The 141258-nt window shown below is 41.3% G+C and overlaps 1 protein-coding gene and 1 pseudogene across 2 annotated transcripts; both read right to left on the reverse strand.

Annotated features, from left to right (window-relative positions):
• Nucleotides 1-8733: 8733 nt before the first annotated feature.
• On the reverse strand, nt 8734-116001 carry LOC308691863 (piezo-type mechanosensitive ion channel component 2). Its single transcript, XM_081367425.1, is given in 53 exon segments — nt 8734-9420; nt 9928-10147; nt 10433-10556; nt 10558-10717; nt 10962-11131; nt 11256-11348; nt 11550-11738; nt 12580-12727; nt 19495-19653; nt 22920-23134; nt 24102-24249; nt 29796-29925; nt 31154-31355; nt 31856-32044; nt 34329-34587; nt 35226-35441; nt 35582-35701; nt 37282-37475; nt 39718-39884; nt 48752-48820; nt 54658-54766; nt 59181-59290; nt 59566-59663; nt 59760-59849; nt 60035-60194; nt 61143-61239; nt 62530-62773; nt 63650-63815; nt 64841-64942; nt 65581-65785; nt 66879-67079; nt 67388-67534; nt 68895-69071; nt 69194-69348; nt 69839-69936; nt 70740-70772; nt 71075-71116; nt 71425-71592; nt 71756-71904; nt 72117-72298; nt 74437-74542; nt 74728-74991; nt 79030-79185; nt 79560-79685; nt 81881-81964; nt 84838-85003; nt 85930-86143; nt 86227-86446; nt 86753-86897; nt 97770-97815; nt 99678-99779; nt 104980-105075; nt 115895-116001. Coding segments are annotated over 53 exon segments (7971 nt in total). The 5' UTR covers nt 115983-116001; the 3' UTR covers nt 8734-9167.
• LOC308692398 (putative nuclease HARBI1) lies at nt 93054-93638 on the reverse strand (annotated as a pseudogene). Its single transcript has one exon. The product of its transcript is annotated as a putative nuclease HARBI1 (transcript).
• Nucleotides 116002-141258: the final 25257 nt, after the last annotated feature.

Below are 141258 nucleotides of genomic sequence, written 5' to 3' on the forward strand. Positions count from 1 at the left end.
GAAACCAATTTGAAATGATTCGAGCTTTGTGACATGGTGCATTATCCTGCTGGAAGTAGCCATCAGAGGATGGGTACATGGTGGTCATAAAGGGATGGACATGGTCAGAAACAATGCTCAGGTAGGCCGTGGCATTTAAACGATGCCCAATTGGCACTAAGGGGCCTAAAGTGTGCCAAGAAAACATCCCCCACACCATTACACCACCACCACCAGCCTGCACAGTGGTAACAAGGCATGATGGATCCATGTTCTCATTCTGTTTACGCCAAATTCTGACTCTACCATCTGAATGTCTCAACAGAAATCGAGACTCATCAGACCAGGCATCATTTTTCCAGTCTTCAACTGTCCAATTTTGGTGAGCTCGTGCAAATTGTAGCCTCTTTTTCCTATTTGTAGTGGAGATGAGTGGTACCCGGTGGGGTCTTCTGCTGTTGTAGCCCATCCGCCTCAAGGTTGTGCGTGTTGTGGCTTCACAAATGCTTTGCTGCATACCTCGGTTGTAACGAGTGGTTATTTCAGTCAATTATTTTCGGTCCATTCTCCTCTGACCTCTAGCATCAACAAGGCATTTTCGCCCACAGGACTGCCGCATACTGGATGTTTTTCCCTTTTCACACCATTCTTTGTAAACCCAAGAAATGGTTGTGCTTGAAAATCCCAGTAACTGAGCAGATTGTGAAATACTCAGACCGGCCCGTCTGGCACCAACAACCATGCCACGCTCAAAATTTCTTAAATCACCTTTCTTTCCCATTCTGACATTCAGTTTGGAGTTCAGGAGATTGTCTTGACCAGGACCACACCCCTAAATGCATTGAAGCAACTGCCATGTGATTGGTTGATTAGATAATTGCATTAATGAGAAATTGAACAGGTGTCCCTAATAATCCTTTAGGTGAGTGTATATATATGTCTTCTGTTAAAATAAATAAACAGCTCACAAATGATAATTTTAAAGTAAATTTTTGCAGTTGAAATCAAGGTATGCGCTCTGTACTGAACACCGTTGGCAGCCTGTACAGAACACCATTAACGTCTGTGAGCATCCGAAACCAGGTGGAGGAGGGACTTTACCCCACTTTTCTCAAATACTATTGGTCCAAAAGACATCAATCAAAGAATAGATCCTCCAATGGGAATTTCCTTAGAGAATGAGCACTCAATGAACACACATGCGGTGAAAGTTGAAAAGTGTATGGAACATGGTTAGTCTACGTTATTTGTTTATTTAAATTAAAAGTTAAGTTCCGATCTATTATTCTCTCTTACTGTTATATGATTAAATGACATTACAAAGTGAAACTATTACAGTTTTTCATTGCACATTTTTTTTTAAGATTGTTTTTAAAGGTTTAAAGGGGGGTGCTACCAAAATAGTTTGAGAACCACTGGTGTAACACAATTTGAAGGCCAGTGCAATAAAAAACAAAAAAAACAAAAAAAAAACAAGTCAAAAGTGGGTGGGAAGGCGAACTCGAGAGATGTCAAATATAATAATAATAAAAAAAAGCTAATTAACTTCTTATGCTTTTATATTGGCTAATATTGTTAATTTAAATATTTTTCAATACATATTTGTATATATTAACAATGCCATATTTGGTATTGAAAAAAAGGGTCCGTTAGTGTTTGTGAAAGTTACATTATTACACCATTAGAATTAGTACTCTACATAATACAATAATCTTCAATGAAGCGACTCAACGTTCCTTCGTTACTAGTTCTAAAGTGACATTTAGAATTAGTAATGGAGGCTTGAGCTCACTTGAATGAGTTGCTTTCAACCAAGTATCATCTTTCCTGTCTCTGAACAACCAGCTGGACGTCAACCAATCTGGCTTCAAGCAAGGCCATTCAACCGAGACTGCATTACTGTCAGTCACAGAAGCCCTACGTTTCGCAAAAGCTGCTTCCAAATCATCAGTTCTTATTCTCCTGGATCTGTCTGCTGCCTTCGACACTGTCAATCATCAGATCCTTATGTCCAGCCTCTCATCTCTGGGCATCACAGGAACTTCCTTCCACTGCTTTGAGTCCTATCTCACAGGTAGATCCTTCTAGATCACATGAAGAGGCGAGGTATCCAGAGGACATCAACTGACCACAGGGGTTCCTCAGGGTTCAGTTCTTGGACCCCTCTTCTTCTCCATTTACACCACATCACTGGGACACATCATACAGGCACATGGTTTCTCTTACCATTGTTATGCTGTTGACACTCAGCTCTTCCTCTCATTATAACCAAATGATCCAACAGTAGCTGCACGGATCTCAAGCTGTCTGGCGGACATCTCGACATGGATGAAGGAACATCACCTGCAGCTCAACCTGGCAAAGACTGAGCTTCTCATCCTCCCTGCCAATCCGTCTCTACAGCACGACTTCACTATCCAGCTAGACTCAGCATAAATCACCCTATCAAGGTCGGTCAGAAATATTGGAGTATTATTTGATGACCAGCTGACCTTCACAGACCAAATTACAAAGACAGCGGGATCATGCAGGTTTGCACTGCACAACATCAGGAAGATCAGGCCTTTCCTTACTGAGCATGCAACACAACTTCTCGTCCAGGCCCTGGTCATTTCTAGGCTTGATTACTGCAATGCTCTTCTGGCTGGACTTCCATCATGTGCAACTAAACCTCTGCAAATGATCCAGAACGCTGCAGCTCGTCTTGTCTAAGTGTCCTAGCTTGCGTACCGCCCCTGAGGAGCTGACCGTGGACAAGAAGGAGGCAGACACAAAAAGCAAGTATAAAAATTATTTATTTACTTTAAAACATCTCTTTAAAATAATTTCTTTAGTAGCTTCAATGTTCTCTTCAACAGGATTCAAATGGACGAAGAAGTGGATATGCTTTGTAGCTTCAGCGTATTCTTCACTAGACTCAGACAGAGAATGGAAGGGACGTATACTTCACAGCTTTAGCAGGCTCTTCACTAGCCTCGGACAGAGAATGGAGGGTACGCATAACTCACAGCTTTAGCAGGCTCTTCAGCTTTAGCAGGCTCTTCACTGGACTCAGACGGAGGGGAGGATACGTATAACTCACAGCTTTAGCGGACTCTTCACTAGCCTTGGACAGAGAATGGAGGATACGTATAACGCACAGCTTCAGCGGACTCTTCACTGGACTCAGACAGAGAATGGAGGTTACGTATAACGCACAGCTTTAGCAGGCTCTTCACTGGGTTCAAACAGAGAGAGAGATGAGTATTTTCAACCACATCAACGGACTTTCACAGCTTTTAGCATCTCCCGCAACAGGATTCAAACAGAGAGAGAGGTGAGTATTTTCTATCACCTCAACGGGCTTTCACAGCTTTTAGCTTCTCCCGCAACAGGATTCAAACAGAGAGAGAGGTGAGTATTTTCTATCACCTCAACGGGCTTTCACAGCTTTTAGCTTCTCCCGCAACGGGATTCAAACAGAGAGAGAGGTGAGTATTTTCTATCACCTCAACGGGCTTTCACAGCTTTTAGCTTCTCCCGCAACGGGATTCAAACAGAGAGAGAGGTGAGTATTTTGACTAGAACCATCAATGCCTTCCGCAGTTCGCTCCCACACTCGTGCTTCACTGCAACCCACACAAGTAATCACACGTAAATATATATATATATAAAGCACTGCAAATCTCACAACTCACAGAAAGGGCGCAGGCATGAGGTCTCGTCCACTACTCGCTGATGTTGAGCTGGATGGAAAACAGCTGTGAAGCGCAAATCACTCAATGCAGTTACAGGTCCTCCAAGAGAAATTTCAATCATCACACGATTCCATACAGTTCACAGGGACATCAACTGTTCCATAATCCGGCCAGAGTCCGACAACTATCTCACCCAAGGTGCTGACCTCACTTTAGCTTCTCACTTTCTCCTTCAGCCCATCCTTCTCCTTGCCCGGGTCCAAATCTCTCTCTTCTCCTTCCACACAACTCACTCGACTTCCCCCCCTTCCCTGCTTCGGCCTCGGCCTCGGCCTCCCCCCTTTACCTGCTGCGTGCCTCCCCTTTTTATAATCCACATAGTGGGTACGTGTCCCAATCACTGTTAGCTTTCCTCCTATCGCACAGCTGATGCTCATCTTCTCATTCACCAATGGCGGCCGGACACAATACACGGGGGAAACCCCGGAACTGGCCCGGTGTCCCACTGAAACTGCTCCCACCCGGAAACATTTCCCAGACGAGTGGTTCCTCTTTGCCCGTCACCCCGTGACATCAGCACTGTGTGCATGCGGCGCAGTGCGCACTCTAGTCTAATGTAAATAATCCGCACATGGAGAAGCATGGCGGAAGGAGGAACGCTGCCGGCGATTTATTCCCCTTCTAAAAGCAGGGCTGCCAACTCTACGCATTCAGCTTGAGACTCATGCAGTTGACACTTTTCACACACTCTCGCGCCACACATCCGTTTTCTCACGCAGAGAAAAATTGCGGAGCAAAGAGGACACTGACACTGACAGACTAGACAGAGCAGGCTACTTATGATATGAAAAAAATTCTCACCTCTCAGGTTCTGTCCATTTTATTATGAAATTCAGACAATACCATTTTGTCGCTTGTAAATGTGATGTGACAGATCAATGTAGCTGTTACTTTTTGTTTAAGATACAGTACTTGCCACTTACCACAGTAACTTACCAAAAGGTATACTGTATGCCTCATACATAATATTGATCAGTCAGTGTTTTTCAACCACGGAAAGAGGTCAATAAAACTGCAGGAGAACAATTATTTCACAGAACGTTACATTTACCTCAGGAAAGCCATTTAATGCACAGCACGTTAGTTGACTAGAAAAAAATAGCTATAGAGAGGAGTTTTTTGCTAAATATGTGCACTATATTACATATTTATTATATTTTTACTTGTGTCATTACATGATTGTTATTATAATGAAAACCACATTATATTTAATTTAATTTGTTATTTTTAACCTTTAATAATACCAGCTGATAGGGCTCTCTGTATGTTTACAGCATTATTGTGAGATATATTTTTTCTTGAGAAAAATTAACATGTAGGCTATCTACTGTAGCCTACCTAATATTTATCCAAATGAGTCAATATTGAATCAAGATTGAAATGAAATCCCAAGAATTGAATTGAAATCGTGAAAATTGTGTTGAGTAATAATACAAACAAGTCATTGTACCATGTAAACATTGTAACATGTTGTCACTAAACTTAATAAAATTCTGTTAAAATCCATCCGTTTCTCTTGTGCAATTAAAATATCGTGATAATACCGCAGACCGTGATAAAAGCTCAATCAATTAATCGCAGCATGAAAATTGTATACCTGCACATACCTAGTGAGCACTTAACCTAAAAAACAAAAAAACAAAAAAAATTCCTTTTCCTTTAATCCTCCCTTGTCTGGCTTATGCTACTCTGAGCAATGCTTGACCTTTGTATTTTGAGCACTTCTTGCGTTTGTTTTTGCCTCTTCACGATGACTCGCTTGCTTTAGTCCTCATTTTTAAGTCGCTTTGGACAAAAGTGTCTGCTAAATGACTAAGGGTGCTTTCACACCTGCCTCGTTTAGTTCGGTTGAACCGCACTAGAGTTCGTTTTCCCCATTGGTGCGGTTCGTTTGGGCAGGTGTGAATGCGGCAATCGCACTCGGGTGCGCACAAAAGCAGTCCAAACAAGCGTACCGAGACCTCGAAGAGGTGGTCTTGGTACGCTTTCAAACGAACTCTGGAGCGGTTCGTTTGTGGTGAGAACATGATCCGACCTCGAATAGAACCAACTGCGCATTTTTGGACTAAACCAGTTGCCGTAGTCAGCTGCGCTGTGATTATGGGATGAGGAGAAATGTTTGCTGACAGTTTGCACTTTAAGCATGGCAGCTCGCGGACAAACTTGGAGTTGTGAGGAGGTGCGGAGCCTGATAGAAATTTGGTCTGATGACCATATGTCCCAACTGTCAAAACAATTTTAAAGAGAGAAAGGGCACAACATTACCTGATGGATCGTTGGAATTTTTTTTGGATGATGAGCATGTCACTGTTTAGCAACTTTAATGCACGCCTCCTCCTGAAGTGACTTGCGATGTGCCTTCGCCGCGTGCAGTGCATTAACACATTATTTTCGAGTCGCATATCGCTTCATTCTCAAATATTATTGTTTGTCTAAAGTGGTGTAGACATATAATAAAATATGACCAGGGATACAATCAGCCCACGCAGTCGTCTCTCCATAGTAAACAGCGGCGTGTTGTCTGCCGGATTACTTCTGGGAGTTCTGTTGGAATTTTCCCGCAAGTCAATTCTGACCAAACGAAGTGCAGTGATGGGAATGCGTTCAAGACACATCTGGCCAATGAGTGATGAGGATGCTGTCACGTGACTGCATTTTGGTTAATTTTATCAACTCATAAACTGATTCGGACCAGAGCGATCAGTGTGGTGTGAAAAGGAACCAAAATGCCTAAAAAATGCTACAATGTATCATTTTTCGCCCTTGGTCCGGACCAAATGAACCGAACTACAGATGTGAAAGCACCCTAAGGGTGTATTCACACCTGCCTTGTTTGGTTTGATTGAATCGAACTCAAGTTCGTTTCCCCCCTTGGTGCAGATATTTTGGGCAGGTGTGAATACAGCAATCGCATTTGGGTGCGGACCAAACAACCGAACCGAGACCCAGCTGAAGAGGTGGTCTCGGGACGGTTCCAAACGAACTCTGGTACGGTTCGTTTACGGTGTGAACATGAACTGACCCAATTGCAGAAAGCACTGCGCCTTTGAGTTAACAGGCTTCCGTATAAGTCCTTACGTTCATTTAAGACTTTATTTGACTGCTCTTATGAGGATACTTAACAAAACGGACATTTTGGCATAATGGTGTGTGTTATTGTTTGTTCAAGCGCGAAAGAGAATTCGATTCCGGCGCGCTGTCTGTGCACACGATACTGTTGCGCGTCTTTCAGCGCGTCATGTGTGCATCAGGACATTCACAGACAGAGCGTTCTCTTTTGTCTTATCGCACTTAAATGGTTTAAAAGCATTTGCATGAATAGGAGCGTGATCATATAATGTAATGATAGTTTAAAGGGTTACTTCACCTCTGGGAAGATGAATGTGTATTTAAAATAGGTAATTTAAGTAGAAGAAATGTGAAGAAATTTTTTAATTTGGAGCTTTCTAGACTGAGAAAAGCCAGAAAATGTATTTTTGGCTTATGTGGATGAAAGACAACAACTCCCAGAATGCACTTGCTTCGCTGCCTTAGGAGGCTACCGGTAAGAGTGTACAGTTGAAAACAACAACAAGGCTAGCTAGTCTACGTGATGAGTTTGCCAGGGATTTACAGATCGCCCAAAATGTCCGGGATTCGGCTTTTGCGTTCTACAGTCGCCTTTCATTCATCATGTTTACTATGGCGAGCAGAACGAGGCTGACGGCCGCGGGAGAACGGCGCGAGGCCGGTGGCTTCATTACTGAGACGCGCCGGGTCTCGCATCTCTCACGGAGGAGCGGGAATTTTCTTAGCAATGGTAAAACGCTCATCAACCGATCACTTGTTTAGCGTTCATGTAAACACTACATTCAGATTCACCAATCGGAATGAATTCAGTTAGATTGTAACAAAAGGTGTGCATGTAAACAATGAATGGCGAACGCAGAAAGCAAAAGCTGAATCCCGTACATTTTGAACGATCTCGCCCGCCGGACAAGTCCGGGAAAAGGAAGATGGTAACCCCTACTTACTCAGCTTTCTACTACTATTCAGCTTTCTCCACAGAACAAGAGCCTGCTAGCTTAGCTTCCAAAGAAAGACGGCTGACACTGTGTACATTCTGTGAGTGAGATCCCACCTCTATGGGCGGGTTGAAAACATGCGGAACAACGCCATCTACTGGCTGTAGTCTTTAGCCTCTGGCCAGAAAATCCTCCGATGACGCAAAATGACGATTTTTGCGTCATCGGAGGATTTTTTCCAGACAAAAAATACAGAAATCTCTTGTCTCAGGGGGATATGAGGGTGGAAAGCATGGTAATTCGAAAATACTACAGGTTTTCTACTAATACAAAGCTTAATGCTAAATCCTGAAGTATCCCTTTAAGGATGATAAACGTACACATGGCATTGTATCATATGATGCTCATTAGTTTCTTCATATTGCGTTTGTAGAGAATAACACCAAATCGGTAAAAGAACAAATATTGCATTACAAAATATCTCCATGCTGAGCCTGTTTTTGCACTTCCTGCTTTTCCCTGCTTGAGAATTCCTGTCCAATGAATGGACGAACTTAGCACACGTGTGGTTTTGTTTACACATTTTGGTTCACTTGCAAAAAGAGCAGTGTGAAAGCGAACCGTACCAAAAAAAACAACAACCTTGTATTTGGTCTGGACCAAAGCAAGTGAATTATCGGACTTTCCTGGTGTGAATACACCCTAAATGTAAATGTAAATGTAACTGTCAAACTGTCAATTTGAGATCTGAATCTGTGGCAGAAGGAAGTAGTTCTGCATAAAAGAGTGTTTATAATGACACTCTGTTGTTCTTATTAATTTACTCACTTGTGCCATCGAACAGATGTATAAACGCAATATTACACTCGTGTCCGTGTTTTGCCATATCGCATGCCTACTCGTTTGATATAGCTCATTTATTCCTCCAAAGATTTTTAAGAGAGTCTTGATGTTCAATGACAACTTTCCAGCTAAGCAACACGATGCAATACAAATGTAATACAAGCTGTTTTCCACATGCCATGGTTTATTATGTGAATCACTATACACACGGACTAGTGCATAATATATGGAATGACAGCATAATATTCCAACATAAGAATCAGTCTAACTGATTTAAAAAATCTCGTTGAAATATTAAAGATGAAATACTCATGCATTGTATGAATATTGATATAGCACTAGTGATGTCAATTAAGCATATTTTCATCCAACCTCTATCATTCATAAATATATGATTTATTTTACATTGATGCTATTTTCAGTTTATGCAGAACATGGCTTCAAAAACACATGGATGGATGTAAAGGCACATTATATTCAGTAGTACTGCAGTACGATGTATAAAAGACTTATAGCATGGTGCCTTATAGCAGACGCTAGTTTCATACAATATTGTCCTCCTGAGATGTTCAGAGGTTGATATTTTGACAGTCATAAATGAAAGCTACTCGTCCTTTTGGTGGGTCATTTTGATCATGGTCTCAGGTGAGCGGTACAGGAAGATGAGCTTGTCAAACAGTTGCTCTTCCATCTCCATCTCTCCAGCCTCTCGCACAACAAAGATGTCATTGCACAGTTTGAGCACGCGGTCCACACACGGCAGCTCCTCATACATGATGGATCGAGATATGCCTGTGAAGAATTCCCGCACAAACTTACCAACGACCAGCACCACGGACATGTACATACCCACAATGCTGCAGCACAAGAGGAGAGAAAACAACAAGATGGATAGATTTCATATTTTAAATCGCCAGTTCATTCAAATATTCATTTATATATATATATATATATATATATATATATATATATATATATATATATATATATATATATATATATATATTTTTTTTTTTTTTTTTTTACATTATTTCTGCAATTGTAATTTCTGTGTAAATTAATTTATGCCACTGCAAAAAGTACTGCACACTGTTGCTGCTAAATATATACACAAACACTGTTTTGAGTTAAATACTGTTTATTTTATTAAAAATATTAAATTACCTTCAGATGTGCAGTACTTGATACATTTATTAAGCAGATGTTGTTAGATAAAGTTAATCCTCTTTCACTTCATTGCATGCTGAAGATGTTCTTGGTATTTTTCCATCTTTTTGATCATTAATTACTTTCTTTTAAAGCTGCTTGTATCTAAGTTACATACCAGACATGATACAGATATTGTAAAAATGTCTTAAACTCACCCATATCCGGCTAGGAAGCCCACACTGGATGGGCTGACTTTATCATTGAACACCACCATCTCAATACTCTGGCATGTGCTGGCTGGAGGCTCAGGAAAACACTCTTCCACCACCCACCACTGCGACCCCATCCCTGCGGAGCTCCCGTTCCCCCGCTGCAGTTTGACGGACAGAGGACGGAAGAACTGGAGATGACCATCACCCGAGTCTCTGGAACGCTCTGTGAATGATTCTGTTAAAGTCACGAAAACATCCTGCAGATCTGACGTTCTAATGCCATTAATTTACTTTTTTATTTTATTTAGTAGATACTTTTATGCAAAGCAACTTGCAGAAAAACAATGTAGAGATTCCTCTTAATAAACATGAGAAGTGCTAAAATTACACAGTTTCAAAGATTGTCTATAAGAGTACATGCAAGAACAAGGTAGAAAATCAGAAATAGTGCAATTGTAAGCATTTAAGTCTCTTTTAAATAAATTTCAAAATACAGTAGTCAACTCACCCACTTGAAGTCGATGTGCCACTTTAGCATTAGGTCCGGAAGTTCCTCTGATATACTTTGGCAGCAGATTTTCCAGCATCCTGACAGGCATCAGAAAACAGATGGAATGAGAAGTGTTAAAAACAGATGTAGCAAGAATCCACATTTAAATGTTTGAGAAACACATACAGTGGACGGCTGTGTGTCCCTCTGAGCATAGACACCAGTTCATCTCTCAGTAGGCTGTCTTCATACTTCACTGTGTGTTCACCAGCCGTCTCAGCATTCATCACCAGCGATGCATTTCTGCTCAAACAAGCAAAATACACAGTGACATATCACACGCTCTGTGAAATGTGATTATGAGATGAGACAGAAGACTACATGAGTAAGAACATACAGAACTGTTTCCCATCATGGTACACGTTCACATCATGACAGGATGTATAGGATTAACTAAAAAGATATTTTGGGCTCAAGAACTTCATTGGAATACATCAAGTCTTTGGCCTGTATAATGTGTGCAGCTGTTGTGCTTGTGAGAGTGTACCGTAGTAAAGTCCAGCGCAGAGTGATGTAGAAGTGTGTTGAGTTGCTGAGTTCATTGATCATGGCGTCTCGGCTGGCAGGACTGACGCTCCACAGCAGACTGGCGTCACTTTTGATCTTTGCCAGCACTATGTCCTCTGCCATATAGTTCACAATGAACTGCATTGCCGACTAATTGAGGCACAAGGAGGATAGTTTGATCAGGCTGACGTCAGAAGGATGACAGTCTAGCTGTTTAAACTCAAGGTTCAAAGTGTGATTGTAGATAACTACGAGGGACAAATGTAATGTGTACCGGGTAAGTGGCGTAGTGATGGGTCATCCTCTGTAAGGCTGATTGAGAGTATGGGATCAAATTGTTCTCCTGAGCACTCATGCTGAACAATGGCTGTAAACATAATCTATATTATTCACGGAAAAGAACACATTGTTTTTCCCAGCTCTAATATATATTTATTCAAATATATTCATATAATAATTAACATATAGACATATTTCACAGATATAAACATACTTGTGTGAATGTAATGTATGTTGTGATCACATACATATAATAAAGACAACAATGTCACTGTGTTAAATTGCACACCTCGTATCCTAATATGCTCAGCTGGATGGACACATCTAACGGTTGATTGGTAACTCCTGCTACAGATTTAACCAATGACATGAAGAGAAGAGGAAACCAGACGATGCAGATAAGAGCAAAAATTATGAAGCCGCCCATGGTGTATTTCACCACCTTCTTCTTCCTCTGTCCTCGTTGATGAGGGTATTTCTATGACCAAAAAATATACAATACACATGTGATCACTGACACACGTTAGAATCATAAAAGTTTCTCAATTTCGATGAGTTGAATCACGTGTGATCTGGGTGAACCACTGCCATAGAGCAACTGTCTTTGCAACACAACGTTGGTAATTTGCCTAGCTATAGCTGTCATGTAAGTGTGACAGACACTTACATTTTAAAAACAATTGTTGATAAAGGTATCAGCTGAAGTTTTCAAATGGCTCAGAGGAAGAAAGATGCAAGTAAAGTATTTTATTTCTGCGAATTTGGTCTGAGATGGTGGTAGTAAAATTGACTGAACATAACAACATTCTAATATTATTTTGATAGAATTACAGGTACTGAACCACTGACCTACATTGACTGATTACAATCAAGGTACTAATTAATATTTTTCCTTCTAAAGATCAAATGAGTTGAATGACTTCTCTAAGCTTATGAGTTTTTACTTTGTTTTTACCAGTGTGATTACTGAAATGTTCTTTTCATGTATTCTCTAATGCATTCTGTATTTGATATCTGAGAGGTGACTAAGGGGCTGGCCCATGCCAGGAATGCAGAGAGAAAGGTCTTCAGCACATGTTAAAACATATATCTATTCGTCCTGCAAACTCCTTGTGAACACTGAAGCTGACTTTTGCCTGATGAAATTGTCAACTTTTGCCTGATGAAACTGCCAACTATCTTCAATTTATTATAATTCTGATTCTTGTCTTAAATTGACTGCACTTCTAACTTCTGGTCTTAATTAATCGTATCTGGCTTTTGGGTATTTAACTGTAAATACCCTAACAATAAAATTAATTTGGATGTCAAGTGTTCACCTTTTCCGCTTCCCTCCAGCACTTGAGGATAAAGATGTTGGCATAGATGTCCTCCACACAGATCCAGTTAGACAGGCTAAGAGTGGTGTCTGTCCACACCCAGTCCATCACGGCCCTCAACTCAGTCAGGAAAGGAACGAACCGGAACCTGTGGAATAAAGAAAACATCTTGGTTAAATATCTAAACCTCGTTTCCTGAAGGAGGGAACGGAGACGTACCTAAGAGGTGATCCGACAATTTGAGATCTCGTTTGAGAGACCAATGCAATTCAGGTGTAAAGTAAACAAGCCAATGGACATAACCAGACCTTATGACTTGGCCATACAGCGGAGGTTCAGCAACTGTGCCGCCGGGACATACATCTCTGTTCCCTCCTTCAGGGAACGAGTGTTACATATGTAACCAAGACGTTCCCTTTCGGTCGGTCACTTTCATTGTATGACTTTCAATGGGTATTCACTTTCAATGGGTATTCTACCAACACGCCACTGTTGCTGGCCCTATTAGCGCTTGAGTCTCCTGGCCTGCCCCCAGTGTTGGGGCGGAAGGTAGGTGCTCTACGCAGAGAAGGTCAGTCACTGCTGTTTCATTAGACCCACTCATTGTGACTTATTGGATAAAGCTGGGAAAGCGTGCCCTTGAAGGAAAGGGGACGCTGCGGAAGCCACATCCTGCCCGTAGGGAGGTGAATGTGGCAGTTATGCATATGGACTAGCCAAGCAGGGTCGTGCAACATATGGCAGTCTCTGGAGTGGTTCCAGCCTAGCTCTAGGGGGTACACCAGCAGAAACAAAGACACAGGATCGTCCTCAGAGGAGCCTTACCATGGAAGAATACACATTTGGGGTCGTCACAGGGACCACTACATATGGATACCCAGCCTAACACAGGTTCCACAATGCTTACAAATGTAGGCCTGGCATTAGATGCTCCGCAACGTCTGACTGCCGCAGGTGTGACGGAGGACCTCAACAGGGTTAGCTATTTCTGGGGAACACTACTGGAGCAAATAGATGCACATATCCGGCCCAGCATGTGGTAGTGGCGTTGCAGGCCGACATTTAGGAACCAGTACTGTCTTTAGTGACAGAATCTTCAACTCAGCTGACTGTAAAGGTTCAAAGGGAGGCCTCTGAAGTGCAGTGAGCACCAGAGAGAAAGCTCAAGAGGGTACTGAGGTAGGACGAGGATGATTAAACCTTCTCGCACCTCTGAAGAACCTGACGACCAGGTCATGCTTCCCTACGGACTCACCTTCTTTCACATTGTGATGCGCGGCGATTGCGGCAACATACACTTTGAGGGTGAAGGGAGACAGCCTTTGCTCCCACCCATCTTGAAGGAAGGAAAGCAGAACACTGACCAAGCATCTTCGAGGGTCTTCCCAGTGGGAAGAATACTATTCAACATACAGGTTCCACTTCAATGCGTAGAGGCGCCTCGTAGAGGGGGCTCTAGCGGAAGTGATAGTGTACACCACTGACTGGGGTAGGCCACTTAGAACCTCTGCGCCTCTTCCCTTCCTTGGACACGGGTGCCATAGAGTGCCCCATCTCTGAGAAAGCAGGCCCTTCTTCAGAGGAATGGGCCAAGGAGGGGCTGTCACGAGGAGCATGAGTTCTGGGAACCGGGTCCGGTTGGTCCAGTGCGACGCAACTAACAAGACCTGCTCCTCGTCCTCCCTGACTTTGCACAGCGTCTGTGCGAGAAGGCTCACTGGGGGAAACGCATATTTTCGAGGTCCCGGGGCCAGCTGTGTGCCAGCGCATCTGTGCCAAGGGTCCCCTCAGTCAGGGAATAAAACAACTGGCAATGGGACGAGTCCAGGGAGGTAAAAAAATCTACCTGTGCGGCTCCGAAGAAGTCCCATATCAGCTGGACAACCTGGGGATAGAATCGCCACTCTCCCGGAAGCGCAGGCTGTCGTGAAAGCTTGTCGACTGCACAATTGAGCATGACAGGGATGTTAATGGCACGAAGCGACCTCAGATGCTTCTGACATAGGAGGAGACTCCCATAGGCGAGTTGTGAAATGCGACGGGAGTGTAGACCACCTTGTTGGTTGATGTACGCAACGGTCACAGTGCTGTTTACCGTGTAGCGGCCCCTTGAGGCGGCCCAGCGCAAGGCATACTGCGAGCAACTCAAGGCAATTGATGTGCCAATGCAGGGGCCCGTGTACAGATCTGACACTGCATGCCCGTTGTACGTGGCCCCCCAGCCGGCAGCAGAGGCATCCGTGAATACCACAGCATGTCTAGACACTTGTTCTAGGTAACTCATGCCCATAGAAATGAAGGGTCTGACCACAGGCTGTAGGTTTGGTGACAGTGCGCCCCTCTCGGGACTCGGCCATGAATCCAGTGCTGAAGCTGTCTCATATGTAGCAATCCGAGCGGCTTGTGCAGGGCAGGTTTCAAGGTTCGTAAGTCCAAGGCAAAGTTTTACACGGTGTTGCTGAAGAGGCCGGCCTGGCAAACAGGGGCATTGAGGAAACAAACCTTGTTGGGCTCACGCATATCTGCCAGGTTCAGCCACAGGTAAGCCTTGCCCGTGAGAGCGGATGAGAACTTACAAGCCCGGGAGGGGAGACGTGATTACCCCGCCAAGAGGTAGCAGTCTTGGGACACAGTTGCATTGCCACAGACCGCTTCTCAGAGGGGAGCTACATGTACCCCCTAGGCACTCTGCCATCGAGGGTAGTGAGGGAGGAAAAGGCACCAGACTGGTTTCGGGCAGAAAAAGGTGCTGTCCATGATCTGGTGACCTCGTCATGCACTTCCGTAAAGAAAGGCACTGGGGTGGAGCGCTAAGAACCAGCATTGGCTTCCTCGAGATACCAGTTGTCTAGCCGTGAAGATTCAGGACACTGTGGAGGGTTCAACTCGAGCCCGACACTTGTGGCGGCCCGAGAATAGCTGTGAGCTCTGGGTCTTACTCTGTTAATGCTGCCACACCCGAAGGGGGCAACGCACCTGAATCTTCATCCCCAGAGGACATTAGCTCACCCTTCGATGCAGCAATCGACATCCGATCATCCGGTGGCACCCCAAAAGAAATGACTGACACCCCTGGGGAAGGGCCTGCAAGCTTTCTTGCTTTCTTGGAAGCTGCACGTCTTGTGGCATTAAAGAGGAGCGAGGGGCCCGAAGAGGTTGACTTACTGTGATCCTAGGTCACCAAGGCTATTAACCAAAGTAGGCTTCTTCTGGCCAGAATAACTACATCAGTGATTATGCGAAGGGGCTCTACCTCTTTCGAGGTATTGGAGTCTCGACCATAATGCCACAATGGACATGTTCCCACAGCGAGAACATGAGCCATCCATGAACGCTACCTTTAGAATGCTTATAGCCCAAGCACGTGATGCAGTGATCATGACCGTCCGCCGGAGTCAGGCAACGACCGCATCCAGAAACACATGGTTTGAATGACATCTTGAAAAAGACGCAGGGTCAAACAGTGTTAGCTCTTTTAGGAAATTGCTCTCTCTGGTGCCGAAGCGCACAGGGAGATGGCCGCGGCCACACAACAGGGCAATAGTACAAGCCTGTGTGAGCTCTCGAGGTCTTATTGAAGACGCAACCTCTAGCCAGCAACTCATTGAAGATACCCACTCTGAAAGCTGTGAAAACAGCTGTTTTGATTGTAAGCTCTTTCGAGAGATTGGAACTACCACTGCTCACGTTGTTCCTATTTAGCATCTAAACTCTGGAACAGTCTTCCTAACATTGTCCGGGAAGCAGACACTCTTGTCAATTTTAATCTAAACTAAAAACACATCTCCTGGCATACACATAGAACATTATACATTCCTATTATTCAAATCAGTTAACCCTCTGGGGTCGGCAAACGCGCCCGCGCGTTTTGCTGGATTTTCTTCACATTGTAGCACAATAAACTTAAATTGCTCCGTCATTTATGGTCATAGAGAAAAAAGAAATATTAAAAAAGAATCTGTGAAATTTCTACTTTTGTATGTGTCCACTTACAATCAAATCAAAACATTGTGCTTTTGTAAAATAAAGAAAATAAACAGGGTGTGCTTTCCGCCTCTCCGCCTCGCTGAACTTTTTTTTCTTGAGCACGTCTATAAACTGAAACAAAACTCAGCGAATACTTGTCACAAATTTATGAGCCATATATCTTTATAATCATTTAAGTATGTACTTTTAAATGATCGGATTCAAACTGAAAAAAAAAATATTCTCTGTTTAAGTAATTTGTATAAAACCAACAAGATGTCCAGTTTCTCAGGTGCTTGCTTATTATTTTTAATATAAAACGCACGCACGCACGCAAAAGAGATTCACAAGCAAATCTCCACATGGAACATGAACGCGCTCGTTACCTCAAAAACAAAGCACCAAACTTCACCACAGTCTCTGCTTTTCGTCGAGTTTGGAAGACACGCCGTGAGCTTACATTGGATTTACCTCAGAAGAAGAAGAACGCGATTTTAAGACAAGAAAGATGTAAGGTAAGAATTTCTGAATTATTAGTTAAAAATTAATTCTTAATTCTTAATTATTCACATTGCAGTTGAACCGTTACTGTGTTTGTGGATATCTGCTCAAATGTAGATATGTATAATATGGTAACCATAATGTGTCATATTTTGGAGCGAGCTCTGCGTTTGAATGTATCATATTTTGGATTGCGCTCTGCGTTTGAAAAGCAAAACGCACCAAACAATAGGCTTCATGTTTTGATATTGTAATCAATATATTTTTCTCTAGCGTAGTTGTTACTGAAATCTTTTGGAAGACTTAATTTATTGTTATTATTATTTTATGCAGCACTGCACGTAGCCTATGCCTACAAGGCACAACAAACCTGGTGTTCATTATTGTTGGAAATGTGTGTGTGTGTGTGTGTGTGTGTGTGTGTGTGTGTGTGTGTGTGTGTGTGTATTCTGTGAATTTTAAAAATAAATTTTAACCAGAAAAATCTAAAATCTATTCCCAAAATCGTACAGCCCTATAGTTTCTCTTGATATCAGTATGGTCACAGTATGATTTTTTTTTTTTTTTTGACCCAGATGCCACTGAGTCCTGCTGACTTCAACATTTACTTGAGTCTCTGTACATGAACATGGTAAAGTGAAAATCAAACACTTTGGAAATGAAAGGTATGTGCAATGTTTTTAGGAATGGCACAAAGGTCTCTGTCTTTGGATCATTGTTTTCAATAGTGTGCTTTTTGTCATTTGTTGTGTATCTTTGGATTATGTTGTGTTGTAAATAAATCCAAACAATCAAAAAGCCATTCTTTTTTCAATCTCCTCATTCTTTGTGTAAGTTTGCTCAGAATGACTGGGCCTGATTGCTCCTAATAGGGCCATTATGAAGGGTCTTTGTCTTTCTCAGGTGTGAAAACCATACATATTAATGATGTGTTCACGCCTCCCGCATAAAGCTTTCTTACACAAAACACGTCTTACAGTTTTTAAATCAATATATTGTCTTAATAAATATTCTATAAATATGAATAAATATTCTAGGCTACGTGATACAATTTTCAAAAGTCTTGTGAAGAAATAATCAGTATGGGTTTCATGAGCTTATTTCAGTGCCATTTTTTTGTATTTTCACAAACCACGCATAATCGTCATTATCTCAAAACTACAAACTTTTACACAAATGCTGCTGATATATTATTGTAGCAGAGTTTGTGCTAAATACAGTGTAATCAGACTTTAGCCATGAAAATGTCACAAGTAACAGAAATAAGCACAAATGTCAACGCATGTCAGATCACCGCCAGGCCCAGAAAAATGATTAAATGATTATTAGGCTGCATAAATTAGGTCAGCTGTAACCGGAAACACTTCCTACAACACCCGACGTACTCGTTACATAATAATAAGAATGGCACCAACACCAACTAGTAGAGGCTTCTTTCCAGAAAAGACTCGTCCAGCAGACACTCAAAGAAGATCCTTTGCAGAACAGGAACAGCATTCACCGTTCAATTCTGAAGCGAAAGACAATATGCGCCGCATCCGCTTCTGTATTTATACCAGCCCGATGGGGCAGAGCATCTGATGCACGTTCGCATGCCAATGTCCATTGGCTTGTTTATTTTACACTCGAAGTGGATTGGTCTCTCAAGCGATATCCCCATTCGTCGGATCACCTTTGACGTATGTCGAGAGTGACCGGCTGAAAGGGAACTGCCCATTAGTGAGACACACACACACTAACAATGGTCTAAGTACACAAGTACAAAAGGCAAATCATCAACGCATCATGCTTCTCTGATTATTTGAGCTGTAGAAATTATCCACACAGAACAATTTTCAGGATTCCCTGGTCAGGATACTAATGGCTTGAAGTTATGCTCCAGGATTCTAGATTTTAGACTTAATAGGCAAATCAATAATTACAAAATTAGATTAGCCTCATTAAAAACTATTAACTATGACAAATTGTAACAAATTAACAATTAAATAATAAATCACAACATTAACATTTGTCTGTGATGTGAGCAACTGTCTTTTTTACTCTTAACATAGTGCTATATTAACTCTTTCCCCTCCGTTGACAAAACTAGCCGGCTATCCATGTTTTTACTGTTATACGGTAAAAGGCGCTATTTTGCAACTTCTGAAAGAGTAGAATTAAAATTAAAACAAAGTATTTTTTCACTTTAAAATAATGGTCCAGATTTAAAAACAAGTTTCCTTCACTTGGAAATAAGATAACTTGAAGTGATCTTCAAGAACAACCAGCAATCTGGACCATTATTTTAAAGTATTTCTGAATCCTGAAAGTCCTGAATTCATATTTACCTATTAATAATGGACCATTATTCTAAACTGTTACCCTTTTCATTTAGTAGACTGTATGACCCGTTGTTTTATTCATTTTGTTGATTATACAGAAACAAATCAGTCGTTGTAACTGACTTACCCCTGAAAGAGGAAGAGGTTGAAGTAATTGTGGTTCTTGGTAAGAAAATTTCCAAGAACACGGTTAGGGTAGCCACATTTGATCTGGTATGCTGAGAGACCAAAATAGATGCACTTGACAAAGTACCACAGTTGAGCAACTCGATTCCGGTTGAACCTCCTGAAATTATAAACATTTGAGAAAAATTTAAATGAACAATTTTAATGGCTTTTTCTCTCAGAGACAAGTCATTTAAACTTATACTATTAAATTTATACTTTTAAAATACCTTACGTAAAATAGGAATACTACTGTCCATAGTCCATCGTGGTTGTATCTCTCTATTAGTGTTACTCAATGTTAGTTCTGTATTTGACACTATCGACCACACCATTCTTTTGAATAGACTCAAAAATTATGTTGGCATTAGTGGAATTGCATTAGCATGTTTTAAATCATACTTATCTGACCATTATCAGTTTGTAGTAAACGAAGAGATGTCATATCGATCACACGTTAAGAATGGAGTAACGCAAGGCTAAGTACTAGTACCATTACTGTTCACTCTGTACATGCTACACTTGGGAGATGATATCATTGGGCAGCATTAGTTTTCACTGTTATGCCGATGATACCCAGCTCTATATTTCTTCGCGCCCCGACAAAACTTACCAATTCACAAAATTAACAGAATGCATAGCTGATGACTTCCTACTACTTAATTCTGAAAAAACAGAGTTTCTAATGATTGGACCAAAAACCTCCGCACATATTAATGTAGAATTATGTCTAAAAATTTATGGCTGCTTTGTCAAGTCTTCGTTATCAGTTAGGAACCTGGGTGTGCTTTTTGATATCAATCTTTCATTTTCACGTTTCTAGCATCTGTAAAAATGCATTCTTCCATCTTAAAAATATATCTAAGTTACGACATATGCTTTCAATGAACAATGCGTTAGTTCATGCGTTCATGACCTCAGGGCTAGATTATTGTAATTATCTTATGGGTGGTTGCCCTGCACGCTTAATAAACAAACTACAGCTGGTTCAAAACGCAGCAGCTCGAGTTCTTACTAGAACCAGGAAGTAAGACCATATTAGCCCAGTTCTGTCAACACTGCATTGGCTCCCTATTAAACATTGCATACATTTTTAAATAATGCTGATTACTTACAACACAGTAAATGGTTTAGCTCCCCAGTACTTGAGCAAGCTTTTAGCGCATTATAGTCCTTCATGTCTATTGCGATCTCAAAATTCTGGCCAGTTGATAATACCTAGAATATCAAAATCGACTGCTGGCGGTAGATCCTTTTCCTATTTAGCACCAAAACTCTGGAACAGTCTTCCTACCATTGTCCGGGAAGCAGACACAGTCTGTCAATTTAAATCTAGACTAAAAACACATCTCCTGGCATACACATAGAACATTACACATTCCTATTATTCAAATCAGTTAAATGATTATTAGGCTGCATAGATTAGGTCAGCCATTACCGGAAACACTTCCTATAACACCCGATGTACTTGTTACATCATAAGAAGAATGGCATCTACGCTAATGTTAGTCTTTCTGTTTATTCTGAGGTTTACTGTAATCAGCCGGATCCGGGCCCTATCCAGATCAGATGGTGGACCTGCTTCTAGACACGACCACAACGCATGATGTAGTCAGCCGGATCCGGGCCATATCCAGATTAGATGGAGGACGTGCACCTAGACACGACCACAACGACTCCCTGAAGTGTCAGCAGAGGTTGTGTCAACTAGACTCTCCCCTGTAGAGGCCTCATCGACACGACAGCCATTGGCACTGATCCTCAACAAACCCTTCTCCATACCAGCGTGATGACTCCGATCTTCAACCACATGGAACTGGATAATATTCTGAATGTTCCAATCCAATCTGACCTATAATGCTGCCTGAATCATAATCATACACTGTTCGTTCATTGCCAGAGGAGAACTGGCCCTACTTAGTTTTTTTTTTTTCTCCATTCTGTCACCTGATGAAGTTTTGGTTCCTTGACACTGTATTGACACCATTATATGAGAAATGAACTGAGCTGGACGATGACATCAAGGTTTTCTCCAGGGCAGCTCTCTCTCTATTAATTATCAAATCTAAATTAATAACTTTTTAACAACAAAAATGAAATATCACTGAACTTACTTAAGCTGGACTGTGAAACTATTTTCTTATAGAAACAAACTTTGTTGCTTTATTTTCCTGTTATCTCTGTCAAGCTGCTGTGAAACAATCTGTATTGTAAAAAGCGCTATATAAATAAAGGTGACTTGACTTGCAATTGACAGTCAAAGCTAGTGTTACCTCCCAAAATGATAAGTAAATTGAGATAGTAGATTTGTCTGATCTTTCAGGGGTGTAGTAAGGTCCTGCTTCACAAGTTCTAGTCAGGAAGATCTGGAATGTACTAAATTAATTTCTCATGATATGGCCCTTTTGGACATACTGGTTTGACAAATACGCAGACTGATACCTTCATTTGAGTAAAAGATAGTGATGGTACAAATAAATCAACTGTTGGATGCATGAGGCATCAGGGAGTTGTAGCTCATATGTTTCGTCTGTTAGCTTGTAGAACAAGTTTTAAAGTTTGTTTGGCTTGGCTTAAGAATTTTTAAATTACATGTGTGTCAATTAAAGATTGTACGTTGCTAAATATCAGAGGTGGAACTCAAAACTTCTTTGTTAGTCCAAAAACTGCTTTTATTGAAACCAAGCTGCTAAAGTAGTTTGTTTCATATTTTTAACACAGTATGAGGTCATAGTGCAATGAAAGACCACATTTACAGAAAAAAAATTCAAGGCCTACTTGTACATTATTCATTTCAATCATTGCCTCTTTAGTCCCATCTATCGATTCATGAGTAAATCCGAGAGAGACGCAAACACAGGATTACTACAGCAACAAAACGATAGAGATGCATCCGAGGATTACAAGATGTTGTGCAGTGACAGTCTTTGCATTGCCTTTCTTGTGATCCTAACAATCCCTGCCATGTGAAGCTTGACGGATTAAGAGCTTTGCATATTGTAATGGACTGAATTAGGATGCAGTTCATAGAGTAACTTTAGACTGTGATAATGTGTGTCATTGTACTGTAGAAAGCACATGCCAATGCAGAACTTCAGTGGGTGAGAGAAAAAAAAATTGCATTTGATGAAGAAAAAGTTCGGATGAGATGCAACGATATGACGCATCTCGACAATGATTTGTATGACAATGATTTGTCTGGTTTTTTTTTTCAGAAGCTCATTGATCAAGAGTCTCAAGGAGATGGGTTGGTGTGGCTGTTCACACTCCCAGTGTTTTTGCATCAGGTTTTGTGTGAAAGGGTCTAAACTTGTTTTGATCATTGCATAATTATACTTCCATTTGTGTAATTTCTTTTACTTTTACAGTTCTTAAGTTATTCCTCACCTCTCTGTGACACCAGGTAGTATGAAGAACATCCAGAAGTGGATCCCAAACACAAGCACTACCTGGAAAACACACTTCCCAAGGAGAGTTTTACGGAGATAGAGTGCTCTGTCCACAATCATGGTACTGAACTGGATGAGAAGCATGACAAGGAAAGCCTCAGGAACTTGGTCTTCTGACAGTGACTCTGTTATATCGGCGGCCGCGCTGTGCTTCTGTATCAATCATTCAATACATTCATTAATTACCAAATAAACAAACACAGAAAAACAGATGAGCAAGTTAGAAATGGTGGTGGTCACATCTCAACAATGAAATTCAGTATGCTCAAATGTCCAAATAAGAGTCTTCGACACTTTAGCATGTTGATCTAACAGGCATGGGTCTTTCATGCACAAAACACTGCTAATGTTTTTTTTTTTTGCATAATGCATCTAGTTAATGATGAAATGTATCTGTTTTGCTATTATGCTATTCATATCTTTATGAAAGTTCAAAATGTTGTTAAAAAACGAATATAACACAGATAAATATTAAATATTTTCTGTCAGGTTATTGATTATTAATGATTGTTAATGATCATTAACAACTCAATCTCTTTTCAGGGCATCTCTATTGCTGCATTTACATCATGTCATAATTATGAGATGACAACTTTTTTTTCAACTTGTACCGGTTGTGTGTTACAAGTCGGTACAAATGTTGGTACACATTTCAACTATAAAGCAGCTCTACGGTGTGTTTGTGTTTTTACCCGTGGACGTCTGATCTCGATGGACTGAACAGAAGAAATTAACTCATGTCTAAGGAGGAGTCACAGCGCCACACCTACCCATTACATAATTGCTACAAACCAATGGTAGTTTGAAGGTATTTACCAGCCTGAGCCAATTTTTCCAGAATGTTGTCTTGGCAAGCTGTTTCAAACTCCCGAAACAAAGTCCAAACCAACTTTGTTATTTGGCCTGATTTTGTTGGAAATAACGTCACCTCAGTTTTGTTCTTCAATTTGGCTTTGAAAATATACCGTAAATAGTAGACCATCCAGGAACTTTTGGCAAACTCTTTTAAACATGCTTTCTGCAATTCCTTAAAATTTAAATACTTCGCTAACATAATTAAATTAAATTGAAGAGTGACTAAAAATTATTGTAGGATTGTGAGAGCACTTCTAATACTTACTCCAAAAGCCCAATATCCAAATATAATGACGATGAAGTTCACCACATCTATCAGAAACATCAGCGCATAGACATCACACACAGGGCTGTACTCGGGGTGAATGATGTCATAGAAGAATTGCCTTATCGGTAAGTATATGTGTAGAGCACTGAAAAGAAAAGAAAAGAAAAGAAAAGAAAAGAAAAGAAAAGAAAAGAAAAGAAAAGAAAAGAAAAGAAAAGAAAAGAAAAGTTTTAAATGAGCAGGAGTATTATTATTGCATTGTTTTATTATAGCACTATTCCACAGAAATATCTTTCTAAAATGCTGTTAGACATAGAATAGACCCAGAATAGACATAAATCGACCCAGATCACATGCAGTGCAGTCAACAATCAATGCAGATAAAATGGCAATTGTGAAAACAAGCGATTGGTGAGCATATGTGCCATGACTGAGCAACAGGGGATTCTGTTTCATTGTTCCTGACCACGAGAAACAGTGCTTGGCACTAGATATTCATTAGATGGATAGAACACATACAAAATTACTCACTGACGTAAGCCGAAGTTACGATGTACATAAGTTGCAGTGACTCTTCTCAGCCTCTGTCTCTTTCTTGTTTCATAGAGGTCATGTCAGGTGGATAGTTACACACATACTGTAGTACTATATTTAATTTTGTTGCACTGTTGTTTAACAACATACTGATTGTTCAGCTGACAAAACGTCTTTCTGGAAAACATTTCAGTAGACACAAAATTAACACTTTTAAAAGTTGTGAGTTGTGAAAATACAGAATGTGCCATTGTAGAGACTGTACGTCTATCCCTCACAGCCTTGTTTTCATTTGCATTAAATTCAATATAGCGTCTAACCTGACTAAGGTAGATGTCCCAGGCCATGGTCTCAGGCCAATCATTTTTTATTTATATAGCACTTTACAAATGCACATCGTTTCAAAATAACTTTACAGAAAAATGTCTAGGTTACTAATATAACCTCTATTCCCTGAAGGAGGGAACAGTGACATTAATGCCAATGACTGGCAAATTGAGATCTCGCCTCAGATCCCAATCACCTTTGATTGGTAACAGAACAAGCCAATGCACATTGGCGAGTGAGATTTGCATCTCAAGCCGATCCCCCGCTTCAGGGTATATAAGGTAATGTGTGAATACTCACTTTAAGTGAAGTACAGGAGTTGTGGAGATGGGCGTTAACATCTCCGTTCCCTCCTTCAGGTACCCACAAGTACTAGACCTGTCGTCAGATGCCTCCGCCATATCTGACTGTCTAGGATGCTGGAGGATTCACTGTCCAGGGAACTCACCTGTGGAGCAAAATAAGTGCTCTTATCTCATCATCACAGGGGAATGGCGCAGCAAGCAAGACACCAAGCCATCTTTCCTGCATATCACCTAATTGTAGACAAAACATGGGAAGACACAGGCTCCACTTTGAGATTGTAGAATCTTGCAAATGTGTTCGGTGTTGCCCAGCCCGCAGCTCTGCAGATGTCTGCCAAAGAGGCTCCGAGTGCCAACACCCAGAAGGAAGCAACATTCATACTGAGTGAGCTCTCACTCACAGGGGGCACGGTTCGTCTTGGGATTGGTATGCTAAGATGATGGTGTTCAATATCCACTGGGCCAATCTCTGTTTGAAGACAGCCTTTCTACTGGCCTCCATAGCAGACAAAGAGCTGTTGTGAGGTTCTGAAGCTTTGCGTGTGGTCCACGTACAAACGCAAAGCGTGAACAGGATATAGCAACACATGGGATGGGTCTGCCTCCATCAGGGGCAGCGCTTACAAGTTCACCACCTGGTCCCTGAAAGGAGTGGTGGAACTTTGGGCATGTAACCAGGCCAGGGTCTCAGGATGAGGGTAAGCCAGCCCAATTCCATGCATGCTTCGTCAACCAAGAATGCTTTCAGGTCGCCCACCCTCTTAATGGATGTGAGAGCAGTCAGGAGTGCTGTCTTAAGAGACAGGATCTCAATTTCTACTGACTGCAAGGGCTCAAAGGGCCCTCTCTGTAAGGCTGTCAGGACTGAGGAGGATTCAACCTTCTGGCTCCTCTCAAGAACCTGATGATCAAGTCGTGTTTCCTTAGAGACTTACCATCTACTGCATTGTGGTGTGCGGAAATAGTGGCAACATACACTTTCAGGGTGAAGGGAGATAGCCTTCGCTCCTACCCTTTTTGAAGGAATGATGATGACAGGGCAACTACAGGGATGATGACAGGGCATCTACAAGGGTCTTCCCTGCAGGAAGAACAGCAATCAACAAAGATGTTCCACTTCAAAGCGTAAGCACACCTCATAGAGGGGAGGCCTGCTCCTCGACCTGCTCCTCGTCCTTCCTGACCTTGCAGTGTCTGTGCGAGCAGGCTCACTGGGGGAAACGCATACTCGCGTAGGCCCTGGAGCCAGCTGTGTGCCAGTGTATCCATGCCGACAGTCACTTCGGTCAGGGGATAGAACAACTGGCACTGGGTTGACTCCAAAGTTGCAAACAAGTCTACCTGAACGACCCCCAAGCATTCTAAAATCAAATGGACTGTCCGGGGGTGGAGTCTCCACTCTTCCTTGGATGTTCACTGTCGTGAGAGCTCGTTGGCTGCACGACTGACGACCGGAGTCGCTTCTGACTCCATAGGAGTCAGAAAGAGATGGCGGGCAAGTTGTGACATACGACTGGAGCGTAAACCACCCTGGCAGTTGATGTACGCAACAGTCGAAGTGTTGTCTGTCCGGAGCAGCACATTGTTGCTCCGCAGACGGTCTCATATGAAGCAATCAGAGTGGCGTGACTGCGGCTACGGATGCCAAATGCCCCAGGAGCCTCTGGAATAGCCGCTGTCCCACTCTTCAGCACTTCGTTTGTGAGGCGGGCCGTCATGTCGACTGAGTCCACCTCCATACCAAGAAAAGACATTCTCTGCACAGGGGCGAGTTTGCTCTCTTCCCAATTGACACGAAGCCCCAAACGGCTGAGGTGCATGAGCACCTGTGTTCGTATAACTGATCTTGTGACTGGGCCATTATGAGCCAGTCGTCTAGATCAGGGATGGGCAACTTCGGTCCTGGAGGGCCACTGTCCTACAGAGTTTAGCTCCAACCCTGAAAAAATCACCTGTCTGTAATTTTCTAGTAATCCTGAGGACCTTGATTAGCTTGTTCAGGTGTGTTTGATTAGGATTGAAGCTAAACTCTGTAGGACAGTGGCCCTCCAGGACCGAAGTTGCCCATCCCTGGTCTAGATAGTTGAGGATCCCAATGCCTGCCTCCTTCAAAAGAGTGAGGGCAGCCTCCACTATCAACAGATGTGCCTGTGTTGGGGTCACATGATCTGATCCTTATTAGCTAATGTTTGGCACCATCACGTCAGATTTTTCTTTCTTCAGTAAACAGTTTCTTAGCCAAGTGGAATAATTTCCCTTTTGAGTGGCGACCATGGCCTTTACGAAGAGTTTTCCTCCTTGCATGCAGGTTAACATTGGTGATGATATGCATAATATATGTGTTGCCTGTTCGGTTCACAAGTTCATCAGTGTGGCCGGCAGCTTCGAAGGTGTAGCACATGTTGGTTAACCATTAGGGGTTAACAAACGCGCCGGCGCGTTTTGCTGGTTTTTCTTCACACATTAGCACAATAGACTTGAATTACTGCGTCATATATGGTCATGAAGAAAAAAGAAATATGAAAAAAGAATCTGTAAGATGTCTACTTTTGTATGTGTCCACTTACAATCAAAACAAAACATTGTGCTTTTGTAAAATAAAGAAAATAAACAGGATGTGCTTTCTGCCTCTCCGTCTCCGGGAACTTTTTATCTGGAGCACGTCTCTAAACTAAAACAAAACTCAGTGAATACTTGTCACACAGACATGAGCAATATATCTTTATAAACATTAAAGTGTGTACTTTTATATTATCTAATTCAAAACGAAAACAAATATTCTCTGTTTAAGTAATTTGTATGAAACTAACTAGATGCCCAGTTTCTCAAGCACGTGCTCATTAGCTCTAATGTGAGTACTTATGTGACCACGCATAATAAATTCACATGCATATCGTCCATGTGAAGGAACGCGAACCTGTAAAAGCCCTTATTACCTCAAAAACAAAGCCCCAAACTTCATCATTCTTCTGCTTTTCATTGAGTTTGGAAGACATGCTGTGAGCTTACATTGGATTTACCTCAGAAGAAGAATGCAATTTGACGATAAGAAAGATTTTAAGGTAAGAAATGAATTTTGAATTATATTAGTTAGAGTGTTATTGTTGCATAAACTTCACATTGTAGTTGAACTGTTGCTAGACTAAAATGTATGAAATTGATGCAAACATGTTGAAAAATTAACTATAGACAGGTAGGCAACCTTTAAATGGCAAATAAATATAAATGTATGGCACGAGAATGTTTTATGCTCTTTAATATAAAACATAGCATGATATAAAAGTAGGCTAGTATAAGTGTATGTTTTTACTCAAATCTCATTTCATAACGTCTGAAAACACTTGAAGTAACATATGAAAATCCATATTTTCTGTCTAGTGAAGTGTACTGAAGTGTTCCTTTTTAATGATTTATAGTTAATAACAATAATAATAATTTTTACTTTACAGAAAAAAAAATTGGGCAGAAGCAAGCCTGAATTTCTTAAAAAAAAAAGTTTTCTGTAATGTAAAAATTATTATTATTATTATTGTTATTATTTTATGCAGCCCTACAAGTATATGCAATCATCCTGGTGTTCATTATATATATATATATATATATATATATATATATATATATATATATATATATATATACAGTACACATAGTGAATTTTAAATTGTAATATTAAACAGAAAATATGATACTGATATCAGCATGTTTTTCATTCATGTTTTTTTTTTCAGAAGCCACCGATGAGTCCTGCTGACTTAAACATTCACATGAGACTCTGTACATGAACATGGTAAAATGAAAAAGCAAACTGCTTGGAAATGAAAGGTATATTAAATGGTAACTGTTTTGGGAATGGTACAAAGGTGTGTGACTGTTCGAGCCTCTCTGTTAACATTGTGCTCAATAATGTGGCTTTTTGACCTTTGTTGTCACAGTCCCACTTGATAGGGCCATTATGGGAGGGTCTTTGTCTTTCTCAGGTGTGAAACAGATCAGTAATCATGATGATTCACGCCTCCTCGCTTTTTTGTAGCTTTCCAACAAAAAACATGTCTTACAAATTTTGTGGGCAGGATTGTGCTTCCTACGAGTGGGCAAGATGATTTTCACTAAGTTTTGAAGCACAAATTCTAGGCTACGTTATACAATTTTCAAATGCCTTGTGAACAAATAATCAATGTGGGTTATATGGCCTTATTTCAGTAACATTATTATTATTATTTTTAAACATCATTTTCACAAAACTACAAACTTTTACGTACAGTTCTTTATCACCCAGAATACGAGAGAAAGTAAACAGAGGCTGAGTGCCGCTGTGTATACATTCATCATCAGCATGGTCTGCATCACTGAGTGACTTTGTTTGTGTATGATATTCCATAATTATATACAGATTATTTTAATTGAAGCAAACAGTAGAATATTTTTAAATGAATGTTTTTGATTATGTAAATCTTTCTCGAACAATGCATTTTCAAAGTATATACAAATGTTAAATTGAACATTTGTCATGCTACTTATCTCGTACAGCTCTATGACAGCAGCTTTGGCCTCCAGCATTCGGTCATTCATATACTTTTTCATTCGCTCCTTTCTGCTTAGCGGCACATTCCTCTGCCGCTTCTTCTGTGAATGCCTTTTCCTGCTATGGCTCTCATCTGATGATATAATATTTAAAAAAGGATATTAACACAGATATATAAATACTTGTGTATGATATCATACAACAGTAGACATGAGCAAAACAAAGAGAGAACAAACTAGCCTGTGCGAAATTTGTCATTGTGTTTACAGGTATCTTTGTAATGTACTGTATATGCGTTATCTCTGTGTGTGTGTGTGTGTGTGTGTGTGTGTGTGTGTGTGTGTGTGTGTGTGTGTGTGTGTGTGTATCAATGGCGTACGGTCCATATAAGCTGCGAATGCTCTGCATTCCCATGCCATTTATTTATTTGCCAAATGACGGTAATTTTCTTCAAATCTGTCACTCATTGATAGTTCCAGGTACTGTATGCGGATTCACAGCAGCTTTGCCGCATACGCTCTGTTATGTATCGTCATCACTCACGCATTATCATTGGTTTGCTTGCATATAGGGGATTTAATGTGCAAGGTAAGCTGTCCGCAGATCGCTCACCCAATAGGAAAAATGTGCTGCTGCTGCCAGATCTTGATCAACGAAAATCATATTGTGTTTGATACAAGACTAACTAGACTAAATCAAGTGAAAAAAGATCTTAACGGAAACAATTTTCACAGTATTTTATTTTCTCCATAGGGACATTTATTTTTAAATGAAAACTTACTGTTATAGACAGACCTTCTGTAAGCAGACCTGTAACTATCCGAGGCTGTTAATCGTAGTCTATACGTTTGTTAAAGTCATCAATTTGAACTATTTCAACTTACTTTTTATAAGAATAATTATATTTTTGTAGGCTACATACATTTATTCTAATGATATTTATTGTATTTATAATAGGCTTCTAATATTTATTATATTATACTTTTTTGTTTTAAATCTTAATAAAAAAAAACACAACACACACACACCTGGCATACACACCAAGGCATCAACAGGTAAATATAGGCTACTTTTAATAAATGCTCAAATATATGAAACTTTTAGCTGTGTTGCCATGTGTAATGAGAGTAAAGAACTGAGCAGCTAACACTGTCTAGAGCGAATGCGCTTATTATAAACCTTAACGTGCACCAGTGCATTTTTGACATAACGCATCACCAAGCATATATATATAAATATATATATATAAATATATACTGTATATATATATATATATATATATATATATATTTTTTTTTTTTTTTTTTTTTTTTTTTTTTTATTCAGAATATTCCTCATGTATTTCCATATGAAGATCTTACCCTGTCCCTCAGGACTCTCTGCTCTCTGTCTCCGAAGGAAAGAAGAGAATGAAGCCTGAAGAGGAATGAAGGGAATTCGTCTGCTTGTGTTTTCTTCTCGTCGTCTTGATCCTCCAGTCATCTTGTTTTTCTCTGTTTTCCTCTTTAGCTTCTTAAAGAAGTCTGGCATCTCCACCTCCTTGTTATCCCATAAACCATGACTCTGAAGGCACCAAAACAAAGGCACAAAAATCTCACTGGCTCTGTTATAAAACCTCCTGATCCACAAAACCAGGCATCATAGGCACACTCCTGATGCAAAGACTGTGTTACGATTGGTGGTTGCAACAGAGACAGTATTGTGCAAGAAAATGTGCAAAAATTAATTTGTAATATTTATAAATTGATAATCTGCCTCTGTAATTATAAAAGGTATTCAAGAAGTCTGTGTTTTACAGCGCCTAGTATTAATTTCAGCTGGAAACTGCATTGAATTGTATGAATAGGTACGGCTTGGGAGTTTTGCAGAAATGTAGGTAGGGCCGCACATTTTTCCAATGGTTTTAGGTTAAGGAAAAATGTTGGTTATAAACAGTTAAAATGAATTAAATAATGAAAAATATTGATTAAAAATGGAATATTTTACACAATTGAATGTATCCTTGCAATAAAACATACAGATAATAAACTGTCTTTTAGTAGATTTCTGGGAAGGTGAAGTACCTTAAGGATGGAGCGATGGAAGAACAGAGCAATTAACTGGATGAGGTCTACCAGGACGTAGCCATCTTTCTTCTCAACTCCAACTATGTTGGGTAATGCGAATGGACGCTCCGCATTAATGCCACGATATGCTGATGTAGTCCATGGGAAGAAGCCAAACTGGAAAAAGTACTTCACCACAACTGTGAGCTGAGTGGAGAGAGATGAAGAAAGGAGGAAAAGATGGGAGCTTTGAACATTTCAAGTCTATGTTCTCTGCTCCAGTGTTTCTGCTGGTGTTACCTGTAAAGCTTCTGTGTTTATCTGTTATGGTTTTGTCATTTTATTTCGAGGATCGTGTTTTGTCTTTAATTTCAAAAGTGTTTTAAATTCCAGTCTGCATCTGAAAGCTAAGGCAGCTGCCTATTGCCTCACTACAAGTAACAGACTTTCAAAGCAGCATAACGTGTTTAATGATCTAATTAGCTTTAGTCATAACAAAGCAGATATTTAAAGACTACAATACTTCGCTAGAAATGTAAGTGGAACATGATCCTACAACCTCTGGGCACCATTCTTCATACATGGATTACTGAGTGATCTGAATCACACCACAATCCTAGATCTCCAAGTTGTTGTCAAAACAGCAGGTCCATAAACATATTTATTAAAAAATGAACATTAGATCACACCCTTGGAGAGTGGGGAATAATAACTAGATACATATCAGTAACATTTATGACAGCTACAGCTGGATTAAAAATAGTCTAATAGATTTCTGTTAAATTTGACATGAAATTATAACAATTCTGTCATAATACCAGAGATCAGATACAAAGTTCTGAGTCTCCGGCCCATGAGGGAAGAGATATAAACAGATACAACCAAGTTTTGAGTTCAGATTCCATGCTCTGAGTCTACAACTTGTGAGGAAAGAGACATTAACAAAAACTATGTTTAGAGTCTTTATCCAACAAGACAAAAACAGATGCAGCACGTCCTGTGTCTCCATGCCAAAGAGACAAAAGCAGATTGTCCAAGTTCTGAGTCTCTGGACAAGAGAGGTTTCCTAACTGTGGTTGCCAAAATAAAAGGACAAAGTGACTGCTATCAAATGTTTCATATTATTTAGGAAGAGTGGCTTCAGTTATGGGGTATGGAGTGTGCCTGTGATGACCAGGGCGTTTCTGCTGGGTTTGCTTTCGAATGTTGGCTCTGTTGATCCTGCTTGAAATATTCCTGAGGAATAATTCTGGCCTTCTGAGAGCACCCGGGTTCAGAAAAGGAAAATAAGCAGGAAACGCAGGAATCGTGGAGTTTGACGCAGATTAAAGAGAGCTCAAAGATTCACCCCACTGACTGGAATACTCCTAAGTATTGTTAGCTCCCTTCGCCACATACTGGATGAGCTGCAAGCCAATGTGAGTTTCATGAACATATATAGAAACATTCACATGATGGTGATCATCAAAACTTGGATGACTCAATTGATGACAACAGTTTACAGATTGAGGGCTTTGGATCAGCCATCTGAATGAACAGAGAGAATCACAACAGGGAAAGAACGCGGAGGTGTGTGTTTATAGGAAATTTTGTGCAGCACAGCAATAGTTTGGCATATAATTTCCTATTCCTATTTCCTATTGTCCTTTTTATCTTCCTTGTGAGTTTAGGACATAACTTTTATAAACGTGCCTTAGAAAAACAAGTAATAAAAACTCGGTGAGTGTTTTTTAGCGCAATTTTCTCACCTCATGGGATCACAACACTAAGAGATAGTAAATCTTTTCCTGGATTTTTTTTTTGTGCGTTCCCGAGATTAGACCTTCCTTAACATAATGCCGAAAACCCGAAGTCTCTAGGTGGTCTGGTTGAGGAGTAGATAGAAGTGCAAGATTGGTGCGCACAGAAGCACAGAACAGAAATCATGAGTTAACAAGCGCAATTTCTGGGGGAAAATTGCGCTAAAAAACATTACTGGTGTGTATCTTGAGATAAAACAATGGCACTGCTTTCAGTAAAGACAGTTCAAACATTCATTTTAGTCTGCGACTAGGCTTAAGCCATGTCTCTGAAACCGTGAAGTATGCTGTTTCTGCGACACAAGTGGCGCCCAGCAGAATTACAAAAGTATAGCATATTTCCAAACAACCTTGAAAATACTCCAAATATACTGAAACAGCACAAGGCCACATGTCCGGCAGCGTATGTGGTAAAACGCTGAATCACTGAATGTCTAAAGTGGACTATTTTGTCCAATAAAGAACAAAAATCACCTGCAATTTAATGTGAACTTAAATTGCTCCTCTCCATAATGGGAGATGGCACACATTCTTTGCACCCTTGTTTTGAGTTGATGTCCCTTGGGTGGTGTTTACAGTAAGAGCAATTAGGTGCTTCACGAATTATAAATCTACTAGGCTGTTGTGGCCTAATGATTATGGCTTCGTCAATGATTTTTAACATCAGCTGCAGCGGTTGGAGAGATGCTGACCTGAGTGTAGATGATAGCGGTCATCCAGAAGCGCTTGGTTGGCCGTGGCACTGACAGCATGGCCCACAGGAAGATGAGGATGGGCAGGAAGAGTGTTAGCAGAGAGGCGGACACCATGTGATTCAAGATAATCACAAAGTAACAGAACATCTCCGACTGAGACTCCATCAAATTGTAGAGAGCAAAGATGAGACGCACACCACACGGTAATGAAGAGTAGAATCTCTCAGACTCTTCAATCTCTGGAATATCAAATATTCTGTATAAAGGAAGTGAAAACAGAGAAATTAGAAAACGGCCTTCTGAAAACCACCATATATAAAATGTGTGTCTGGTGTGTGTTTGTGAACTGATGCAGTTTCCAAACCTGGTCCTGAGTAACAGCAGCACTGCACATTTAGATTGGCGGAAGGATGGAATTGAATGATTTTACTTTAAAGAAGTAACATATTAATACATATTTTTTACGCTTTACTATTTTAGCTGTTATAATAGGTCACCCCAAAATTAAAACTCTTTCCCCTTTGGGTGAACTATTCATGTTAAGGAGCACACACACGAGCAGGGTATTAAAAGAAGCTCCCTGGCAGTCAAACAGCACATAGTCAAGTAAGTATTTTTAACTGTATAAAATCTAGTATAGTCAAGAACATTGGTGCCTTCGTTATTTTAAACATCACAAGATATAATGTTCAAAAAGGTGAGGTGTTGTAAAACATTAGTGGAGCCGATTCATCTGAAAGTATCTTACAGGACCAGATCCAAGAACAACCCGTTGACACTTATGGATAAAGTCCAACTGTGTGTTGGTACATGTGTTGGTTTCTTTTTTTTACCTATGATATTTGCAGTGATGTCTCCAATCATGTTGTGCGTGTGTGTGTGCGTGTGTCTCACTTGTTAAGCAGCAATTCGCTGGCAGTAAGTGCTCTGGTCTCTTGATTGAGCATTTTGGACTCTTGGACCTCTTCCTTTTTCCCCTCATGCAGATGACTCAGTTCGGGAAATTCTGGCAGCACAATGTTAGGTGTATTTTCTTCATTTGTCCATTCATCTGTTATCTTTTCAAATCCTTCATCATGATCCTTCAGCTTTTTGTTGTAATCAGGATTTCTTATGAGAAATAAATTAATCAACAACAGAAATTACACACTCTTGTATAAGTGCGTGCTAACAGAGAGTTATTGTACAAGGCACAGAAAGTGGTTATTTTGTTGTGTTAGACAGTGAAAAAAGAAGAAACTGATGTTTACTGGGACAGGACATCTCCATTGTTGCAGTTCTGGACAGCATCCAGTTGTGTAAGATCCAGGGCATCCAAGTCTTCTTGAGTTGGCTGGCGTGTTACTAGAAGAGTGTCATCAGTCTGACAGCTGAAAAACATACAAAGGTAAATTCAACATGATACAGAGTTCACAAACCGTTCAATTTTCATAATTGACATTTCAGAGTGACATTTTACCTTCTAGACACTTATGCTCTACTAATTTGTCATCTCGGCTGATAGCTGATGGATGTGTAAAACATGAGGTATTACACCTAAATAAAATCTCATGGGAACTTCAATTTTTGTGATATCAACTTCAGATTTAGATCACAACTTGGTTAGATATATGGGTTTGATTTTATAGTAATTTTATAGTATTTTTTTTTGTAAAATATATATTGTATATAAAATAAAACGAATTAAGTACAGTATATTTGATTTAATGTAAATTTAAACTTCCATAACTTTTTCATACTTTCATTTGCTTTCACTTTAGAAATAATCTGCTGAGTGTTTTTTTTACCAAACTTATCCAAAGCATTCTTGAATTACAACCATTTAAGTTTCAATAGTGCATTTTAATGTTCATTCTCAAAAAGGGGGGTAACAGTTAAGGGGTTAAAAGTATGATCTATTGTCGATTTTTGAAGTTATATTGTGGTTATTATTTATTTATATTTTCCTTCATAATTGAGACTGTGGAACGTAGGTTTTCAGTGGTAACAGACAGACTGGTTCTACCTATATATTGTAAATAAAGGTGATTCTCTCTCTCTCTCTCTCTTTCTCTCTCTCTCTCTCTCTCTCTCTCTCTCTCTCTCTCTCTCTCTCTCTCCCTCTCTCCCTCTCCCCCTCTCTCTCTCTCTCAGAGATTTCAAACCACGCTTTTGAGACTGCCTTTGGTTCATTGCAGTTCCATTTGTTGTTTTAAGCTACACTGTGTAATTTTTTAAGTTGATTCTTAGAAAAAAAAAACTTTGTTCTCTTAAAATGACGTGCTCATTAATGTGTAATTACTTCTACCAACTAATCAAGTATTCTCGTAAGCGTATAATCTTCCATTTAGAATACATACGAGCGAGTCGCTCGAATGGCGGCAGCCATGTTGCGCCCCCATCTTGAAAATACATTAGCGAAAGAGGGACATACCTGGAAATTCAAGCTTTGCCTTTCACGTTTTTACATTCAGCGACACCGTGACGAATGTGAGGGGGAGATTACTCGCGACTCCCGGCAGATTTGAAATAATACGGCCACCGTAGGAGTTAAAACGCCCTCGGAAGGGGAGGGGCTAGAAAGTAATATTCAGTTGGTAGTCATAAACAATTTCACCGCTAGATGGGAGAAAATCCTACACAGTGTAGCTTTAAGGCAAAGTCCAATCGTCATAAAGCTTGGCTTGCATTGGCATGGTTAGCTTACCTTATATGTTGGGTAACTTAAAATGTTGTTTTATATCAGATTAGCCAGAATATACATTTATTTTATTTTTATTTAATTTGTTTGGTAGTTGTTTTTGTTTTATCAGTTAATTACACCATAGAATTGTACCCCCTGTTTGTTTTCTACTTCAGTATATTCATCCTGAGGTCACTAGATTCTGTAAGCACTAAACAAAAACTTTCTCTGTCACCCCATTCGAGTTTGCATTCTCATACTTATTCAAGTATCATGTTATTAGCATACCTGGAGAGGCTGCTGCCCCATGAGTGGGCACTGTTGAGTTTGACGTAGCCGCGCGGGTATCTGCTCATGGCTGGAGGTGTGGAGATTATTTCCTGTATGTCCTCTTTGGCCTTGTCCAATGATGCCTCTGTGTCTTGTCTGGAGAGCCAGTTTTTGTAGAACTGGTGAATACTCTCATGAGTGACATCCCTGCCCTAAACAGCGAGAAGTGTCATTTTAACTTCAATTATTTTGCAAAATAAATTATATACCATGTAGAAAAACAGCCAATAGTATGCCCTTGACATCACAGCATGACAAAGCCACAGCTTGACAGCTTGTCACAGTTGTATTAAAATTAAGTCTAATAGATTCTCCATTTAGATTTTATATGAAACCTTTACTACAGAAAAAAGTCATAATATTTAGTAATGTTATGATGTGTAGGTCCAAAAGCATGCAATTTATTCTTGGCACTGGCATTATTTCTTCTGCTCATCAGAGCTGTTTATAATGCAGAGGCTGTTTTTTGCAACGTTTGTTCTCCACTACAGCACTTTCAAATTCAACATTCAGTGTAGAATTCAAATGGATTTAAATCATTTTTAACTCTGTGTCGATTTGGACATAGGATATTAGGGGCATTTTCTCACCAGGTAGTTTTAGGAACTCTACTCAACTATTCACCAGGGTGGTTCCCCGAGAACTAAATGTTCCCCAAGGGCTGTTTTCCTGGCTGCATTCGCATGTATTTGTAGGGCTGAGCAAATATGGGCAGAACTCTTTACTGCCCTAGTACTTCCGAGATCCTTTTAAAGGTATACATGTGAATTAAACGTGGCACAATGGCCTTCATCATCACAGTATGCTAAAGCCTATCTAGTGCAGGGATTTCATCAGTTCGCGGATCGAGGACTGTTGGGACACCCCAGGCACAGGATGGTTCTGTCGGGAGAGACAGAGTCGTTTGCACCTCAATGACACGTCTGTACCATTTGCTTCACAGGACATATGCGTTCAACTACATACTGTTTATTTACTAGTGTGTTCTAATATGTAACTATGCCATGTTTGATCTCATCTGACAGCTTATACACTGAACTGAACGGTGGTGAACTTAATAGAGATATTAAAGTATCCTATTATTGGTTAAACATGCATTGAGGAGAATGTGTTAATGTTCTTCTCCCCCTCTTGATCACTACCCATCTGCCTCATCTTTTGGTTTCCTGTCGGTCGGTTTCGGTGTTGGTATTCCACTCACGTTTAACAGTGCTTTGCTCAGGGTATAAGAAGGAAAGGTAACTGTTGATCAAGGAGAAAGGCTTTAACCCTGCCACTCCCGCACACCGGTGTCTAACCTCATACTACAAGAAAAGGATTTTACTGCCTCTTCGTCTTCTTCTGACTTTTATTTTAACAATGCTGAGAACGCCAGAGCCTGAACTCACAGTGCTCACATTATCTGTGTCTAACAGTCCTGTATAATATGCGTTATTAAAAAGTAGACAGTATATGAAAAGGAATTAGCGTATGCCGTGTGGTTGATGGCCAATGTCGCTCGCTGAGCAGAAATACATAATCGTGTTTTGCTTGGTCCAAAGTTGTGTTGGATTTTCTCCTCAGTGTAAAGGTTGAGAGGCTTGTCTATCACTGTTCTCCATGTTCGTAGAGTTGGTTTCTGAATATGTAGGCTATAAGCTGCTGGTGTTTCGTGTGCGTTCGGCCAATCAGTGAACACTAATGTCACTGTAGTTCCTGTAGCGCAGGTTTAGACCGACTCTGAAGTAGGAGCTCAATCAGTTCCTCCAAAAGAAGTTCCTAGTTTCTGCGGTGCGCTGAGTACTTCCACCAATAGTTCTAGGAACTATGCTATGAAAAGTTTCCTCCGGTGTGAAAGCCCTAAAATCTGTTTTTTAAGTACAGAATGATTTCATCAAAATTTTTGATCCATATCGTTGGTAGAGAGACTAAATTTTTAAAGCATATTTCTTCTAAATTAAATTTTCAATTGACCACATATGGATGTAGCATTTTTCCGTTCTCACTTGCTAAATCGGATCAGATTTTCACATATCGGATCTTAACAAACATTTGGATTTGTATTGAAAGATTGAACGTAGCCTAAGAGAAAAAAAAATCCTGCTCACTGTTTTACTGTTTTTAGTAAAACAAATAAATCTTTTCAGGCTTGTTCAACTAAATAAATTGGACAAGTCATGACAGGAAGTCAAGTCTGTTAAGGAAACATGCTTCTGACAAATAGGTGATGAGGTGTCCTGTTGGGACATGGGTTTCATTTTCATCACCACCCCCTTTTTTCTTAGCATCCCATGTTCAGCAATACTCCATATGTTTGGAAATAAAGGCCTTAACCCCCTGCTATAATCATCATCTAATCAATCTTCCATTTCAGTGCAATGGAGTAAAATATAACTGGCAGAATGTAGACGTCACCTTGTTCTGTTGAATGCTCAGTAGAGTTTTCTCAAGCCGAAGCACCTTAGAGATGTCCAAGCTGTCCTTACAGAGCGACTTCAGACCTGATATTGCATCCTCAGTAAGATAGAGAAGGAAAACCCAGAGAAACTTCACCATGTCAAGAATTCGCTTAAATATGTGCTCTACAAGAAAAAGAGAGAAAAATGGTTAAAGAAAACAATTAACATATAAATGATTAAATGCATATGTGCATTAATGATCAAGATATGGGCTAATTTGTATAATCGGAATAATTCAAAATCTTTCTTTTCTCCAACCTGCTAATTCAATTAAGTTGATTAAGTGTTTCCAACTTGAATTAATGCATGGTGGCAAGTTAAAAATTCTAATTTATTGATTTTGTTAAAGCGTTTAAGTTGCAAACATTATTTTGTTGATTTCTGTTGGCATAATAGCCATGTTTCCACTGTCGGGCCAGTGTGAGCCAGGGCTTTAAACGGGCTGGGATAACAGCCTCGGACCAAAATCAACGTCACACTAACCCATCATTTCACCAACAAATGGAAGTTTTATAAAAAAAACTAATCAGAAAGAAATCACTGGAAACTAGCGAGATCGCAAAACAAACATTTTTGTTGTTTAGTTAAAGATTTAAATCCCAAACAACGAAGTGACAGTGGAAACACGACTGGCCCTGGCCCGCACTAGCAGCTCGCTTTTGGCCCTACAGTGGAAATGCGGCTCATTATGTTGATCATTACATTGACTTACAGTTTTTCTCAATTGTTTACACACATTTTCTGGTACTCGAGACACAATGACCACAACATGTCACTCATTCACCAACCCCCTGAGCTAATTCTGCTAAACTACAAGCACAATTCCTGCTTTACACTCAAATTGCAGTTCTAAAACACACTTTTTTCAAAACACTACACACAATTCTCCGCTTTTGGCACAATTTTCATGCAGAAAATCTCTTGTTTTCACAAGGAACACACTGCCATTCAGATATGCACACTGACTCATCACATGGGCAAACACACCCGTCACACAGTTTTACAATTAGCAATCAGAGCTTTATCATGAAAGGGCAACAGGTCAGCTCTTCAATGGAGCAATGGATGCCAACACTGGATTTTTTTTATTATTACTGTAACTGTATACAGTCAATTCTTCTGTTGTTTTGTATGTAGACCACTGTATGTCCTACTTTGTGTTGGTTGGGATGTACACTGTGTACATTGTTCTCTTACGAGAGGTTCTCTCGTATTGCGTAGTTGCTTACGCTACGGGAAAGCCTTTCTTTCTCGAGATACTGAAGCCAAAAATTATCCTTAATTTTTATAATCTTGTCAACGCAGTGCGGCAGCCTGCAGACCTAGGGCAAGCTAACTAGCGTGCCCATTGGCTGCCCTGCGGCAACTGCAGCAGCCTACCGCTGAGCCCTTGGCGTGACATCACGACCAATGAGCGCGCTTGGCGCGCTTAATGCGTCACAGCCCGCGAAAAGGGGTGTGGCTTAGCGTATATAAACAGGGCTCGGAGGCTGCTTCTCTGATTTCTGTCTTTTCAGCGAAGCTCTTCGCATCGCTGCTCTCTGAGGAAGCCGCCGTCGAAACAAGCGACCAGCACGCCGAGGATCTCAGCCTGAGGACGCCGGCCGCCTTCGCCGCCTTCAGCTTTCCCTGCCTGCTTCGCTATCCGGCGATTATATCCTTTACTGCTCTGTGTTGTATGTGTTTGTGTGTTCGCCCCGCGACACACTTTTGCATCTAAAAGAGCGCGAGGCGTTGTTGCAAATGCCTCGCTCATCCTGTGGCTCGTGCAGAGCCCCGCTCAGCGATGGAGACCGCCACGTGGTTGGCGCTCTCTGCCTGGGCTTCGACCACGCAGCCCGCGCCCTCTCCTCGGAGAGGAACAGTGTGAGGACTTGCCGATGTCGACCCTGCGGGCTCGACTCGCCATGTTTGACGATCCTCCACCTTCCCCGGCTGCCTCTTCAGGGCCGCGTAAGAAGAAACGCCGCTCTCAAAGGCCTCCCGAGCCGGTGGTTATAGCTGAGCGCTCGCCGGAGCCCCTCCCGCGAGCCTCGCTTTCTCCTTCTCCCCCGCCCTTCACCGACGCGCAGCGGCCGGCTACTGCCCGCACTGCCGTCGCCTCAGGGGATGAAGCAGATGACGCCGCTGACAGCTGCTCTCTGCTTGCTTCGGACAGCGAGGAGTGGTCGGGCTCTCACCGCTCCGCCTCCTCGACTCCTGAGTCTGGCAGGTCCCGCTCCAGTGTCGACGCGGAGCTTATCCGCCTCCTCACCAAAGCGGTCGACCGACTGGGATTGGACTGGTCCCCACCCAAGGAGCCCGCGCCTAACCGACTCGACGGGTGTTTTCTGCCTAGCCGCCGCCAAGCGCCAGCCTCTAGGTCAGCACCCTTCCTGCCTGAGCTCCACGAGGAGCTATCGAAGTCGTGGGGCGCGCCCTTCTCCGCTAGACTCCGCTCGTCTGTCTCCTCGGCCCTCTCCCAGGTGGACGGGGCCGCCGAGAAAGGCTACACCGGCATCCCTTCCGTTGAGGAAGCGGTGGCAACGCACCTTTGCCCGCCGTCTGCTAGATGGCGCTCAAAGTCTGCCCTGCCGTCTAAAGCCTGCAGGACCACATCAGCTCTCGCCGGCCGCGCATTCGCCGCCTCCGGCCAAGCTGCTTCTGCCCTGCACTCGATGGCTGTTCTTCAGATCCTGCAAGCCGACCTCCTCCGCGAATTGGACGAGAAGGGCTCGGATCATACAGCCTTAACAGATCTGCGCAGCGCGACGGACCTTTCGCTCCGTGCTACCAAGACCGCTGCACAAGCCATCGGCAGATCTATGGCCGCGCTCACCGTCATCGACAGACACTTATGGTTGACGCTGGCGGATATGAGTGAGTCAGAACGCGCTGTTTTCCTCAACGCCCCGCTCTCGCCCACCGGCCTCTTCGGCCCTGCGGTCAGCGGGATTGTGGACCGCTTCTCTGAAATGCAGAAGGCGTCGCAGGCTATGAATCTCTTCCTGCCTCGCCGCTCGAGCCCAGCCGCAGGCCGCTCTCAAGCTCAGCCTCCTGCGCGCAGCTCCACACAGCGCTCGTCTCGGCCACCAACCACTTCGCAGCGACGCCAGGGCGGCCGCCCTAGGTCGCGCTCGACCAGCCGTCACAGACCGCCGCCCCCCTGGGGTCCGCGTCCCAAGATAACGCTGAAGTCTGAGCCCGCGAAGTCCTCCTAGCACCCGCAGGGAGGAAGAGATGGCTGAGTCCCGCTGCGGCCGGACCGCCATCAAAACGCCCAGCTCTGTCAGTCCCCTCAGTGCAGGCTACTGCAGCAGCTTACACCGCAGCCAACGAGCCAGTAATACCACTCGCTCGCCTGCACACAAACGCCGTTTTTACGGCGGCCCAAATAAATCTCAGAAAGAGTGTAAATTCGGGCTTTCCGGCTCCGGCCGAAGGTGTTGTAAGTGTAGAAAATGTGCCCACTCCCACGTGCTCACTGCTTCACACAAACACGGTCCCCATGGTAACGCGTTCAGAGCGCTCTCTCATAAAGCGGTCACACGCCGCTCGAGTAATAAGTGTAGTAAATGTGCCCACAACTCTGTGCTCACATCTACCTGTAACTCGCTCTGCCACTCGGTTACCCCGGGCAACAGCGGCTCAAGCCGAGGGTGTTATAAGTGTAGAAAATGTGCCCACTCCCATGTGCTCACTGCTTCACACAAACAGGGTCCCCATGGTAACGCGTACAGAGCGCTCTCTCATGAAGCGGTCGCAAGCCGCTCGAGTATTAAGTGTAGAAAATGTGCCCACAACCTTGTGCTCACACCTACCCGCTGCTCGCTCTGCCAGCCAGTTACCTTGGGTCACGAACCCTCTAAAGCTCCCAAACACTGGCCGTGTCATAAGTGTAAACCCTGCGCCCGCTCACGAGCACGCGCACTCACTTGCAGACATTATAATCCCCACGCCACTCTCGCGCCTGGGATGTTTGACAGCAAATCACGCTCCATCCGATGGGACCGAGCTACTGAACGCTGTACAGTCGGCCAATACTGTTTACCAGCCCCCGTGTTCGAGCACCAGCGATCTGAGCCCAGAGACCATTCGACCCCTAGCTATGCATGCGGAAGCATGGGAAGCGATTCAGGGCGCGTCAGAATGGGTGCTGAAAACTATAAAACACGGCTATTCGCTTCAATTCGCTCGTCGCCCTCCGCGCTATACAGCACAGACGGAGACGAGAGTGAGTTCAGAAGCTGCGCACTTGCTTCAAGCAGAAATAGCGAAGCTGCTGCGCAAAGGGGCTATAGAACAGGTTCATCCTTCTTTGAGCGAGTCGGGCTTTTACAGCCGCTACTTCCTCGTGCCCAAGAAGGACGGAGCGTTCAGACCTGTTTTAGATCTGAGACATCTGAACAAAGCCCTCATGAGACGGCTGTTCAAAATGATCACAACCAGAAAAATCCTCGCGCAGATTCGCCCAGGAGACTGGTTTATCTCTCTCGATCTAAAAGACGCATACTTTCAGATCCAGATAACTCCCCGTCACAGGCCATTCTTGAGATTCGCCTTCGAGGGTCGAGTATATCAGTACACAGTCCTGCCGTTCGGCCTGTCTTTGGCACCCCGTACATTTACGAAATGCATGGACACGGCCCTCGCTCCCCTGAGGAAACAGGGAATGCGAATACTGAATTATCTGGACGATTGGCTTATTCTAGCGCAGTCAGAGACGGAACTTGTGTCTCACAGAACAGCGCTTCTCAGCCATCTGGAGGAGCTGGGTCTCTCAGTCAACTGGACCAAGAGCTCGCTATCACCCCGTCAGTCAATTTCCTTTCTAGGAATAGAACTGGACTCGGTGGCTATGACGGCCAGACTGTCGGAGCAGCGCGCGCGCCGCATCCACCTCCTCGCCGCATCCCTCCAAATAGGCAGCCGGGTTCCGCTGAGGACATTCCAGCGTATCCTGGGGCATATGGCCTCAGCTGCAGAAGTGCTTCAGCTGGGTTTACTGCGCATGCGCCCGCTCCAACGCTGGCTGAAAATGCGCGTGCCCCACCGAGCCTGGGCGGCCGGCGGCTTGCGAGTCAGAGTGAATCAGGGCTGCATTTCAGCCCTGCAGCCCTGGCTGGCAGCCGAATGGTATCACACAGGAGTGAGTATGGGAGTGATTTCACACCGGAAAGTTGTCTCGACAGACGCTTCCAACCTAGGTTGGGGAGCGCTCTTCGAAGGCAGACCGGTCTATGGCCGCTGGTCAGACCAGGAGAATCTCCTACACATAAACTGTCTAGAGATGCTCGCGGTCGAGAAAGCGCTCAAACACTTCCTCCCATTCCTCCACGGTCACCATGTTCTAGTCCGCACGGACAATACATCGGTAGTGGCCTACGTGAATCACCAGGGCGGTGTCAGATCAAAGATGCTCTGCACCCTGGCGGAACGCCTCCTCGTGTGGGCTCAGCACTCTCTGCGCTCGCTGAGAGCCGCGCATGTGCCTGGCCACCTGAACGAGGGCCCCGACAGGCTGTCCAGGGACAACGTTCCCCCTGGGGAGTGGTCTCTACACCCCCAAACAGTCCAGTCACTGTGGCGACGGTTCGGCAAAGCGAAAGTCGACCTTTTTGCGTCAAAAGACAACGCTCACTGCCCAGAGTTCTTCTCGAAGAACGAGGACGCGCTGGCCCAGATCTGGCCCAGCGGCCCGTTGTACGCTTTTCCCCCGGTCTCTCTGCTGCCTCAGGTCATCGAGAGAATCAGGGAAGCGCGCCACTCAGTGCTCCTCATAGCCCCATGCTGGGAGAACCAAGCTTGGTTCCCGGATCTAACACAGCTGGCAGACTCAGCCCCCTGGCCGATACCGGTGAGGAGAGACCTTCTCTCTCAAGCACGCGGATCGATATGGCATCCCCATCCAGAGCGCTGGTCTCTGCATGCGTGGAGCCTCAACGATTACACGCTGATCTGCCAGACGGGGTCATGAACACGATCATACAATCTAGAGCCCCCTCTACGAGGCGGCCCTACATGTCGAAATGGTCAGTGTTTAACACATGGTGCACTGCTAAGGGGCTCGATCAACAGACATGTGGGGTATCGCGAATACTGTGTTTCCTTCAAGAGCTACTGGACGCGGGCAGGTCCCCCTCCACGCTCAAAGTCTATGTTGCGGCCATTTCAGCGCTCTCTGTTTCTGAGCAGGGCCGCGCATTAGGAAGGAACGAGCTCGTCATCCGCTTCCTTAGGGAAGCCAGGAGGATGAACCCCCCGCGACCCCCCTCGGTTCCTATGTGGGATCTCTCTCTGGTCTTGGAGGCCCTGAGAGCGCATCCCTTCGAACCCTTGGAAACTGTGGATATGAAATACCTCACGCTCAAAACCGTTTTTCTGATAGCTCTGTCGTCAGTCAAACGAGTGGGAGACCTTCACGCGTTATCTGTTAACGCCGCGTGCCTCGAGTTCGGACCTAATGACTCCAAAGTCATTCTCAGACCGAGGCATGGGTACGTTCCAAAGATTTTGGGCACTCCCTTCAGAGCACAGGTCATTTCCCTCTCAGCCCTGCCGACGCACGGCAGCGAGGCCGATAGTAATCTCCTCTGCCCGGTCAGGGCGTTGAGAAACTACATTTCACGGTCCGCCGCTTTCAGGCGCTCGGATCAGCTCTTTGTTTCGTTTGGTGGGCGCACCAAGGGTCTCGCCGCCTCGAAACACAGCCTGTCCAGATGGATAGTGGACGCTATTGCTGCTGCTTATGCGTCTAAAGACCTGAAGTGCCCATTGGGCGTTCGAGCTCATTCCACTAGAGGCATGGCCTCGTCGTGGGCATGGTCCAGCGGGATTCCCATTCATGACATTTGTGCAGCGGCAGGCTGGGCCTCCCCCTCCACATTTGTTAGGTTTTACAACCTGGATGTTCCCGCCTTGCAGGCGAAAGTGTTATTAGTCTAAGTCTCGCGTATGCCAGCCCACTATCTGTGCGCGGGCTACGTTGTGTGATTTAGCTCTACTGGTTGAGCTGCACTTTGCAAGGTTGTCAGTTAGGACCGGCCGTGCCGCTCCTAACCCCCTAGTGTGTGCTTTTGTACGGCGCTAGCCCTCTTCGGGCTGCCCGGCTCTCCGCTATCACGTTCCCCGGGCTCTCCCTGGGACTCATTCAGTGGATGCTGGGCGCGCACGGCGTTGACAAGGGCGTTCCCGTAGCGTAAGCAACTACGCAATACGAGAGAACCTCTCGTAAGAGAACGTTTCGGTTACTCACGTAACCTCTGTTCTCTCTAGAAGAGGGAATGAGTATTGCGTAGCCCGCCGTGCTCGCGCCACGAGCTCATTTCGCTTCATGCGACAGAAACCAGAGAAGCAGCCTCCGAGCCCTGTTTATATACGCTAAGCCACACCCCTTTTCGCGGGCTGTGACGCATTAAGCGCGCCAAGCGCGCTCATTGGTCGTGACGTCACGCCAAGGGCTCAGCGGTAGGCTGCTGCAGTTGCCGCAGGGCAGCCAATGGGCACGCTAGTTAGCTTGCCCTAGGTTGACAAGATTATAAAAATTAAGGATAATTTTTGGCTTCAGTATCTCGAGAAAGAAAGGCTTTCCCGTAGCATAAGCAACTACGCAATACTCGTTCCCTCTTCTAGAGAGAACAGAGGTTACGTGAGAACCGAAACGTTTTTGTGGGAAAAATAAAATATATTCGTTACCATGTATTTGTGTGTTCTGAGTATAAAAACAATATTCTCAAATATTTTACAACACACTTCTGTATGTACTGTCTGTAGAAAGTGTAACACTGAACAAAAAAAGGCCTAAATCATTATGATGAATGGAGAAGAAGTGTTTTCCACTCATCATAGTGTTTTACTCTGAGCACATCAGTGTTCAACTGGTTCTTATAAATGTCTATTCATATGATGGTTTGTGTGTGTCATTTGAAAACAAAATACCATTTTGAGAAGAAATAACATTGTTTTGAATGTAAAGTTTCATTTTGCAGGAGAATTGAGGGGTTTTGCCCATTGTGTGTGTGTTTTTGGATTTGTGTGTAGAGTTCTGAGAATATGAGGCACGCTTTCAGAAAATGTGTGTAAACAATCGAGAAAAACTGTAATATGGTGTTTAATTTAAACTAAAATGTTTGTGTTAAGTGAATTTTTACAAAACTTATAGTAACTTAATCAAATTTGATGGATAACTTTGGCTAGTAGATTGAAGTTTTTGTGGTTTCCATTGTCCTGAAGAGTAGATGCATGAAGCTGAACACTACATTAACTCTATAAGTAAGTTCTATTTAGCGTGTACTATGATAGCTGTGGACACTGAAATAGATAACATTAACTGGTTCCAGGTGTACAATGCAAGTAGTTGGAGCGACTGAATTTTAACAAAAAAAAATAAAGTAATTGAAAAAAAAATGTTTCATGTTACAAGTTAAGTACCTTTAACTCAATATCATTTTTTGGTTGAGTATAATTCCAGTTGAAGTTGTCATAAATCCCACAAAAAATTATGCAGACTGTTGTGTTAAAAAAAAATGATTTGACAAAAGGGCATGTTGTACTACAAAAGTACTGAATTCAAATCTCAATATTCTCAAAACATCACAGCAGAAAGAGCATCTCTTCAAGCTGCCAAAATTACCCTTTTCTACATCCTCCACATTGTGACGTCACACTGTGGTTGACATGTATTTTTATCTTATTTCTTCCTTTGCCACCAATGCAGTGTTGAGCAGTGAGATAAGGAGGCAAGAGATGCAATGACATTTACTGCAATACCATATTCACAATGTCAAGCCGCTGTTAATATGTTAAACAGTCTCAGTCAATTTTGTTACAAGTGATTTAAAAGTCAACCCATATTGAACAGAAATCTGGGGGAGCATTTGCAAATGGGAGATTTTGTGTTGTACCTCAGGTGTGTTAACTTAGGAGCTGTGGTTACTGTTTAGTGAAAGAAAAGACAAGTTCTCCTTTATAGTCTGTAATTAATATAGGATATTACATTACAGCAACTTTACCTCTTTCTTCCTCTTCATTTAGACTGAGCTCCTCTTGCTGCTCCTCATCAGACTCCTCTTTCTCCATGGCTGTTATATAACAAGAAACACTTCCTTAATATTCATTTACATGCTTTCATGGACATTTCCCTTGTATATGTTGAATAAAACCCTTCTCAGCACCCTGTCTCTTTGTTAAAAATATTAAATATTTATTAAATATGCTATAGGATAACAAATACACCATAATGCATATATACATAATGCAGCAACTGTACAGGGCTGGAAATGGGGGAAGCAGGATTCCTCCTTCTACTGGACTACTTTATTTAAGACTTAAATTAGAAGGCCAGAAATGAACAAAATACCCATAACATTGCTATAGTGGCAAAGAAGTCCTTTATGGCCAGGTATTTACCTAAACTTTTCTAAAAAACAAAACAAAAAAAAACTGACAATGGCATTTATCAAATTTACAAATAATTTATATATCATTATATATATATGGCTAAACAATTCTGTTTTTCAATCATGGCCGCTCTAGACATTTTGTATGTCTCTCTTGTCTGTCACACTTAGGGTGTGTGTTATGTCTGTAAATACGACTCGTACTGGAGTTTTCTTTAGTTATCTTTTATTGAGCTCTCGAACGTCTCACATCTCCCGAACAGTTCCAAAAAACCTTCATAACATCTTCGTCACTTCCTGTTCCCCCAACCCTTAAAGTAACCGTGCTCACTATATCTTATTAATGTAACAAACATATTATTTTAACTAAACATCAGATTATTAGACTCATTAACTATGCAACATTTCCCCTCCCCTCCCAGTGAGCTAAGTGTGAAAAGATGTCAAGTAATCCTGAAAGCGTGCAGGCCGAGTGTGCAGTCTGGTAGGTCTGCCTGGTAGTGCTGCAGGTGGAGGCAGTGTTGTTGTTTGCAGAGCCGCCGGATGTTGTGCCGGGGGCAGAGGGCACGAAGAAGAACTCAGTAAAGAACAGGGGAGTGCAGCGTCACGGGTGTGATCCACACCAGGAGGACAGAGCACTTTCCTTAGCCGACTGGCATGCCAACGGGAACCATCAGATAACTTAAATGTAACGGGACCTAGCTGCTTTTGTATCTGCTGTGGCTGCGACCAGAAAGTGTGGAGCTTGTTTTTTCGGTGTGGCCGCCGAACCCGCACCCAGTCCAGCGGGGAGATTCTTGGAATCCGGGCCCTTCTTCTGGCGTTGTATCTGCCCTGTGCTTTGAGCTGGTGTCCGCGCACCCTGGCTTCCACCACAGGGTTTCCACCATAAGAAGTAGGAGGGCGTAGTCTGTGTAAGGGTAACTCCAGCTCCCTTCCCAGCATCAGTTTTGCTGGTGACACCCCAGTGGTGGCATGTTGAGCCGCTCTGTAATGTAGAAGAGTCTGAGACAAAGCCTCGTTGAAAGAGCAGCCTTCAGCTAAGTGGGCTCTCAGACCATTTTTCAGCGACTGATTAAATCTCTCTACGCCCCCATTTGATTGTGGATGATAGTAAGCTGTTCGTATATGTTTGATCCCTTTGCTTTGGATGTAACTGGTAAACTCAGCAGACACTAGTTGAGGGCCATTGTCTGTCGTCAAGGATCTTGGCAGACCCCAACGAGAAAAGAGAGACTCCAGAAAGTCAATAATGGAACTGGATGTGACAGAGCCCACAGGTGCAACCTCAGGCCACTTAGAGTGTAGATCGTAAGCTACTATCAGGAAACGCAAATGATGGGGCACGTCATGTAATTCACCACAGATATCTAGTTGAATGTGATCCCAAGGTTGGGTAGGCCAAGGCAAAGACCCCAGTGGCGGCGGGGGTGATGGACCAGTTTTCCCGCTTACAAGACATGGAGTACAGTCACGTACAAGCTGCTCAATGTCTTTGTCCAACCCAGGCCACCATACGAGATCCCTACAGCGCTGCTTCAATTTGACTATGCCAAGATGGCCCTCGTGCGCCATAGCCAGCACACGGCCTCTGAGCTTAGCAGGGATAATGACACAGTGTCCACGGGCCAGGCATGTATCATTCCAGCAAGACAATTCATGTTTCACTCTGGCATATGGCTGGAGATCAGTTGCGACTTGGGCTGGCCAGCCATTTAAGACATGCTCACGTATGGCAGAGAGAGTGGAATCGGCAGCTGACTCCTCTGTGAGTTCCTCCAAGGACACGAAAGCCATGAGTGGTGCATGCACTAGCTGAATAAGATCCTTGTCCTCAACCACATGACAGGAGGCAATGGGTGATGACACAGAACGAGACAGCAAATCGGCTACTACATTATCTTTCCCTGATGTGTACTGTATTGTAAAGTCGTACTGCTGAAGTCGGTCAGTCCAGCGGTACATGCGCAGGGGTTTGTGACCAGAACCGGAAGTAGACATGAGTGCAGTGAGGGCTTGGTGGTCGGTTCGAAGGGTGAATTTTCGACCATAAAGGTAGGCGTGCCAGCGCTCGCAGGCCCATACACAAGCCAGAGCTTCCCTTTCTCCAGCCGAGTACTTTTGTTCTGTCAGGTTGAATGCCCGAGACGCAAAAGCCACAGGACGTTCAATGCCATTCTGGAGTTGTGAAAGAACAGCGCCAGCGGCATTAGCTGAAGCATCACACGTGACCAGTGTGGGGCAGTCGAGGCTGAAGTGGGCTAAAACAGGGGGGCTCGTCAACAGTTCCTTGAGTGTGCGCACAGCATCTGAACAGTCTGAAGACCAGGTCCAAGGGGCATCCTTTTTCAGCAACTGGCGGAGAGGGTGCGTAATAGCGGAGTACTGAGGCAGGAAACGCATATAGTATGTTGTCATCCCCAGAAACGACGCGACTTGCGCTGCAGATGAAGGCTCTGGCACCCGATGTATAGCCTCAATATTGGAGTGCAATGGCGAAAGCCCCTCAGCTGAAACATGAAAACCAACGAAATCAACCTCTGGAACTGCAAATAAGCATTTCTCCACATTAAGTGTCAGATTATGTTGGCTGAGGGCAGCAAAAGTGTCCTTTAAACGTCGTTCATGAATCACTGCGTTTGGGGCATGGACAATGATATCATCAAGGTAGATGGCGATGCCAGGGACACTGGCCAGGATGGTGGACATGATTTTCTGGAAACAGCTAGGGGCCGAGTCCAAAAGGCATCCTAGTATAACGGAATACACCAACATGCGTAACAAAAGCAGTAAGATTTCTGCTGTCTGGGTGAAGGGGGACCTGGAGATAACCTTGGCGTAAGTCAAGTTTGGAAAAAATAGTCGAGCCGTGAAAGTGTGTGGTCAATTCCTCGATTGTCGGCAGAGGGTAGCGATCTGGGATTACTGCTTTATTTACAGCTCTTAAGTCCACACAAACTCTCAGGCCGCCAGATTTTTTTTTAGCCACCGTCAGATTGGACACCCATGGGGAGGCGTCGACAGGTTCGATGATGCCCTCTGCTTGCAGATTTTTGAGTTCTGCTGTAACGTCCTCACGCAAAGCTAGCGGAATGCGGCGAAGCGGCTGAATTACTGGTTTCACCGTGGGATCCAAGAGAGGTTGGTGAGTGAAAGCAGTTAAGCACCCAAGGCCTTCAAACAGCGTTGGCCATTCTAGTTGCCAGGGACAACTCACAGTTAGAATTTGAGCCCCCTTGTTGTCCAGCAGAGAAAAACCCAGACTCGAAAACAGGTCCAGTCCGAGGATATTGCTGCCATGGCGCGTAATGTGGAATGGAAAGTTGGACAAAGCCTTATTGCCATACAGGACATGCGCATGTATAAGACCGATAACGTTGATTGTGGAACTTCCATATCCGAACAAATTCAGTGAGGGCGGCTGGAGGGGCAAGTGTGGCAGAAAACGTTCATAAGTGGCCATATTGAGTAGCGAGACTTTAGCCCCTGTGTCCAGTAGCAGGGGAATACAGGAGTCTGCTATATTAACAGTGCATGTAGAAAATCCTGCTGAATTGGTGTTGATTGAATGGATAATAGCAGGGTTTGTAGCATAATCACGTAGGTTTCGTTGTGTAGGTGCTTGAACTGGAGCAGACCGACACCATTTTGCAAAATGGTTCAGCTTTTGACAGCGTCGGCATGTTTGTCCCCGTGCCGGACAGTTGAGGGCACGTGAGGAGTGTCTAGTGGAGCCACAATTTCCACATCGGCGCTGACCTTGAGGGCATGCATATTGTATGTCTGCACTCGAACATATATCTGCCTCTGCCCCGTGAACTTGTGTACATTCTTGTATCACACTTACATTCGAGTCGTGTGCCATGTTTAATTTAGCAGCGCACTGAGCAGCAGACTCGATTTGTGAGGCCAGATTTACAGCTTTCTCTAAAGTGAGATCATCATCTTCCAATAGCAGCCGCTCCCGAACGAGTGTATTATTTGTTTTTTCAATTAACTGATCTCGTATCATCTCCTCTGATAAAGCACCAAAACCGCACGGTTTTGCCAACCCCCTTAAGTCAGCGACATATTGAGCAATCGACTCACCAGCGCGCTGTCTGCGCTGTCGGAACTGCAGCCGTTTCAGCAGGAGACTCTGTTTTTTTTCAAAGTGTCGGTCCAACAGTGTGATCGCGGCAGCGTAATCATCCGCATCTCCGAGTGTGCGAAACACATGCTGTCCTTCGGCTCCGAGACAGTGGAGGAGTATGGCCATTTTCCGCTTCGTCGGGACAGCATCAAGACCCATTGCTAAAAGGTACGTTTCAAAGGACGTTTTCCATTGCTCCCATGGGACCGTAGGCTCGCCGGGATGCGGCAAAAAAGGGCTCGGGGGAGATAACGACAGCGTGGGGCAGTCATCTGCCATTCTCGTCGCCAATTGTTATGTCTGTAAATACGACTCGTACTGGAGTTTTCTTTAGTTATCTTTTATTGAGCTCTCGAACGTCTCACATCTCCCGAACAGTTCCAAAAAACCTTCATAACATCTTCGTCACTTCCTGTTCCCCCAACCCTTAAAGTAACCGTGCTCACTATATCTTATTAATGTAACAAACATATTATTTTAACTAAACATCAGATTATTAGACTCATTAACTATGCAACAGTGTGCATTCATGAAAACAATGTACTAAACATGGAAGCGTTTTTCACATACAGACGTCAACGTTGTCGAAACGATCCCCGTTCACATGGATTCACGGAAACAAATAAAAATGCTGAATTCTGCTGCCTGGCCAGTCGATGGCAATGTCGCTTTGTAAATAAAGTATGTGCCTATAGACTGAACATGTAATACGCATGCATGTTTTTGTAGTTTACACTGAGACGGCATCGCTTTCAAAAACTTGCAATAATCCTATGAAAGCATATAAAAATGCAGAATTGAATTATTAATCAAATTGCATCTAATTTTAATGTGAATCGTTCTGGATTTGCAAAAATCATTCTCGAATTGAAAACCTATGAATCTTGAATTGAATCGATTAGCTGTCTATCCCAAGAACCACAGACATAATAACCACGCAACCATCGGTTACAGTGTTGGATCGGACATGGCACTATACCCCTGAGGATCAATCCCTGTCATTCTTTTCTCTTGAAAAAGATGCTTCCAGAAGTCATAGATCTTAATACAAAGTTCTGTCATGAAACTCTAGATCCTTTACCCAATCATTCTCTTCAGGTTTCTGTTGCATCAGCAGCCAACTTAAGAATTACTGTAAGATAGGAAGATTCTGTACTATACATTTTTCCTATATGTTTTAATATAAAATCTGAAAAGATTGATCTCAGAGAGATAGAGAGATATTTAGTGGAAGTGCTGTCTCAAATCATTCCTGAATGAGATCAAATGAGCAGTTGGTTACACAGAATATGTAAGACACAGAGTAAACATTTTAGAAATGAACTAATACTTCCACAAGTCAAGCACAAGCTTGGTATTTCATGCAAGCATAGTTCAGGAACTGTACCCTCTTGTCTGTGCAACTGTCTTTTGGCTTTTCTTTGCTCTTCTTCCTCTTGTAGTTCATGGTCTCTCAGGGTCGCCTTGGCGCCTGACGTCCAAGCCATGTATGCCAACTGTTGGTAAAAAAGAAAATTACCAGTAGCTGTATTTGCTTCCGTATTGCCCCACTATACTGTTATGAGTTAATTATTTATTTGTTATTATTATCAAATAAAATATAATAAGTATAAATAATATATTTTTATATTAATATTAAATAATATATTTTCTGTTACATTGTTGATGATATGTAAAGACATCTGTGAGAAACAGGATCACACCCTCACTACAAAAAAACATCAGTTTGGTTTGGGATTTGCAGATTGTAATATGTTTGAAGGCTCGTTAGACATCGTACACAAATTCAAATGTTAGCATACAAATGAATACATGGATGATTGTACATTTTTCCCCCATTATGTTTGACATTAACAGATACTGAGTGTCCGTCCAGAGTGGTGGAAAGCAATAGAAGATACAAAGTTTTGAGTCTGTGGTGTGTCCAGTGAAACATTAACACATACACAAATGTTTTTCACTTTAAAATAATGGTCCAGATCACTAGTAGTTCCTGCATTGTGACTAGGCAACACTTGAGTAATTAGTGAAGCATTTTATGACTATAGTCAGAGTAAAAATGATGACTCATTACGTCTCAGTTAGTTAATAGTTATTAGGCTAATCTCATTAAGTAATTATTGATCACCTAATAAGGAACTATCTCCTAAATTCGATATTACTGATTAGTTAAGCTTGTTTCTATATTATTTAATAGTAGCTGAAGTGTTAATTGTCAGGCTGCAGGGTAGATGAAGTAGGAGGCAAACTCAAAGATGAAGAATTCCAAGGTTTTAATTCTCAATGATAACAGATAACACAAAAACAGGGAGCGTGTGCTCAGGACAGGAACCTAACATTAAACATTGACCGACAAGTGAAGACTGAAACACTCAGGGCTTAAATACAGGGGAGAACAGATCAGGGAAACAAGACACAGCTGACAAGACTAACGAGGAACCAGGTGATACAAATGAACTAATGAGGGTAACCATGGAAACCAAGGAGTGGCGGGAAAACAGAACAAAGGAAGACATGTGACCAGTGACAAAAACACTCAAACAGAACAGAACTGTGACATAACTCCCCCCTCCCGGTAGGCGCGTCCTCGCGCCGTAGACAGACCAACAAATAGGGTGGGAGGGTGGGCGCCCTGGAGGCTGACAAGGGCGTGGCTTGGCAGGACAGGGAGCCTCCAGGGCGGAGCTGGCAGTTCAGGTGACCAGGGCGAAGACAGCCTTTCAGGCGGCCATGGCGAAGACAACCCCTTGGGCGGCCATGGCGGTGCGAACCCTTCGGGTGGCCATGGCGGAGACGACCCCTCAGGTGGCCATGGCGGAGACGACCCCTCGGGTGGCCACGGCGGTAAAGACCCCTCGGGTGGCCACGGCGGAGAAAACCCCTCGGGTGGCCACGGCGGAGAAGACCCTTCAGGTGGCCATGGCGGAGACGACCCCTCGGGTGGCCACGGCGGTGAAGACGCCTCGGGTGGCCACGGCGGTGAAGACCCCTCGGGTGGCCACGGCGGAGAAGACCCCTCGGGTGGCCACGGCGGAGAAGACCCTTCAGGTGGCCATGGCGGAGAAGACCCTTCGGGTGGCCATGGTGGTGAAGACCCTTCAGGTGGCCATGGTGGTGAAGACCCTTCAGGTGGCCATGGTGGTGGAGACCCTTCAGGTGGCCATGGTGGTGGAGACCCTTCAGGTGGCCATGGTGGTGAAGACCCTTCAGGTGGCCATGGTGGTGAGGACCCCTCAGGTGGCCATGGCCCCTCGAGTGGCCAGGACGGAGCCCTATGGCCCCCCCCCAAAAAATACTTGGGAAAAGTCCCGGGTACCAGAGAGGGCTCGGTGCAGGGCAGCGACGAGGGCTCGGTGCTGGGCAGATCCAGCGACGAGGGCTCGGTGCTGGGCAGATCCAGCGACGAGGGCTCGGTGCTGGGCAGATCCAGCGACGAGGGCTCTGTGCTGGGCAGATCCAGCGACGAGGGCTCTGTGCTGGGCAGATCCAGCGGTGAAGGCTTTGTGCTGGGCTGGACCAGCGGTGAAGGCTTTGTGCTGGGCGGGACCAGCGGCGAAGAGGGCTCTGAGCTGGGCGGGACCAGCGGCGAAGAGGGCTCTGAGCTGGGCGGGACCAGCGGCGAAGAGGGCTCTGAGCTGGGCGGGACCAGCGGCGAAGAGGGCTCTGAGCTGGGCGGGACCAGCGGCGAAGAGGGCTCTGAGCTGGGCGGGACCAGCGGCGAAGAGGGCTCTGAGCTGGGCGGGACCAGCGGCGAAGAGGGCTCTGAGCTGGGCGGGACCAGCGGCGAAGAGGGCTCTGAGCTGGGCGGGACCAGCGGCGAAGAGGGCTCTGAGCTGGGCGGGACCAGCGGCGAAGAGGGCTCTGAGCTGGGCGGGACCAGCGGCGAAGAGGGCTCTGAGCTGGGCGGGACCAGCGGCGAAGAGGGCTCTGAGCTGGGCGGGACCAGCGGCGAAGAGGGCTCTGAGCTGGGCGGAACCAGCGGCGAAGAGGGCTCTGAGCTGGACAGGACCAGCGGCGAAGGAAGCTCTGAAAACAGGTCAATTAAGTCCTTCTCGTCCGGACTCTGGCTGAGGACAGGAACAGGAGATACTGGGCGGAAAGTCTCTGGCTCGGGGAGAACGATGCTCTCTGGCTCTGGCGGGCAGGCGACTGGCTCTGGCGGGCAGGCGACGGCTGGACGAAACTCTGGAGGAGCTGCCATCTTGGCAGATCGCACTGACATCAGCGGAGGATCTGCCAGGCTCGATAGCAGTTTGTGAAAAACCGATCTAGTGTCAGGCCTGATGTGAAGAGACCCAGACCTGGCAGACATGACGCTTGCTGTCCCAGACACGGCGGGCATGACACTCACAGTCTCAGGGGCGGCGGGCACGACGCATACTACTTTGGTCTCAGCAGATTTGGCGTGAAGTGCGGGCTCGGCTGGACTGGCGTGAAGTGCAGGCTCGATTGGACTGGCGTGATGTGCAGGTTCAGCTGGATCGGGATCGGCTGGTGTTACGGTGAGAGAGGACCCACAAACCCAAAGAGCTTTGTCCATAAATTTAATAAAGGGTAGGTGCAGGTACTCAGTCAGCAGAATCTGGGCGAGTGGATCTTCTAACCCGCACCAGAAACGCTGCTTTAAAAATTCCTCCTCCCAGTAAACATCCTGATGCAGATGCAGGTACACTTCAACAAACTCCTCCAATGAACTCCCATTCTGATTAAATAAAAAAGCCTCAAATTCGTCTTCCTCCATATTCCTTTTTGGTCGGTCAATCTGTCAGGCTGCAGGGTAGATGAAGTAGGAGGCAAACTCAAAGATGAAGAATTCCAAGGTTTTAATTCTCAATGATAACAGATAACACAAAAACAGGGAGCGTGTGCTCAGGACAGGAACCTAACATTAAACATTGACCGACAAGTGAAGACTGAAACACTCAGGGCTTAAATACAGGGGAGAACAGATCAGGGAAACAAGACACAGCTGACAAGACTAACGAGGAACCAGGTGATACAAATGAACTAATGAGGGTAACCATGGAAACCAAGGAGTGGCGGGAAAACAGAACAAAGGAAGACATGTGACCAGTGACAAAAACACTCAAACAGAACAGAACTGTGACATAAATGTAGTACTATTCATTAATTCTGCATGCCATCATAGTTATTTATTAAAGACGGACCATTATTCTAAAGTGTCATTAAAGAATGAAAGGGTCATCTGACACGCAAAACATGTTTTGGTGCCATGTATGAGAATCCCAAAAATGTAGTTACATTTATTCAATATATGAATTTATTTATCTCTATAAATTGTGTGTTACACTTTATTTTAAGGTGTCGTTGTTACAGTGTAATTCTATATTTAAGTACTGAGTAATATTAATTAGTTTGGTTGAGGGTTAGTTGCATGTAATTATGCATAATTTACTGTTATTACTACAGTATGTTAAGTACATGAAACAAAAATAAAAATAAAGTGTTAACAAATTGTGTTCCTTGTGAATAGTATTGTGTGAATGTATACTGTGACGACCAGGTTCTGTTTTTGTCATGTTTCTGTTTGTGTTTGGACTTTGTTTTATTTCATTCAGTCTTCTTGATTCTGCCGGTGCTATTTGTATTCAATTATCCCTAGCTTGCTTTATCATTAGTTCCCTTGTTTCAGGTGTGTTGTCTTGTTAGTTTGTATGGTCCCTTTGGTTGTTCACATTTGCCCCAGCTGTGTCTCGTTCCCTGATCCCCTCTGTGTATTTAAAGTAACCCTGTGTGCTCTTTTGTTCCTGGTCAGTTATTGTATGTAGGTTTCGTGTGCATGTACCTGTTTTCCGTTCTGAGTCAATTAAAGTCTACTGCTGCATTTAGATCCAACTACCGTCTCTGCTTCCATGCAGTTCATGACACATACTTTTGTTCTCTCTATACCTGAAAAGCAGTTTTCTTCTTAGGTAAAATGTTGTCCTGTGTCCTGTCCTTCACCTCCTCTTCCTCTTCCTCACTGTCAGTTTCAAACAGATCATAGCCACAGTCCCCATCTGAACATAAGCAGACACACACACACACACACACACACACACACACACACACACACACACACACACACACAAAAAGACACGTCAGGACGCTATTTACATTAAAGAGATCATATATTATTTTATGATGTTCATTCAATTTTATTCAGATTGGTGATGTTGTGATATGGTCTGGCAGATGAAATAAGCACCGGGGAGAAGACGATTTATAGTTCATACCAACATGTGGATTTCATCACAACTATATAATATTAAAATATCTGTTCAAAGTGGGCTACCTTTTCGCTTTGGGATATGTGAGGATTCAGGATGAACAGCAGAGGATGTCTCTTGCTCATGAGGAGCTTTCTTCTGTTTTGACTTGATTTTCTCCATTCTGTGGGACACGAATGAAACCGGCTTTACACGTATGTACAATATTAAAGCATTTCATTAATCGGTAAAAAAAAATAATAATAAAATGTCTCCATACTGTTTCTTCAGTGTCTCCACAGATTTGATCTCCATCTCCAATCTTGCTGCCACCTGTTTCTTCAATTTGGCTTCAAACAACTCTGCACCTCTTAAAATAAAGAAATATTAGAATAAACCTATAGGTTAAGTTCATATTATGTAAGACTTTTTAAAAATATATATATAAATACATTTTTGTGAGCATTTTCATACATGTTTTTACATTTCTATTGTTGTTAATACACGTGTTAATAATGTTTACGGGTTAGATGTTGTAAAGATGTCCTTGAATACCTTGAAGCAAGGATCTTCGAAGTCTGAAGGTCAGACACGACGTAGAGGAAGTAGTAGCTGAGGAAGACTCTCCTCTGAGCCAACAGCACAGTGAAACAGATCGCGTCCCAGACGATACCAGCTTCACCCTCCGGCAGTTCACACTGACTGTCAGGCTTAGCTATACAAACATGTGTTAATGATATAACACATTTAATTGATGTAATGCCTCTTTTAGAACAGATCTAATTCTAATCTCTGCTGCAGAATCACTTCTCTGGTCAAACATTAACTTATTGGATGAAACGTTAAATCTCCACCTGCAGGACAGTTGATGTAGATTCACCCTTCAGAAATTACTTTTTAATTCATAGGCTACTATGCTATACTGTATATACACAGCTACACACACACACACACACACACACACACACACACACACACACACACACACACACACACAATCAATAGCCATCATAACATATCATTATTGTGGGAGGGATGAGAGTCCTCGATGAGTTAACTTAAAATAAATGAGAAGCTGTATAGAGATTCATTACTGCTTGTTTGTGAAAGTTGTTAGAATTTAAGAATAGTAAGTAGTCTTTGGATATATATATATATATTTATTTTTTTTACATGGTGGAAAAAAACAACAATTAAAAGCACAAGCTTAATGACTCCGTGGAAGTTTACAAACAATTTTCAGACAATAATAGGACTCCAGTAACTAATGTTAGTTTTGGGAAAAAAAGCTAACACCAAACAAGTTAAAATGGCGCCTGTGTTTCTCATTAACAATCGTAAAATGCCAAAACATTGGTACAATTCTCTCATCCATCATGGTTACTGAATTTCTTACACATATGCAATGAATTACTGAAGATGAATCATTGAATTATTGAAAATATATGCACACCTGAGGTGATACACAACGTGAAGTGGAATTGCTATTACTCCTCAGGTGTGCCTTGATAAATGCAGTTGTCATTCACAAAACTGTGCAGGGTGTACAAATTAAATATGACATTTCCAGTGGTGTACTAATGATATGATACGTATATATAATGATATCATTTGACTAATGATATGATGACTACAAGGAGTCCTTTTCCATTGGGTTACTCACGTAAACTGTAGCCTTTGATGGTGCAGAACATGCTAAAAGCTTGAATGAGCCAACAGCCGTTCTTCTGTAGACTCTCCAGATAAGCACAAGAGCCAAGCTGATCACACACACAAACACAAGAAGTACTTATACTTCAGAGGAATTACGAGCTATTTTCAGTATACATGCTGTCTCTTGGTAATATTATTAGAAAACATTGGATTAGATTCCATCGTATGCAGATAATACTCCTGAAAAATATTTTAAGACCAGGTGAAATTTCTAAATTATCCAATTTTACAGTTAAATATTGGTTGACCAGTCATTTTCTTACATATATAAGAGTTGCACTTCATTTTACAGCATGTGTACTTACAGTGTTACTTGTATTTACCTAAGAAAGTACTGAGTAATATAAGGTAACTGCATGGGTTAAGGTTAGGTTTAGGGGTCCGTTCAGTGTTAGTATTTAGTTATAACCCAGTTATTGTAATTATTGTAATAAGTAAATAGTGTGAACATGGGAAACAGGACTGTAAAATAAAGTGCTACTGGCATTACTTGTTGGGCCAAAAACCTGTACACAGAAGTTTGTATATTTACTAGTATCTAGTGTATTGTATATTTAATACAATTTGCATTTAGAAGGATGTACTGTAACTTTATCCTCTACAGTTAAAGACCTGTGTGTTATAATAGACAGCAACTTGTCTTTTGAAAATCACATTTCATATGTTACAAAAACAGCCTTCTTCCACCCCAGAACCATCGCTAAGCATGATGCAGAAAAGCTAGTTCATGCTATCATGACCTCTAGACTAGATTACTGTAATCATTACTAGCTGGTTGTCCTTCATCCTCAACTAACAAGCTACAAGTTATCCAAAATGCAGCTGCTAGAGTTCTGTATCGATTATAAAGTATTGCCATTTACTTATAAGACCTTAAATTGTTTAGCTTCTGTGTATTTATTGCGCTATAATCCAATATGCTTTTTAAACTCACAAAACTCTTGGTGGTACCTAGGATAGCAAACTCTAATGTCATGAACAACAGCTGCTACACTCATTATTCTCCATTTGCCTTTCTGTTTCTTGGGTAGACTTTTTACATCCACTGTAGGGTTATTTGTTTGGGATTTAATAAAACCATATCTATTTATTGATATGATTTTATCTGATTCTGTACATGGCATTTAATAAACATATGAACTCAAAAACTACATCTCTGAACCCTTTGTGTTATCGTTGAGCTTATAGAGCTTATAGCCTGTAATTGGTAGAAATGATGTTATTCTCTGGGTGAAATTCCCAGAGTGGCATAGCATGGTTATATTTACTTGTTCGACCTCTCTTGGTCACAGTCTCATACCACAGGGCATGACGAAACGCTCAAGAGATGTGCTTACTGAGAGCATGTTCTTGAGGCTGATGACCACACAGGTGTACGCTATGAGACCGTCCCACAGTCTGAGCACATACTGCACCGGCTGCAGCAGTAACGTGCCTCCAAACAGCATGAAGTAGAAACAGGCCACCAGATAACCCAGACAAAAGATGTTAATTCTTGTGGTTCCAGTGATGAAGATGAGACATAACACCATCCAGAAAAAATAACTGAACACAAACAGCTTCAACATGTCCAGAAACGACCTGAAGGCACACACACACAAAAGCATTTTACATCTGACACAATGTATTTACATCAGCATTTATGCTAAAGGGATCAAATAAATGACACTCTGAACCTTATTACATTTTGCATTATCTGAAATCCTGATTCTTCTTCTTCTTTTTTTTTTTTTTTTTTTAAGTTATATGTTCAAATCAAATCAAAGTTTATTTATAGAGCACTTTTTAAAAACAGCAATTGTTTGCCAAAGTGCTGAACAAGCATAATCAGGGAGAAAAAATCTTCTTCTTTTTCTTTAGCGTTTGTCCCACATAGTAGCAGGGTCTGATTTTCTGAATCACTGGCACCATTTTATACGATCATCGGCTTGATCGGGGTGCAAACCGGTAAGCTTGAGATCGTTGTGCATCGTGTCGATCTACCGCTGCTTCGGCCGTCCCTTCGGTCGCTTTCCGCTGACTTCCAGCTGGAAGCCAATTTTGGCAAGCATTGTACTGTCAGTGCGCAGGACATGGCCGTACCACCGAAGCTGGGCTTCACGTAGCTTGTTAGATATTAGGGCAACACCATACCGTTACAGAATTGCAGAATACTGTTTGTTTCCATGATACAGAAACGGCGTTCTACATCTTTCGCCACAGGCCAAACACGCAGCGCCATAAAGAGCAACAGGACGAACGACAGTACAGTAGATCTTTGACTTGACACCAAGCGTGCCGCACAAGCTCTGAAAAGTGAAGCCAAAGCGTCTCGATCGCCCCCCGGTGACTGGTCCTAGTATAGGTCATAAGCCCCGCCTCCCCATGTTATTTAACGGCACGCGAGACCAACTAAACAATTAAATTACACTTCAAATATTTTTAGGAAATGACCACTAATAGAAAACCAATACACACCGGCAATGAAGGAAGTTGTTGACAGGAGTGTACTGGTTTAGGGTTTGAGGATCCAGGGTTCGGCTGATCTCCACATTCTCTCCTGCCAGGAGTCTCATGCAAGCCTGATTTTCATCCTCAAAGACCTGCCACTGCAGAGACGCTACCAACAACAGCAGGCAGTCATCTGATCGAAAAGAAATCAGAAAATGAGAGTGATACACGCATTTCTCTAGGAATATACTGTATGTTAATTCAATTCAATGCAGGGCTGCTAACTCTCACGCATTGAGCGTGAGACTCACGCAATTGACACTTTTCACACGCTCTCACGCTACACATCCATTTTCTCACGCACAGAAAAATTGCGGAGCAAAGAGGTACTTTTAATATTAAACTAATTCTCAGCTCTTAGATTCCGTCAATTTTATTACGAAATTCAGACAAAAATACGTTTGGCGCTTGTAAATGTGACGTGACAGATCGCTGAGCGCCTCAGTTCAAGTGCACGTGAACCGATCATCTGTTACTTTTTTATTTAAAGATGCAGTACAACTTACCGAAAGTATACATAATATCGACCACTCGTGGATTTTTCAACCACTGAAAGAGGTCAATATATAACAGCAGGAGAACAATTATGTCACATAACATTACATTTACCTCAGGAAAGCCATTTAATGACCATGTTAATTGAATAGAAAAAAATAGCTAGAGAGGAGATTTTGCTGAGCACTATATTACATATTTATTATATTTTTACTTATGCCATTAAACAATTGTTATTATAACAAAAACTGCATTATATTTAATTTGTTATTTTTAACCTTTAATAATACCAGCAGATTAAGCCTTCTATGTTTACAGCATTAGGTGAGATTATTTTTTTAAATAAAATTTAAAATAAACATGTATCCAAATGAGTCAATATTGAATCAAAATCGGAATCAAATCACAAGAATGGAATTGAAATCTTGAAATTTTTGTCAAGCAATAATAAAAACTGTATAGCCTACTACCAGTCATTGTACAATGTAAACATTGTAACATGTTGTCACTAAACTTCATAAAATTCTATTTAGTTATCAAATGTTTTTTGGTAACTAAATACCAAATCCCCCCCCCCCCCCCCCCAAAAAAAAAAAATCTCACTCCAAGCTAAACTCAAAAGTTGGCAGCCCTGATTCAATGTGGTGTGATGGAGTAAGTTACAAAGGATGAAGGTGGCGTTGGGACTCATGGCGTAGTCTGGTAGATACAGCCACTTTATCAGATTAGAGCTCAGAGCCGGAGATGAGTTCCTCCAGGGATAATCTAGCACAGAGTGGAAGTGTTTCATTAGGGCACATGCTTTATGGATTTTGTGCTTTATAAAAATGTACTTTTTGATTCTAAAATGATCCTGGCCCTATTTTTGTACTTCCTAAAGCACTACTCTTTTCTCAAACTCTTGATTTGACTCATTAGCTCATTAATAGAAGACAGAAACCCTATGGCCTGTGATGTTCACAGAGGACATTGTGGGTGATAATATCATCCAAGTGGCTTTTTTATTCATAATACCCCTTAGCCAAACGTTACATCTTCATCAGATTGGTAAATGGAAAGTGTCCTCTTCTCATGTGTCATTTTGTCCGTTTCTCACAGTTACACATTTAACACATCTGACACTTTTATCAGTAATGAAAATTAAAAATGAGGTAAAATGATGCAAGCAACTAGTTAATATTAGCTGACGTTTGAGTTAAATGAGCAAACCCAGCCTGCTGAGTTAAATCCATAACCCAACCTAATGGTTTTGTAGTGAAACAGCTGTTTATACTTTCACATTGTACATTTGTTTATCTGTTATTTAACTCCCTGAACATTCAAATTCTCTGCAACAGACCTGCAAATAAATGTATCCCTTTCTCACAAGTCAACTTTGCAGTAGTAAATGTTGAGTAACTGACCGATGCAGAGCGCTGGAGGTAGGCCAATGCACAGCAGGTACTGCAGTACCATGAAACTTGCGATGAAGCAGCAGTATTTGGGCCACACTTCTCCTATGGCCTTCCTACGACGACGTGCCAGAACAGCCATTAGAGCGAAAGAGTGCAGAAGCGCACAGGCATCCATCCGTTGGCCAATGACATTCACTGCTACCACAATACACACCTGATACATAAAATAATGTGGAAAAATGTAGTACAATTTTTTAGAAGCAAAAAACAGAAGCTGGAACATAAAATACTGAATAATTATTTTGCTCTAAAAATTTAAGGCAAAATAGATATTGAATCTGTAAAGTTTCTTTCAACTTTTATAACCTTTCTGAATCTCTTCTAAATAAATGCTAAAGGTTTCAAAGGTTTAGGGTACGTTTACACGACAATGGTATACTAAAAACGACAACATTGTCAAAACAATCCCCATTCAAGCAGATCCACGGAAACTATTAAAAATGCTGTATTTTGCTGCCAGGCCAGTAGTTGGCAATATTAGTTTGTAAAGAAACATGACGTGCCTATAGACTGAACACATAACAGGCAAGCGCACATTGTCATCCTTTTCACAAATTCGCGTTTTAGTAGTTGGAATACGGAAACAATATCATTTTAAAAACCCACTTTCAAAACCCCTTTTCAGGACCCCAAAATGCCGTTGTCGTGTAAATGAATGACCAAAACGTTTAAAAAGTTTAAATTTTTTTAGTTGTGAGGGGTATCTTGTAAACACCCCCTTAGTCCCAAAGTATAAAGGAGACATCCAAACATTTCTGATGTTTCTCTAAGCTGCTCGCTGTGCAACCACACTGATCAGGTTAATTAGTTTAATCAGGCGCTTTCTTCAAGTTCAGTTATTTGTATATTTTACCTCAGTTAATGCTAATTTTATTTCAAGTAACAAATTGTTATTGTAGTCAACTATCATAATCTAAATTGAATTTCAGCCTAAATTTGAGATTTGAGATCCAACTTAAAACACTCAAATTATGTCACATTTCACACTATGCTAGTTGAAAACGAAGTTAGTGTCACTATTTTTAGTTGGTTACCCTGACTTATAATTGTTTCAGTTGCAGTGCTGTTTGTAAAACATGAAACAGCAAAGAAGAGTCTGTAGTTTTACTGCAAATTAACCAAAAAACTAAATCATTAGGGGATGCATAAGATGGTAGACGTCAAAAGATAAAAAGGTTATGTTGTACTCAAACATAGCTAGTCATCTAATATATGCTATTAAAGTATTGTATACTAACTTTACGTACCTCCAAACCAAACTTGTAGAAGAAATAGTTAGCAAAATATCTGAGGCAGGGCAGAATGCCGTGGTCCAGATTATGATGTGTCACACCCTGGAATATGATTTGGCTGTATGTTGCTTTAAGGCCATATTGAAGACGGTGATGCAGCTGGTGGCGATGGACAGTCACATCAAACACAAGGAGGCCTAAAATTAACAGGTGATTCTATTGGAATCACCAAAAAAAAAAAAAAAAAAAAAAAACAACAACAAAAAAAAAACATTATTCTTAAGTCTGCATTTATTGACAATTTATTTAAAGTCAACATGAAGCTCCATTCATAACAGATTTGAATTCTGTAATGTGACATTTCTGGGAGAAACAGGATATGCTAGGATGTAATTCCCCTAGATCAGCAATATGAATCATTAAAAAAGGTTATGCTTTTTAATTTGGGGTTTTTGAAAAAAATGTATTCCAAAAAAAAGAATGTAATTCATTAATATTATTATAAAAAATGCGTAGCAGAATACCCAGAGACAGGGCAGGATGCGATCCTCACACTTCCTCAGTCCGCCGACCCACATCGCCGGATCCACTGGTGCCACATACAGAACTGAAGTCCTCAGTAGCTCTGCTCTGTTACCAGCAGTCCAACTCGCATTAGATGATGACAGGCCCTTTGGAAAGGTTGGACTATTAAGGAACTTCGACATAAACATTTGGACATTGAAAAGGACACAAAATGTATAGATCATATATTGTTTAACTTTTTATCTTTTGGTTATGGTAACAGTCACTGTATGTGTGCATGAGAAGTGATCTGTCTATCCCAAATAATGCCAAGCAAAAAGCCAGAAATGAATACCAGTAGTCAGGAATGAATACTGAACATATTAAATGCTTCAATCTAATGCACTTTAAGGGTAACACTAAGCTTCAACCTCTCTTCATTGACCAATTTTTAGCAAAATAAAAAAGTATTTACATTGACTTGTACCTGGACTTTTAAAGGACTCAAGGACACTTTTTTTATATATATAGTGCCTCAGTCCATATCACTCAAATATTAAATTGTTATATTATTATCATTTTATTATCATACATTTATAAGACAGAAACAAATTTATATTATAATACTGCATTGTAAAATGAAAAATAATATTTAATTCATATTATCCACCGCTTATCCTGGACTGGGTCACGGTGGCAGCAGTGTAAGTGAGGATGCCCATATGTCCTTTTCCCTGGCCACTTCATCCAGCTCATCCTGGAGGATCCCACAGCAATCCCTCCATTATGTTCTGGGTCTGCCTTGGGGTCTCTTCCCAGCTGGACATGCCTGGAACACCTCCACTGAGAGATTCTGAGCAGATCCCGAACCAGATCTGGCTCCTTTCCATGCGGAGGAGCAGTGGCTCTTCTCTGGGTCTCTCAAGGATGTCTGGGCTCCGCACTGTCTCTCAGGGTCAGAGAAACCCTGCAGTGGAAACTAATTTTTCTCATTCTTTCAGTCACTACCCAGAGCTTGAGACCATAGGTGAGGTTTGGAACATAAATCGAAAGCTTTGGCTTCAGGACTAGCTCTTTCTTCACCACGACAGTCCGGTACATGACCGCATTACTGCTGCCACCGCACCTATCCACCAGTCAATCTCATGCTCTGACTTAGCCTAACTCGTCTACTTGGGGAAGCAACACACACGTTGAAGTCGCCCTGCAGAACTATGGAGTCTCCAGGTGGAACCCCTCCCAGGACCTCCAAGAAGGCCTGAACTCCGAACTTGTGAGAGCGTCAAACAAACCTCACTGGCATGCACAAGTTTCTGTGGTAACAATGTGCATATGTATGTGTGTAAAGCCAAACTTAAACATGACCATTTCCATGTTTCGGTTCATCATGAAACTGTGGTAAAACAGATTAGACTATGGCGGGCTGCCACACTGTGTGTGAGTGTGTGAGTGTAAGAATTGCTGGTGCATTAGTAATATAACAGTAAATGATGTTTCCAAGTCAGCAGTTACATAAATCATACTTACAGCAGTGCAGTTTGAAGAATATTCAGATGGTTTGATACTTTTTAGCTGGTACATCATTTTACACACAACCATCACACAGGCCCAAACAGAAGACACGTTGAAGGCCAAAGGCCGCAGTCTCGGATATGGCAGAGCAAATGTCCAGAACACCAAAAACAAAAAGTTCATCAGCGATACCTGAAATACAAACAGCATGTAAGAGTGTAAGTAACAGTGTATAGGTGCTAGTTGAGCTTGACTGCATGTCCAACTAATCTAATGTAAGGTTTGTGTAGGATGTACACTGGTTTATGTCTTACCTCCTTCACGCAAACCCAGATGATGCCTGTGGAGACTAGTTTGAAGCTGTGGAGCTCCAGTATTCTCCAGCACACCTCCTGACCTCTCCAGAACAGCAGAACAGCACGCAGGATCAACTCATGCACCCTGTCCACCACCACCAGCCAGTGGTTCACTGCGTCCATTACAAAACATGCACACATTCTGCTTATTTCAATATATTGCATTACGTCATTTTTTTTCACGTGAAGGCGGCATAAAGCCCTGTGTCTAAGTCACTCTGGTGGGTTTTAGTTTGCATTTAGTGTGGTTTGCAGTTTCCGTGTTCTTCTACTATTTATTCTCCTGTGATCTCCAGTAAAGTTAAGTTTTTTTTTTTTTGTTTGTTTGTTTTAAATAAAGGCTATTTTGGTTTTACATAATTTTGGTCTGCTACACAAGAACTTCAATTAATTCAATTTGTTTTGCAAAACAATTTGTTTGAATGGACTGTTATACTCTCTACAAAGTTTTCCTCAATTTATTCCAGGAAATAAACTATTTTTGAGTGTCGTTGGAGAAAAAATATTTCCACTAAATAATGGCTTCCTCACACAGAACGTGTTGTATGGATTACTTGTGTGGTGCATTTTTAACCAAATTGTCCAGGTAGGAATTGTACATACCATCATCTTCTAATTCTATTTCATGATGTTTGTCCAAGGAGGAAGATGAAATATGTATTTGATCACCACCTTTTCCCCGGAGCTGCCCTTCCTTCAGCCTTTAAGGGAGAAAGACAGAGTCACGTATACCTCCCCGGTGAGATGTGTTGAGATTTTGAAACAATGCAGTTGAATTACATGCAGTTGCTGGCTTTATTGGGGAACAGCGCCATGTAGCGTTGTCTAATCCCATTTGCTTTTGTATTGTGGAAAAGTGCACATGGGTCAAAATGTTTTAAAACAACAATAAATTACGGACAGAACAGTGGAAAAAAAATTGCAACAACTTAGAACAAAGCATCTTATTCAACAACAAGGGTGAAGGGGGAGATACTAACATACAGCATTTCTGTGATCTGTAGTCAGTTTACATGTCACACTCAGGGCATGGACAAAAATAATACTGAAGTGCAATTCAACAGAAAATCAATGTACATTCAGATTCTTTATAATTTATTCAAGTAAAAAAAAAAAAGTACACCTGTCTCTCTTTTATTTTGTCACTTCCAGCTGTACTTCTATTTCTAAAAAAATCAAAAGCATCTACGGAAAGTCTTTTTCGTAATGGTCATAATTTAAGGGCTGCAACGTTCATTTGTTCCACAGCCGAAAACCAGTTGTGTTTTTCTGGACTGCAACCACTAATAAACATATTCAAAAAGTGTAAGAAGAATCAAAATCAGATGTGTGCGTTAGCACATCTCTTCATCTAGAAATTTTCCATTTACTATAACCATTGTGCCCTTGAGTAAGGCACTGAAGCTACACATTAAACCTGAATTTTGTTCTGCAAATGGCTTTAAAGGACCATCTGTTTCTGTGACTTCTCACTTGAAGCCCTGCAAACCTAAACCTCACTCACCATTTCATCAGTTTCTCAGTGTTTTTCCTTATCCTGCAGTAAATATAAAAGAAAAGAAAAAGAAAGTCAGTTTATTACAGGAGTTCTTATAATGCACAAAGGGTGAAGGTACTTTAGAGGCGGAAGATGCATGACTTCAGGATCAAGAAAACTCATAAATAAATGCACAAAATCACCTCAGCTGAAAGGATGCAATTATGATTAAGGCAAACAAATAATATATTAGAGCTGTCAATTTATTGTGATGATTTTGTTCAATTAATTATGGAAAATGTATTTAATGAAGTAAAAAAAAGAAAACTATTTAAAGTCGCTGCAAGAGGTCAAATACTCACATATCAAAAATCCCCATCAGTGTTTCCTTGAGATCTTCTTCTCTGAAATCATATCTCAAGATATTAATAGACATTAATGCAATGTTGCTTCTCAAGTAAATTAATCTTGTTTTAATTGGAAAATTATATAAAACTATTTATTAAGAACACATTTTTCAGAGAATGTTTGTTCAGTTCACTGCTGATGGAACTGATTAACATAGAAAAAAAAAGATCAAATTTAAAGAAAGTTTGAATGGAAGCTATGGAGTATGCAGAGTTTTTATTCTGATGGTATTGAGTTCTCTCACAATTATTTTATTGAATCCAAAAGACAAAGATGCAATGTGTGTCTGCGTATTTTGCCACACCTGTTTGTTCTGTTCTTTGTTGAAACTGTCTGAAGGTCGGTTACAGAGAGGAAGTCACAGTTGAAATAATGCAGCTGAAGAATGCAGGCCAGGAGGAAGAAGGCCGGCCGTAAGATTCGTGCAAATAGTTCAACGGTGTCAAACTGTTCTAACCCAACGTCTCGTAACCTGACAGAGTGAACACACGGATTCCATGTGTAAAAGCTGTCTCATAATCATATGTACATCAGAAAACTAGCATGTAAATCATTTTTGGTGGCATTTTTGCCCCAAAGCCCTGTTAATTTCATAAATGATTATAAGAAATGATTATCTTCGTGGCAGTACTTACCTTTCCTCTGTTATGCCTAAGATCTGTTGGAACAGGTTACAGACACTTTTAAACTGGTATATGTAGATCAGCATCAAAACTAGCATAGAGTATCCAACCACAACTGCCCAGAAATACTTCAGTTGACTCCTCCATACTTCATAATGCACCTGGACAAAACAGTTACATCAATATTCAAGATAAACAGAATTCACAACCCATTTTATTTAAGTAATGTGACATTTCCAAGTGAAATTAAAATCAATGAGAGAACAAAAAAGATATATGTAAGTCTAATGACTTTATTTTATGCATCTGGAAATGATTGGATGGTGAAAAGTGGGCATTTCATTACAGAAATGTTAAAATGGTCTAAACTCACCTCGTACAGAACCACACCGAAAAGGAATAGGCAGATGTAGAGAATTTTGTAGACTGCCACTTTGTCTGAGAAACTGACAAAGAAGAACATGAAGCAGCAGCAGAAGATCCAGTACTTCACCAAAATGCCTTTCACTAATCCTCCAAACACCGTCATCATTTGAGAGCTTTGACTGTTGTCACCTGTAATAGAAATATACACACATTTCCACAATATATTGATCATTTTGAGATGTTATATTTTCAAACATGAAAGACATAAGACTTAAAGTCATAGTAATCTACTGTCATTTATAGAAACAGCAGCATTTTCTATCCCTTGACATCAACTGAAATTGAAGTAATTGATAAAAATTATGATTTAAAAAAAACTGTAACTAAAGTCTAAGCTCCTGTTTACACCTGGAATTAAGGAGCATTTTCTTCAATCTGATCACAAGTGGAAGACACTAAATACAGGTGTAAATGGGGTCTAAAATGTTTTGAGCTTGTCCACTTCCAGGGTTCTACCGGATTGCTTTCATAGTTCAGTCAAGAGGTCGAATGCGTTCACAAAAGAACGCCTACTCTCCGCCTACTAACCTAATGCGTAAACATTGTGTGTAACAGCCCTCTATTAAATCAGGACAGAAGTGAACAAAAGTGGACAAAAAAAGCTAGCGTAAACAGCGTAACCTCGTCTACTTGTGATCCGATCTACCAAAATGCATCTTAAAGAGATGGTTCGGAGTAAAATCAACCTAGGGTCCTTTGCACCATGACCTCGAGCCAAACACCCCCCAGAAGCCTTTTTTCCCTTGGTTGAACATTATTAAAGTTAGAGCTTATTTAGAGATATCAGCCGGATGGTTTAGTGCAGGCGCTAATGGATCCAAGGCTGTATCTGGTAAATTTCCCCACTAATAATGCCCAGAATGACACCACACTTCTACAGTCGTACAAATAGGTTCTGTACTCATAAAACGAGGCATTGGAAAGTTTGTAAGTACATCAGGAGTTTATTTAAATAACACTTGCCTGGCGGCTCATGCTACCGCTAACCCGGACGTCAACGTCACTTCAGTGAGTTGGGAAAAGCTCGTAAAAGTCCTGGCAGAAAGCGATGCATAAGGATGTACCGAACCCAACTAACCATCCCTTTAATACCAGGTGTGAACAGGACCTAAGCTGGCTTGCTGGTCTTAGCTGATCTCCCTAAGCTGATTCGGGGGCACTTTTCAGTGAGGAAAACTAGCTTGGCTAAGCTATGAGAAGACCTTGAACGAGCTAAGCCTATCATAAACAACCGCGGCCACAACTCAGCCCTGAATGTCAGTGAAGACCACAACACTTTGACAGGCCCTAAGGACAGATCTCCTGTGAAGACCTAGTCGACTAGACAGCCCTTGGCACAGACCCTCAGCAAAGACAACGAGAACCAAACAAGTCCTCTGCACAGACCCTATGGCCAGCTTCTACAGTTCCCATTAAATATAGAAAATGGCATATCAATCTTCAAGCAGAAGGAGCTGGATGAAAAATTGTAATATATCAATCCACAATCTGACAGCCTGGATTACATCCCACTATGTTTGTTCCTTTGGCCAGGAGAGAGCTGGACCTCAACCCCACTGAGCCTTGTTTCTCACAAGGGTTTTCTTCTCCATTTCTGCCAACTACTCTTCAACTGCAATCAACTTTGTTTCATAACTGACCAATTTTGCAACATTGATATTGTTATCGAACTGAATTGAATCAACATTAAAGTGTCTTCTGTAGCTCTTCTTTACAGCAGTTTGCATCATTACGGTTTGTTCCCGTTTATTACTGTGAAGCTGCTTTGAAATAATCTGTATTGTATTAATCACTCCACTTTGTGCATTAAAATCATGTAATGCACACCTAGCCCATATACAGTATTAATTAGGGTCCCACTTTATATCAAGTGGCTATAGGTACTATGTACTTACATTGAAATTAATAATTTGATACAATGTACTTATTATGTACATACATGTTTTTACATTGTACTTATTTCTTTATGTAAGTACATAGTACTTAAAGCTACTTAATATAAAGCGGGACCATTTAGGTTTTAGCATCTGCATCCATACTGCCTTTGTTTTGTGGCCCTCAATCATCTTAACACATTTTACATGTATTTTGCAAAAACAGTTGCAGCCCAAATAATGTTTTATTTTTTTTAAATCACATATTTAGGTTATACTTATACATCTATAGTGACTTCAGCTAGCCCTTATCAGACAATGCAGAACAACCACATGCTGTATATCATACACAGATTCTGTAAAATAAAAAAAAGATAAAAAAGATATCCATACATGCTTGAACTTTGACTTCCATTAAATCATCCGTGCTCTGTAGCTCCTCTTTTTTTTCCTTCAGCCGTTGCCTAAGTAAAATCCAGAAACTAAACGTAAAAGAAACCTGCAAAGAAATCATTAGATTTTAAAACAGAAATGTGATGCAACACATATCTATAACACATCTTATAAAAATGTGTGCTGTCAATCGATTAAAAAAATATATATTTTTTGCAATTAATCAAGATTAATACAACCTAATATTAAAGTTTTAAGCTCCTTGTTAAGCTCTATCACAAAACATCATACCTTTGCAGCAAGATGCACACAGGGCACTGGATAACCATAGGCATCAAAGTCAATCAACACAACCTTCGGTAAAGCAGGGAAAATGTCAATATGCTTAAGATGGAGTTGGCTGATGAATGTAACCACGAGCAGCAATGTCCCGTAGACAGCAAGAAATGGAGCACTAAGCATAGCGAACCGCCGCCGATCCTTCAGCATCCAGATCGCACATGACCACACCAGTAATATTAATGTGAGCCATGAGTTATAGCTGATGCTCCATACCTGCACACATATACAGAAAAACAAGCATGTAACTTGACGGGCCTCCGCCCAGAAGAAGAGCAAGTGCCCTCAATTTCATGGAACAAGGCTTGACACGAGTGGGTGCCCAGCAAACACAGAACGTTGGCACAACGTAGCCAACCTTCTAACAACGTTTTAACAACATGGCCAAAAGGTTGCTATAACTACGTTGTGTAGTGTAGGTTGTTACAGCGTTGTCACAATGTTGACATTAAATCACCGTTCAGGGCCATTGCTTAAGGTTGTGCCAACGGTGTCTTGACAACCACTGGACTACATAATGTACTCGTCACTGCCCTGAAGCGGGAAAATCAGCATTAAATTACAACCACCTGTTGATGCTCATTGTGTTCTCATTCATCATCGAGCAAGGATACGTGAGTATTGCGTTTAGCCTACCTCAGCTATCAAACACAACCTACAACTTTAATTAATGTGATTAATGTAGCATCGCTCGCACTGTTTAGTTTTTCGTTTGACTTTTCTGCTATTTAGTCTCATTCGTTTCTTTGCTTCTCTGGATTTGTGGATGTTTCCCCGGTGACACCGGCTTTCGGCTACTGTCTGCCATACAGACCCGGATTTGTTCAAATGTTCTGATCAGCCTTTGCTTTTTATGTTTTATTTATTATACTTTAAATAAAATTGTATATTAGTTTATTTATTTTCTTTCTTTTTTTTCACAAATGTATGACTTGGAAGTGCAATTTGATTAAATGCAGTTTAAATAAAGTTGAATTAACGAAACCTTCTGTCATTTTTACTCTTCAAAGTGTAGGCTACACTTGCAGGTGTTGATATCCCCATTAAATAATAATATAGATAAACAATAACCGATAAAAAGTATATTATTATCTAACAAAATACACCATATAAACATATTGTCAGAACGTCGTCTCTCAGTTGCTGAATGTCGCGCAACAACGTTGCTACAGCCCTGTCACGTCTTACAATTCTACGTTGTTACAATGTTGCGAGCACGTAGACAGCGACGTTGTCATAGCAGAAATGCAACGTGCCAGAGACGTTGCCACAACGTAAATGTTTTTGCTGGGTGTGTCTTCCAATTTCGTTCAGTTGTAAGTCATTTATAAGTGGCTATAGTTAATGATGAACTAATCATTTACAAAACATTCATAAATGATTAGCAAGTGATATACTAACATTTTATGTATGTTTTGAAAATTCCGTTACAAGTCATTTACAAGTGATTAGTTAATGATTAAAGGGGGGGGGGGGGTGAAATGCTATTTCATGCATACTGAATTTTTTACACTGTTAAAGAGTTGGATTCCCATGCTAAACATGGACAAAGTTTCAAAAACTAAGTTGTACGTTTGAAGGAGTATTTCTGTTCCAAAAATACTCCTTCCGGTTTGTCACATGTTTCGGAAAGTTTTTTTTCGAGTATGGGTATGTGTGACGTCAGATGTAACGGAATTTATGGGTCCTAAGGGCACTTCTCCGGTAAGATCGCGGCCGCGCGCGCACTCGTAGACCAGAGCAAGAGAGTGAAAGCAGTTCGCCATCAAAGCGCCCTGCCCGGCTTTTGGGAAGTCAGTGTCACCAAAGAAGTGTGTTTTTGGTTGCCAGGGCAAGACAACCCTGCACAGATTCCCAAAGAACCCGGCGTTAAGGAACCTGTGGATGGAGTTTGTTTTCCTGAGCATAAACGGAGTTGTGTAAGACTGTTGTTCCCTGCATTTCGACGGTGATTGTTTTATAAACAAAGCCCAGATCGACAGATTTGCAGATCGTCTAATGCTTAAGGATGGAGCAGTCACAATGATAAAGGTTCGCGGTCGTGCGTTGGAACCGGACGGTGAGTAAAACTGTTGAAAAAATGTCTCTGTGTGTTGTTAGCTATCGGCGCGTTAGCACAGCTTTAGCTTCGCCCACACAGCCCGCCCCCAGCCGCTCGGTTTTTTTCCGGAAAGACTCAGTACAGTCAATCTTTCAATTAAAAATATAATAAAACAAAAGACTTTTTGGAGATATGAAGGATGCAATATTACTCTATAGGTACTCAAGATTAACAGGAGATTGAGTGAAAATGAGCATTTCACCCCCCTTTTAACTAATTATTTACGAAACATCACTATGGGTTCATAAATGATTAATAAGTGATATGTTCATTATTTTATGTATGTTTTGTAGATTCAGTTATAAGTCATTTACGTTTGATTAGCTAATGATTAACTAATAATTTACAAAACATGACTATGCGTTTCATAAATGTCTAAAAAATTGTTTCTTTTTTTGTATGTTTTGCTCACATCAGGAGCACAGTGGTTAGACTCCATGTGTTTCAGAGAAGACAGCTGTCTATACCCTCACCAGTCAGCACACTACAGTACACAGTGCACTACACTACACTACACATTACAGTACAGTACAGTACACTACACACTACACTACACTACACAGTGACTACTACTAGTGACTACTAGTGACTACTACTACACAGTGACTACAGTACACTACACTACACACTACAGAAAACAGCTGTCTATACCCTCACCAGTCAGCACTTACACTACACTACTACACACTACACTACACTACACTACACTCTACACTACACTACACACTACACTACACTACACACTACAGTGTTCAACACCTGTTATAGAGGATGTGTAAATGCATGAATAAATCATTTCCAACACTTTCTGCGTCCCCTAATCTAAAGTGTAAACTATTCATCACTTATAAATGTGTGACACATCATTCTTGAAGTGGTAATCTATGAATGATGTGGCACACATTTACAAGTGATGAATAGTTTACACTTTAGATTAAGGGATGCAGAAAGTGTTGTAAATGATTTATTCATGCGTTTACACATCATTGTGTTGAACACTGTTACTTACCTGTTACAAATGATCTGTACGTGTATACAAGGCATTTACAACACTTTCTGCTCCCTCTAATTGCTACATACATACAAAAAATAAACAAATTATTAAACATTTATGAAACGCATATTCATGTTTTGTAAATTCTTAGTTAATCATTAACTAATCATTTGTAAATGACTTATAACTGAATCGACAAAACATACACACAATAATGAACATAGCACTTATTAATCATTTATGAACGCATAGTGATGTTTCATAAATAATTAGTAAATCATTTACTAATCACTTGTAAATGACTTGTAACAGAATTTACAAAACATACATAAAATGTTAGAACACTTGCCAATCATTTATGAATGTTTTGTAAACGATTAGTTCATCATTAACTAACCACTTATAAATGACTTACAACTGAACGTTATTGTTATCAACAAGAAAAAAATTACTGAATGAGTGTAAAAAAGCATTGCTCAATGTTATATATAGTGTGAAATATGTCATGGCGACTGGATCTGAATGCATCTGAAGTAAACCAGCCCTGGATCATAACCTGCTCTGATAATGGCCAGACACTCCAACATCATTAGTGACATGCACTTCACTTTCATTAACAACTTTGATAATTATCCTAGGTAACAAGGACAGAAATTGCATGGAACAAGGTATTTTCATGAACAATTCATAAAGCATTTTAATATTTGTATTGTGGGGTAGCCATTTTCTAAAGCGATGAGGTACTCAAGGAGTGCTGAAGTGATTGCAGCCAGACAGGGTTTTTGGCTTTATCTGAAGTGCAAGAAATTCCACACACTAAAAAAATGACAGTGTTGTTTTTCGTCATTAATCAAATCTGTTGGATATTAGTCTAAAATACAGCTTTTGTCACAGCTTCTATACATGTCATGTATGCGTTTTGATCAGATGATTGAACAAAACGCCCATCCCAGTTTGAAAACGCCCACTGATTAGCCACCACCCATTCTGAGCAACCTGTAAAGGTGTTATGTTGAAAAATACGGAAAAATAAAAATATATGAACAGTTTTTTCCTTCTCTATAATCATCTAAAAATATTAAAAAGGTCAGAAAATACTCAGATTATACTGCAAGCATGAAGCAACATAGGGCTATTCTGCCCGCAAACACTACGTTACCATCGCGATGATGAGAGCAATTACATAGCTCTGTTTCATGATGAACTGTCCAAGCTGGAGCAAGGCACTGGGTCCAGGCCGATCAGTGGAAGGTAGAGGGTCCTCGTCATTCAATATTTCATTGCCTCCGTCACAGCTTTCGTTCTCCACAGTATATTCTGTGCATGCATTTAACACACAATCACACACACAGATTCTAAAATGTGAACAAAATAAACTTAATAAATAGATGTGAACAGAGTGTAAATCTCAAATATTTTAGGAGTTTGACGTTTGCAAACCATTACCTGTATATGTATCTGTGACTGTTGCAATTACAAAGCTATATCTAGCTTAGCAATAGTTCAGAAAGTTCAGATATCAGCACATCAACCCACCAATTCCTCTATGCATTGTTTTATCGTCTAGTCTTTAGTCATAGCTGACCTTGTTCTCAAACTCTCTTCTGTCCTGTTGTTTTGTGTGTATTTGGGCAAAATGTACACATGAATAATGTAGACTTTCTATATTTAATTACTTTTTAATGAACAATAAGAGATCTTCTGTGTGTATGGAGATAAAGCCAAGCAATTTGGGTAGTCATCCTCCAGAATCAGGGAATCCACCCCAGAACCTTCGTGGTCTTGCCATGTCCTCTTCCACACCAACACCATAGCCTAAAACATGGCAACAACAGCACAGAAAGCAGATGTTTAAATAATGGTATGATGTAGTGCTGCAAGTAAATGCTCTAATCACTAGAACAATGTTATATATTTTGTTGATTTGTGTACTTACATTATCCCAAATGTTTCTAAAGAATGTTTAAATCCAGAGAAATAAGCATAACTTGTTGGCAAACGGACTCTAAGATGAGATGGGTCATGTGCTCGTCACATGATAGTGGGGCAGGGAACAGCCAATCACATCATGAAACATGTGCTGCGCCTATATACCAAGCCCTAAAAGTACTCTTTTTGTGAAGAAAAAGTACATACATTTTTCCGTGTGTAGCAAAAGAGTACACAAGCTTTGGGACATACTATCACATACAATTGCCTCTTTAACGGTTGTTCTCTGTCGCATTCTATCACCATAAACTGGCCTGTCAATCACCTTGTCAAAGATAAAATCCTCCACATTTCATTTCATTTCATTTCATTTCATTTCATTTCCTACCGTATCGGAGAAAAATGCATAAGCACATTGATCTGCCAGTCGTAGGTCTTTCATGCGGAGATTTCTCCTCATATTAATGCATAATAATGCATTTAAAAGTTAATGGCCAAACGGATCTTTATAATAAATAAATAAATTATTGGGTTAAGCTGTGATTAGTCACTCAAAACTTTATCTACACCTCTCACCATCGGTTGCGCATATCCGCCATGTTTTGTTGTTTTTTAACACTTTTTACTCGTGTTTGTAGTTCCTCCTCCAAAGCACAATAGTATGTGGGCAATATTACTTTTTGTATGAGAGTCAGCTGAATTCACTACTCACAAATGTATGCACTCCATATTTCGAAGTGGGTGTAACTGATTTGGGATGTTTGTTTTTGTCTTGGGTAAAACTGGCCAAGATAACCACCTGTCAAAAGTACATGATACTGTCCTGGAAATTGCAAAGAGGTCATGAAAAAAATGAGGAAGAGGAAGGCCCAAAGGGGGCAAAGTGGTAAGTTGGGGACAATGTAGACCAGGGCAATGGAGGAAAATTTTAAATACCAGGCTGAGGCCTTTCACCTTTTTTATGAAAGGTAAACATGGACCACTTAACACCATACATAGACCTAGAGCACAAGGTGCCTCACAAATGGCCTTACGCCACAAAAAAACCCCAGACATATATATCCTGTCCCCTCCTGTAAGCTCTATGTGATCGATAGCCATAATCCCACGCAGAACTGCCCTGCAGCCTCATGTAGGTCCAACATGTTTATGTTGTCCTCCAGTCCTCTGCTGAACAATGTCTTCTTTCTTGCTTAACACAGTCCCCACCTGTTCAGTAAGTGGTTGTGTGTCAGGGGCGTCGCTAGGCACTTTTTAGATGGGCTTCAGCACCCTTAAATTTCTACCCAAAAATCTGATTAGCTCCGTAATATGTTCACAAATTCACGATCGCCTTAGTCCCCTTTAAAACTTTTAAAATGGCGGCATGCTTCGGCTCCTCCCCGTCTTTTAATCTGCGTTGTTCAGTGCATTCTACAATCCACATCTGCAATTCCGGGGAGCGAATCCCTTCGTAGTTTTCTTGTTTATTATTCCCATGATTATTTCCAACTGTTTCTTGTTTGCCAATTAGTGATTGTGTACTTACAGACCTCATGTTTCCTGTCAACTTTTGTGTCAAAAGCTTTGTCCGAGCTTTGTTTGTGTCAGTCTTCTGTCGTTGAGTCTCAATCTCACAGTTTAGGCAAGCCAAGTCATCATCTGTTTTTTTTTTGTTTTTTTTTAGTATTTGTTCTCTTCTGTAATAAACTGTTCTTGGTTTCTACTGGACTAGCCTACAGTTCACTTTACGTGACAGATTGTTTTATAGATAAAATATGCCTACTTCACAAGCTTGGTGAGGCAGTATAGCACAGACTCCTGAAGGTTATGTCATCACTGACTGCCATGTGGCATGGGAATCACAAAGGCTTAAGAAAGTAACAGACCTTCCCTGTTTTATTAACCATGTAAATAATAAGAGTCTATTGCTCATGATAATGGCAGTGTTTCCCATCGCTGGTCCTGGAGCCTGTCCTGTGAATATAGTGGCAAGTGCGCATTTTGTTGTGTGTGCTCAAAATGGATAGTCTTTACAGAAACTTCATGAGAGCAATTCTATCTATATTCATTTTTATTTCTATTGATAAATTATATCTTACCTCTTTTCTTTCAGGGGGGAAATGGTGCATTTTGGAGAAGCTTGATTGGATGCTGGAGTCTTCAGAATAGTTTTCAACATGTTCCTGAGCATGGTACATATTCGGGTTACAAATGCAGATCCATAGACAAACATGTACACAATTGCCTTTTTTTCAGTGTTTTCAGCAATACTTTTGGAGTGCAAAATAAAACAGATTTACCCAATTGCATTAAGTAGCAGTAGTGACTGCAGTAATATAATTAAGAGATTCGATTACAGGATTGCCAGGAGTTAAAACCGAGTTAGGTAGTGGCATTTTAGATATGCTAGAGCAGTGGTTCCCAACCCTGGTCCTGAAGTGCCCCAGCACTGAACACTTTAGATGTCTCCCTAATAAAACACACCTGTGTAGCAAACTGCACATTCTAGGGCCCAGTTAATGATAGGGCTCCCTCTCTGACTGCAACAGTGAAGAAAGGTTTGCTACATTTCGATTGGATTGTCCAACATAATCAGATAAGTCAGACACCTCAAACGTTGGATAGGCAGGCCTTCTCATTGATCCACAGGCAATCTCTGCCCTGCACCCATATTGAGACTAATTGGGTTAACACCCAAACAACCATTAAAATTCCTTTTAGATACAGCAGTGGTGGCTTAAAAAAATAGAAGCCACACAAATCCATCTAAATTCATAACCATGTTTAAAATCCTTAAAAATTATGTAAACTACAACACATCGGGCCACATGGGGTCTTAGGCACTCGATGTGCACAATCGGCTACACTGCAATGATGTAATTTTTGTCACTCGCACCTTTGCGCTTATGCAGAAGCAGTGAGTATAAACCAGGCTTAAGAGGTCATCTCCCAATTTCATACTCACATTAAGTGGTGTGACCAAAACTCACAATATTAATTTGCGCCACCTATAAAACTCCAGCATAACTGGGGTCTTGTTTGAGGTTAAGTAAAACTGCTACACCTGACTCAACTTATCAGCTCGTTAGTAAACTCCAAGACCACAAATAAGTGTGTCAGACATAGAAATTATGCTGTAGGAGGGCCACTTTCCTGCAGGGTTCAGTTTCAACTTGCCCTAACACACCTGCCTGGAAGTTTGTAGTTACACTAAATATTTTGATTAGTTGGTTCAGATGTGTTCGAGTAAGGTCGGAGATAAAAGTCTAGCTTCCAGGAGCACGTGCAAGCACTTCTTGAACTGTATAGTGAGAGAGTGATAAGGGTGAAATACCCCTCATCCCCATTCAGCTTGCATACAGAAAAGTATATATATATAACTACTTCCAAGCTCGTACCCCAAGGGGACACCACTGATAAAGTGGGATGCGTAGCCGCGGAAATGCCCATCCTCTTTCAGGCATGTCAGACAGCCCTTATTATGTGAACATGAAAGGAGCATATCCTTCTTTCTGTATTTAAAAGGAGAAGCGACACATGAGGAAGTGAGATGCGAGAAGTGGAATAACCCATCCTGCCTCACCTGGCCAGTCGCCATGTATGACCAAAAAACCTTAACAGTCCCTCATGGAGGTCTGGGAGAAATGGAAGACTGGTGGGGTAAACACGTTCATGACCCGCTAATAAACACTCATCCAGTCTACTTGGAGTGCGCTCCTGTCTCTCCACCGACCAGTCTAGGCATAATCTGGCGGTGGCGCAGGTCATTACATTACGTAACTCCCCATACGTGGGTGACGTGGAGGAGGCAGCCTCATTAGAGCTAGATCGACCGAGAAACATGCTCTCGCCCGGACTGGAAGAAGACGGCAAGCGGGCTTCAGAGTTTGGTGCGAGAGCATCGGAACTGGCAACATAGGATTGGGAAAGGGATAGACCCGACCCAAACTCTTCAGCTAGATCCAGCTGCAAACCCCATGTGTGCAGACAACGCTCTGCCTCGGCAGTAGCGGGTCCACCACTGTGGGGCGCAGACGCCTGGATCTCGTCCCCCGAGAACAAAGCCAGACGAGAGCAGGGCTTTTTCACTGTCAATGCATCACAGTGCGCACAGCTAGCCCCCTCAAGAGCTGACCGTGCGCGCTTCACTCCTCCGAGACACACCACACACAAATAATGAGTCATTGGGCGTGATGTATCTCTCACATGGAGGCATGCACTTTCTTTGCACTTTCGTACTATTTTTTTTTTTTTTTTTTAGCACATGCACATGAAACAAACGGCTTCATAGACTAGATGTGTTATGTCCGACTGGGATTCGAGCCCAGGTCTCCTGTGTAGCAGGTGGGAGCTCTACCTCGCTGCCACAAGGTGGTGTGTTTCGACTCAGAATGCAGAGACAGAGACAATGACTCAATTCAAGGGCTTTACTTGAAAAGTGGGGCAAAAGTATCCAACAAGGAACAGGCAAAATCAAAAGTAACAATCCAGGCAAAGGTCAAAGTCCACTATAACAGTCAGAATGAGTGAATAATCCAGAAGCAGGAGGCAAACTTTTTAAACAAGCAACAAACACAGGGGAAAAAACTCTAAAGAATAACTCATGGAAAGGTTTAGTCAACAGGACTACATCGGTGTCAACTCAAGACTGAGCAAAGAACTCAAGACATCAAGGGTTTTAAATAGGCAGCTTAACAAGGTTCAGGTGAAACTAACAAATCAATAATGAGAACATGTGACAGGCATAAAACAAAAAACACTGAGGACATAACATGGCCAAAAAAGGAACAACAGTCACATAATTCATGACAGGATGAGCAACTCTCCTGACTGCTGTGTCATCAATGTGAGTACTTAGCAGCAGCTGTTTAGCCCTGTAGCTACATAACGTGTTAGGAGGACAGGTATTATATGGCATATGCATATATCTGATGTTAAACTCTGCAGAAGATGATGGTAGCCCTCCAGGAGCAGATTTGGACATCCTGCCACATACTGTAGAAACATGTTTTTTTGTAGCCTCATGTCTGTGCGTGTGTGAAGTGCATTACAGTACCTCCTCAACAGATTGATTCCACTTTTGTAGTAGACTCATGACTGAAAAATACAGCAGTAGGAGCATTAGTGGGTTCATTATTGCAGGCCAGCTGCCATCTTCATGCAGAGCCAGGATATACGGTTCTGACATGTTGGTCTGGATGAGTGCTGTCAAACCAAACAACCTGGTAAACAGACATAGATATTAGATGCAAACAGATGCTGAAAGGTGTTGGACCAACAGCTTCAATGTGCCTTGACCCTGCAAGACTCTGGGACTCTACTGGTGTCATGTTTTGAGTTCTGTTCATGTTTAGGGGTGCTTTCACACTGGGCTCGTTTGCTGCGGTCCGACCGATTGTTCCCGGCGCCCCTGCAGCGTTGGTCTGATTTCACATTCAACTTGATTCTATCGAACTCTGGTGTGTTTGCGTGCATCTTACATCATCGCAAACGTGCACGGCGCATGATAGAAAACCAAACGTGGGACAATATATTGTGTTTTTTATTAATTTGGTGCTATTATGTATAGCTGAGTATACAACACATGTTTAGTGTGTGTGTGTGTGTGTGTGTGTGTGTGTGTGTGTGTGTGTGTGTGTGCGTGTGTGTGTGTGTGTGTGTGTGTGTGTGTGTGTGTGTGTGTGTGTGTGTGTGTGTGAAGCATAAGATGGCTTTCTGTTGCTTGCAAATGGACTCTTTTGAGGAGACAGTGGATTTCAATTAATTTGTTGCCCTGATTGCACTACACTGCAGACTCACTCTTGCTCGTACCCAAGGTAAAACTTCAGCACTATCATCCCTTACATGTGTTTTATTTAACTAAATACAGCATAATCGGCTAAAACACATGCGTAGTATACTGTACCTCACTTCCTGAACAAGTAAAGTGATTATGCTTCTTCATTGTAAAACACACTTGTACAGCATGCTTGATGTCAATAACATTGGCTTTTACTGAATGATATTGGTTTACTTAGTAGAGATCTGACCCAGACAACAACATAGTGTCGGCCCAGATCTGGACCGCATCTGGTATATGTGGATTCCACGCGTACCAGATGTGGGCCAGATCTGGGCCGACACTGTGTTGCTGTCTGGGGAACTGCACCTGGCAAAGTCATCCTGTGGAGGAATGAGCTGTTGGAAGAGGGGCAGCTGGTAGAGGTATAGGATAAGGATGTGTCCTCCACTGAAGATGGTCATCATTACACACAAAGAGCTGTAGTGCAGCAGAGAGACGGTGTAGTCCAATACCCAGCACCACACAAGGCCAAGAAACACCATGAAATACAGTGCTGACGTCAGGGAGGGAAACGTTATACCTGTCAAAATATGTAACATCATTGACTGCATCTATAGATCATTTTCCAGAATGCATGCGCACGTTCATCTCTATATGCATTACCTGCCAGTCCTAATAGAACAGTAACCAAAACTTTTCCAGCAGTGTTCATTACAGAAGACATGAGGAGTCTCAGACCAGTCATAAATATGATGAGTTTCTGCAGAACGTCAGGGGAGGAGGCAGGAGCTGTGCGGCTCTCAGCAGAGGTGTCTAAAGAGGAACCCTCAGACATTCCACTCTCCCCTTCATATTCTGAGTCTGAAATCTCCTCTTCTGAACCCTGTCAAATAAGGACACAGGACAAAAGCAGCCAACACTAAAAATGGAAATAAAATAAATACAGCAAAAAAACATCATTCCTTATAATCATTTATGTTACAATACAAAGTAGCCAGTACATTTTGGATGATTTAATCAATTGACCTATAGGCAAAGTTAAGTTCCAGCCATGCTTTAATTTTCAAGTAAACCCAGAGTCCTTGATCAACTGGCCCAGGTGTGTTTGATTTGACTCACAGAAAGCTGGACCTGCAGCAGCAGGACTGAGCAGAACCGCTCTACAATAACAAGACTAGCTGATCATTACCTCAGTCTCGTAGAGCTGCCGGCTGTTTTCACTGTGATGTAGCTTCTTGGGCTTACACCGCCGAATGATGAACAGTGTAGACAGGAAGACAGCAAAATCTGGCATTAGCAGACGTATTATGTTAAGTGTGTCCACATCGCTAAACCTGGAAAGAGTTCAATAAAAAAAGTTTCACTTACAAAAAGCAAATATACTGGAATCATTGAGAAAATTTAAAGTGCCCCTATAATGCTATTTTAAAGTTTCCTAATGTTGTTGTGGAGTTTACATGCATCAAAGGTCAAAAAACTGTTTAATTCTCTCATAATATACATTTGCACATCACCACATTTTCAATGATTCTCAAATAACTTGTGAGATGAATCAATCTCTCTAAATCCTGCCTTTCCGCTACTCTGCTCTGATTGGCCAGACAGCTCAGTCTGTTGTGATTGGTTTACCGCTTACAGCATGCGCGTCGAAAACAAAAACGCCCATTGCCATAACCAACGTAAGGTCTTGATATATTACCATATAAATCCGAGCGCGAGTCCTATGATGAGTTATTCAACCCGAACCTCCATCGCAAGCACGACTCGAGCAGGACGTTTCTCAGTGATACACTACTCAGTTTGAGGGACATTATGAGATGTTGCAACTGTAATTCCTCACCATCAGCATTAACAAGTGCATGTCCATCATAAACCATTTATTTTACTTGTAATAATTTATTTACCGAGTATTTTTCTAATATATTGTGGTGAATACATGGAAACTGTATCAATAACAGTGCATGTATGCAATGTTGTATACATTAGCCAAGCTCTAGCGTGAATGATCTGATGTAACAAAAACGTTGGTAAAACAGATATTGCTCAATGTGTAATCTTTCCTCAAAGTAGTGAGAACGACAGATGATCTGCATTCATAGACACAGTTACAGGTAATAGTGGTCCACAGCTGATTAGCAGAAGTATTTCAGTAAGACAGTGATAATGTGAGTTAGCCAGTTAGCAGGAGACCAACACAATATAAAACTAAGTATTCTGAACACCATCTTTCAAGAGCAAGCGGTTTGTGAATCCTGCATTGAACTCCGAAATTTGAGAAGCAGTCGTCAGTGAAATAGAGGGAACAGAGCAAAAGTTTAGGATTACACTGCTGTGATATCGTGGTAAAGATGAATTTTAACCACTGATTCTTCACATGCTCATCCTTGGGCAGTGAAAAAAAACTGGCTTTACCTTCACATTATAGAGCACAGTGCCTTCTCGACAAGATGCTATCCAGTATCCACTGGAATCCGCTGCTGGTTTGAGGTTCAAGTTTTCTCTGGTGTCTGCGGGCACAATAAGTGGGCGGGCAATATGCTAATGTTTCGTCTTGACGTCACAATGAAATGGCTTATGACTCGTTTGAAAAACGATTGCGAATTAGACTTGTAGACTAGATTACTGGTAGACTTGCATGGGATGCTGGTTTTCTGCTTAATTTCTCCTTTTTTGTTCTGAATTTAAAATGTGTTGTTTTTGCAATGCAGTCAGAGGGCCCTATTTTAACGATCTGAAATGCAAGTATCAAACGCGAAACACAAGTAACTTTGTGGGCGGGTCACGCATGTGTCCTTAAAATAGCATATGAATAACATGCGCAACACGCCACTGACTTTTAGACTAGGTTTTTCCTGGTCAGTGGCGGAATTGTTTTCTAAACCTGCAAAATAGAACCAGGGAACGTTTGCGGCGGAACACGCCTCCTTTTTCCGCTGAACCGCCCCTGGGAGCGCAAGTTCATTCCCTAATTTACCGACGTGCGTCTGTGGAGGGAAAAGTCCGCTGTGCGTGGGTGCAAAATAGGAATGATACATGCGTCGGTGTACAAAGTAAATTGCGCTGGGTGCAAGATAGGGCCCAGAGTCTTTTTTGACACTTGTCTCGCTTATGCAATTTTTATTGTTTAACTTTTTTTATTTTGATTTTGTTGCAGTAATCTGAAAAGCAGAATCACTCCAGGACAATGGAAGTTGATCAAAAACCAGAATAGTTTTATACAGTTTTCATAAAAACATAAGCTACTTATACGGATGGTGTGTCACATCCTTTCCAGAATTAACATTACTCTTTCCCTGTCATTGATCAGATTTTCTGTATGCTCTGTACATGGTCTTTGGGGCACCCTTTGATTTCACAGCTTGATCTCAACTGGTTTCTAAACACTGGTCCTGAAGAACACCCAACACAGTACTTTTTGTTTCTCAAAACTGACTCAGATTTTTAGGTCATATGCTCTGTTGACTATTTCTTTGATAAATTGGATAAAATATTTGTTTTATTTCTTCTTTTTTTGTATTTCATAAAAAAAAAAGTCCTACATCCTGCCCAATGTTGTCCTCCAAACAATGTGCAAATTGAAGCATATGAAATATAGTATCTATGCTACGGACTTCGACAAATTTGTTGGTACACTTACAGCTCATTGGAAGAACAAATTATTGATTCCATACTTGAAAGTAATATTCTCATGTATATCTACATGCCTGTGGTATGCCATATGTAATGCAAAGAAAGTGCGAAAATATATGAATTATAGTTTATTCTACAGAGATATTCTAAAATGGTCTGAACAGATTTGATGGTACACCTTTAAAAGAAATACAAATAATTGTATTACAGTGATGCTTTAAACTTGACTGTTTTGCTTAATTAGTATCTCACATGTCTTCAATCTTGTAATCAGTCATTCAACCCATTCAGGAGCTGTTTACAGGACACCGTTTTCAACTAAAGACCTAAACCTTTTTAAGCGTTTTGGCCGTTCATTTACATAACAATGGCGCTTTGGGTGCCTGAAAACGCAAACTTTTAAAAATGGGTAACAAAGTGGATGTTTTTAAACAACGTCTCTGCGTGATGTGACTGTCACGACACGCACACGAAAGGGTGATAGTCCAAGTGCAGTTTTATTGGGTAATCCGTAATCATAAATCCAGGAACAGGCAAAAGGTCAAGATCCATGTAAGCAGCAGTGTTAATTTTGACAGCAAATTTTGATTTAGTTTTAGTCATAGTCTTTTGACTAAAATGCCATTTAGTTTTAGTCCTATTTTAGTCATCTGAATTGTTTTAGTTTTAGTCTAGTTTTAGTCGACGAAATGCAATAAGATTTTAGTCGACTAAATCTACAGTAGTTTTAGTCGACTAAAATGTAATGGGTTTAAATTATGCATTAATTTAGAATTTCTCTAAAATTCCCAAACCCATATACTCCCGGAGAAAACATATATTAACTCAGAGGTCGGAGATCACGCCGGCGTGATCTGCTCGCTTTTTTCCTTATGAGTTGAATTGAGACCCGAAATACTCTTTTGAATTTGATTTTACAAAACAAGTTTCATACATCAATCGATTCTGTTAAATGTGTATTATTTTTGTGTATACTCACAATAAAAACAAAGTGCTGTGCTTTTTGCCAAATAAAGAAAAATAAACGTGATGCGAGTTCTGCCTTCTATCTGCCAGTGTCGTTCATTCTGAAACGCGTCCGAAAATGAACAATAACTCAGCGAATACTCAGTCAAACAGGCATACAGTCACACAGGCATGAAGCTTGAATTCTCTTCTTTTTAATGAAGTAATTTATATAAAAAACAAATATTCTCATCTTGTGAAATCTGTATTAAAAGAGAGCGATTCCAGTCGAGCTAATTACATCTAATTCAGATGTAATGTGACTCCGCCCACGGAGAGCGCGCACTATTCAAACGCAAATGACTGAGGCAATCCGCGCAAACCTGTGAACGGCCACATATCAGCTCGAGAAAACACACAAGTTTATTCAGATCATTACTTGTTTACACCGTCTTGCAGCTGTGAGGAATAATAATGGAAAATGTCCCCCAGAAGTGCGGGTATATCGAGGAGCGAGCTGAGGAATACTAGTAAGTTTTTTTCCTTCTCACGTGAATTTCTTCACCTGGGTTTCTGTTTATGAATGAATGAACGGCAGAGATGCGCGCTGTTTACCACAGCTGGCAAAGACAGTTTAAATTTAAATCGCGTGTGTGAATGAATGATGATGTTTCAGCAAACTGTATTGCTATACTGAGATGAGTAAAAATCGACTGAAATATGTTGAAATAAAATGTAGGCTATTTGTATAAGCAACGTATTAAACTGCAAATTAACAATATGCCCTAATATTTCATGAAAACAACGTTACAGTCAGGCGAAATATGAAAGTAATGAATACATAGATAAAATGTAGGCCTATAATCATTTTCTTTTTTTACAAAGAAAGAGTACACTTGAAATATTGTTGAAATTGTAATATTGTTGTAATTGTAACCTTTTTAATAAAATGGCAAAACATATTTACAAGATAGATGTAAGCAAAATCTTAAATGATCAATATAAGTCTTCTTCTAAATATCCTTTGTCCTTGCATTGTGGCTCAGTCAGTGTCACACCTGAATGAATGGCTAATTATGCAGTCATTATGCAGAGTGGGTGTTCTAAGTTGTAAACCACTCCTCGTTCACGCCTCCTCGCATATTGGCTTTCCAAGCAAAACCTGTTTTACATCAATTTAAATCAATGTATGGTTTTATGTGAACGATAAAGCAAGACTATTTTCACATGATTTTGAAGAAAAAACACTAGGCGAGGACATCCATTATTCAAAAGTCTTATTGACACATATTTACTATGTGTTTTGTGGCCTTATTTCAGAAATTTTAGTTTTTAGTTTTTTCAATAACCATGCATAAACATTATTCTCTCAAAAATGAAAACATGTACATACACATGGCTCACATATTATGGTAGCCCTGTTTGTGCTTTATAGAGTGAATTTACACCTTTGCCATTAATATGTTTATAAGCAACTGAAAAAAGCACAAATGTCAGGGCATGTCAGAACATCTCAAGGGCCCCAAAAACAGCTCAGACCCCAGAGGGTTAACCTGCTAATATGAATGATTTTAAAGTTTGAACATGCAATACAGATACAGATTTAACTACTGTAACTTAAAAAAATATCTTAAAATTAAATAAAACACTTTTCCTAAAGTAGAACACAGTCTTCTTTTCAATGAATGATATATGCATTCTTTATAACTACTTGCATACATCATTCTCTATTCTTTCAAGCAGACATATTTATTTGTATGAATTAAATATAATTAATCCTTATTAAAGCTATTAATGAGCAATGAATGCCTTTCTCTTTTTCTTTTGTTGCTTGATCAATATTAAAGTCCATATGAAATCAAAATTGACCATATTTACTTTGTTTGCCTAAATTGATCGTTTTGTGGTGAACAATTCATCCGTGCAAGTCAATCCACACAAAAAAAATTTTTGGCTTCATAATCTTTAATCAAAATCTGAAAATGCCCCTCCCCTCTGCATTGGAGGACCTTCTCTGATAACGTAGGTTTGAGGAATTGGTTTGGGCAACGCTTAACCACTCCCCTCAAACCGTTAGTCTGCTATGAGCAGAGATGGAGAGGAGGAGCGCTAGAGTAAAACCCAGCCCTCTGTTCAATATTCCGTTTCACTGGGAAATACGTCACAACACTGGAGAAAAGTCGTTTGCAACTTCCGGTTCACTCGGACTTTAAGGACACACATCAGGTTTATTACTCACTGTCACTTTAAGACATCGGATCATGTCCAATGACATGCGGATCCAATTACACTGATGCACATGCGATACACTCACAACTGTTTAAGACATAACCGACATAATTTACATGAATACTCTCCAAAACGAACATTTAGACAATGTTGTGTGTATTTGTCCATTCAGACACGAAAGAGAGCTCAATTCCGTACTCGCTGTAGGTGCTGTAGGTGTCTATGTGAATGGCTGCACGCTTCGGGTCGCGTGTGTGCGCACAGAAAACCGTACCGAATATAGCTCTTTTTTGCGTCGTCACTCTTATTCAGATCCACATGTCTGCTCTACTCATTCTCCCAGACGTTTACATGTTTTAACGTTTGATGAGACATGCAGCGCATGCCAACTCGTGTGCCGCTGGGTAGATCAGCACATCACAGTACAAATGTGCGCATCTAACACAAACGCAGGACATCAGACCGGATCGCTTCCCAAATCGTCACTAACATTTTTGTCTAGTTTTTATTCGTTGACGAAAATGTCAATAGATTTTCGTCATAGTTTTTGTCATTCAAAGCTAGTTTTTATTTAGTTATCGTCTCGTTTTCGTCTGTGAAAAAATGTCATTGACGAGAATAATGACGAAAATTATTCGTCAACGAAATTAACACTGGTAAGCAGTCCAAAAACAAGAAATAAACACTTAACCAAACCAAGACAGACTCTGGGAAGCGGGTGACAAAATAAAAGGATAAAGTTGGATGTTGATGCTGCGCCTCCCCTTTCGGTTGATGTACTCCCAATCCCTCTCATGAGGTGCTTGGATATGCACATGAGTGCAGTCAATAACCCCAATATTATTGGGCATGTTCCCCAAAAGAAAAAACTTGTGCTTGGTCTGGGTATTCTGGACATCTTTTGGAAGTGAAACAAACTGATTGACCAGGCTGGCCAATGCAATTGACACAGCTTTCACTACATCACTCAAAGTTGATTTGTCCACTCCTATATTGTCACCAACAACTTGGTAGAAAATCCCAGATGCATAGAAGCGCAGACCAATGAGGACCTGTTCTTTCACAGACAGACTGTGACTCCTTCGGGTTCTCCATTGAAGTTTTGGCCTGACAAGGTCTGCAATTTACTTAATATCAGCATTCCCAAAGCGAAAGCGAACATACAGTTCTTCAGTGGTGTATTGCTCCAGTGGTTGTGCACGCTCAACATACACCCTTTGACGGTATCCTCTTCCACCAAAACGGTGGTAGCGATGGACAATACCTGCCATGTAAGTGGAATATAAGATGGCTGTCAAATATAGGGCTGGGCACCGAACGTCGATACTTTTATGGTATCAAACGAAAATCTCTGATACTATGAGTGCCGAAAAATGATTTATCTTTCGGTGCCAAATTTCGGTTCCAAAAGCCAAGCGGCTGTGTCTGTGTGAGCCTGTAGCATACTTGCATATAAGGACCTAAAGCGCCGGCGATTGGCTGTCCACCACCACGTGACAGGGAGGATTTCTGAAGATACTCGCAGTCACACAAAACAAGTGTATTTGTTTTTTTCTCATGTGTTCTACCGCGTCATTTTACAATGCCAAAGAGGTCTAAAGTGTGGCTACACTTTATAAAAGTGGATGCCGAGTCAGCAAAGTGCAACATATGCAATAAGAGTATTGCAACCAAAGTAGAAATCAAAATACGCTAAACTTAACTTGTCTTGATTAAATTTTTTATTAAACTGTTTCCCCAAATGGATAACCAGTTTGACCCATCTGTCTCTCTCTGTAGGCCTCCAGAACATGCAGTCATCTTGGATGTTAAGAACAGGTGGAATAGCCTCTTTCTAATGGTGGAGAGGTTCCTCGAGCAGTTCCCTGCCATCCAGGCAGCTGCCATGGATGCTCGGTTAAAGAGGACAATGGAGAAGGACAGGTTTTTGAATTGGCTTGTTCTAGTATCAGTGCTAAATATATTTTGTTAAGAAGTTTAATCTTGTTAATAAAACTATGTGGACATTTTTCAGACTGGAGCAAGTTACTGATGATGACTTCAGAAAAGCAGAGGAGTTTGTTAAAGTCATGAAGCTACTGTATACTTCAACACTTTGCATGTCCGCTGAAAGGATTCCAACATTGGGTCAGATTCTGCCCATCTTGGGGAAACTTGAGCACCACTTCACCATAAGTGCAGAGGACTCCACATTTACTCAGTGCATCAAAGAAAAAAATCTAGGGTGATCTTTCAAAAAGATACTAAGTGAGTATCATAATCCTCTTGATTTGTCAATTGTTTTCATAAGGTATACTCAGAAACCTAACTTCCATACTATGTTCTTGTCTTGCAGGAGGAGTGCATTCAGCAGTTTTTGGAGGAAAGCACGGCCTTAGACCCAAGATTTAAGTCAAGAGTGGCAGCCGCAGATGCAGTGTGGGACAGAGTAGAGAAGGAGCTGATTAGTAGGGCCACCACACATCAGGTGTGTTTAATATTCTTATTACTGGTAATCTTTCTCCTCTTCCATTGTAAATCAAATCAATGTACATGATACCTGTGCTTCCATCAAATATAGAATAAAGGTGAAAGGACCCAGGCCCAGCAGCCCGAAGAAGACAATGAAGAGGCAGTAAGTGATGATGACTTATCTGATGAAGCTTGTGCAGCGCCAGTAGCAACACAGGTAAATATATACGGACATCCTGTTTCTTCCTGCTTAATTTTCAGAAGAAAATTAATATGTATGTTTGAGTCCGGCTACACAGTAATGTTGCCTTATTTTGTTTTTATCTTTTCTGTTTGTAGAAGCGGGCAAAGCTTTCTGCCCTTGAGGAGATTTTTTCAGAGGAATACATGGCAATAGAAGTAAGAGCCAAGAGCATGACCAGCACCTCAGAGAAGATTCAGGAGGAGATACAGCTCTACAGAGGTTTGCCGTGTACACTCTCCACAGTGAATCCAGCGACTTGGTGGTGGAGTATGAAGGACACACTGCCAATGCTATCCAGCTTGGCAGCCAGGTACCTCTGTATACAAGCCTCATCGACACCCTCAGAGCGTACATTTTCCACTGCTGGGGACACCATTAGTCAGGGGCGGGCCTGTCTGTTACCAGAAAAAGCCGACATGTTGATCTTTCTGAAGAAAACCTGCTGAGCGGTTAATCACAAATGCAGTTTGATTTTGCACTAAAAAGTTTTTTTTTTTTTACATTCCTTTGCATTTTAGTTGGCTCAATATTAGCCTGTACACAATGTCATTTGTTTATTTATTTATTATTTATAATATGTTCATGTTGTGGCAAAAAGGTTTCTCTTTTTTTGTTAATTTTGGCCAAGTTAGGATTGATACCAATCCTGAGTGTCTGCTGGCGCACCTCTATCCAAAAAGCACAATGAGTTTTATTAATAATGTTACCCTGAGTGAGAAGTGTTACCAGAATTTGTTTTAATTAAGGTGAAAAATAAAAGTTTTGTGTTTATCGTTAGGAACCGGTATCGAAACTGAGGTATCGAAATTGGCACTGGATCGAAAGATTTTGAACAATACCCAGCCCTAGTCAAATACCCACACACCAATTGGCTGATGTGCTGTGGCTTGTGTTCAATTAAATCAATCATGCCCAAGGCCTATAAATACTATGTTCACTACAACAGATGAGGTGGAACCATGGACTCAAAAGGACCTAATTTCACTGTTGCAGAAACCCATGCACTGTTGGAGGGTGTTAAGTGCCAATATGCCTCAATAGTAGGAAGCTCTGTTGTGGGTGGAATGGTGACTAAAAAAAGGAAGAAAGACATTTGGGTTGAAATCACCCAGAATGTGAATGCAATGGGGTCTGGCCAGAAGAGGACCTTGGAGCAAGTGAAATTTAGATGGAAGAATCTGAGGGCCAGAGCAACAAAGGACCTTGCTGAAGCAAAAAACACTCAAACAGGCAACAAACTCTTTAAGAAAGGTGAATACACAGATGTGGTTCTGGACATTATTGGAGGTGAGAACTCTAAAGCTCTGCACGGGATTCAAGGTGTTGTAGGGGATGGTGAGCCTACGATTGTAGAGGAAAGTGGGCCAGTTCCTCCTAATGCAGAGGAAACATTCATTCTGGATCTCAGCCCTATTATTGAAGAACAACCTTGATCATCACTGGTAGAGCCAACAGTCACAGGAGCTCAGAAAAGAGGCTTGAAGCGTCCTTTGCCGAATAATAATGATGATGCTTACGAATCACTTCTTAAATGAGAAACTGAAAGAGCAGAAGCACAGATACTCCTGGCAGAGGAACAAATCAAGCTGACCAAACTGCAGCAAACCAAAGCGAAACTTCAGATCCGCCTCCTAAAAGCAGGGCTTGGAAATGCTGGTCTCTCATCCTCAGATGAAGAAGAACCCTGAACATTCTTTATTTTGTTAACTATTGGACATTTAGCCATTTTATTTTTTAAGACGTTTTCAAAATATCCACAATGTATTTGTTAATGTATATTTGTTTTTTATTTGTTGCGGCTCAGATGAGTTTATTTTTGTGTTTTGTCTCAAAATAAGAAACACTTACAGTGACCCCATGTTGGCTCTTCTACCTGTTCTGGTAGCCCACATTGTGATATGTTATCCCATTTAGAGCACTGGTAATCTGGATTTGGTAATCTTGAAAACTGTGTATCTCGTTCAGGGTGATCCAGTCCAATGTTGCTTTGAAAATCCGGCATAAAAGTAAGACGGATGACCTGATCCTGAATAGGAAAAAATGGGATTTCCAAATCCAGATAATTTTGATCCAGATTAAATGTTTTGAACAACTGGCCCTAGAAGGTTACACTACAGGCTTCTCCCCTCCACCTTTTAGCTCGGAGGAATCACTCGTTTAAACACTCCATTCTTATGTTTCTAACCTCTACTTTGAAGTGCTTGAAGTGCACTGGATTGTTGACCTGATTCTATGGCAAATAACTTTTTTTTTTTTTTTTTTTGGAAAAGCTTGTAAGGATTACAATGTCCCATTCGAATGAGACCCCATTTTACGAGAGGTATAGTTTCCTTCTGGGCAGAATATAAGGAAATGGTGTTCACCGCCACCTTATATGGACACCCCTTGTGCCAAGAAAGGTGGCTCAAACATAATTGGCCAAATGTATGACACAACTGCTGAGTTCAGAACCGCATACTAGTATACTACTCTTTCTACTAATACAATATCGTTTTATGACAGAAATATTAGTAATATGCTATTATGTGGTTCTGAATTCATTGCCTTGTTCCCTTCAGCTCATGGAACTGAGGTTTCATGCAAAATAAGGGGGGGGAAAAGTTAATATTTTTTCTGGTTTTGAATAATTATATTATACTTGGCACAGTTATTTGGCATTTTGAATAAAATTGAAATTCTAAATTGAAAGAATTCATATGTTTCATACCTGACAATGCCGAGGTGAAAGTAAATGTTGTCCCATGGCCCAGTCGCTGATGAATAAAAAGCATGTATTATTATGCATGGATAATTTAAGGTAAATAGAAAACTTGACAACTTTTCAAAAAGCTGATGAATATGGAAGCCCCTTTCCACTTCAAAGTAAGTAAAGTGATTAGGGACTTCATGTAATCATGACTTTACATTCATCCATTCATTCTCCTAACCACTTGTCCTGTGTAAAGGGATAATGACATAATGACACCTATATGACACTTGCATCGTTTTGAATTGATTTTTTTTTTTTTACTTGAATCCTGGACATTTGATATTTAACAAAATGTTTTGACTTTTAATGAAGGTGATTGCATGTTAATATCTTAGGGGCTTTACACCAGGCCACTTCATGCATTTTCTGTGATCTGATAGCTATCCGATCGTGAAATGACCAGGTGTAAATGCCCTCCGCAACACATTCAAGACGGATTTAAATCCTTCAAACCACTTCAAGGGGAGATCTAACACACATTCCAGTCGAAACTGGACAAGTGTAAATGCATCTGGTTGTTGAAACCACATATGTAAATCTTACTCCTCCCAACAATGCTAAAAAATAAATGTGTGAGAGCGTGTTATTGGCTATATGTCTTTGTTACAGCCAGATATGACACACACATCACCGCAGATGAGCAGCTGAGCATCTATTCATCAAGCCAACGTGCAAACTATCACAAATCAAAGTGAAAGTAAGTCGCAGACACTTAAGACTTGTTTTTGTTGTTGTTAAGACATAAGAGCATGAAATAATATAAAATACGAGCATGCAGTTTATTTGTCTTTTCAGTTTTGCTCATTACTAAATGCTACAGTAGGCCCCATACCTAGTGTTCTCCATTGAGGCCTGGTTTCACAGACAGGGCATGGATTAAGACAGGATTTTGTTAAATTAGGGCATTTAAGTAGCTTTATAAACGTGCCTTAGAAAGAAAACATTACTGACGTGCATCTATATATAAAATCTAGAACAGTACAGGCTAGAACAGTGAAGAAAATAAGGCACAGTGAAAGATTTTTTTTTTTTGAGTCAACTTCAGCAGGATTCAATTAAGTGGTCACATTTCTTGAATATTGCAAGTGACTTGTCTGCCCACCACTGAGGAACAGTGAATGCAAATAATTATGCAAGTAATTTAATGCCTTTCTGTGATAGTACTCCAGGCTTCTGAAGAAAGCAAAACGTTGAAATAGAGAGTGGAAGTAGGAAGGTGCAGAACTCATGGCTGTTCTCAATGTCCTGAACTTGATGTGAGCAGCTACTGGTAGCCAGTGAAAGAAGTAAAGACAGGTTTGGCTTGGGCTCATTAAAGACGTGCTGCTGTGGTCAAGATCATTTGTAGAGGTTTGATTGCACATGCTGGAAGTCCAGACAGAAGAGCACTGCTGTGGTCCAGCATCCTCACAGTTCAGGAAGGGCTTGATCTTTCTAATGTTGCGCAAAGCAAACATTCAGGACCTCGCTGTTTTTGCATTGTGGTTTGCTGGCCTAGTGTTGTTCTTAACTAAAACTAAAGTTTATTATTATTAAAAAATCTTCTGAAATAAAAATAAAACAATGTTAAAAATAAATATTTTGTAAAATAAACAAAAGGACAGCATATAACAACTAAATTACTAAAATTTGAATTGAAATGAAAAGTAAAACAAAAAAATAAAATAAAAATAAAAGCTAATTTAAAAAAAAAATAGCTATACTATAAAAATGATACTAAAATAACACTTGGTTGGTCAACTTCTGTCTGTTCACAGTTTGACTTTATCTCCTATCTTAAACTTTCACAATTACTTTTATATTTTTAACTGTGAGCTACTTTTAAGCAATAATAACAATACTTGCACAAATAAGAAAAGATCTTACCGTCCTTGGGAATATATGTGAAGGTGATTTGCATCCCACACTGCAATGCCAAAAATATTACTCCAGTGGAGCAAAGAGCACGAAGAAAACTGCCAGTTTTCTCTGCATAGACAAACAGAAACAATTTTAATTCATTGCATTAACAATTTCACATATGATCTTACAACTTTCAGTTGTTAGGTTCCCTTCCATAGGTTCATTCGATGCTGTGTCCGTAACAGACACTGTCGGTGCACCCAAAAATTAATTGGCTGATGGCACTAGCATCACCGGAGCCTCAAAATGATGCATCATCACTCCTCAGATTTCTCTTTCAGAAAGCAATTGTATCTGGCCTGTGCTTGATAGTTATAATAAGGGCCTAAAATGAAGAGCCAAATGCAAGTAAAAACCGGTGTTGGCGGGTATATCGTGTCACTCGCAGGTTGGCTGGTATGAATTCTAACATTGAAATATTGCGAGAACATGAACGTGAACGACGCAACAGAGCTGCATCATCAGGAAAGATTAAGCCTTGACAAATTAAATATTCAAGTGTAAGAAGATGCAAAAGGGACCTCATTTTGTTATTATAGCCCAGAAAATCATTAGTAGAGCCCAGAAAGCTGCATCTCATACAGAGCATGAATACTAAACTGAGCTCTCTTTCACGTCTAGTCCTTCTTTCACGTCAGAGCCCGAGGATAAGAGGACAGAGCATACCATCGCCCCGGAAGCAGTGCCCCAGCGTGGATCTGACCTGGGGTGTGAGCCTGGGACAACAGCGGCCAAGGGCGGAGGACTGGCTGATAGAATTCGATGGAAACTTGTCGACTCCCACCCTATCCCACCCGATATCTAATTCATCTGTATTATCCAAGGAGAACTGTGAGAACTGGGAATTATTTTTTTCTTTTTGCTCTATCCTGTGTGAACTTGTGTCATGATTACTTTTGTCATCTCAAATCTAGTTTCATCGCCGCCACCACAGAGCTCAGCCAGTACTCCAGTCCCATTGCTGCCGGATGCTTGAAGCCCTGCACCGTCTCTGGGGATACCCTGCAATGACATCGAGCAACCACCAGCAGCGCCTATCCAGGAGGATCCTTGAGCTACGCCTCCAGTCTCAGATCTCTTCGCTCCATCTCGGCCCATCAGCTCCGTCATGGCTCCTCCCACCTTCAGGTCCACCAGAGACCCTCAGTCTAGTGGGTCCTCCAGAATCCCTGGTCCCACCGGCTCCCCCTTGGTCAGTCCACTTCCGCCACGGACTTTCGGGATATCTGCTGCACTCCGTCCCTGCACCCCTTCAGCTGCAGCAGGTTCCTCCTTCCCGTCGGCTTCGCTCACACCATTGTCGCCCCAGCCCTCAAGTACCCCAAGTCGTACCTCAAGTCGTCCCCCAGATGCTGTCAGCCACCTTAATAATTTGTTACATTTATATAATAAGAATTCATTATATTTATATAGCGCTTTTCTCTGCACTCAAAGCGCTTTATATAGAAGGGGAATCTCCTCAACCACCACCAATGTGCAGCACCACCTGGATAATGCGAAGGCAGCCATATTGCGCCAGAACGCCCACCACACACCAGCTTATTGGTGGAGAGGAGACAGAGTAATGAAGCCAATCAGTATATGGGGATGATTAGGGGGCCATGATGGACAGAGGCCACTGGGCAAGTTTGGCCAGGATGCCGGGGTTATACCCCTACTCTTTTCCGAAGGACATCATGGGATTTTTAATGACCACAGAGAGTCAGGACCTCGGTTTAACGTCTCATCCGAAGGACGGACATCTTAAATCCCGGAACACACCAAGCCGACGGTCGAACGCCGGGCAGTTTTTGTGCCTCGGCCGAATAAGTTTTCTCACTGTGTTCCGCATCGTCGGCTGAAATTGTTCCTCAACGGCTTTTTTCGGCCGATTCGACATGTTGAATCGACGTCGGAGCTCGTCGGTTAGTCGGGCCATCTGATAATTCTGATTGGCAGTTCAGCTAGCGAACCAGTGCACGAGAAAAAAAAAACCTGAGATGATGAAGTAAGTAAACGACGAAGTCAAGAGGGAACACACAGAACACTCTTCTCATTTGCTTTCCATTTCTCATTCCGATACGTGAATATTTTAAAAAGATATGGCTGTCTGGAACGAGGCAAGTGAAGAAGAATTGATCAGCATGATCTAGGAAAAGGCCGGCTTTGTATGACAGTACGGAAAAATGTTATGTTAACCATGTGGCGAAAGCTGAACTGTGGCGTAAGATCAAAAATAAACTTGTAAGTCAGGTAAGATTTCATTTTTTGGCAAATGAGGTCTTTAGAAAACGTTTTTGTTATTTTTCAATAGTCCATAGTAAAAAACAAAACAAATCACATTTGTTAGGGTTTTGTGTGTGTGTGTGTGTGTGTGTGTGTGTGTGTGTGTGTGTGTGTGTGTGTGTGTGTTTAAAATCGGAGGTTTCAGCTAACTTGAGTTCTCGACACCGGTTCGGGAAAGCCCCTTGAGCCTGTTTCTGGAGTATTTCACCCATTTAGTGCACTTTTGCTTATTTTTCGCCTCCGCTTCTTCCTTACCTCTTCCACAAGCAAAAGACCAAGGGCTGACAACGCCAGTGCCATTTGCAACGTGTCAGACATTTCTAAAATTTCACGAATCCGTCTGTGGTGAGCGAGATTCTGATCTGCCATTTAAGTTAACTTTGCTTTATGTTTTGTATCCATGTAGCTCTTCCGGTCTCCTGCTTTGAGTATCTAAAAAAGACTACTGACACCTGCTGGTATGGAAAGGTATTTCCTTTTACGCAGGCGCAGAATGGACGTGCTACTTGGCCATCAGGTGTTGAGCGTCGGCTTGGTGTATCAGGGCAACTTTTGACCCAGACGCTGCTGACGTGAGCTGACCCCGCAGTCTGCGTTTGTCGCCCCTAGTTCGTCAGCGTCGGCTTGGTGTGTTGCGGGCTTAACACCATCTTGGCTCCTCCCTCCTTCGACTCCGCCATGGGCTGTCGGCACTGGGGAGCTCTGGGTCTGTGCCATCGGCCAACCACCATCGTCACCGCCAGGGGATCGTCGTCCTACCATCACCATCCTTTTGTGTCGTCTGCCTGTCGTCTATCTATCCATGGATGCTCCCTCCATCTGTTCCTTCGTGGAGTCTCTGCCTGTTTCTGCCAGCCCTCTGCCTGCTCCTCCTTTCCAGCCCTTCTCCAGCTGCTCGCCCGCCTCCAAAACCTCCACCCTCCCTCATCTGTTTATGCTGTTCTTCTTACGGCACAAGGTCATGCCTACTCCGCGTTATGTCACTATTATGTTCAATTTGTTTTCATTAGTCACATGTTTTCCTTTATTCAGTTTTCCCGCCACTCCTTTGTTACCATGGTCACCGTCATTATAAGTTAATTTGGTTCAACTGTGTTCTATTAATCATCCTCATTTGTGTTTGCTATATAAGTTTGTCCCTCACATTCATTCTCTGTCCTATCACCGTAATGTTAAGTTGTGTGTCCTATCACTTGTCTGCCTGCTTAAGGAATTATTAAACTTTTGAGTGTTTTGATCTTGATCCGTCTTCGTCTTCCTGCCTGAACACGAGTGTGACAGTTACGCTGGGTTAAATAGGTACTAAAATAACCCGTCACTATAAAAAAAAGACCCAATGTTTAAAAAAACAAAAGAAAAAACAACGTTTTTTAGACCCACATGGATGAGTTGGGTCTTTCTCGCATGGCTAAAAATCATTTCATGCCAGGTGAGGAAATGAAACAGTTCATGGAAGCAATAGTGCATACTATATTGTCCTTTATACAGTATATGCCACTTCGTTATCTCACAAATGGCAAAATCCAACTATAACACATTTAGTGATCCTTCTCTAAAAAGGAACAGAATGCCTTGTGTTCACTATAAAAGCGAGGTTGATTCTGACTTTTACTGCCCTGTATATCCTGCTTCACTACATTCACTTCAATAGTTGACAGGAACACTTACAGTATCTCAACAGCTCATGAACAGATTATGCCAGATCTAGATGGAAAATCAAACAGAGTGGGAAAATAACTCAGCGAAGAGAAGCCAGACACAATTACAAAAGAAACCCATCTTAAACATATCATAAGTAGCATCTATTGCTATTTGCACTTAGTGAAATTAATAAATTAAGACAGACATAACAATATTTGTACTGTAATTTTAATATTGTTCTGTAAAATATAAGTAATAAATATCTATTATAATAAAATCTACTCTAAAACTACATTTAATAATACCTATCCCAGCATCACGAGGCAGTGCAATAAATGTAATACTATTGCACTATAAAAAATCAATAATAAATGTCTTATCTATATAGACTGTCTTTTAATGAACAAAACAGCTTTTGCAATAGCTGTAAAGAAAAAAAGCATTACAAACCACAATGTTTTTTATTATGTTTGATAAAAATTTATTGGATTTGTTGGATCTTGAATTTAATGCACTTTAATACATTTTGGACCCCGCTCTGCACTCTCTTGACTGTAGATTTATTTATTATTTTTTACTGCTAATTCTGCCAGTTAATCATCACTGGTTGATCCTGTGCTTTCCCCCACAGGATATTTAACATCATTAGTCTTTGTAAAAGTATGGGAAATGAGAATGCTGTATCATCTTGGTTGGATAAAGTGTTAAAAGAGATTTTGATTAGTTAGCAATAAATCAATTATATTTGTGAAAACACTTAGCTGATGCAGCAAATGTGTTACTGATTGCCTAATTTTTTTCTAAAAGCTTTGTCATCTTTTTTTCAGCTGATACCTTATACAATTATACCATCCTTAACTTGCATTTTACAGTAAACACTGTGTGTGTGTGTGTGTGTGTGTGTGTGTGTGTGTGTGTGTGTGTGTGTGTGTGTGTGTGTGTGTGTGTGTGTGTGTGTGTGTGTGTAAATTAGTTTAAAGCAAGGACAGAGGAAATATAGGGAAATATGTGAGAAAATGTCTGACAGGATTATATGGATCTATAAAGCACTCAACCAAATGTCCACTTGCAGGTAATCTCTGTAGCTTGACTCTGCTGACAGCACAACTCTCTGGAATTATTGTAATGCATCATTGATGAGATGGCTAGACCTTTAACAATGTTTGCTGAATTGAGAAGAATACCAACCAAAACTAAAAAAATATACTGTGTGCCATCACTATATATACTACACACACACACACACACTACTACAGATACTCTTTTGTCGTATCTATAGGAAAGGTTGTCACAAAATATTACAGTACATTACCTTAAACATTACCTTACTATAGAGAAAGCATTACTGATTCTCACTTACCCTTCATAGTAGCCAAGTCTGGACTGGGCAACAGCGGTACGGACAGAAGGAAAAAAAGATACACGACTGACAGCCCATTGTACCTCAGTGATATTGCTGTGGGGAGAAAAGTATTACAGTGTAAGTAAAGGAAAAAGTATAAGAGACATAAGAATACATGGGTTATCATTTGGCATCATTATTCTATGTTTTTTTTTTCTGCTACCATGCTATTTAGTGGCAACATTCCAGAAATAATTTCCCAGATGCAAGTTATTTATCGGCAAGAGCATATTTTAACCAAACAGGAAAGGAAACGGCATGCAATGTGGTTCTCTTTGAAAATATTTGTTCAAATTATGAACAAAAAATATATATCATTAATTCAACTTAAACACTTGAATATTAATATTCCATACATTTATTGTGAAACCAAATTCCCTGGTTCAAGATTTTCGATTCAAGTCGATTCATTTGAGGAACATCTTGGTAACGCCATCACACAGCAATGCTTTATAAGGCAATAGACTGCATGTGTAGCTCCTATTTACTTGAATGGGAAAGACCAAAACCTGATTTAAAGACCAATTATATTTCAGCATTATTGAAATATCTACAACATTTGACAAAAATGGTCTCATGATGAAAAAAAAAGTAAAAAAAAATAAATAAAAAAATTTAATGTTAATTTGTTTAATGACTTAATGTGTTAATGACTGTTAATGTGGAATTAACTCTAGAAAAGCGGTTTGACTTCTACTACAAGATGCCTATGGAGTTATTCAGTCAGACAAAAAATAACAAAATAGCCCAGACCAGATGTAATCTACTTTCAATTTTAACAATTTTCTTCTTTTTTTTATGTTTTTTTTTTATTTTTATTTTTATTATTAATTCTGCTTACACAACACAAAATTTTGTTCCAATTTTGTAAATGGTTACAGTGGAAAAACTGGGCATCATACACTAAATGACTGAGGATTACACATTACCGGATTTTCAAATCTTTCCCAACACAACAAATTTACACAGAAACACGGACCTCGTTGCCCAATGAAACAAACGCACAATCCTGGGCAGAAAAAACTAGGCCAAGCCAAAAATGGCAAAATATGTAATGGTCTTGACCATAATCACAAATCACTGGTCAGTAAATTAGCAAGAATTATTACACGAATACTGTAGATAAAGTAACTTAGTCTGGAATAGTCTTCCCCAACTTGCAGACAGCTTTTTACAGGAAGAAGAATCAGTGCCGTTCCACTCAGTGCTAGAGGCTTCAAACAGTTCACAAGTAGCTGAAAAATGTCTCCCAGTTCGTTTGAGTTTAATTTAACCGTTATCATTTTGTCTTTTTAAAAGTGGAAAAATGTAAGATAATGTCAGTAAATTATGGAGTGCCGCAAGGATCTGTGTTAGGCCCTCTGCTATTTTCAATATATGTGCTGCCATTTGGTAAAATTATAAGAAAATCATATTTCATATGTTACAAAAACAGCCTTCTTCCACCTCAGAAACATTGCTAAGCTACGGAACTTGCTATCTGTTTCTGATGCAGAAAATATATGACCTCTAGACTAGATCTCCTGCATCCTCAATAAACAACTACAGTTAGTCCAAAATGCAGCTGCTAGAGTTCTTACTAGATCAAGAAAATATGATCACATAACACCTATTCTATCTACCTGATGTTATCTTCAGTTTTAAGTTCCAAATTGATTACAAAGTATTGCTACTGACCTTTAAGGCCCTAAACGGTTTAGCTCCTGTGTGTTTAACTAATCTTCTATCACCTATAAGGTCACAAAACTCAGGGCTTCTAGTAGTACTTAGAATATCTAAGTCCACTAAAGGAGGGAGAGCATTTTCACATTTGGCTCCTAAACTCTGGAATAGCCTTCCTGATAATGTCCGGGGCTCAGACTCACTCTCCAAGTTTAAATCTAGATTAAATACCCATCTCTTGCATCTCATAACCTTGTACTCCAGTTATATCAGATTAAGGGCAAATTCCAATTAGAAGTGAGCAGAAGTGTGTGAGCCCTACTACTTACACAAGTTCAGAGACCTTGAAGTGGTTACTTTGGAGGGAGCAGAGCACTTGTGTGTCATAATGAAGTCATTTGGAATGTACTTGGCTAAGGAAGCAATGAATTCACCACATAATTTCCCCATTAGCTTCACATGGAATGTTACCACGACAAAGCTAGGCAGCGACTTGTCACCCTGGGTCACATGACCAGAAACAATTAAATGACTTTTTACGCTAACAGATTTGTGGAGGGGCCCTTCGTGAAGGATTCAGTTGTTCACTTTCGCCCCTACAAAAGGCCTCCTTCAAGGGTGCAAAAACGCAGTTTGGAATTCAGCCTAATTGCAAATTATTATCTTTGCTTAAAGTTATGATCAATTTGATCCATTCAATGTTTATAACGTCTGTAAATACATGATTGACTTTATTTCTTTTTTGGGGTCAAATTAACCCCAAGCACTTTTAGCAGTATAAAACGTAAGAAATGTCAAAATTTTACACACATTTGTTTTGGATGATATTGAGGTCACTATAACATGCAATACTTTTAGAATATTGACTATACTTTTATATATTCAATATAATATTCAAACACATTTCCCTCTGTTGTAGGGCTCTAACCTAACGTTAGCATACCTGTAGTATTGCGACAAGCACAGATATTTCCCATGCCATGGAGGAGGGGAAAACATAATTCTCGTGATTTACCAAACATAGGGGAGGAGCAAACATAAAAGCTTGAACAGAAGCCTTCTAAACCATTTCTCTTTGTGCTCTGTGGGCTCTCTCTCTCTCTCTCTCTCAATTGAAAATTACATCTAAGCAAAGGTTTTCTGTCAATGACATTTTGTCACAGTTTTTTTTACAGACAAAGTGACATAGGGTAGAATGTGTCTGAGACAGACGATAATATTGAGGAAGACCCTGATTATTAGGTATCCTCATCAGATGAGAAGTGTTGACCTTCATGTTGTCTCTCAACCACCAGTAGACACATTACATTCCAAAAAAGGAAAGCTATTATTACCACTTGAATGTCAGGGTAGCCTTAGTTCTGCTAATGTCATCAAAATGGTTCTAGGGCCCACCAGATATGCTTTCAGCCATGTCCAAGATCTACAGGTGAGATTTTTCCCTACAAGCGTTTTTGATAATTTTCACAAAACTTTCATGGCACCCATAATATTTTGTTGTATAAATATCTAGCATGCAATATATCAAAATAAAGAACAGACCCTCTGCTTTTAAACAAAAAAATAATAATTATTCTAGCTTCATGCATTCCTTTTTTATCAACACTTGAATGTGGGTAAGTTTTATTTTAAAAAAAGCAACATTTTGAGCAAAAAGTTGAGAAAAACATGTTTTTGTCAAAGATGGGGAAAGAGTGAAGGGAGGTATAGCCAATGACGACATGTGGCTTTGTAAATTCAGTTATCGGGTTCAGCAATTCTTTACAGATTTACTTTCTTAAGTGAACGTCTCGGTTACGTATGTAACCCTCGTTCCCTGAGGAGGGAACGGAGACGTTACGTCAGTGACTGACGAATGGGGGTTTCGCTTAGAAGCCTATCACCTTCAAGTTCTTACAAAATGAGCCAATGGCAAAACAATGCCATGGGTCTGCAGAATTTGCATAGCGCAATTCCCCCCCACCGCGTGGGTATAAAGGAAGCAGCGCGGCAATCTTGCATTATGTTATGCTGAGGAGCCAAGACTGAACTCCCAGCTGTTCCAGCGGTACAGCGGTTGTGGCAGGAGGACGTAACGTCTCCGTTCCCTCCTCAGGGAACGAGAGTTCCATATGTAACCGAGACGTTTCCTTTCGTTCAGTCACTCCGAGTTACATCAGTGACTGACGAATGGGGGTCCCAATTCAATCACGCCACAGAGGCTGTCTTCCAGTGCCCTGCGCAAGACTGAGCTCCCTGTCGTGAGACTGGCACGGACGAAGGACTCCTACTTAACACAGGAATACCAAGGAAGGGTGGGAAGCATATCTCAGGGGTATTATGCAACACAACTGTCACAGGTCGGGGTGGAGCGCCAGCGGGCCGCCCACCCCTCGCTTGCGTGCCGCCCCTAAGGAGCTGGCAGTGGACACGAAGGGAAAGGCAGACACAGAATTCAAAATAAATATACTCTTTATTAAATAATAAAAATAATCTTAAAAAGTCTCTTCAGCATTCTCTTCGTGTATCTCAGCACTTTCAGACAGGAAGAGGAATGAACATAATTCACAGCTTCCGCGTTCTCTTCTTCAGCGAGCTCTTCGCGTATCTCAGCACCTTCAGACAGAGAGAGGAATGAACATAATTCACAGCATCCGCGTTCTCTTCTTCAGCGTTCTCTTCGCGTATCTCAACACCTTCAGACAGAGAGAGGAATGAACATAATTCACAGCTTCCGCGTTCTCTTCTTCAGCGTTCTCTTCGTGTATCTCAGCACCTTCAGACAGAGAGAGGAATGAACATAATTCACAGCTTCCGCGTTCTCTTCTTCAGCATTCTCTTCGCGTATCTCAGCACCTTCAGACAGAGAGAGGAATGAACATAATTCACAGCTTCCACGTTCTCTTCTTCAGCGAGCTCTTCGCGTATCTCAGCACCTTCAGACAGAGAGAGGAATGAACAATTCACAGCTTCCGCGTTCTCTTCTTCAGCGAGCTCTTCGCGTATCTCAGCACCTTCAGACAGAGAGAGGAATGAACATAATTCACAGCTTCCACGTTCTCTTCTTCAGCGAGCTCTTCGCGTATCTCAGCACCTTCAGACAGAGAGAGGAATGAACATAATTCACAGCTTCCGCGTTCTCTTCTTCAGCGAGCTCTTCGCGTATCTCAGCACCTTCAGACAGAGAGAGGAATGAACATAATTCACAGCTTCCGCGTTCTCTTCTTCAGCGAGCTCTTCGCGTATCTCAGCACCTTCAGACAGAGAGAGGAATGAACATAATTCACAGCTTCCGCGTTCTCTTCTTCAGCGAGCTCTTCGCGTATCTCAGCACTTTCAGACAGGGAGAGGAATGAACATAATTCACAGCTTCCGCGTTCTCTTCTTCAGCGTTCTCTTCGCGTATCTCAGCACCTTCAGACAGAGAGAGGAATGAACATAATTCACAGCTTTCGCGTTCTCTTCTTCAGCGAGCTCTTCGCGTATCTCAGCACCTTCGGACAGAGAGAGGAATGAACATAATTCACAGCTTCCGCGTTCTCTTCTTCAGCGTTCTCTTCGCGTATCTCAGCACCTTCAGACAGGGAGAGGAATGAACATAATTCACAGCTTCCGCGTTCTCTTCTTCAGCGTTCTCTTCGCGTATCTCAGCACCTTCAGACAGAGAGAGGAATGAACATAATTCACAGCTTCCACGTTCTCTTCTTCAGCGTTCTCTTCGTGTATCTCAGCACCTTCAGACAGAGAGAGGAATGAACATAATTCACAGCTTTCGCGTTCTCTTCTTCAGCGAGCTCTTCGCGTATCTCAGCACCTTCGGACAGAGAGAGGAATGAACATAATTCACAGCTTCCGCGTTCTCTTCTTCAGCGAGCTCTTCGCGTATCTCAGCACCTTCAGACAGAGAGAGGAATGAACATAATTCACAGCTTCCGCGTCCTCTTCTTCAGCGTTCTCTTCGCGTATCTCAGCACAGCATTATCCGGCTCTTCACTGGACTCGGCAGAGAGAGGAATAGATACGTGTAACTCACAGCATTAGCAGGCTCTTCACTAGCCTCAGACAGAGAGTGGAAAATACGTATAACTCACAGCATTAGCCGGCTCTTCACTGGACTCCGACAGAGAGAGGAATAGAAACGTGTAACTCACAGCATTAGCAGGCTCTTCACTAGCCTCAGACAGAGAGTGGAGAATACGTATAACTCACAGCATTAGCCGGCTCTTCACTGGACTCCGACAGAGAGAGGAATAGAAACGTGTAACTCACAGCATTAGCAGGCTCTTCACTAGCCTCAGACAGAGAGTGGAGAATACGTATAACTCACAGCATTAGCCGGCTCTTCACTGGACTCCGACAGAGAGAGGAATAGATACGTGTAACTCACAGCATTAGCAGGCTCTTCACTAGCCTCAAACAGAGAGTGGAGAATACGTATAACTCACAGCATTAGCAGGCTCTTCCAGCATTAGCAGGCTCTTCACTAGCCTCAGACAGAGAGTGGAGGATAATGGTATTTCCCCAATGCAGCTGTAACTTCATGAGGCTCAGATAAAGGAGAGGTTAATGAACAGCTGTGACTGCGAGTGAACAGCAGAAACACAATTCCCACACTCGCATATCCACCACACACTGTAAGATTTCACTCGTGCTCATTTCCACAATAAAACTGCAATTCAACAGACTCACGGTGCAACCAAGGCTTACACCCGCAATCCAGCCGAAGTCTTCTCTCTCTGTCTCTCTCTCTCACTCTCTCTCTCTCTCTCTCTCTCTCTCTCTCTCTCTCTCTCCCGCGGCCACGGCCGCTCGCGTGCTGCGTGCCTCACCTCTCACATCTCCTCTCTCCTCCTGCCTTCTCTCTTCACTGCTAAAAGTGTCCTTTTATGAGCCACCTTCCTGCTACATGTCCCAATCACCTGTTGACATTTTTCCCCGCACAGCTGCCAACGATTACCCTCATTCGCGACGCTTTTCCGGCTTCCGTGCATCCCCGGAACCGGCCTTGTGTTACACTGGAAGTGCTCCCCGCCACAACAACTTCCCGACTTGTAGTTCCGGCCTTCGTCACCTTGTGACACAACGCCTGCATGAAGGGAGGACTTACAGTATACACATATGACCCGCGAGTGGGCTGCATATGGAGAACACTGGGATGTCCAGCCCGCAGGGTGGAATCTTTCAACCCCCGGGATTGGCAAGGTGGCTTGCCAAGGGAAAGACACATGCTCAGAGAGGCTTACAGTGGAAATATACATGTGGGGGTCGCCCAAGGGGGGAACCATGAACATGGAGGCACCTAGCTTACACGAAAGTTGCCGCAGGCATAACTCTGCCGTTGATGTCAACAGTGCTGGAGGAACTCAGGGCTTCCGGAGAAACTCACCTGAGGAGAATATTGCAAATATCCAGTCCGAGGAGTGAAATGGCAAGCAATCGAAGACACCTGAGCAGATCCTAGTTACCGGCTACTTGAAGCGAGTACACGAGAGGACACTGGCTACACTCTGAGATTGTAGAATCTTGCAAATGTGTTAGGTGCCACCCAGCCTGCAGCTCTGCAGATGTCTGTTAGCGAGGCGCCATGCGCTAGAGCCCTGGAGGAAGCCACACTCCGAGTGGAGTGTGCCCAAACCCCAAGGGGGCATGGTTAACCTTGCTGCTGGTATGCCAAAGCAATGGTGTCCACTATCCAGTGAGACAGACGTTGCTTGGAGAGAGCCTTTCCCTTCAGCTTCCCACCATAACAGACAAAGAGCTGGTCTGAGGTCCTGAAACACTGCGTTCTGTCTACGTAAGCACGGAGGGCGCGTACTGGACAGAGCAAGACTACTGCGAGGTCCCAACTGCTGGGCAGAGTCCTAGACTGCGCTGCCGAAGAGAAAGTTGAGGAAGCGGCTTCGCTGAGCCTCGCGCATATCAACCAGGTTAACCCTCTGGGGTCGGCTGTCGCGCCTGCGCGATTGTCTCCCTTTTTTTCTTATCAGTGTAAAAGAGACTCAAATAACTATTTTTTGTCATACAGGCAAGTGTTATACATCATTCAAAACTGTTAAATGTGTTCTTTGAACATCTCAGCATGTTCACAGTTTTTTTTTATATATATAGATGCCACTGAAGTCCTGCTGACTTCAACATTCACATGAGTCTCTGTACATGAACATGGTAAAGTGAAAAATCAAAAACCTTGGAAATGTCAGGTATGTACTATGTTTCAGGAATGGCACAAAGTACTTGTGACTGTTCAAGTCTCTGTCTTTAGATCAGTGTGTTCAATAATGTGCTTTTTTGTCCTTTGTTGTGTATCTTTGGATTATGTTTTGTTGTAAATAAATCCAAACAATCAAAAAGCCATTCTTTTTTAAATCTCTACTCATTCTTTGTTTATAGTTCTCTCACAGCCCCACCTGATAGGGCCATTATGGGTCTTTGTCTTTCTCAGGTGTGAAACACATCTATATTCATGATGATTCACGCCTCCTCGCATATAGCTTTCTAAAACATGACTTACAAATTTTCGGGGTCGGTGGTGGCACGCAGCTCTTCCAAGAGCCCTGGATCAGCCCTACCCTCGTGCATGTCAGTGAGCACCCTGGCCTGGTAGACCTGAAGGATGGCCATAGCATGCAGTTAGGCGGCAGCCTGCACCACAGCTCTATAGGTCTCTGCCACCAGAGTAGACAAAAACCTACGGCCTTTGGAGGGGTGCTTAGGGTCGCCATGCCAGGTGGAGGCACTGTGGGGACACATTTGTGTTGCCACAGAACACTCTACGGGGGTAATCCCATTGTACCCTTTGGCCGCGACCTCAGCAAAGGCAGAGAAGTTGGAAGAGGCCACTAAGGCAATCGCAAAAAGTCAAAGGAGACCTTGTGATGCGGCAATAGAGTCAGTGAAGATAGACATGATTTCATTGCTGAAGCGCCCAGGGAGAAACATACACTTGTTGGCAGATCACTGCACAGAAATGAGATCTCGCTGGAACACGCCGTCACACCAACACCACTGAAGAGTCTCGTATTTAGAACTCGTAGACAGCTTGCAGTGGAGAGGAGTGAAGAGAACACTTGGCTCCGAAGCAAAAACATAATGCGATATTGCCGCGCTGCTTCGTTTATACCCACGCGGTGGGGGGGAGTTGTGCTATGCAAATTCCACTGACCCATGGCATTGTTTTCCCATTGGTTCCTTTTGTAAGAACTCGAAGGTGATAGGCTTCTAAGCGAAACCCCCATTCGTCAGTCTCTGGCGTAACTCAGAGAGACTGAACAAAAGGTTCAAAAACTAAAGTACTTTACAATGAAATAACTGAAGTAATTTTTGTATAACACATTTAAAACACCCGGATAAGCGGTAGAAGATGGATGGATGGATGGACATTTAAAACAACTTTTCTGCCCAAAGTGCTTCCCAGTCATTTTAGAAGAAGAGTCTATAAAAAGATTTTCATTTTTCAAATGAAAAAAGATAAGAATCCATATAATAAATAAATAAATAAATGGCAACAATTGACATGCTTACACACAAATACCATATCACATACCCTATCGTGTTGTACACACACAATTACTCAAGGTCCCCTTCAAAAACTAGGTTAAAAAGATCTGTTTTCAACTGAGACCTAAAAACCTTTATATATGGAGCCTGACAAATACGGATTGGAAGACTGTGGAAGACTCCACAATTTAGGAGCAACTACTGTAAAAGCTTGGTCACCCTTTGACTTCTTCACTGAACGAGGGACTGCCAACAACATGTCCTAGCTGATGTATAAAATTCTAAAAGGTTACTGATATAAATTGGAGACATGTTGTGAAGAGCTTTAAACCCAATAATACAATCTTAAAATCAATCCTATACTGAAACAGCAGCCAATGAAGAGAGGATAACACAAGTAATATAATCCCCTTCTTTTTGTACCGGTCAGAAGCCTGGCTATGGTGTTCTGCACAAGCTGCAAACCAGATAATTGTTGCTAACTGAACGAACCCTGCATAGAGAGAGTTGCAGTAATCCATTCTTGAGGTAATAAAAGCATGAACAACAATCTACAAATTGAAAAAGTAAGAAAGAGTTTTAACCTAGAAATAAGTCTAAGTTGATAGCTACTTTTTACAACAGATTTGATCTGTTTATCAAAGCTGAGGGATTATGACACCCAGATTCCTCACACTGTCTTCCACCGTTATTCCCAGGGAAGCAATAGCACTGGCTATATTCTCTTTAACTTTTGGTTGACCAAATATTATTATCTTGGATTTTCTTTCATTAAGCTGAAGAAAATACTTTTACTAGTACAATTTATCAGTACTCTTTCCACCTCTGAATGTGTCCAAATACCTTTATGTTCTTTAAAATAAGTTTGTTTTATTCAGAATCTAATAAAATGTTCCAGACAAATATGTGCACTTATGCATTAAAAGAGTATAACCATATAAAATGTATACATTTGCATACAGTACATTTATTTCCACTAAAAATATACAAGACTAAAACACTTAATATGAAAATCAATGCTTCAGTCTTTGCAACATTTTAGCCTCTTAAGTGCATTTCCAATATTCATTAATGTACTTACATACTCTTCCATATTTACTCTTTTAGAAATGTATGAATAAATTTGATAGTAATGTCATAAGTTCTTTCCACATCTTTCCAGCCAATGGCCTGAATAAGTTCATTGCTGAAGTCACACAGTCATTAGAAGAGCCTTCTTTTCTCGCTTTCTGCAACCCATATTGGAATGTTTTAAATTATTCATATTCAAAGTTTAAGAAAATCCACCTACAAGTTTTTTTTTTATGTTTATGTTTTTTATGTTTTTTAATGTTTAATAAAACCATTAGAATTTGGATAGATTTTTTGTCAATCGAGCAGCCCTAATGCTTGGTATGCAAAACAAAATGTTACGCACTAATTTACAATTACTGTAAAAAATGGCGAATGCTACATTGTGTAAAAATGGTAAATACTGTTTGTCTAGAAAATAATACTAGCTTCCAGTTATTGGTCAATACCAAAATGCAGAAGAACTACCATAAAATATTTCTGCTGTGCAGAGACATTTTAATCGTTCTACCTGCACATTAACATGAACGTATTCCCTAAGATTTTGTATGGACAGCAGAATATTTGCCTCTACTCCCGTTTGACTAAGAATGGGCTACATTTTTAAGAAATTATTACATGCCTAAGATTGTTTTAACAAGCCAACAAGTAAGCTTTAACTTACCGGTCAGAAGTAAAACAGGTAGAAGTAAATTAAATAGAGTCCCCACTAAGACATCTCGTGGCATTTCACCCAGACTCTGTGCTCTCATGATGGAGTTGTGCTGTGACTGCACTGACAGCACATTAAATCACTTCATCTTCAGGAAGTCAACCCCCCCCCCCCCCCCCCCCCCCCACACACACACACACACACACACAAACACACACACGCAAGCATTTATAAAAACATGGAAATCAGTGATAGAAAGCTGTAGATGTTTAACTTAAATGCAGATGCTCATTTACAAGTTAAGTTTTAACCTACATACAACACATATATTTATGAATAATTCATTCTGATGTCACTGTAATCCAGACTGCACTGAATTTTCATGGTCTTGGAGTTTTTCCTCAAGACATTAATATTTTTGTGGTGAAATATTAATGAATCAATAAAAACAGTATGTTCTCCTGTAAGAGGAACATTAGTGCAGAGGTAAATTTGAAGAGCATATTGTATTCCTGCAAAGATGTAAAGAAGAGGAAAAGTCAGGCAAAAGGGGTCAGGGGGGAATAGATATGAGACACTCTTACAATATGTGGTGCCATGCTGACTGTTCAGGTGGAACAATGTATATCTGACACAACTGTAAAAAAAATAATTAATAAATTATTCTTCTGAATTACTTCATATTGTCTGTTTAGTGTGTGTGTGTGTGTGTGTGTGTGTGTGTGTGTGTGTGTGTGTGTGTGTGTGTGTTTGTGTGTGTGTGTGTGTGTGTGTGTGTATGTTCTGCCTGTCTGTACCTGTTGGAATTTTATTGTAAGTTAAAGTTTGTATTGGAGCTTTTGACTACTCGTCTTCTGCCTACACCACACCGTGACAGAAGAACGAACCGCCCCAAAACGGACGATAGGGCCAGAATAATCGTCCTGGCTCAGGAGAGCCCTAACCTTTTTTCTTTTATAAAGAACTTCATGTGTCTTGCCACCACCAGTGCCCTGGACGTCGAGACCCTAAGGACCCTGTTCTGGATCGGGGCAACTTTCCACCACCATAGCGACCTCCCAGACACCACAGGATTGGACTGGAAAGAAACCATCAATATGTGTCTGGAGAGCGCCGTGCCCCGATCCAGAACACTGCCTGACCACCCTGTTCTTCACGTCATGCCAGCCATGCAAGATGCCCTCGTCTTCAGCCAAGATGGCTGCACCTCACCGGTAGAGCCCTCAGCCAAGATGGCCGCCGCCTCGTCACTTGAGCCCTCAGCCAAGATGGCCACCGCCTCTGCCTCACCGTCTGAGCCCTCAGCCAAGATGTCCGCCGTCTGAGCCCTCATTCAAGATGGCCACCGCCTCACCATCTGAGCCCTCAGCCAAGATGGCTGCGCCTCACCGGTAGAGCCCTCAGCCAAGATGGCCACCGCCTCTGCCTCACCGTCTGAGCCCTCAGCCAAGATGGCCGCCGTCTGAGCCCTCATTCAAGATGGCCACCGCCTCACCATCTGAGCCCTCAGCTAAGATGGCCGCGCCTCACCGGTAGAGCCCTCAGCCAAGATGGCCGCCGCCTCGTCGCTTGAGCCCTCAGCCAAGATGGCCGCCGCCTCACCGCCTCACCGTCTGAGCCTCGTCCCCCTAGCTCCGCCTTGGTCGTTCCTTGCCCTGCCCTCGCCTCGGTACTACACTCCTCTGGTTTTGCCTCATCCCTTCGCCCTGGACGCCTGCACTGTCTACTCTGCCCTTGTCCCTCTTGCCTTCTGTCTGCCCTTCACCTACTCTTCGTCCTCCTCCTGAGTCCCCTCCCTCCGCAGTTGGTTTGGCACTACGCGCCTACCGGAAGGGAGAGTACTCTCACATTTGTGTTCTGTTTAGTTTCATTGGACTTGTCAGCCTGTCATCACGTCACGTGTCGTGTTCACTGTCTTAATCAGTTCAACCGTATCACCTGTGTTTAGTTAATCATCCTCATCTGTATCACCTGTGTTCTATTAATCAGTGTCATCTGTGTTGGTATTAAGTTCCTTCTGTTCAGTCTGACATTGTCTGTTCTCAGTCCTATTTACTGTGTGTGTACATTCTGTCTGTACCTGTTGGAATTATATTGTAAGTAAAAGTTTGTATTTGAGCTTTTGACTCCTCTTCTTCTGCATACACCACACCGTGTGTGTGTACAAACAAGGTATTTTTCCCCAGTAAATTCACTCAAAAAGGGCAAAAATTTAACACAGCAAAAAAAGTAAAGCACAGCTTATTATTATACATTATCCTACAACAATAATAATGATCATAAAAACGGTCCTCTACACTCAACCTATATAAAGCTTTTCCTCCACTTCCATCTAATTTGCTAGCCGCGGCAGCATTAAGGGCTTGTATTATTTATTTATTTCATACCACCACTGTTTACCCCTAGAGAAAAAAAGCCAAAGGTTGAATACATTATGGTGTGTATTAACAAACAGGTCATCCTCTGCTTGTCAGGGAAGTGTTGGGAGTGACAGAAAGACATCACAAAATGTATAAAAGGAATGCTAGACTAATTCCAACAACTAAAAAAGGTGGACTAGTTACCCCTTCATGGACAAACGGTGAGTTCAGATCATTGTTAGGACAGCACATGGACTCAATAGTGACAGTCAGTTAAAATACATTCAACAAAGAAATTGGTAAATTGGTCAAATATATATAATAATATATATAATATATATATAATAATTACTCAGAGTTGAGGTGGTTTAAATATTCCCCACAAATAGTAATACCAGAATTTTTTATCTTGTCAGGACTTTTTTATTTTTCCCCATGATGAACCCATGATTTTTTTTTTTAAATGCTAAAAGTTTTCTGTGATGAGTAGGTTTAGAGTTATAGGGGACATAATATACCATTTGTACAATATAACAATGGTTTTGCCCAAGTCCCCATAAAAGATGAAAACACAACGTGTGTGTGTGTGTGTGTGTGTGTGTGTGTGTGTGTGTGTGTGTGTGTGTGTGTGTGTGTGTGTGTGTGTGTGTGTGAGTGTGTGTTGGCCAGGAGGTTCTGAATTTTGGAAGCAGTACAGCTGCAGCGATCAGCTCTGGTTCCTTTCATGACCTCTCCAAAGCGTTTCAGGATTCCTTCTAGGGCCTCAGTGAGAGTCTGACAGACTGTACAGGTTGACTTCTGCCTCTTCAGCTTGTCCTGCAGTTGGCAGAGCTCCACTCAGGTGAAGAAGCTGATCTCTTCTCTTTAACTTCAATTGATCAAAATGCCACTTCTTATACATGTAAAATTTGCTTACATGATTGATTGTGCAGAGAGATTCATCTTCCTTCTCATCCTCTGACGACTTCTGGTGAATAAAGAAATATATGTTAGATAGTGAAAGTCTTGTTTTTAGGTTAAAATAGAGGTGGGCGATATGGCAAAAATATCATATGACGATTTTTTCAGACTGGATCACGATCCACAATCTTATTTCGATTCAGGCCCGGCTCCAGATATGAGATGGAAGGTGGGCCAAGTGATGTTCCAGGTGGGCCGGGTGTATTTTGTTTAGTTTTCTTTTTTTTACTATTTAGTAACACTATATATATATATATATATATATATATATATATATATATAGAGAGAGAGAGAGAGAGAGAGAGAGAGAGAGAGAGAGAGAGAGATTTCCATTTCCTTTAAATCCTCGCTTGTCGGGCTTATGCTACTCTGAACAATGCCTCAACTTTTCTTTTTTTTTTTTTTTTTTGAGCACTTGCGTTGTTTTTTGCATCTTCACGATGACTTGCTTAATTTAGTCCTAATTAGTAAGTCGCTTTGGACAAAAGCATCTGATAAAATGACAAAATGTAATGTAAATGTAAAAATGTTTAACAGGTTTATTTTTACATTCTCTCTTTTTGCGTTTGCAATATATATATATATATTATATTATATTTTTTATTTATTTTTTACCCCTTAACAGATCCTGTACATCAATTAAGTAACTTTAGATTTTTAGATTTGATAAAAAAGGGACAGGTCGTTTAAAATAACTATTTACATCACTATTTGCAACAGCTTTTTGCTCATTTTAGAAAACTGTTACAAACTAAAAATGTTAATTTTATCTGAAATGCTGTTTTTCTTATTATTCTCACGTCTGTTAATGTAGTATAACATTACAGATTTGTGTCCATTGTTATTTTTTACATTTTTATTTTTACATTCTTATGTAGCCTATATTTATATTTTTATTTTATTATTATTATTTTTTTACCACATGACAGATCTTGTATCAGTTTAGTAACTTTAGATTTGAGGAAAACGGGGCAGGTCTTGAAAAAGATCTACTTCATCACTATAAGTTACAACATTAGCTTTCTACCCATTTTAGAGAATTCTGTTACAAACTCACCCATGTCCAGTTCTTGTGTTATTGCTTTTTCATGAGCTAAAAATACAAGGTTTTCCTCTCAGAACAAGAAATCTGTGCATGTTGTGTTTTATTAGGCTACAGAGTGTGGTAACTCTTGATTACAAATCATCATGAAGATTCAAACTTCGCAGGGAGTTTGATTGACAGGCGATCTGACCAATCATAATCCGCCATCTGCGTCCGACAAAGCAGTCAGGAGAGTTAGTAGATTAACGTCGGAGGATTTGAATTTGAAAAACGGAGTTTACTGACGTCTTTCCGTGGTTAAAACAACATTCTTTCTGATGTTCATTTATGTTTATTTAATACTATAAATGAACTAGAAGGAAGAGATGATCGGTTCACCAAGCTATAGCTTTACTGAGGCTCTACAGCGATCTGTCAGACACATTAAAAAGCCACAAAACGGTATTTATTGTTTAAATTGCGTTAAAAAATGACCAAATTTGAAAGTTGAGACTTTGTTTCATATTAAAAGTACCCTGCTCTGTCCTGTCTGTCAGCGCGTTGTCAGTGTCCTCTCTGCTCCGCGATGTTATGTTTCACTGCATAGGAACATGGTGCCTGTGCAGCGATTGAAGATTGAACAATTTTGTGATTGGCTGTTATGTGGTGTGGGGCCAAGGTGGGCCAAGCTTCTGATTGGGTGGGCCAGGCCCACCCTGCCCCCCCCCCCCCCCCCCCGTGGAGCCGGGCCTGTTTCGATTCATTTTCATGTTGGTTTTTCTGAATATTTTGCAGTACAGCCAAACTAATTTGCTTATTTAAAAAAAAAAATTGCCTTACAACGTAACAATAAATAAAAATGACAGACCATTTTGGGCATAGTAGGGGTGGGCAATACGACCAGCTTTAAATCGCTTTATTTTTAATGTTCAGCCACAGTAGTTATATTTTACAGTAGCATATATGTAAGAAATTGAATGAATACATAGACTTCATTGTATAAATTAATAGGCCCATCTATCACAGGTTTCCATGTTCAGGTTTTTGGAAGTCCATTTACAATTTTTTTTATTTATTTTTTATAAATAAGCGTATAACCTATGTTACATCATCATATATTCTGCCATATAAACAGCATAGAAACCATACAATAATTAGACCTCCATTTATTTGCATCAGGCAACTCTTTTGGTATTTTTTATAATTAGTATTAATATAATTGTTACATTTAATTTATTGCCACACTTTAATATGTGAATTATATTATCAGAAAACTGAACATTTAGCGTTATCAGGCTTTTATTTGTGCTTGGTAGATAAAACAATGGCGCTGCGATAAATTTGACCTTCCACAAGATGGCGCTGTTTTCAACGTTCATGATGATTCAAATCTTTTCCCAGAACAATCAGGGGAAAGCCTCAGTGCTTCATGAGGCTTCATTTGCCCATCCCTAGTGTGAGCCTAGATAGAAAGCTGGTCCAAACATCTTAAGGCAAGCTAACACCACAGAACTATGAGACTACATAAATTGCCAAAGACCACTTCTTTACATTTTTAAAATATGATACTTGTTAGTTTATTAGTGTAAAATAATTATCAAATTGCCGCCTTGCATTCATGTACATGAACAATATCATAAGAGCAGTTTACCATGTTGTTTCATCACTCACACTACAAGATCACGTGGCGATAACATCAAACAGGAAAATATTGCAGCATCTGTGACCGCTCAAGACAGGCTTCGATCACATCTCTGACATGCTCATGTTTGACGAGCATCAGCAACCTCAACAATCACCGATTTGGCAGCGATCCGGGGGTTTTGTCAAAAAAATTCCAGCCAAAAGTTGTATAGTGTGAGCCTGCCTTTAGTTAACAAATTACAAAATTATTTCACTTCTATTCTATTATTAGGAGTCTTTTAAAACTGATGCTGGAATCTGGACTGGTCTGACTCACAGTGATGTGGAGAACACATGGAAATGGGTTGATAGCAGCACACTGAACTCTGGGTGAGAAATCAATGAATTCAACTGATTTATATAATAAATGATTATCAACGCCAGAATCATATCACACAAAAAGCAGTACTGAACATCTAATGCTGATCTGTAGTTTCAGATTTTGGGCATCTGGAGAGGCAAAGAGGAAGACTGTGCTATGCTGTATCCATCAGAGTGAAATGATTATCCAGTTAATGATGTTTTAAATGGATATGTGTGAGAAAAGCATCTTAAAATAAAATCTGTAATGTGATCACTAATAGGAAGCAGGCAAAAATAGTTGTATTTGCAAAAAATATAGTTGTACATTTTTGTAAGCTATACATTGTACTGTAATAAATCATCTTCACTAATGAATCATTAAGCAAATTAATTTGTTTTTCTGTTATATTTTATTGTTTCATGTGTGTAGCTTCTCTGCAGTTTTCTGCCGTTTTAATATATGTAAAACTCTTCTTATACTCATTTACTGCAGTTCATTATGAAAAGTGACTCTTCATATAACTTTAATCCTTCACTAGTTTCATCCTTTGTATAACAAACACATTAGTTGAGACTAGTTGCATTGGGTATCTTGAACAAGCACTTTTCATCCCACTCTTATTTGTTTCAGTTGATGTTTTTCTCTGGTGTTTTTTGCATTTGTTTTGACTTGGAGAATGAGATGTCACTGCAAAATGCCACCAAATGTGAAATGGCCTTAGTGCACTGCTACAAGCCAAGAAAAGGCCATCACATTTACGTATTATGATTTCTATTAATAATTTCTTATTTGACCCTTAAAGACTGATACAGCCGTAATACAAATAAATAATAAAAATAACTATTGTACTTAAATGTTTAATAACTATTGAACTGCTTAGGTTGCTGGAAAGAGTTGGAGAGTTGATAAAACTGGTTGTCAGGATAGAGACAAGGAGATCGGAGGAAAGTAACTCAAATACAGCTTTATTTACAGGTGGCAATAGTACAAGGTGAGGATACAGTGATTTCAGGTGCAGGTGCTTGACCATGAACTGAGGCTATGGTGAGTGTTTTATAGTGCTTGTTTATGAGGCTGCTGATGGTGAACGTGTTTAATTAGTATTCCGGAGAGAGTGAGTGCAGGTGCGCCAAAGAGGATCCTGGGGAATGTAGTGCAGAAAAGACAGACGGAGAAAAAAGACAGACAGCAAAAGTTCTGTTGTCAATGCAGAAATCTTTTCAGTAAAAAAATAAAAAAGTATTTGTACCTAAGTGCATTTTTGTGTTGTGTTGTCCATATATTTGATTAATGAAGACAAAACATGTTTTCATGTAGCTGATAAACTATAAACTGGAATAATCTGGATTTTAATTTTGACTGTTGTATGATCTGACAGAGAGTTTGAAATCTTTACTTAAAAATCTTAGTTCACAGATATAAGTATAAAATTCTGTTTATGAGTGAGTGTTATGTCTGGGTTAATTAAGAGGAACATGTGACGCTCTCCCTGTTGTTCTGTGGTTTACTGTTTGCTGCATTGCTTGTACGGGGAGGAAACTTGGTGGGAGTTTAAAATGGATTTAGCCTGATCGGCAGTAGATTCAATCTGGCTTGCTATTGTAAGGGTGGATTTCTTGCAGGGGTTCAGGCTTCAGGACTGCCGAATGACTAAAGAAACGTTATCAACAAGATGGTAGAAAACGTCTCGGGTTATGACTATAACCCTTGTTCCCTGAGAAGGGAACGAGACACTGTGTCGTTGAAAACGACTCTTTGGGGACGCTCCCTTAGCGTGCGCCTCTGAAGTATGAATGAAACTATTTCAATCCTGATTGGTGTTGCATCATGACGTAACATGTGACGGCATAACCGGATGCATAAAAGTGACGCTGGCACAAACAAACATTAGCCTAGCGATGAAGCAAGCCGCTCTCAGGCATTGAGGGGCGTGGCAGGACGACGCAGTGTCTCGTTCCCTTCTCAGGGAACAAGGGTTATAGTCATAACCCGAGACGTTCCCTTTCGAGGGAACTCGCACTGCGTCATTGAAAACGACTCTTTGGGGAACGAATGCCCACTAGGCCACGCACCGAGAAAAGGCCTGCCCTAGAGTGAAACTGATCTCAGGCACCCAGCTAGGACGAGAGCACATGTGCGCCAGGCATACTAGGGAGGTGCAGACTATAAAACCTGATAAAAGTGTCTGGGGTAGCCCAACCGGCTGCCTCACAGATCTCCTGGAGGAGCACTCCCGAGAGGAGGGCTCTAGAGGACACCATGCCTCTAGTAGAATGAGCCCTTACGGCCAAAGGTGAAGGCAAATTGCGCACCTTGTAGGCCTACTAATGGTTTGTTTAGCCGGGAGCCCCTCATTAGGTGACCCGAAACACACTACAGTAAGTCCGACCTCCTCCAAGAAGAGGACCTCTCAAGGTAATACTCGGAACTCTGACTGGCAGAGCAAGGAACCTCTTCTCTTCTGCCGACACATGTGGTGGAGGATGAAATGCTTGCAGGACCATGGACCTAGCCATGTTAAATTGTTTCACTTAAGGCACATAGCTGGATCTCGGATGCAGGATGGCCTTAACTCCGCCGGGGCAAACCCCAAGCAAGCTGCCGTTAATGCCAGGGCTTGGAGGTCTCCCAGTCTCTTTATAAGAAGTAGCTAAGAGAAAGGCTATCTAGAACGTGAGGTCCTAGGCAAAGCCGACTGAAGGGATTCGAAGGGAGCCAGGGATAGCCCTTCGAGAACCACCGCCAGGTACAAGGAAGGAACCCTGGACCTGACTGTCAGTCTCATCTTCTATGTACCATGGAGAAATAGTATGACCAGTTGGTGCCTCCCCAAAGGCCCAACACTCAGTGGTGCATGGAACGCCGCAATGGCAGCCATGTACACCTTACGTGTGGACGGGGAGAAATTCGTAGAGAAACGATCTTGAAGAAACTCCAGAACTGAACCCACTGGGCAGTTAGCTAGACCTAACTCATGTTCTCTACTCCAAGTGGAAAAAACATTCCACTTGAAGCCATACAATCTCCTAGTAGACAGAGCCCTAGAGATAAGTATGGTTTCGACCACCCCAGATGATGGACAGCATCTAGGTACTTAGCCCTCTCAAAGGCCAGACCCACAATTTCCACAGCTCTGGGCGAGGATGGAATATAGTGCCCTCCGCCTGAGACAACAGATCCCTCCTCAGAGGAATCTGCCCTGGCGGAGCTATCAGGAGTGAAATTAAGTCCGAAAACCATACTCGGGCCGGCCAAAACGGGGCTACCAGAAGAAGACTGATGCCCTTCTGACGAACCCTCTCCAGGACTCCCGGGAGCAGAGCGATCGGGGGAAAAGCGTACAGGCGAAGCCTCTGCCAGGCCTGTACCATGGCATCCAACCCCAGCGGGGCTGGATGAGTGAGGGAGAACCAAAGTGGACAGTGGGACGTCCCTCGAGACGCAAAAGATCCACTTCTGTTGGTCCAAACCTCTGCCATATCAGCTCCACCACCTCTGGATGGAGTCTCCATTCCCCGGGCCTCAGCCCCTGCCTCGACAGGATGTCTGCTCCCTGATTCTGAACCCCCGGGACATATATTGCTCTTATAGATAATATTTTCCCTTGGGATCATAAAATAATCTGATGCGCCAATCTGGATAGAGGGCGCGATCTGAGTCCCCCTTGTCGGTTCAGATACGCTACCACTGATGTATTGTCCGAATGTATCAAGACGTGGTAACCTTTGATGTCTGGGAGGAAACTCCTCAGAGCCCTGAACACAGCCAACATTTCTAGGCAATTTATATGCCAAGAATGATGATGGTCCTGCCACAGACCCTGGGAAAGCGGTGAGGGAAGCGTCTGTTGAAATGGTTTTCCAGCGACATGACGCCCCTAATACTGGCCCTTGGGACAAAAACCAAGATTTCTTCCATATTAATAAGGAATGAAGGCATCTGCGCGTAACCTTTATTATACGGACTGGGCCAATATGAGCCAGTCATCAATATAGATTCAGAATACGGATGCCCTGAAGCCTCAGTGGAGCCAGAGCTGCATCCATACACTTAGTGAACGTGCGGAGAGAGAGTGCTAGGCCGAATGGAATAGTTTCATTCATACTTCAGAGGCGCACGCTAAGGGAGCGTCCCCAAAGAGTCGTTTTCAACAATGCAGTGCGAGTTCCCTCGAAAGGGAACTGTACATTTCTTGTCTATAACCACCCACTACTACTATACCAACGATGGAAATAAGCGCTTAATATTATGATAGCTTAATATGTGGGAGAGCATTGCTATAGAGTGACAATATTGTATTGTAATTGGTAGCACTTCAATGTCAATACCAAATCAAAACTAGTTAGCACAGTTAATCCTCCACATTTCATTTCATTTCCTACCGTATCGGAGAGAAATGCAGAAGCACGTTGATTCGCAGTCCATAGTCTTTCAACTCTCCTCATATTTATGCATTATTAATGATGCATTTAAATGTTAATGGCCAATCGGATCTTTATAAAAGTCCACATTGTTATTGCAGATGAAATATAACTCGGGTAACATTAAATAAAAATAATTTTTTTATCAGGTTAAAGTTTGATAAGTCACTCAAACCTTTATCTAAACCTCTCACCATCGGTCGCGCATATCCCCCATGTTTTGTAGTTTTTTAACACTTTTTACTCGTGTTTGTAGTTCCTGGGTTGTGGGCAATATTAGCTGTTATAGTGAGTACGGATCCACACTTCGAAAATCCACCAGAAATAGTAGACCATTTGTAGACCATCACTTCTTGCATACTCTTTTCAACATACTATGCTTTGGGACACACTTATTTTAATCTCACATACTGTTTAGGAGGGATAGTATGGACAATGAGACGCAGGGCCAATGTCCAGATATATTAGTAATAAGTTACAGTAATTTAATTACTTTTCCCTCGAAAAAGTAAAGTAAGGGATTACTCTTAATTTTTTTGTTATTTAATAACAGTTACTTCTGATGTAATTGAGCTAAATACTGTGTATAGACCAATCCGATCTCACGGCAATTCGTATACACTTTATGAGGTGGCTAAATCATACCTCAATCTTACAAGGTGGCTAATTTATATGAATTAGTACAATATGTATGAGATGCCATGAGATCGGACTTCCCATATTTATTTAGTGATCATTTTGATGTTAAACCCAGTATTGTTTTATATAGAATTGCTTTAGTTTATACCGGTGGTTCTAAACTCCAGTCCTTGGTTCCGCTGGTTCCTATTCCGCTGGTTGAGGTTGATTTAGAAAGTAATAAATAATGAAATACTTTCTAGAGAGAGTAATTAGTACAGTGATCTAATTACACTGTTGAATAGGTAATTAGTAACTACAACAAGCTCTCGTAGGTTGAATACTGGTAAAGTGGGACAATGGGTAAGAAATGGGTTTTACCAAGATGGGTAAAAGACATTTAAGCTTCTCAATTTATATCTTTACATATGCTTTAATTACTAATATAACTAAATCAACACTGAGCTCATCATAAGTATGTGATAAAAAAAAAATGGTTTTGTGGCTATGACATCACTTCCGGGGGTGGGGCACACCATATTCAACAAACTTTCAGTGAACCGTGATTGTAAGTAAAATGACACAGCATTCTGTGATGAATAATGTTGAGGTTATAAAAGTAAAAAAAACTCATGGATTGGTTATGATTGTTATATATTTTGTTATAGGATGTGTAAAAGTGTTTTTTAGCGCAATTTTCCACCGGACAAATTGCGATTGTTAACTCATGATTTCTGTTCTGTGCATCTGTGCGCACCAATCTTGCACTTCTATCTACTCCTCAACCAGACCACCTAGAGACTTCAGGTTTTCTGCATTATGTTAAGGAAGGTCTAATCTCGGGAACGCACAAAAAAAATCCAGGAAAAGATTTACTATCTCTTAGTGTTGTGATCCCATGAGGTGAGAAAATTGCGCTAAAACACTCACTGAGTTTTTATTACTTGTTTTTTTTTTTATGCAATTTTGACACTGTCCCAGTTTGCTAATAGCGTATTGTTAAACTGGGACAGGGTATTACTGGCAAACTGGGACAACCATTCCAATCATTCTAATGGGGGAAATGAGTTCCCTTGTGTCCCTCATAAATTTAGCTAGCTAGGTAGATATTTTAATAAAGATAAACTTAAACTGTTTGTATTGAGCAAGCTTGCAATGCTAATGCTAATTGCTAGCTAGCTAGTTCATATAAAAAAAACTAGTTAGCATAAATCATTTGAAAATTTCAGATTGAAAGTATAATAGCAATGATGATAATAATCATGCAGGCCCTATTTCAGAATCCAATGGCAGAAAATAGGACAGGGAGGAAGGAGATGAGGAAAAAAAGAAGAATAGGCCAGGGCAGAAGCCAGGGCAAAAGTTGAACCAATGGAGTGAGAATAGGATGAAGGGTGTGATAATGGAGTATAGGAAGCAGGTGGAGGCAGGGCAGGGTCCACAACTTTGCATGATTGCACATGCATGGAACGTGCCAAAAAGCATTCTCCAGCGAAGGGTCAAGAATAACGTACAAGGCTACAAGCATGCTTCGAGAATGAGGCAGAGTTGGCTAATCTGTTCAAAACCCTTTGCAAGAGAGGTTTCCCACTTAGAAGAAATGAGATCCAGTCGCTTGTTTACCAGTACACATAGGCAACCAACAAAAAGAGGGGGTAAAAAAAGAGGGCTGAGCACTATTGGTTCGAAAATTTTATGCGCCGAAATCCTGTCCTCGGCCAGAGGTAACCGGAGGCCCTCGAGATTAACCTCACAGCAATTGAGAAATGGTTTAAGCAGTATCAAGATACCCTTACTGAGCTGGGAATCAAGGATGTGTGTTGTGTGAGGCGATACCGGCTGGCTGTCTGCTCTATGACGCACAGTTGTAAGGTCAAAGTCTTTAAGGTAGGCAGGAGGATGAACCTGACGTTTGGGTCTTACAATCTGTGCATGTGCTTCTTCAGGTTGCATATTGATACTGATCAATTCTTTGTCCATAAGCAATGCCAGATCCGGCTCGAAGGACCATTTATTCGATAGAAGGATTGGACTGTAATAGGTGATGATTTATTATCTCTAGCTTTCCTCAATGGGGTGTCGATCAGAACACACTAGATTGAATTGATGGGATTTATCACCAAGGTCAGATAAATCCCATCACATAGAGCCTCTCTCACCTAGCTATCATCATATAGAGACTGTGCCTGTTCCCCGAATTTGGAAATCCAAAAAACGTTTAAACCCAACTAAGGTTAAAAATTTAATTGATGTTCAACAAATAAAAAACAGCTATAATACAGATGAGCAAATGCTAAAGCTTGGGTTGCTGAATATTCGATCGCTTACTTCAAAAGCACTCGTTGTTAACAATATGATTTCAGATAATAACCTAGATGTGCTGTGTTTGACAGAAACCTGGCTAAAACCAAACGATTACATTACTTTAAATGAGTCCACCCCGCAAGATTACTGTTATAAACATGAGCCTCGTCTGAAACGCAAAGGGGGTGGTGTTGCTGTAATTTATAGTAATAGTTTCAAAACCACTAAGAAATCAAGTTTTAAATATAATTCTTTTGAAGCATTGGTGCTTAATGTAAAAATATATAGTGTAAACGATAAATCACGTTTGAGATTTGTGCTGGCTACTGTATACAGGCCACCAGGGCACCATACAGACTTTATCAAAGAATTTGCGGACTTTCTATCAGAATTAATATTGACTGCAGATTAGGGGTGTAACGATACACCAATGCCACGGTTCGGTTCATATCACGGTTTTGGAGCCACGGTTCGGTTCGGTTCGGTTCTGTTTGCTGTGGGGGCAGGGTTCATGGCAGGGCACCACCAGCAATAATAACACTAGATTCACTTTTAACTTAATAAAAACAACAACAACAATAATTTAACTTAACTTTATTAATTTTATACATTGGCTTCATGTTTTCTTTAGAGCAGTTAGCACACCTGAGTTAACTAAAATGAAATAGCCTAAATGTCTCCACTGACTAGTCAGAAATAAACTGCACACCTGAGTAGGGTTGCCAACTTCAGAAAAGTAAAATGCGGGACAATTGTGGTTCTTTATAGGAAAATGAGGGACACTCAAAATATTTACTGTATCGCACAATGTACATAATTTCAGTGTCTGCAAACTGTAGTTAAGTATAGGCTATGTTTAAAAGGTTATCAGACAAACACATTTGTATTGCTTAACCTATTTATGTTCAATCTAATTCTAAAAATAATTTTAATGTCATACAAAAAAATATATGTCACATTACAAACAAACCACCATTCAAAATAACCGCATTTATCTGAAATGGAAAGCTTTTTTAACATTATACATAGGCCTACAGTTCAAAAGTTTGAGGTTAAGATGATTTTTTGGGGAAAGTAATTAAAGAAAGTAATTGCCTACTTTTATTCAGCAAGGATGCATTACATTAATCAAAAGTGACAGTAGTACATTTATAGTGTTATAGTGGACAAAACCGTTTTAAACAAATAATAATCAGAAATGTTTTGTGAGCATATTATTCCCTCAGGTAGATTACATATTTTCTTGTGTGGCTGGATGTTGGACTCATGAACAATAATCACGTTGTTTGCATTCGCCAAAAGTGATTTGCCGAAATCAAAACGTGAACAGTGAAAGGAAATTACCGTTAGCGCGAGACGAGTCCGGCTTGAAGCGGAAGCGGCCAGACGGCAAAGGATTATGTTCGCAAATCAAACAATGATTAAAAAAGCTGTGATATGTCATCATATTGGATGATGACAGGTGTCGGTGATCATTCTCAAGATTCGTGATCAGCACTGCTGCTGTTGCTGCTGTATCAATATCAGTCCGTGGTTGTGACCGCAGGGTCTTCAATCACAATATGCCATGGCGCGGAGTTGCCATCCTGAAGTGCGTATGTAAACTCCCGAGCGTGATCGATCACCCAAATCACGTGACATGCACTTTATTTAGTAAATAATATTATAATAATAATATTTATTAAAACTACAGCTCTTAGTAGTTGTTAAAAGTGTACTCATTAATTACTATTTAATCAAATGTCAAGGAAGAAAAAATAGTTTTGTGACAAAGTGAAGTGAGAGTTGGGCAGCAGGGGGCGGGGCGCGTTCGGTTCAACATGAGAGCATCGCGGTTCGAACCGTGGCTGTTGTATCGCGGTTTTTCGGTTCGGTTCGAATATCGTTACACCCCTACTGCAGATAAAGTACTAATTGTTGGTGATTTTAATATACACATCGATAATGAAAAAGATGCATTGGGATTGGCATTTAAAGACATTGTAAATTCAATTGGAGTTAGACAACACGTGTCAGGACCTACTCATCATCGTAATCATACTCTAGATCTAATATTATCGCACGGAATAGATGTGGATGCCGTTGAAATTCTGCAGCAGAGCGATGACATCTCAGATCATTACCTAGTCTCGTGTAATTTGCATTTAGCCAAGGCTGCAAAGCCGACTCTGTGTTACAAATATGTGAGACCTATCACCTCTGCTACTTAAGATTGCTTTATTAATAATCTTCCTAATCAGTTTCATCATCTCAGCATCTCAGATAGCTTAGAAGAACTGGAAATTACAACAGAAACATTTAACTCTCTCTTTTCCAGCACTTTAGACACAGTTGCTCCGTTGCGCTTAAAGAAGATTAAAGAAAATAGTCCAAAGCTGTGGTACAACGAGCACACTCGGGCCCTTAAGAGAGCAGCCAGAAAAATGTAGCGCAACTGGAAGAAAACAAAACTAGAGGTATTTCGCATTTCGTGGAAAGAGAGCTCAATTACTTACAGAGAGGCTTTAAAAGCTGCTAGATCTGCTTATTTTTCAACCCTATTAGAAGAAAATAAACATAATCCTAGGTATTTATTTGAAACGGTGGCTAAACTAACGAAAAATAAAGCTTCAAGCACCGAAGTTTCCAAGCAACACAGCAGTAATGACTTTATGAACTTCTTCACTTATAAGATTGATAATATCAGGGGCAAAATTATAACTATGCAACCGTCTAGTACAGTATCACATCGGGCAGTGCATTGTAGTCTCCCTGAGGAAAAATTTGATTCATTCGTTGCTATAGGAGAGGAAGAATTTACTAAACTCATTAAATCATCTAAATCTACAACATGTATGTTAGACCCTATACCGACTAAGCTACTGAAAGAAATACTTCCAGAGGTCATAGATCCTCTTCTTAATATCATTAATTCATCTTTGTCTCTAGGATACGTACCAAAAAACTTTAAGCTGGCTATGATTAAACCGCTTATTAAAAAAACGCAACTTGATCCTTCAGAATTAGTCAATTACAGGCCGATCTCGAATCTACCTTTTCTGTCAAAGATATTAGAAAAGGCAGTATCCTCACAACTATGTTCCTTTATTGAAAGAAATTATATCTGCGAGGATTCCCAGTCAGGTTTTAGACCGTACCATAGTACCGAAACAGCTCTCGTTAGAGTCACAAATGATTTGCTCTTATCATCCGATCGTGGTTGTGTCTCTCTATTAGTGTTACTCGATCTTAGTGCTGCATTTGACACCATCGACCATAACGTTCTTTTAAATAGATTAGAACATTATGTTGGCATTACGGGAAATGCACTAGCATGGTTTAAATCATACTTATCTGACCGTTATCAGTTTGTAGCAGTAAATGATGAGATGTCTCATCGATCACAAGTTCAGTATGGCGTACCACAAGGCTCAGTACTAGGACCGCTGCTGTTCACTCTGTACATGCTACCCTTAGGAGATATCATTAGGAAACATGGCATTAGCTTTCACTGTTATGCCGATGATACTCAGCTCTATATGTGACCAGTCACGGAAAGTAGGGACACAAGTCGGTTCTGGGGCATTTTGAGTTATTCACATATTCTGAAAGTGTAGTATTCAAGCTTTCCAACGATGTATAACACATAGAAATCTGATAATATTTAGAGAAGTTGTGGCCATTTGAAGGTAGGCACTCAAAAAAACTGAAATGGTAGAAATCTGCTTCTAAAGATTGGCAAGTTCTCACGCTTCTGGGAATGACAATAGGGCTCATTTACATCTCATTTAGATAAGTCATACCCCCTGTAAAGCTCCCCCGTCTCCCCCTCCCCCCTGAATGTACCAATTCTACAAATTCTCTAAATAAAACATCTCCAGTTAACTGGCAGAGCATTCATTTAGTTCGTTTTTTTAAATAAGATACTAGCGCTGAAATGTGTTTTTTTTTTTTTTTTTTTTATCAAGTGATCAAAGTGCTCGTTGCTGCTGCGATCAGTGCTCGCGCGCACACTGCATTGTATTCACTCGACGCGCGCTTCAATCTGTTGCGGATACTCTCTATTTGTTCTGTTGAAATAACAAAATAATTCAAACTTTTGCATGTCCCTGCTTGATATACAACCACTGATGAACATAATCGTTTTGAAGAGAGAAAAAAAAAACGTATTCAAGGGCGGATTCGAACTCTCAACCTCTGACACGGCTGGCGAACGCTCTACTACCATTCATATGCATGTTGACTACATTGCACACTGACAACATGTATTAGGCTACATCTCATTAAACGACAAATTAAACCCCATTTCTAACCCCATGTAAGCTACTATTTAAATCGATTGCTGGACATCGTAATGTTATTGGCGTCCATCTTCATTGAATTTTGAAATCAGATAGAGCCGGCCCGAGCGCTGCATAAGTAGCCACGCCGGCAATTCAGTATGGAAATACACACCGACAATGACACGCCCCCTACTGCGTGCTAGAATCTCCGAAAAACAAGGCGATTTCGACATCAAAACGTACGCTTTTAAATATACTAGGGCTGTCAAATTTAGCGCGTTAATAACGCGTTAACGCAAAATCATATTAACGGCACTAATTTTTTTAACGCTCGATTAACGCAGCGCGTATTTTCTGTTTGACCTGTGACCCAACCCCTAGTTGGAGAAATGGAGATACACAGTGTTGGCAACTTAGCGACATTGCAGACCCCTTTAGCGATTTTTTCCCTTCAACAAAGCGCCCAAACCTTATTTAGTTTCTGAGAATACCGGTACCGCCGGTACTGCTCTCTCAGCACGCGCGCGCCTCTCTCGCTCTCTCTCTCTATCTCTCTCTCTCTCTCTCTGCGTCTCACGCGGAGGAGCAGCGCTTTAATTCAGTTAAACGCAGATATTATGTTGCTTCTCTAATTTTACAAATATAGCCGAAATCAGAGCACGGATATTGTCTTTAGCTTATGTGTATTTGATTTCACCAGACGACGGCTCGATTATCAGAATTTTTGTGCAGATTAACGTCTTGGAAGGGAGAGCTGGTTATGTTTATTTGGTCGCGTTTCAGTCACCATTTCAAATTCATTCCGTTGTTTGACAACAGAAACAGTAAAATATACGTTTTATTGAGAATGTATTGATAATTTAGCTTCATCAAATGGGCACAGAGAGAGACAAACTACAATGTAATAATAAATGCTAAATGTACATTTAGCATTTTCAGAAGAGCTGCCCTGTCATGCAACAATCTAAACATTTTTGTGTTAGTAAATTGCTCAGTGCAAAGAAAGAGAAGTAATGGGAACCTGGTATTTCTTTGTTCTTTCTACATGTGTCTAAAAGACATGAACAAGTTCTTTGAAAAACATCTATGACCTTTGAAACATGTCTCGTCTTCATGCTATATTGACTATGGTTTTAATAATAAACATACATTTGCATAAAGCATCTATATTTATCAATGCCCACGTTGATTAGAGTATTACAAACTTGAAAAGTATAAATTTAAGGTATTTAGAACAAATAAAAAATGTGCGATTAAATGCGATTAATCGCGAGTTAACTCATGACAATCACGCGATTAATCGCGATTCAAAATTTTAATCGATTGACAGCCCTAAAATATACCAATACTGCTATCTCAAACATGGAGAGGCTTCTTCGTGATCTCAACTTACAGATTCTGCAAAAAAACGAAAATCACCAATTTTGAAAAAAACACGCTTCTTTCTCATTTTGCTCGAAAGTTTTGCTGCCGACTTGTGTCCTTGGTTTCCGTGACGGGTCACATATTTCTTCAAAACCTAACGAAACTTATCAATTCACAAAATTAACGGAATGCATAGCGGATATAAAAAATTGGATGACTTGTAATTTCCTACTTCTAAATTCTAAAAAAACAGAGTTTCTAATTATTGGACAAAAAACTTCCTCACGTAATAATCTAGAATACTGTCTAACACTTGATGGCTGCTCTGTTAGGTCTTCGTCGTCGGTTATGAACCTGGGTGTGCTCTTTGATACCAATCTTTCATTTGAAAGTCATGTGTCTAGTATCTGTAAAACTGCATTTTTCCATCTTAAAAATATATCTAAATTACGCCATATGCTCTCATTGACAAATGCGGAACAATTAGTTCATGCGTTCATGACCTCAAGGCTAGATTATTGTAATGCTCTACTGGGTGGTTGCCCTGCACGCTTAATAAACAAACTACAGCTGGTTCAAAACGCAGCAGCTCAAGTTCTTACCAGAACCAGGAAGTATGACCATATTAGCCCAGTTCTGTCAAAACTGCATTGGCTCCCTATTAAACATTGCATCAATTTTAAAATATTGCTGATTACTTACAAAGCACTGAATGGTTTAGCTCCGCAGTACTTGAGCGAGCTCTTAACGCATTATAGTCCGTCACGTCTATTACGATCTCAAAATTCCGGCCAGTTGATAATACCTAGAATATCAAAATCGACTGCTGGCGGTAGATCCTTTTCTTATTTAGCACCAAAACTCTGGAACAGTCTTCCTACCATTGTCCGGGAAGCAGGCACACTCTGTCAGTTCAAAGCCAGATTAAAGACACATCTCTTTGACCTAGCTTTCACATAATACATTATAGACTTATATAATTTAATGTTAGGCTGCATAGATTAGGTCAGCCTGAACCGGGAACACTTCCCAAAAATCCTGATGTACTCGTTACATCATGAGAAGAATGGCATCTACGCTAATTTTAGTGTCTGTGTTTATCCCGAGGTTTTTCCTGCAGCCTGCCGGATCCAGGCAGTATCCAGACCTGACAAAGGACCTTCGCCTGGAACGATGACAACGCAGTGCTGAAGTGTCAACTAGTCTCTCCCTATGGAGGATCCCACTACCACTCTACAGATAAGGCGTTGTCGGGAAAATTCGTCTCGCGGTCCTACCCCAAAGCAACAAATAAAATAAAATTCCTTATCAAAATTTATAAGGAAAGACAAGTATTTTGTTTAGGCTTGGCTTGTAGGGAATTCCAAACCTGCGTATATTCAAATGCACATAACTATAGAACCCATTCTAAATGCGCATGTGAATGCCATCAGCGTTTCTCACAGGTTCGCGTTTAAAGTCTGTGTAGAGGGAATGGTGTCGTCTTAGCGGCCCCTAATTTAATAACAAATGATCGTTGCGACGGAAGCAAATCAATTAAAACTAACTTTAGATGTAAATAACTTAACTCTGCTGTAAAGCCGAAACAATCTCTGTTACCTTAAATTATACGCTTATCTCTGTAAAGCTGCTTTGAGACAATCTACATTGTTAAAAGCGCTATATAAATGAAGATGACTTGACTTGAATCAGTTCCATGCAAAGGTGGTTTATTGTTGGCAGTTTTGGCTATGCACAACACAGCAGTACACAGGTTGCTTAAAGTATTTAGATGTGTGTGTTTGTGGTCTACAAAGGGAAAGAAATAAAGATATATATATTAACAAATGTCTCTAGTATTATTATACAAACATTACTTCCAAATCTACATTTCTCAAATAAAGAATTATCAGGTTCGATTCTATATTAAATAAAGAAATCAATATACAAGCAATGAAAATATGCAATACCGCCACCCGGTGATCAGAAATGGCATAATATTCAAAACCGAAACTAAATCTGAGGTAATTTAAATGAACGGCACATAATCATAAAGATCGCGTCCTTAAACTCAAGAGTTTCAACAAGAGTTTCAAATAGGTAATGTAATGATCACACATACATATGCACAAATCAAACACTGGGTGCAATCTAAATATTATAAATTGCAAGTAATATCGAACATAAACGGACCATTGGATTGTGGGATGCGGGTCGTGGACATGCTCCCTAAGGATGACCTCAGACCAGATGTGCTGCTGCTGGACAGCCACACCAGCCATGTATTCAACATCAAATTCCTGAGGCTCATGCAGTCACACAGGGTACATGTGGTGGGCTATTCTTCCCACACCACCCACTGTCTGCAACCAGTGGACAAGTCCCTCTTAAAAGTCCCTGAAACATCATTGGAGTGAGGATAGACGTGCTTTATGCAGCTAACAGTTTTCGTACATTTCATACAAACAAAGCCTGCCAAAAAAAAAAAAAAACAAGAAAGATGGAGGGTACAAGCTCGGATGGCCGGGACATTTGCAATATTTGCAAAGCTATATATGGTGATGAAATTGATCCTAAGAAGTCTGAGGACTGAACTTCTGCTGTACCTGCACCCCTCCTTAAAAAAAGTGATGATTATTATTATTGTTGTTTATATTGTCATTGTGTATTTACTTCATTAGACCTACACTTGAATAACATTTGAATGTGTTTAAAGTGTCCCAGTTTGCCAATAGGGCCTGGAATAATTTGTCTCCCTTTTGATACGTTTCTTTCACATTACATCAGTCTCTGAGGCTTATGGGGAAACTCAGTTTTCTCCGCATACTGAAGCCTGAAATGGGCAAAGCCGACTGCCTATTTAAGTCGCACAAAAAAGCCATTGAGTTTGAATTTTTTTTCCTTCAGCACAAAGATCATCTCCTCCAAATTTGTCACACCACGAGTGTGGTTCATGCAGGGTTCCCCCCACCAGCTATATGGGCTCCCAGACCTTTTCCCGCTGTTATAGCGAATCAGATTAAAAACAAACACCTTCACAAAAAGAGCATTCTTCCTCTGTTTCATGCTGCTGTAAGCATCAGCCCCCCACCACAGTACGGCGTGTGGCTCTCCAACCCTTTGCCGCCCGGAGCCAGGCTTGGGAAGCCATTCCTGGCATGCCGAATTGGGTTTCAGAGACAATAAAAAGGGTTACTCGCCAATTCGCTCGCAGAGAGCCGTATTTTTTACAGGGTGACCCATGGCTGCATCAGAGCCCTGGTCTCCTGGAAATCACCGCACCTGTATCAGATGGGCGTGGAATTGGGCTTGGTTTCCAGAAGGAAAGTAGTCTGACAGACGCCTCCAAGACTGGGTGGGGCTCCCTGTGTGACGGCAGGCCGGCCTTTGGCTCTTGGATGGAGCCAATATCAGGCTGGAACATCAACTGCCTGGAAATGATGGCAAGGCCACCATGTCCTGGTCCAGTCGAACAACATGACAGTGATAACCTAGTATTTAAAGGAACCGTATGTAAGAAATGTATTTCAATTAATCATAAAATGGCCCTGATATGTCACTAGACATTAAGAAATCACGTTCATTTCAAATACTTATATCACTGACAACAGTAGTCCGGCCAGGATATTGTCATTTAAAAGTGAAGTTGCAGCCCTCAACTGATGTTGATGTTGTCATGTTGTGTTTTGGCCTGATGCTCCACCCTCCACCTATCTACTAATCACAAAGTCAGTAGTGTTTCGGCATCCGGGTTGCCAGCTCTGCTCTAGTTACCACAGCTGCAGCTACAAACGTGTCGGATAAAAAATGTCTAACGTTACGAAACCTTAAAGACCTCGTTATGAATGCGAAATACGTCGTGACAAAGTCCGAAAAAAACATACTGTGTAGGACTCGTCACTTGCCATTGGAAGCTCCTTGTAGCAGCTTACGTTCCTGCTGGATCCTGCAGCCTAACTGGCAACCTCGAGTCAGGGGGAGGGGATACACCGCTCTACAGTAATTTGAAAGTGATTGCAGTACCAGTATTGGCCACAATCTTACATACGGTTCCTTTAAATCACCAGGGGGGTCTCAGGTCCCATCTGCTGAACAGACTGGTGTGTCGCCGCCTCCTGTGGCAACAGGACAATCTCCACTCAGTAAGAGCAATACGTTTGCCGAGCCCCATGAACATGAGAGCAGATATTCTGTCCCAGAACGTACCGCCTCGAGGGGAATGGAGACTCCACCCGCAGATGGTCCGCATCATTTGGAGCATTTTCAGCCAGGTGGAAGAAAATCTTTTTTGCAGCGAAAGAGAACATCCACCACCCATTATTTTCGAGGGAAAAGGAAGCATTAGCCCACATTTGGGGTCAATGTGTGTTTGAGGAAGAGTCATCCATCCAGTGTTTAATGTTTCTTTCTTTTTTATTCTGTATAGCATAATAGAGCTCTTAAGCTATTTAGAATAGTATCATATGAGGGTTAAGACATTTGGATCATAATTAAAAAATATGCAGAAGGTACATTTTCAGAAAGTGTCCCACATTACCAGAATTCTGTCTCGTGAGGCGCTTGACAGTAGCTGAACGCCATGCCCTCTGTAAATGCTCTGTTAGCTTGTGTCACAAAGTCACTTTTCAATAACTCATGGGTAAATTTCAATGGTCAGCAGCCATGTGCTGAATGGCATAGCAGGCTAACCATGGCAAGGCAAGAAAAAACTTGGGAAGGCACATTAGCAACAGCCATCTTAACCCCCTGGGGTCGACGGTATCGCCGGCGATACCAGCTCGCTTTTTTTCAGTTCAGTTCAAAAGAAATTAATTTTGCTCTGTGGACTTTGATATTACAAGCAAGTTTCATACATCAATCGATTCTGTTAAATGTGTATTATTTTTGTGTATACTCACAATAAAACAAAGTGTTGTGCTTTTTGCCAAATAAAGAAAAATAAACGTGATGCGAGTTCTGCCTTCTTTCTGTCAGTGAAGACCATTCTGAAACGCGTCCGAAAATGAACTGTAACTCAGCGAATACTCAGTCAAACAGGCATACAGACACACAGGCATGAAGCTTGAATTCTCTTCTTTTAACCTGTTAAGCTGCAACCCCACTTTTGAAAAATCCCCAGAAATGACATACCCAAACTGAAACAGATACAGTTCATGAACCCTTTGCACTAAAAGCACAAGTATGATCTCATTTGAAAGCTGACACCTGGCAGTTTATTGTAAATGTAGAATTAATTATTGTCATAATAAAAAAAAATGTTATAAATAGCTTTAAAGTTTTGTAAAGTTATTAGAAATTTATTTTTATGAAATATCTTCATGAAAATAAAATTGAAGTTGACCCTGTAGCAATCTAGAAATGCACTACAGCTAAAGCCACATGTCTAAACATTTTATGTTTAAAATCTGAAGATGATAAGTCTAAAACTCTGTATTTAGTTAATTTTTTTCAAGATAGAAGCACCTAGAGCTAGCTAGCATGTTAGCTTAGCACACCATCAATACATGACAATTTATGAGATTAAAACCATGTTTGTGCTCCAAACTTACTTTAAAACGCAAGTGAAGTGTTTTAAATAATCTTCTGTGATCTAATTTGACATCAGATAAAAAAAAAATCAGACAGAAAATATACTATTTGATCATATTCTGCACAATGATGGTCTATAGATTAGCATTACATTATAAATATAATCTATTATTATGAAAATACCTGGCATGGCTTGAAAAACACAGGTAACTCAAATATCATTGCAATCATGTTTATTGTCTTCAAAATGTCTGTATCTGCATGATACAGCGCGATCTCTTGTTAGCTTTGTGTGTATCAGTGACGTCCTGGAATGTCACATGATTATGGCTCTTCTTCATGTTCCATATATGGGTTATTATTAGGGATGTCCCGATACCACTTTTTGCAGAACGAGTCCAATACCGATACTTTGATTTTTGGTACTCGCCGATACCGATACGTAACCGATACCTGAATTTACACTGCATTTGTAATTTTTACATGTATTAGTTGATAAACCAAAAGAATATACATCATATTAGTTGGCTTAATTTGTTCATCAAATTCAAATGTTCAAATGTTTGT

This window comes from Scardinius erythrophthalmus (assembly GCF_964197995.2).
Source record: "Scardinius erythrophthalmus genome assembly, chromosome: 6".
Lineage (NCBI taxonomy): Eukaryota > Metazoa > Chordata > Actinopteri > Cypriniformes > Leuciscidae > Scardinius > Scardinius erythrophthalmus.